Source organism: Microcebus murinus, chromosome 10 (genome assembly GCF_040939455.1).
Source record: "Microcebus murinus isolate Inina chromosome 10, M.murinus_Inina_mat1.0, whole genome shotgun sequence".
Classification (NCBI taxonomy): Eukaryota; Metazoa; Chordata; class Mammalia; order Primates; family Cheirogaleidae; genus Microcebus; species Microcebus murinus.
In genome coordinates this window covers 89771376-89907871 of record NC_134113.1, presented here as the reverse complement: position 1 = coordinate 89907871, position 136496 = coordinate 89771376, and the positions used below count along the sequence as shown (strand labels likewise).

The 136496-nt window shown below is 41.5% G+C and overlaps 2 protein-coding genes across 3 annotated transcripts; one reads left to right on the top strand and one right to left on the bottom strand.

The window, feature by feature from the left end:
• Positions 1-29170: 29170 nt before the first annotated feature.
• MANSC1 (MANSC domain containing 1) lies at positions 29171-44614 on the bottom strand. 2 transcript variants are annotated; one of them, XM_012774431.3, is made up of 5 exons: positions 44421-44614; positions 43647-43876; positions 38940-39262; positions 36002-36142; positions 29171-30554 (listed from the first exon to the last, which is right to left on the bottom strand). In XM_012774431.3, exons 3-5 carry the CDS (start codon positions 39160-39162, stop codon positions 29635-29637), a joined length of 1284 nt encoding a protein of 427 aa, XP_012629885.2. In that variant the 5' UTR covers positions 39163-39262; positions 43647-43876; positions 44421-44614; the 3' UTR covers positions 29171-29634. The 2 variants fall into 2 exon arrangements, with proteins under 2 accessions (XP_012629885.2, XP_012629884.2); XM_012774430.3 differs by lacking the exon at positions 43647-43876.
• A 5663-nt stretch (positions 44615-50277) lies between these two features.
• On the top strand, positions 50278-132802 carry BORCS5 (BLOC-1 related complex subunit 5). The gene is made up of 4 exons (XM_012774437.3): positions 50278-50655; positions 53935-54078; positions 107489-107646; positions 132124-132802. Exons 1-4 carry the CDS (start codon positions 50598-50600, stop codon positions 132352-132354), a joined length of 591 nt encoding a protein of 196 aa, XP_012629891.1. The 5' UTR covers positions 50278-50597; the 3' UTR covers positions 132355-132802.
• Positions 132803-136496: the final 3694 nt, after the last annotated feature.

Here is a 136496-nt window from a genome sequence, read left to right as displayed (position 1 = left end):
ACATAACCATTGGTGATAATGGTGGTGCTTCTACTACACAATCCAGAGGACATATTGTAGAATATTGAACAGTTTGAGTAGTTCTTACCACAGTTTTCTGGAAGATGGTGGTAAAGCATCTTAAACAAGAGAACCTTTTTTCTAATCCAGGTAAAGCAAAATGCAGGGGCAGTAAACATGAAGTTGTCAAAGGTAGACAGAGGAATGTACTTAAAGAGGGTAGGAGAGACTTAATTCTATTTTAGACATTTTTTATTATTTGAGCTGCCATGGGAACCATTAATTATATTTTTAATTCACTTTTTGGGCTGGTGAGCTGAGGATTGAGATTCTAGTTGAAACCATGAACTTACCTAAGGAGAACATTTAGCTCAATTAGAAAACTGAGCCAGAGTAAAACCATGTAGTATACAATATCTAGGGGCAAACAGAAGAAGAGAAGCTAGAGAAAGAGACCAAAAAGAGGCAGCTGGAAAACTGATTGAAAATGTGCCACTAGAGAAGGTATGGTCAACAATGACAAATAGAATCTCAGCTGTGGAGAATCTGCTGTAAGAAGTGCTGAAAAGAGGATATTGTGACTTATAACTTTCCATAAGGTCATTTATGGGACCGCACATTATGCCAACCTTTTAAGAAAGCAATCCGGGAGTAAAATATACCCACCTTTAACTACTTCTTGGAATTTATCTGTAGAAACAAAAGTTTGTAGCGATGCATATACATGGATATTTATTATGATATTTAATAGAAAATAAAACAAAAACAAGCTTAGAAAAATGGAAGTTTTCATGGTTCAACCTAATCAAAAGAATCTGAATGCCCTTCAATAAGGGAATAGTTTAACAAACAATATCATGTCCTTGTTGTGGAATACTATATGACTGTTAAAAAGAATTAGATAGATTTACAGGTATTGACTTATAAATATAGCGATGATATATTGTTAATTGAAGAGCAAGTTACAGAATAGTTTGTATAATGTGATGGAATTTTTGTTTAGAAGAAAAGAGTGAAGGGGAGAGAGATGGAGATGAGAAAAAGAGACAAAGAAAAAGAAAAAGGGAGAGAAATCCTATGAGGTTGCATATATATCTCTTTTGGGTTTGGTTGAACCAAGCAAAATGCAGGGGCAGTAAACATGAAGTTGTCAAAGGTAGACAGAGGAATGTACTTAAAGAGGGTAGGAGAGACTTAATTCTATTTTAGATATTTTTTATTATTTGAGCTGCCATGGGAACTATTAATTATATTTTTAATTCAAATGGCTGCTTTTTTCAAAATCACTGATAAAGTGAACAAAATAGTCATTGGTGACTTTAGCCAAAGCAGTGTCAGCAGAGTTATGAGCGCCAAAGCAAGAGTGTAATAAATTGAGAAACAAAGGGGAAACGTGGAGGGAGGAAAGTGATTTTTCCAAAATCTTGTTGTGAAAGGAAAGAAAGTAATTGGGTGGCTAGAAAGGAATTCGGGGCTGGAGGAATTTGGGAGTTGACTTGGTTAGGGTTGATTGCTTACTTTGTTTTTAAGGTTGAAAGGAACAGGACCATATTTATAACTTGAAGTGAGCGATCCAATAAAGAAGGAGGGGGGGAAGTAAATCAGAGACTTCATGGAGGATCTGGGGCCTAGCAGGGTGAATTTGCCTTGGATGGGAGGAGGAGGAAGAAGAGGAGGAGGACAGGGATGACTATGAAGACTACAACTGCCACTTCTGGAGGAGAGAAAAATGAGTGTGGCTATCAAAGGCTGTTTGACCTCTTGACCTTCAGCTCCTCTCCCTCCACTCCTTCCAGGGCCCCTGAGAGGGACTGTGGCAATGATTTAGCATGGACATATGTTTTCATAAAACTTGTAAAAGATTTTTTTGATATTCTTTTTTTTTTTTTAAATGTCCCCTTCCCTAGTTGTGTATGCTTAGGCACCACAAAACCTGAATCTGCCCCTGGCAGCTCTAAGTAGGTTTTTAGGGGAAAGGATGGTGAAGACAAGGTTTGATTGCCTTTATTTTCTTAAAAGCAAACAGCCAAGTCAACCTGCTAGAAGGGAAGTAAAAGAAAGAATATGGTGTGGGGTGTTGAGGAAAGCGATGAAGGTCTGGAAGAGCAGCCACTGGGGGTGGAAGAGGGAGTTGGCAAAGAACACTGTTACAGAATTCCCAACCTCAGAGGGGGTGCTGCTGTGACTGCTTACCAGAAATTTGTTGGATACCATGAAGAGTGGACTTCTTGCCTCTATTTTTCCATCCCTGAATAAGAATAATGCTTGTTTCTAGCTATGGCATGAGTATGTCACATAGGATGCCTAAGAGGAATTTCATTATAATTTGAAAATAAGTGTACTTTGTAACAATATTTTTTTTCTTATTTCAACATCAGCTATATAAACTCTCTGTAAAGTTGTTAAAACGTGACCAATAAGTAAAACGCTGCACATTCAAGTTCTTGTGTTAGTCCCAAACAGGATGAAAGGAGATCTACGGTAGAGGGTCCCCTGGAGAGGAGAAGCAGAGCAGAGCAGAGAGGAATGTTCAGGACAGGATGACGGAAGAGTGAGCATACTGGTCACATATAGAAGGACTGATCTAATAAGTACATATGCTAAGGATAATGGCAGCTGGGTTTCTAACTATTAGAAAAGGGAATTACAAATCAAGGGAGATATATTGGTGCCAATCTCAAGAAAATGGTGGAGGGCCGGGCACAGTGGCTGACCCCTGTAATCCTAGCACTCTGGGAGGTCGAGGAGGGCGGATCACTCAAAGTCAGGAGTTCGAAACCATCCTGAGCAAGAGCGAGACCTCCATCTCTACTATAAATAGAAAGAAATTAATTGGCCAACTAAAAATATATAGAAAAAATTAGCCGGGCAGGGTGGCGCATGCCTGTAGTCCCAGCTACTCGGGAGGCTGAGGCAGCAGGATTGCTTGAGCCCAGGAGTTTGAGGTTGCTGTGAGCGAGGCTGACGCCATGGCACTCACTCTAGCCTGGGCAACAAAGTGAGACTCTGTCTCAAAAAATAAATAAATAAATAAATAAAACCAAATAGGAATAACTGAAAAAAAAAGTTTACTAAGAGTGTTCAACAGCAGATTTAAGCAGGCAGAAAAATCAGAAAACTTGAAGATAGCTCAATTGAAATCATTCAGTCTGAGAAGCAGAAAGAAAGAGAATGGAGAAAAATGAACAGAGGCTAACAGAATTGTGTGATATCATCAAGTATACCAACACACGCATGATAGAAATCCCAGAAGAAGAGGGATAGAAAGGATCAGAAAGAATATTTGAAGAAATATTAATCAGAAACTTCCCCAATTTGATGAAATACATAAATCTACACATCTAAGAAGCTCAAAAAATACACAGGAGTTATTAATACAGAAGCAGAGAAAACTGTGGTGACTCATGCCTGTAATCTCAGCACTTTGGGAGGCCAAGGTGGGAGGAATGATTACTTAAGGCCAGAAGTGTGAGACCAGCCTGAGCAATCTAGTGAGACCCCATCTCTACAAAAAGTAGAAAAAATTAGCCGGGCATGGTGGTGTGTGCCTGTAGTCCCAGCTATTCAGGAGGCTGAGGCAGGAGGATCACTTGAGCCCAGGAGTTTGATGTTGCAGTGAGCTCTGATGATGCCACTGCACTCTAGCCCAGGTGAGAGAGTAAGACCTTGTCTCAAAAAAAAAAACCAAAGTGCATATCATCAGGAATGGAACAAATTGAAATCATGTGCTACCTGATAGGATATAATGAGAAAGCAGTAACACTTCTATGATATTGCTCCAAAAGATGTATAACCTGAAAATATCAAAGTCATGAAAGTCAAGGGAAGACCAGAGAATTGGTCCTAGCTAGAGACTAGACAGACATGACAACTCAATGTAATATGTGAGTCTGAAATGGATCCTGCTGCCAGAGAACATTGTATTGAGACAATTGACAAAACTTAAGTACGTTCTCAGGATTAGATGTATCAACACTGATTTTCTGATTTTTTTTTTTGAAACAGAGTCTCGCTCTGTTGCCCCAGCTAAAATACAGTGACATCATCATAGCTCACAGCAATCTCAAACTCCTGGGCTCAAGTGATCCTCCTGCCTCAGCCTCTCAAGTAGCTGGGACCACAGGTGCATACCACGACATCTGGCTAATTTTTCTATTTTTTGTAGAGACAGGCCCTCATTCTTGCTCAAGCTGGTCTCAAACTCCTTAGCTCAAACAATCCTCTTGCTTTGGTGTCCCATAGTGCCAGGATTTCAGGTGTGAGCCACCCCACTGCCCACCGCCCAAGCCTAATTTTCTGATTTTGATGGTTGTGAGTATGCAGGAGAAGGTCTTTATTTGTGGGAAATTACACTATAAAGTATTTGGGGGTGGTGGAACATCAAGCCCTCACTCTCAAATGGTTGAGGACAAAAAGTTCTTTGTGCTATAACTTATTTTTTTTAACTTTGTAAATGTTCTAAAATAAGAAAGAAGTAAAACTACTTATGCTACTTGAAAGATAAACATGTTATAAATATAAAGTTTTATCATTTAAATCCACAGAGCTCTTTTACATTTTTTTAACTTGATGAGTAACTACCCTCTTTCTTTTCTCCATATCCAAGCTTACTTTAACTCATTCAGGAGACTGAATGGAATCTCGGCATTTAAATACCTAATCTCTTTCTTTCATCTTTGGCACCAATGAACTGGATTTCCCCACTTGTATGAGTCACCTGATAACAAATTTCCCAGCTTAAATAGGTTTAGAGTTGTACAATTTGTAAAGCAACATTGTGAATTGTGTCTCAGATTCAAGGATTTATAGTAACAATGTGTTTTAGCATGCCGTGTTCTTTCTCAAGGTATACATTTTTCTTTCATGCTGTAAAAAGTATTTCTGATGTTGAAAAGTTTTAATGCAGTAGTGCCACAATGAAGCCACCTCCTCCACTCCTCACTCCCAGAAAATCACACAGCTTGATGTGTTTATACCCTTACTCTGAATTGTAAAACACTGAATTCCTTCCATTTTCCCACAAAATGAAATGAAAGAAACATGCCATTGTTATTATGGGAGCATATGTCCAGATAAATTAAACATGGTGCTAATCCCACCCTGCTCATCCTTGCCACTTCTGAGAGTGAGGATAGAGAAGAGTATTGCGGTATTGCAGGAAGGAGAATTGTCTTTTCCTTGTCTACTGTCAGAATCTATTCCATTTGCAGGCATATCAATCCAATTTTTACCTTGAAGATAAAGAGAGAAAAAAATAGCCCTATCGAAATTTACCTTATGTGAAGTTTAAGCAAACTTCCTGGACTTGTGATTGTCAACAGCAGGGAATGGAGTAGGAGGTCCTGCCCCAGCCCCACCAGGTCACCCTGACTTTAGGCAATGTCCAGGAACATTTTTGGTTGTCAAAACCGTGGGTGGGAGATGCTGCTGGCATCTTGCAAATAGAAGGCAGGGATGCTGTTCAATATCCTACAAAGCTCTGGCCAGTCCTCACAACAAAAAGTTGTTAGTGCCCAGCTTGAGAAACTCTGTCCGAGATGAATACAAAATACAGAGAAGAAAGAAAACTAGGAAAGAGAAAACTAATACCAAGAAACAAAAATACAAAACACAAAATTAAGGGGGGAAAAACTAATAAACAATAAATTTCACACAGATTTATAAATATAAAGGATTTTAGGGATTAACATTCCTATTTGGTGGCCTTTTAGGATATTGCTAAAAGGCTTTTAAGGCCACTGTGACTTTTTCTATAACTGTGTTTTTAACAATTCATTCACCAAGCATTTCTTGAACATCTACTATGTGTCAGGACACCAAGATGGATGAACCTATCTCTTCCCTCGAGGAGCTAGAAGATTTTAGTGGTGGAAATACCTATCAATGAAGAAGTAGAATACAAAGGGCAAGAACAAGATTCATTGTTTACCTTCGCTATACCAAGCACTACTGCTTGTCTCTAGTAATCTTCATATCAGCTCTCACCAGTAAATATTGGTCCCTTTTCACAGGGGAAGAAACTGAAGAGCTAACAAATGTGTATCAAGCACTGTTGTCAATTTTTTTTTATGTACTAACTCATGAGGTGGGGGGGGTTGATGGGGTCTTGCTATGTTGCCCAGGCTGGTCTCAAATTCCTAGGCTCAAGTGATTCTCCCACCTTAGCCTCCTGGGTAGCTAGGATTACAGGTGTGCACCACAACACCCAGGTACATTAACTCATTTTATCCTCACAACTGTCTATGAGGTGAGCACTAATACCATCATTCCCAATGCCTTTGTCTACCACATGCTACTGTCTCCTATCCTAGAAAAGTGGCCAAGGTGCCACTGGCTCACAGACGTCTGACTTGGCCTGAGGAAGCCAAAGTCGACTCCATGTTGGAGGTAGCTTCTGAGCTTATATTGGAAGCCTACAGAGATGCATGCCAGAAGGAAGGTCAGAGAAAGAACAGCATGGACAGGAAGAGCTAGAAGCGAATAGGACGATTTTCTCCACAGCTACTCATAGCACCTGTTGTGGGTGAATGTAAGCAACACGGGACAAAGGACTAGAGATAACCTGAGCAGGTAAGTAGGAGCCGGAGCACCGAGTGTGAGCTCTGACCTCTAGACCAGAGGGGGTTACTAAAAGACAAGGTGTAATGAGACTTGATATCGACCTTTAGAATCGTATTTTGAGGTCTAAAACGAATCCCTCCCATTCCTTTCTGTCCACATGCCCCCTCTTGTTCTTTTTAATCCCACTTTACCCGGTTTAAACATTTACGGTGCAGAGGAAAAAATCCGGACTAGCTTTCCCCTCGCAATTCTCCACAGTGCTCAACCCCACCCAGCCGGCGGAGGTGCAGGCGTCGTTAGTGACGGCAGAGTGCTGTGGAAGAGCAGGAAGCGATGTAATGCAATTGCATCTACAATTACGCTTTCTGGATTGATGTGGCTGGAGCCATTTTGAGTGTGACTGTGGTCCTGTTAGTAATGCTCATATAGTGCTTTATAGTTTACCAAGCCTTTTCATATGCACTCTGTTGTTTGATCTTCAAAATTCTCATCCTCCCTCCTTGCCCTCCTCCTTCTTTAACAATGTTTTTTTACACCTGCTTTAATTTTCCCCTGTGTGTGGGCCATCAACAGCCAGGAGACGTGATTCTGTCCTTCCTTTTCTTGTGTAGCATCAGCCCCCTCGGCCCCTGTGCTTGCTGATGCAGCCCTGTGACGTTTTCCCAAATATATCCTGTCACATTTAACGGCTCTTCCCTCCTGACGGACCAAGAATGTGCTTCTTGTCGTGGCATGTAGGACCTGCCTCCTGGCTGTTATCCTACTGTGACCAACCATCCTGGTTTGCCTAGAACTGAGGGACAGGGGACTATCATTGCTCAAATAGGGACAGTTCTGGGCAAAGTGAGGCAGTTGGATACCCTCTGTCTCCTTCTCCTGCTGTCTAACCCACCACTCTCAAGTTCTGACTTCTGAGAACGCATGTCCCAGCAACTGCTGTCCTGTCTCAGTCTCCCTGCCTTTGCTTACGCTACTCCTTTTGTGGAAAGCACACACCTCTTCCTGCTTCTCTCAGTCACGTCCTACATTTTCTTCAAAACTATGTTCTGAAGCAGAGGTAATAATTTCTCTGGGAGACTTTCCCTGACTTAATCTCCTTTCTTTATGTTTCCACATCACCCCATAAAGACCTTTGTCATAACATTGAACGTCACTGTATTTAAACTATTTGTTTCAGCTGGGTGCAGTGGCTCACACCTGTAATCCTACCACTCTGGGAAGCCAAGGCGGAAGTTCAAGACCAGCCTGAGCAAGAGTGAGACCCCCATCTCTACTAAAAAGAGAAAAAAAATTAGCCAGACAACTAAAAATATATAGAAAAAAGTAGCCTGGCATGGTGGCACATGCCTGTAGTCCCAGCTATTCAGGAAGCTGAGGCAGGAGGATCGCTTGAGCCCAGGAGTCTGAGGTTGCTGTGAGCTAGGCTGACACCCACAGCACTCTAGCCAGGGCAAAAGAGTGAGACTCTGTCTCAAAATAAATAAATAAACCATTTGTTTCTTTGCCTGTGTTATGGATTGAATGTTTGTGGCCCCCCCATTCATATGTTGAAATACTAACATCCAAAGCGAGGGTGGTAAGAGTTGAGGCTTTGGGGAGGTGATTAGGTCATGAAAGGAGAGGTCTTATCAATGGGATCAGTATTTTTTTTTTTTTGAGACAGAATCTCACTCTGTTGCCCAGGCTAGAGAGTACTGTGGTGTCAGCCTAGCTCACAGCAACCTCAAACTCTTGGGCTCAAGTGATCCTCCTGCCTCAGCCTCCCAAGTAGCTGGTACTACAGGCATGTGCCACCATGTCCGGCTAATTTTTTCTATATATATTTTAGTTGGCCAATTAATTTCTATTTTTTAGTAGAGACCAGGTCTCGCTCTTGCTCAGGCTGGTTTCAAACTCCTGAGCTCAAAACGATCTGCCCGCCTCGGCCTCCCAGAGTGCTAGGATTACAATGGGATCAGTATTTTTATAAGAAGAGAGACAAGAGATGATTTTTTTCTTGGTCATGTGAAGATGCAATGAGAAGGTAGCCATCTGCAAACCAGGAAAAGAGTGCTCATGGCAGACACCAGCTCTACCAGCCTCTTGACCTTGGACTTCCCAGTCTCCAGAACTGTGAGAAGTAGATGTTTGTTGCTTAAGCCACCCAGTCTATGGTATTCTGTTATAGCGTCCTGAATGAAGACAGGCCATCTCTTCCAGAATATGTTGTGCTTCTTTGTAAAGCATCTTTTCATCCCAGTCCCTAGTAGAATTCCTGGCATATGGTAGACAGATAATAAAGCTATGTGAGTAGATCAAATGGTGCTGGGACCCTATTAGAATTTTTCTCAGTTCCATTCCACAGATCTCTTGCCAGAGAGAAGACGTTCCCCTCAGGGCAGCAAGGTAGAAGACTCAAGAAGCAAGCAGTATTGAGATCATAGAAGGTTTGGCCTTCCATGCTAAGGGGTATAGACTTTCATGTTTTAGCAATAGAGAGTCATTAACAGGACAAAAAAATAACATAATCGGTGGCCCTTTGTCTGTGAACGCAATAAAAGCCTGGGCAAGGAAAAAAGAATGTAGGTAAGCAGCCCAGCAAGAAATGCAACAAAGAGGCTGCACTAAAGACCTCCTCGTCCGCCTAGAGTTCTCTACCACCTCCTGGGGCCAGAAGGGCCTCAGGTCTGAGTCTGCCCAAGCACACAGGTGTACCTGGCAGGAGGGAACAATGCAGAACAGAGCGGAAAACATTTCCTGACCCAAAAAGTAGTTTCACCTGCAGGGGCATAGAGGCAGTTCAATATAAACAATTCCCTGGCACGTTTTTTCCTCAAACTTGAACGTGCATCAGAATCACCTGCAGGGCTTGTTAACACACAGATTGCTCCCAGAGCTGCTGATTCCGGAGGTTTGAGGTGTGGCCTGGGAATCTGCATTTCTAACGAGTTCCCGGGTGTTGCTGCTGGTCTGGAGATGATGCTTCGAGGACCCCCACCCTAGAACCCCTCCACATCTTCCTCCTCAACAGAAGACATCTTCGTCCTTTCGCCGGCCCAATCCAGGTGCCCTGTGAGCCAAGACGTACCTCATTCCTTGCTGACAACAGCCTTCATTCTCCTTTCACTGACTCATTCTCCTCTTGGTGGTCTCAGATCTGTGCTACAGTGGGGAAGACAAAAAAAAACACCCTTCCTAGTCAGAGCTACTCCTTAACCTTCACTCTGTTTCTCTTTCTTTTTCTCGCAAACTTTAAAAGTTGTCCATACTGACTACTTTCATTTCCTCACCGTTCATTCTTTTTAACCTCCTATAATTTCTTTCTTCTATCCCCTGTCTACCACTCTACTGTTCATCAAGATTGCTTGTAACTTTATGATCATGAGGTCCAGTCATTGTTGGTCAAACTTATTTATGGGACGCAGATTTGATAGTTAACCAACTCCAGAATTACCTATCTTCAGACTTCTTGCTATGTGAAATGATAAATCCTTATTTATTTATTTTGAGCTAATGCTTCCCAAACTTTGGTGCGCGTGTCACCTGGGGGGTCTTGTTAAAATGTATGTTCTTATTTAGTAGCTCTGGGGTGCAGTCTGAGAGTCTGCATTTCTACCAAATTTCTAAGTAATGCCCGTGTTGCTTATCCCAGGACCACACATCTTAGGTAGTAAGGATCTAAGCTATTTTGATCAAGCATTTTGTTACTTGCAGCCTAATACATTCTGACTGATAACATATACCTCTAGAATCTACTTACTACTCTGAGTATCTTTGTACAAATGCAATTGCAGTGCTCCTCACAGACTTAAACTTCAATGTTAAAGAAGAGAAAAAATTATTTTAATTTTTAATTTTTTAAAATAGAAATGGGGTCTCACTCTTGCTCAGGCTGGTGTTGAACTCCTGAGCTCAAATGATCCTCAAGCCCACAAATACCCAGGATATTTTGTACCCTGCATGTATGTTATATAGACATTGGTAGTGATTGCTATTTTTGTTGCATTTGAAAGTGGCTACAAATGGTTGAGGGAATAATTTTTTTGCTTTTTGCTTTTTTACGTAGATTCCTAAGAAACATTTCTTTTCCTATTTTCATTTAGAGAAACTTAATTTCTCCTTGCTTTTTTTCGTCTGTGGAGTTAAACATAGTATGAATGTATTTGTTTTGTGCCAATTTCCCTTAGGATGTCTGCAGATATTAACAGATACTTCAAATCTGAAAAGGAACTTCAGATTTTCGCACTGGAGTGGGTGGAGAATAGAAGGCCCTTGATCCCTATTAACTAACTTAGTTGGGTATCACCATTATTGTTTGCACTACTAATATTTTTTTCCTAATGAGAATGTAAATATTTTTATTTTAATAGAAGTTTTATATCTATACTCGTAAGCATTAGTTCATTCACTATCAAAATGTATACGTCTCTGAACTTAGACAAACAAGCAATTTAACAGGATACATTTGACATAATAATAAATTAAACTGGCATGAAAAAGTAAAAGGACATCTATTTAGAATTTTGGAGAGGATTTCAGGTTATCAGACTGTATGTTAATACCAACTCTTGATTACTGATATTAGTGCAGTAAATTCATTTATTGCTTCATTAAAAATTCTAATTGGGCCAGATGTGGTGGCTCACGCCTGTAATCCTAGCACTCTGGGAGACCAAGGCGGGCAGATTGCTCGAGGTCAGGAGTTCAAAACCAGCCTGAGCAAGAGAGACACTGTCTCTACTATAAATAGAAAGAAACTAATTGGCCAACTAATATATAGAAAAATTTAGCCGGGCCTGGTGGTGCATGCCTGTAGTCCCAGCTACTTGGGAGGCTGAGGCAGTAGGATTGCTTGAGCCCAGGAGTTTGAGGTTGCTGTGAGCTTGGCTGACACCACGGCACTCACTCTAGCCTGGGCAACAAAGCGAGACTCTGTCTCAAAAAAAAAAAAAAAAATACTAATTGGACTCATCTCTATACATAGCACTTAGGTAATATGGTAAATACTAAAAAAAAAAAAATAGAGCTCAAAGTCAATTGTGTTTAAGAGATATGTAGTGTAGTTGAAGACATTTAACATAGGCATAGAAAGACTAATTGGTAATGAAAAACAACCATACAAGAGCTTTTGAGAAGCAGAATCCCGAGTGAGTGGGTCGAGGCAAGACATACTAGGAGTTCATCAGCATTAGCTCCCTGGCAGCTTGAATGAATTTATCAATCAGGTAAGAGTCCCTCATAGGAAGCTGGGAGAGGATGAGTGGAAGTGGAGGGCCTCAGATGATCCAGTATGAAAAATTGGGAAAATAGAAGGAAGAAGAATATTCTACTCAAGGAAGACATAAGAGCAAAAGCATGCTCATGGACCAGTGAATAAGTCAATCTGACTGGGGCAGAGATTTTCAGATGGAGAAAAGTAAGAAAATCATATTTTATTAGCACTAGAAAATATCTAAGATTTCATCAACAAGTTCCCTAGTAGAGATCAAGATTGGAAGGTTAGGAGGATTTATCAATGTCTAGTAAAGTTGTAAATGCACATATCATATGTTCTGGTCAGTGCCGTGGCAGAAAACAGAATGTGCTCTCACCCTAGGTAATTGTGGACAATTCAATAAAAGGACTATTTATCAAAATGTGGGTAGGGTTAATGGCAACTTTAAAAAACAATAAGGGGGCAGGTTGCAGTGGCTCACACCTGTAATCCTAGCACTCTGGGAGGCCGGGGTGGGAGGATGGCTTGAGCTCAGGAGTTGGAGACCAGCATGAGCAAGAGTGAGACTTCGTCTCTACCAAAAATAGAAAAAATTAGCTGGGTGTGGTAGTGTGGCCTGTAGTCCCAGCTACTTGGGAGGCTGAGGCAGGAGGATCGCTTGAGCCCAGGAGTTTGAGGTTGCAGTGAGCTATGATGATGCCACTGCACTCTAGCCCAGGGTGACAGAGTGAGAATCTGTCTCAAAAAAATAAAAAATAAAAAACCCATAAGAGTAGCAATAGCAGGAGAGCCTGGGGGACTTCTAGGCCTAAGGGACAAAGAGAGGGTGTGGTTATCAGAACCCCAGAACCCAGGGAGAACAGCAGTGGCAGTGGGAGAGCCACTTGGTAGGACCTGTAGCCTTAGATGTAGGAACCCAGCCAACTAGAGAGGCCCTGCAGGGTGGGAGCCAGGATCTACTTTCCTGCTGGCATCTCCCACGGGCCAAATCCAACAAGCAGCCAGAGGGAAAGGGAATTATTGACACGGTCCATAAAGGCCAGCTTCCTGAGGCACAGGGTAGAGAGGAAGAGTGGATCTGAGGGGCAAATGGAAAACATACAGCATACCACATGACTCACAATCCTACCTCCGTGCTTACACCTAGGGAAACTCTTCCATGTGTGTACAGCACATGCACAAATACTGTCTTGCAGCCTTGCTTTTAGTAGCTTTTTAAACTGGGGAGAAAGCTGAATCAAATATGACAAGTCTAGTGATAACTGCTATGAGGGGCGGAGGGAAAGGCAGAGGAAGGAGATGGAGAGTCATGGTGGATGATACTTAAGATTTAGACAGAGTGATTACAATAATCCCCCTGGGGAGGTGACATTAGAGCAGAGGCCCAAGTGAGGGGGAGTAAAGCATGCGCATATCCAGGGACCGGTCCTCCAGGCTGAGGGAATGGCAAGAGCAAGTGCTGAGGGGCAGCCTGGTGGGAAAGGAGCTTGCAGGGTTAAGCAGGGTACTGTTCAGTTCTTTTGGGTGTATACCCAGAGGTGGAATTGCTGGATCATATAGTAATTCTGTTTTTAATTTTTTGAGGAAATGCCATACTATTTTCCATAATGGCTGCACCATTTTATATTCACATTAATAGTGTGCAGTCATGATTTTTGGAGACAAGAGTCTTGCTCTGTCGCCCTGGGCAGAGTGCAGTGGCATCATCATAGCTCACAGCAATCTCAAACTCCTGGGCTCAAGCAATCCTTCTGCCTCAGCCTCCCAAGTAGCTGGGACTATAGGTGTGCGCAACCACGCCCAGCTAATTTTTTCCATTTTTAGTAGAGACAGGATCTTGCTCATGCTTAGGCTGGTCTCAAACTCCTGACCTCAAGCGATCCTCCTGTCTCAGCCTTCTAGAGTGCTAGGATTACAGGTATGAGCCACCACGCCCGGCTAGTCATGATATTTTAATGTTCCCCAATTCAGTATGTGGAGAGGTCTGGGCAGCTCTCTGGAGTAGACAGTCACCTGCATATTATCTGATGGGTCTCTCCTTGGTTCAAGAGGGCAAGGCTAGGTATTAATAAATAGTAAGCCAGGTATGGCTTAAGCAAGATGTGATGGTGAATTTTATGTGTCAATTTGACTGGGCCAAGGCATGCCCAGGTTAAACATTGTTTCTGGGTATGTCTGGAACTTGGTTCTTCCACTTTACTCCCCAGGTGGTCTGGGAGAGGCAGCAATGGAAAGCAGACAGCTTCATTAGGGACCCAGCAGATGCCAAAAGTCCCAGGGAAGGGAGGTCCTGAGCCCTGCACCCCTCCACCCTGCCCCTCAAAGGCACCAGCCTCTGAGACCACACCGCAGCCTCCTTAACTGGATTCCTGACCCCCCAACTATCTCTTCCTATGATTGGTCAGTCTATCTATCCACAGAGGTAATGATGCCATCTATCCAGCTGGCCTGTCTGGGGTGGCCAGAGGTTCAGGTGGGTGAGGGTGTTTCCAGATGAGATGAGCATTGGTAGACTCAGCGGTGTAGCTTGCTCTCCCCAGTGTGAGTGGCCACCATCCAATTTATTGAGAACCTGAACAGAACAAAGGAAGGAGGAATTTACTCCCTTTTTTTCTGTCTCACTGCTTGAGCTGGGACATCTCATTTCATTCTCTCCTACTTTCAGACTGGGAATTACACCATCATCTACCCTGGTTCTTAGGCCTTTGTACTTGGACTAAATTATACCACTGGCTTTTCTGGGTCTCCAGCATGCAGATGGCAGGTCATGAGACTCCTGAGCCTCCAGAATTGCACGGGCCAATTTCTCATTATCATCTATCTATCTATGTGTCTATCTGCCTATCTATCCACGTCATATTGGTTCTGTTTCTCAGGAAAACCCTGACTGTACTAGATGTTCATTATGAGTAGCCGAGGGTTTGGGACAGGAAAATACAGAGGTTGGTAGTGCTATTAATATAAAGAGGTTCAAAGTCAGGGACCAATGAGCCAGTTGAGGGCTTGGACTAGGATGATGCCTCTGAGAATGGAAAAGAGTTGGAAACAGGAGATGTTAGATTACAGCTAAAATTAAAAAGTCAAATAATAACAAATGTTGGCAAGGATGTAGAAAAATCAGACCCCTCACACACTGCTGATAGAAATGTAAAATGGCACATCTGCTTTGGAAAACAGTCTGGCAATTCTTAATCAACTAAACAGATTTACAAAATGACTCAGCAAGTCCACTCATAGATGTACTTTCGAAAGAAATGAAGACACATGTCCACTCAAAAACTCGTACATAAATATTTATAGTAGCATTATTCACAATAGCAAAAAGCTGGAAACAACCCAAATGTCCATCAACTAATGAGTGAATCAACACAATGTGGTATGTTCATAAGTGAAGTATTATTCAGCCATGAAAAAGAATGAAGTACTGATACACGCTATGATATGGACAAACCTTGTAAACATTATGTTAAAAGAGAGAAACCAGCCGCAAAAGATCACATTTATGATTCCGTTCACATGAAATGTCCCGAACAGGGAGATCTATGGAGACAGAAAATAGAATAGTGGTTGCTTACGGTTGTGTGTGGTGTGGGGTGATGTGAGAATAAAGAGGTTATAGCCAAAGTGTTCTAAAACTGACTGTGGTGATGATTGCACATATCTGTGAATATACTAAAAAACAGTGGATCGTACACTTTAAATGGTAAAATGTATGGTATGTGAATTATATCTCAATAAAGCTGTTAAAAAATAAAGACACTAGAAAATACACGTTGGACATCATGAGTGACTAGTTATGGGGGCTAGAGAGAGGAAGGACACAAGGAGAATGTCAACTGTTCGACGCATGATGACAGGAAGAATGTGATGGTGATCTCCACTGATGGAAACAGGACAATGTGGAAACCGAAAGAAATAAAAATGCAGTTTAGAGGAAGAGATCTAATAAGGCTGAGGAAAAATACCAGGGCACTGAAAGTTATTTTTTAGGTTGATTTGAATTTTACTAGCTTTTTTCCCAGAAGCTCCCAGAAAATGTCTTTTTCCTATACTTTCATATCTCGTGGGCCTATATTAAGTCGTGGTCCTGGAACAAATGTTGAATGAATCTAGGTATGGCAGAGAAGCTAATTATCCCTCAGCTTCCATGCTGGCCCTTTTCCTTTTAGCAGAAGAGCCACCACTTTCCCCCGGTTTTTGCTGAGAAAATGGCCACTTCCTAGTTTCTCCTTTGGCTGGACGTGTCCATGTGACCAAGTTCCAGCCAGTGGGATGGGAGGGAGAGTGATGTGTGCAATTTCTAGAGCAGCTCCTTAAGGACAAAACTTGCAGTGAACTCTCTCTTTGCTCTCCCTGCAGACTGGAATGGAGGGCTGAGCCAGGCTCCACCATGTGAACAGAACTGCACTTTAGAAGACCATGGTACGACCAGATGAAAGCAGGTGGAACTGAGCTACCTACCTAGCTATGGATACCTGACCACTGACCTATTTGTGAGAGTCAGAAATAAATTTCCATTTTATTTCAACCACTATTTGGGGGTATCTTTGTTACCATAGCTCGGCTTCTACCCAAATTATTACTCTAGGGGGAATGGGATGAGCTGATTGACTTAATCCAATCAGGGCCCACCTCTGGGGGTAGGGGCGGGTGGGAGTTGGGTCAGCTACCCCGGAAGCACCTGGACTTTATAAAGGACTCTGGACATCTGGATGAAAAATCAAGGTGCTTTTCCAAAGAAGAAGAGACAATGGACACTGAGCATCCAAAAGCAAAAAATGTCCTCTCTACCCTAGAACGAGGGCTCCCACCTTACCCACTGTTGTCATTTGGGCTGCATAAGATTTTGTTGTAAGGGGCTGTCCTGCACATAGTACAATGTTGGCAGTATCCCTAGTCTCTACCCATTATATACGCCCCTGTCATGACAATCAAAAGTGTCTTCAGACATTACCAAATATCCTCTCCCCGTTTGAGAAGCATGGCCTTGAGCCACATTTTAGCCTCTCACTTCTAGTCTTTTTCTCATATAACTGGCAGATTTTGTTTTGTAACAAAAATATGCCTTGCTTGGAAAGAAAAACTTTATTTTGTGCACTCATAGGGTAAAATCTACACTCTCAAGCAAGGCTTATAAAACACTTCACAAAGAAACTGCCTTGCTAGTCTCACCTACATACAATCCATCCCCGCATGTCATTGCCTCTGTCATACTGAATTTCTCACTATCCTCAAAGTTTCCATGCTTTCTTCACTCATATGCTTTTGTACATACTATTCATGCTGCCTGGAGAAGAGATACTCCTCTACTTACAGTGGGATCACATCCCAATAACTCATTGAAAATTTAAAACACCGTAAGTTGAAAATGCATTTAACACACCTCACCTGCCAAACATCATGGCTTAGCCTAGCTACCTTAAACATGCTCAGAACCTTTCATTTAGCTGACAGTTGGGCAAAATCATCTGATAGAAAGCCCATTTTTATCATAAAGTGTTGAATATATCGTGTAATTTATTGAATACTGTACTGAAAGTGGAAAACAGAATGGCTGTATGGGTACTTGAAGTATGGTTTCTACTGAATGTGCATCACTACTGCACCATCACAATTCAGGGACCAACTGTACTTTTCTCCACTTCTCTCTTAGAGAAACTCCTATACAGTCGTCAAGATCCAACTCAAACATGACTTCCTCGATTTAAAAAAAAAAGTACTTAAATTTCCTAAGAAAACTTTCTTTCTCCATACTACTTTGTTCATACTTCTAGGGTCATGCTTGGCACAATTTATTGTAATTGCCTGTGTATTAATTACCTTTGAATCCCAAGGTTCTAACAATGTGCCTGACACAGAGAAACTGCTCGATGAATGCTTGCTGAATGGATGAGTGAAAGGAGGAAAACTGCCACAGCCGTGCCTTCAAATTTCACCAACAAAAATTGTAGCTTAGCCAGAGGTCGTTGGCTTTTATTACCTTAGGCTGGGTTTACAATAGGTGTCTCTGTTGCTCAACGGGAAAGCAGGTGGAAGGCTAACCTCAGGACACCAAATTATAACAAATACTTTCAGTACTGTGCCTTGGTGGCCCTTGGATCACTGAACATGCAGTGTCTAAGCAGTAATTTCCAACTGTGCTGCCAGGGAGATATTGAATGATGCTACACAGATAGTATCATGTTATAGTTCATTAGACATGAATCTCTGTGAGAGTAAGCTGTGCATGGTTCGCAACCTAGTGCATGGGTGCAGTCTTTTCAAACGAATCCATTGGCCTGTTATCTTTACAAAGTCTTGCTTTAAAGAATGTAAAACATGTTTTGGAGATAGAGATATATCTAATATATGGAACAAATGAGCCCCCTGAGAGTAGCTGAATCAAAATCCTGGTATCCAGACAGCACCAAAATTAGAAAGGTATGTGCTTTTACAGAATTGCAAGGCTCGTTTTCACCTGACTGGACCACATGTCCCCCCTCCCCACTTTAAGGTCCTATAATCAGAATATGCCACAACCCCCTAGAAACTGCCTCCAATCTGCCTTTGTTGCTTCTCACTGCTGGCCATCTTCTCACCTCACTGGCACAATTCTCCCCTGTTGCTACACAGGGGCCATGCTTGGGAACTGTAGGGTCTGTTTAGGACAGCACAAACCCAGCAGTTGGGTCTGAGAATAATAAAAATGCCACAAATGATCCACCATAACTCCAGTAGGTTTTTAAAAAATCTAACACTCTTAATTCTGCATTACCTGTATAGCACAAATATCTACTTTTTAATATGGATAATCCAGATGGAAGTTCAAGAGTGAGAAAGACGGAGGAAGGGCAGGAGGAAAGACAGTCCCGGGAGTTGGGGAGAGGTCGAAGGTCTCAGGGTCCCCATGTCATGGCTCCGTTGCCTGGTCCAATGGATCTCAGCCCTGTGCACTAGCTAGAACCACTTGGCGAACCTAAAAAGTACTGATGGCCTATTCTCTATTGAATCAGAATCTCAGGGGGTGGTCTATAAAGCCAATGCTTAAATGTCCAGTCATGTATCTGGAGTCTGAAAAATATCTTCTGCTTTGTAAACACAATGTCCACCCCCGTGCTAGGGGGCAGAGGACTGTGACAGCTCCACCATGGACACAGGGACTAGGAAGGGACTGCTCCCTTCTCATCCTCACCACTGCCATACTCTACCCTCAAGAACAACAAAAAAATAGGAGAGTGTCATCAGAAGAAGGAGGAGGGACACTGGGCTAGGGAAAAAATGACAAATAATTATTATAGTTGGCATAATAGTGCCTAGAGCTTAAAGGCCGTACACTAGGTCTGAACTGCAGTTACGTGCTGCCTAGTGTTATTTCGGTTCAGGACCTGAGTGGAGTTGAGCTTGAACCTGTAAGTAAACAAGGCTGGGGAATGGAGGATCCAGTACAGGTCGTGGTAAAATGTGCAGGCACATTTTCTTAGATTTGAATGAAGGAGACAGAAATTGGAAGGAAAATTCCGATTTTTTTTCCTGTTAAGGTTGACATCTTATATAATACTGGAAATTTGAAAGTAGAAATTTATAATTCTTGTCTCCCCAAAAAAGTTTCAACTGCATTATACAATGTACACCCAATTGAATTAAGATATGATTCATAACCTATATGTGTAATTCTGTTTCTTAATCATAAAATGTGTGATATCTGTCAGTGTTAATATTTCAAGGCTTAAGTGCATTCTGTTTTGGTTTTCTTCTACTGTACCAGAGACAGACCCATAAAGGCAGTAAAGTGTCACTTTTGCAGGCTGCATGTGAGAGAGACCCACTCTCAGTGCAGAGAAGTGGCTGCTTCAGGTGGGAGAGATCAAACAATGAGCACTTCACTGTGAGCCCCCTTGACTTAAGAGCTCTTCCAGGCCTGGAAGGAACATTGTCCAGGGGTGGTATTCATTGCAGAATTTCTAGGCTTGGCCCACTAGGAAAATTGATTTTTTTTTAATATCTAGGCTCTTGCTATGGTGCCCACGCTGGACTAAAACTTTACACCCAACTCCCTATGTTATGAGAACCGAGAAAGCAATAATGACAATAATAACGATAAATAGTGACTTCTGTTTATTTCTACTATGTAGGCTCTGCGTTGGATATTTCGATTGCCATGGTTTATTTGATGCCTACCATAACCCTGTAAGGTAGAAATTAGCACCAGGTCACTTGGCTGGACTGAGTATGTCTGACCGAGGATTTTCAGGTGTGTCTCTGAAGCCCACTTTCTCCACAGCCCCCTGAGCTGGGGGACTGTATGCTCTTAGTGGCCTCAGGTCCCCCACAAGTTCTGGCACCTGGGATTGGACCCTGAGGCCTTGCAGCCAATTCTCCCCGATGGCCATAGGCTGTCTCTTCCTCCCCCTTCTAATCACCTGCCACTTGCCTGCCTCCAGCTCCTGCTTGGAATGACTCTCAGATGCTGCTGGGACTCCGCTTCAGAAAAGTGAGAGTCCACTCTCTTTTCCCCATAGGCTTATGTTTTGGTCTTGCCATTTTCTCCAAGGCTTATGCCAAAGAAATCAACTTTGCTGTGCATGCAGGTGCTCACTGGTAAGCCTGATTTCAGGCCTATGCTGGTTGTAGTTTGGGCTCTGTGTTTATGAAGGAGAAGAGTGTTCAGACTTCAGACACATGATCGGATACTGAAGCAGTGGCTAGATAGGTTTTATACCTGTAAGTGCTGTAGCAAATACTCCTTCTCCAAAATATATGCAAATTATGGATTCTTCTCCTTTGAGGGCTGGAAGCTTCTGTGTGGTGTTATAAAGGTTTCTAAAAATAACTTTTGCATTTTTCTAATTATAAAAATATCTGGGCCAGGCTCAGTGGCTGACACCTATAATTCTGGCACCCTGGGAGGCTGAGGCGGGAGGATTGCTTGAGGCCAGGAGTTTGAGGTCTGCCTGAGCAACATAGCGAGACCCCCATCTCTACAAAAAATAGAGAAATTAGCCAGGCATGGTGGTGCACGTCTGTTGTCCCAGTTACTCCAGATGCTGAGGCAGGAGGACGGCTTGAGCCTGGGAGTTTGATGTTGCAGTGAGCTATGAAGATGCCACTGCACTGTAGCCCAGGCAACAGAGTGAGACTCTACCTCAAAAAAAAAAAAAACAAAAAGATATTTGAGTTTTTTATAGACAGCATGTAAAATTTAAAAAAATAAAATGAAATTATCCAGAGTACAATAACCAAAAAAATGGAGAATCATTATGAACAGTTTGGTGTATTTAGCATATTTTCTTTAAGCCTTTATACACACATAAACAAAAAATTGGGATTATACTCAATACGGTCTCATATATTCCTTATTTCATTTACTATTATCCTGCTAGCATTTCCCTATATCATTAAGATTCTTTGAAAATGTATTTAGTAACTATACAACATTCTGTTTTATGAATGTACTATGAATTATTTAACTAATCCTATTCAGAGACTTAGGCTAATTCTGAGGATAAATGCACTGCAATGAACATACTGTGCATTCATTTCTATGCTCAATTCTATGGCCTTAAAATAGAATCCTAGTGGTAGAACTACTGAGATAAAGCACGAGATTATCTAAAGCAGTGGTTAACGAAGTTTTTAGTTTCTCAGGACCCCTTTACATTCTTAACTATTGTTGAAGACACAAAGAGATTTTGTTTATATTCACCATAGCTATCAATATTCACTATATCAGAAATAAAAAATGAGAATTGTTTCAAAAATTACTTCATGTTAAAACAGCAACAAGAAAACCCTTTATTTCTGAATAGATGGGATGAATGAATGAGTGGTAGAAGTCAAGCATGCAAGTTTCCTGCAGAGGCCTGAAGAATTCCTGAGTTTCGGGTCCCATTCGCTGAGACAAAAATGGGGGAGGTAGGACAGAGCTGGCTTGCTTGGTGGAGGCAGACACGGAGAAGATAGTGAGTCTGAGAGTCAGACGTCTCCCTCCTAGACATGTGCAAGTTGTCATGACATCCAGGCCACTAGGTGGAACTTCAAAGGCTTGTGTCACATCCTTCCTCATCACACTTTTAAAGTACCTTCTAAAATACCTGCTTTATAGGGTCCTTTTCCAAACACAAGGTCACTTATCCTCAAAACCAAATAGTGAGGTAGGCTACAGATAGAGATTCTCAGCCTATTCACGAGGAAACTGAGGCTGTGGGACGTTATGGGACTCGTCGCAGGCTCCTCCCGCCTCGCCCTCCCTCACTGTGTCGTACTGGATCCCACTTGTCCTGACTGTTAGCCCAGTGGGGTGCCCATCGATTTAACAGAGGGAAAATTGTTGCTTCAGCAGTCTCTCGTCTACATTTGCTCCTTCTAAAAGTGGTGAAAAGGTGTAAAATATGTAAGCTGCTCCCTAGGATACTAGGCAGGTACCTGGTTGTCCCCTGCGGTAGTCAGACCTTTCCCATCTTTCATTTTCCACTGATGAACAGATAAACAACGGACAGTGGCCAGACCATAGATGGCAATAGAATCGAGCCCCACAACCTCGACAGCAGCCAGCAGGGGAAGCCAAACCACTTGGCTTCCAACTCAGTCTCCCTCCACACTTTCCAACTCAGGACCATCCAGAGAAAGCCAGACATGCTCCCCAAATGAGTCACCTAAGATGCCCACATCTAGGTAGCCCGCCTCCACCTTCCCTGTGCCACAGCCTTCAATCCAGGCACACCTGAAGCCTTCCCTTCTTTTCTGTATAAAGCTTTCCCACCCCTCTGCCTGCCTTGGGTTTCTGCCAAATGCAAATGATGGTGGCTGACTCCCTTACTATAGCAAGCTCTGAATAAATAGCCTCTGTACTCATTTATTTCCACACCACCGAATGAATAATAAAGGATGTTATAAAGCCAAATTATGAAAAGAGCATCAGTTATTAAACGTTTATAAAGTGCTTTACAGTCATTTTAGTACGCCTCGTAAACACCTTGTGAAGCACTGATATCCCCATTTTAGAGCTGAGAAAATTGAGAAGGAACCATGAGATTAAGTGACTTGCCCAGAGCTAGGATTAGAACAGAAGGCCCCTGGGTTTAGGTCTGTTGTTTATCCACTGAGCTCTGGGCTGCACTTTGGAATCATTTCCATTTTAAAGCATTTTACTCTGGGTTGAGTGAATATTAAGAAGTAGATCACATTTCAGCCTGGCAGGCGTGAAAGTATTGTTTTTAGTTTGTTTTTCTAAATTTTAGTAGACGACATATGGGCTCCATTAACTTTACTGTGTAGCACAATTTTGAAGATAGTTTCTTTTCCAAAAAATGTTTTGCTGTAATTTAACATTTTAAAGTTCAGCATACCCTGTCAATCCTCGATGCTTGTTTTTCTCAAAGTTGGGCCTTTTTTCCATCTCCACTGCAGTGAGGGGGGAGGGAGGTCATAAATCCAGCCAGGGGTACGTTCTGTTACTGTGCCTGGGGACAGTTTCCAAAGTCATGTATGGGCGGGGTGGGCGGTGTAACAGCTCTGGACAAAGTCCCTTTAATGCAGGGCTTGCTGCCCTTTTTAAAAGATAATAACTTTTTGGCTCCCTGCCCCCACCCCCTAAGATTGCTAATGATGTTGACTAAAGAGGATATGAGGAAAGCTGAGATTTGCAGAACCTCACTGGGGTTCACCTGTGAACACCTGTCTGGAAGGCAGAGGCTGGTGGGAAAGGAGGACTCTTTGGAGCTCCTTGCTGTGTGCAAAAATGCAGCTGTCCCTGTTCCTCCCTATGCTGGGGCATTCACAAAGGTGGCAGTGTGGCAGGAGCACCTGGCCTGTGTGCTGCTGTACCTGGTCAGCCTAGCATGGAGCACCCTTCCGGTTTGTCAGGGAACGTTGGCTGAGGGTAATAAATGCAGCACCATGTATAGTTTCATTAAATATGAAACAACAGCATCCATTTGCTTGCTAAATGGTTCATCTGTCCAATCTCTGGAATACTGTCATTCATCAATTTCACCCTCTTATAAACATATGCACTAGCACCAAATTCCACCTCTCTTACATATCCTTTCAGATTTCTTTGCGTTTGTTTATTTATTTATTTACTTACTTATTTTAGAGGCAGGGTCTCGTTATGTTGCTCAGTCTGGCCTTGAACTCCCAGCCTCAAATGATCCTCCTGCTTCAGCCTCCTGTCTTTTTTTTCTTTTTAAGCTTATCATGGATAAGCCTGCACAAAAGGCCTGCAATGGACAAGATCAGGAATGTGCTGTGATTGCTGGTAAAGGTTTCCTTTTATTCCCTGATGGTGCGAGTGAAACTGGCTTCCAGGGATCGTGAAAACAGATGAAGTCTCCGAGGGGATGGGCTGCCCATCCCGTTGGCCGCCCTGCTTCTCGTGGGAGCCAAGCCTCTGAAGGCAGCGGGGATGCTGGGGGGCTTGAGACGCTGAGGGTGGAGCCGGGCAGAGGGAAGAGCAAGTGGGAGCAGGGACAGCAGAGGCCTAACCTGCGAAAGACCCCACCGCTCCTAATGTTGATCATTCTTGTCTGGCTACATTTGGGCTTCCTTTCATCCCATGGAAAGAAAGCTCCAAAAGCTGGGCATGGTGGCCCATGCATGTAGTTCCAGCTACTGGGAAGGCTGAGGGTAGGAGGATCATGTGAGCCCAGGAGTTCGAGTCCAGCCTGGCCAATGTAGTGAGACCCCTCTAAAGAAAATGAAAATAAAAAGGTCGAGTACCTTAGAGTATTGGGAGTCTAGAAGATGTTAAAACTAGCAAATGTTTATTGATCACCTATTTAATGCATGGGCCAGCAGGACTTGTCACAGCAGAAAAAGCCAGGATGGAGAGGCAGAGGACCAGGCTGTGTAAATCCTTCAGCTCTGAGCTGAGGAAAAAATTAGGCATGAGCTCTATCCACAAGGAGCAAAAAAATGAATGACTCTAACGAATAAACAGAAATGTAAGATGAAGCACTAATCTTTCAGGCACTTTTAATATTGATAGGAGGACAAATTATCCATATAAAAAGATGTAAATAAATATAAAGTTGGGTAGATAATTCTGTTGGTCCTCGATAGACAGTATTTGTATATAATCATCAGAATTTAGTCTTTAACAAATCTTGTATCTTTATTTTCTATTATTTACATGTAAATGGATATTGCTCATTGACAACAGATGAAAAACCAATGTTTACTAAAGAAGTGATAAATTATATAAAATATAATGTGATTGAAAGTGAAAATTGGACGCCCCCTCCGCAACGTCTGGGTGTGATACTAGATGCATTATTTCCGTAGAAACAAATCCCTGGCTCACGGTGACATAGTACGGCAGGCCGGAAGGCTGGAGCCCTCGGATTTAGTGTGGCCTCTTTTGCTAACTGACATGATAATTTGGGGACAAATAACTTAGATTCTGAGCCTTATTTTGTCTACAAAGGTGTACTAAAACTAACCTTAATTTAAAATTATCCAAAAATATAAGAACACCAAAGAAAAACGCATTCTGGCAGCTCATCCTCTCTACAGGCTAGGTAAACTGTACCATCTCCACCCGGACGAGAGAAACGATCAAAATCAAAATGCTTATCTACCGCCCTCTCCACACGTGGTCTCAGTTAAAATAAGGGTATACACTTCATTACTGTGCACCTGGATTTTGTCCCATGCTTCTAAGAAATGCACGTAGGTGGGGTCTCGACCGGCTTTTCTCTTGATGATGTAGAAGCCGTTGCAGGCACAGCCAAATCACATTCCTGAAAGGAACAGGTTATAAAATTCACTCTCGACCCCCGGTTATCGAATGTCTACTGTGTGCCAGACACACTGTTAGACCTGGGGAATCAGAGAAATGTCGCTCTCTGACATCTCACAGTCCAGCGGAGTAACACGTGGACCGAAATGTTAGAAGACGCCGTGCGAGTGTTTCACTGGTGGTGCCAGTGAAGAGCCATGGCAGAAACCCGGGAGCAACGATACCTGTCCTGGGGGCCTGGGGAGATCGCGGCAGGGGTGATATTTGAGCTGGGTCTGGAAGGGTGAGCAGAAATCCGCCAGGTGAAGCAGGGGCAGGACAATTATGGGCAGAGGGAACAGCGTGGCTCATCCAGGTGCCCGGCACGTCCGAGAAATGGTGCAAAGGGCAGTGCAGGCCCAGCTTTTGTGGGCGAGAGGGAGAGGGAGATGGAGGGCGGTTATGTTGGGGCCAGCACATGGGGAGCCTTGTCGGGCCACACGCAGTTGGTAATCGCCCCTGCTGGCCATGGGGGCCGCAGAGCGTCATGCGCAGAGGTACGTGCCCACTGTGTTGTGTTTTGAAGATAACTTGAAGTCGTAGGGAGGGAATGATGTGGGGGCAGAGCAAGGAGAAACAGGTCAGGGAGAACAGACAGGAGGTGGCAGTGGGAATGGCTGACTCGGGGGAGCATCTCTGAAAGAGAATAGGTAACGTTTGGTAATTGTGGAGGCTGTGGCAGAGGGCGAAAGAAACAGAGTATGGCTTTGAAGGCGCTCAGTACAGGAGGGATTGGAAGGGGTTAATTACTATTAACCAAGATGAGAGGACGCAGGGGGACGGGGGTTCTCTACTCCAGTGCACCCCTGACTAAACAGTAACCCTTAACTTTGGCACAGGTGCTCGATGACCAAACATGACAGGCTCTCCGTGGCTGAGATAGTGGATGAAGCCTACGCCAACATGACACCACTGACCTCTTAATCTCCATGCTTTTGGTTCAAGGCATCATTCAGTTCAACACCATTTAATAGCTATTATCTAGAAATGTCTGATCTACTGCAAATCTCTCTTTGGTTACACCGGCTGTCATTCCAGTCATACGTAGGTGAAGGGTGGGAACTGTGGAGCCACACTGCCCGGGCCAGTGACCTCAGGCAAGTCACTCACATCTTTCCGTGCCTCAGTTTCCTCCTCTGCAAAATAAGGATAAAAGTTCTTCGAAAGGTTGTTTGTAGGGATGAAATGAGTTAGCATATGTCAAAGGCGACCTGGCATATGGTCCAAGCACCTTAGTACCTCAGAAGTGTTTGCTGTGGTTATTAAGAAGTAACAGAACACTCAACTAAAAGTGGTACAAATATAGAGATTTATTAGCACAGAACAAGATCGAAGTGGGCAGTTCCGGGGCTGGCCCTGCTGCTTAACCAAGGCATCCAGGACCAGTCTGTTCCCTGTCCCATGCCACGCTCAGTGTGTTAGTGATTTCTCCCCTCCTGGTGGCAGGGAGGTTTTGGCGGCTCCAAGAGTCATGTCCCCCCGTGTCCAGCATCCCAACGTGGGGGAAAGGGGTGGGGGCAGAGAGGGCTTCGCTCCCGTGCAGCCCCATCTCAACAGGCAGGACAATCTTTCCCAGAGGGCCCCAGTAGGTTTCCTTTCAGCTAAAACTGGGTCGCAAGCCCGTCCCTGAATCTGGCACTTCCACTCCGTAACAAATGAGGCAAAAGTGGGATGGGGCTGGCTGCCGGACGGACGGAACACTGGTGGTGCCCACCGCAGTCTGGCAGCCAAAGAGTTCCGAGGGTGCCTTGCTCAGGCCCGGCGTAATTGAGACGCATCTGGAGTGAATAAGCCACAGGCTTCATCCTTCAGAAGTCATTAGGATTTTTTTTTTTTTTTTGAGATACAGTCTCACTCTGTTGCCCGGGCTAGAGTGCCGTGGCATCAGCCTAGCTCACAGCAACCTCAGACTCCTGGGCTCAAGTGATCCTCTTGCCTCAGCCTCCTGGGTAGCCAGGACTATAGGCACGTGCTACCGTGCCTGGCTAATTTTTTCTAGTTTTAGTTGTTTGGCTAATTTCTTTCTATTTATAGTAGAGACGGGGGTCTCGCTCCTTCTCAGGCTGGTCTCGAACTCCTGAGCTCAAGCAATCCTCCCACCTCGGCCTCCCAGAGAGCTAGGATTACAGGTGTGAGCCACCACGCCCAACCCATCATTAGGCTTTTAAAGAGTAGCTTTGAACCCAGATAAGTATCTTGTTGGTAAACTATGGGGAAGGGATATTTTTGAGCCCGAGGGTTTTCCCAGTCTTCTCACCTGTTCCAAGTGCCACCTTCCCACAAACCAAAGGAAGGGACTCAGCTTATCTGAAAGGTCATCTACAAGACAGAGAACACAGCAGCCTCCCCGCTGAGCTGGTCCAACAAGGACACAAAGGACACAGCTGCCTGAGGCAGGCTGCTCTTTCCACCTTAGAATGCACACCACACAGCCTCACTCCTCTGGGCTCCCGTTGTGGCAACAAAGACCACAGCCCGATGCAGAGACTCAAGAGAGAACCGGGACGTAGCCTGTATAAACAGCCACAGAAAGCCTTGCTTCCACTCTCCAAATCCATTAACAAAGAGAGGAGAAATTTTTAAATTCCGAGGCGCTTGGTCACTAATCTGATTCTAGCCTACGTGTGGATATTCAATAAATACTTGTTAAATTAAATTGACTCAAGGTTTTATTTATTCAACCTACTTAAAGCTTATGTAAACCCCTCGGAGATTTGTGTCAAGCTGTTAAGTTGGAAAATATATGAAAAGTGAGTATTTTCAATGTACCAGCTTTCCTCTTAATGTGCTTTATGAGCTTAGTGTAAACCAGGAGGAAGAGGGAAGAGTACCAGGAGGGTGGATGGGAAGGAAGAGGTGAGGAGGTGAGGGAGGAGGAGGAAGAGGTGAGGGAGCAAGGGGGGGAAGAGTAGGTGAGGGGGAGGGGGAGGTGAGGGGGGAGGGGGAGAAAAACTTGTTTCTGGAATTTCCTACATTTGTCTTCCTTGCTAAACTTATCAACCAGCTACTGCCCTCTAGTGCCCACTGCATAAAGTTCGCATCTGAATTCCATTATTTATCTTTAAAAACTGTGATGACGCCAGGAAGGAACCACACTTCTTGTTTTGCAGATAAGCGAACTGAGGTCCAGAGAGGTGAGGCGTGAAACTGACCCGGGTAGACTTCTGGACTCTTCGTTACCCTGCTGGTAACTTGTCTGGAAACTGTCTTTACTCAAAGCCTGTCTCAGAAATTTTCAATAACTAACCAATAAAAATTATAGCGTACTAATCTAAGTGCTGTATGTCACTTCCAATGTTATCCCAAATAAAGCTAAAACTGACTGCTGTTCAAGTTTAGATAAGGATGTATAAGGACTATTGATGCGTTTTTAACTTAGTACAAGTTTAGAAAATGTCTATAATGTTAAAAAAATAAAATTTAACTAGAATAGCACCAAAGTGGATTTGGCCATTTATCAGAACTGACTTACCACCGTGTCTCCATGTAGCCTAATATTCTGCTAGAATTCTCCCAAAGGAACCTCTTCGCTCACTGATGGGAAAAGGAGGGGGGGGGGCTGTCATTTTAACTTGGAACACATATTTTCATCATTTAATCATTTTGCTGGTGGAAATAAATTGAAAGTTGTCCAGCTGAATGAGACACTTTCGAGAACATTACTGAGTAACAAAAGATTTATTCAAATCATTAATTGGAAGAAAATACATCTGGAATAAGTTTTATTGGAATTCATATAAAAAGAAAAAGGGAATCCATTAGAACTAATATCATAAACAGTTGATTTTACATGGAACCAAAAATATTAAAGAATTGGAACCTAGATGTCTTAGCCTTTTTCCCTTGCATAAAGACAGTCAAATTTTCAGATTTATATGGCAATTACACTTCATGACTTTAGGTAGAGCTTTGTTTTCAGCTAATATTTTAGGGACAGATCATCTAAATTGCCTAATTTGGTTCCTTTCCCTTGGCCTCAAAACACAAACACAAAGAAAATGGAAGGGGGCATGTTTGTTTTCAAAATACGACCTCCTGCTACGATTAGCAAATCAACAGAAACTCACTGCCCTTGGCTTCCATCACAGTTACTAAATGAATCAAGAGACATTCAGTTCAACCCTTAGAGGTCAACATAGATCCCATTGATCAAATAATCGAGTCTCGAGTAACGTTTCCTGCGGAGGGATTCCGAGAGCATTCTGCCCAAGAGGACAAGACCTATCACCAGGAACAGAACACCGAAGGCCAGGGTCCCAATGAGAAGCCACTTTTCGAATGGAAGCTCGTGTTGGTTTTGGGCGACACTGCTCAGTGAGGAACTGCCGGCGCCGGCCTTCCCGCTTTCCCAGGAAGCAGTGTGATCCGCAGCAGAAGACTCCACACCGGACAGGGAAAGTGTGGCAGGGTTATGCGCGCCCCCTGTGCTCGAGGTCAGGTTGGAGATCTCTGTAAAGGGCACCGCTCGTGGGGTGCCTCTCGAGTCCGTCGGTGCCTGAGAGATGGTAGTCGGAACTGCAGTGGTAGCCATCGCTCGAGGTGTAACCGCAGCCAGAGTAAAAATTGTCGCGTTGAGAGCCAAGGGACCCTGAGCAGTGACGGCGGTCACAGGGGGAGCTGTGGTGGCCAGTGGAGGCTGAGAAGTCCCCGAAGGTATCACTGAAGCGCTGGTGGGTGCGAGAGCTGCCGGCTTCGGCGGAGCCGAGGTGGTGTGTGGAGAAACGACGGCCGCTGTAGTTGGGGACACGGTCACATTTTCAGGCAGCCGATGAGCTATTTCTTTTTCTGAGGAAAACTGCGAACTCCGAGAATTCGGGTTTTCTTTATGAACAGGGACCTGGGTACTTGCTTGGTCAATCTTGAATGCTTTCTCCAAGTGATCTGAGGGTCCAAACGTCTGAGGAAAAGCATCTCGGCGTGAGTCGTCAGCGGGTCTTGAAGGCGGTAGGGGAGTGACGGCTTGTGGAGGCTGGCCGCGCCAGGGAGACCCTTCCTGGGCTAACTCTTGGCTTGGCGAGTCAGTTCTGGTCAAAGGTGGAATATCTAGAAAAGTACAGAAAATGAAAGGAAGACTTAACTCATTCCATGCTAAGGTAGGTTAAAAAATACAAACCTGTCGCGTTGTTCAATAGGTCCCCAAACTGTTGCTACTTGATATTTCGCCGAAACGTGTACAAAATGGAAAATACAATTTGCTAAATGAGAATCTAACGGCATCGCCTCTCCACCAGATGCTGTGGTTTATTTCTAGCGGACGGGCAGAAGAGACGTGCGTGGAGGAGGATCAGACAGATTCAGGAAAAGGTGGGAGTTGCACAGCGGCGAGGCTGAGTTTCGGGGAGATGGGGAGGGTTGAGGGGCCCAGGCCAGGGCAGACGGCGGGCTGAGCGCGGGGCGTGGGCAGGGGAGGACGGGCCGCTGAACCTGGGTGTGAGGCGTGAGCCCCTGTAGGACATGTCAACTGAGACTGAGGTGACAACCGGGAATGTGAGCAGTCACCGGGAGAGATTTCACAGCCGGGGCATGCGGCAGGCAAGAAGGGTGTGTGGCGGCCGTGGGAAGCGGCAATGGAGTCGGGGGTGGGGGGCCAGAGTCCCTGTGATGCGCTGCTGACAGGGAGGCGGCAGAGGGGCCGGGCTGGTGAGGCAGCAGCAGCAGAGGGTGGAGGACACTTTGCAACCAAACACACGGATGTATTATTGCAGCGCTGCGCCAGAGCCGGCGGAGGCTATGTGGGAGATTTCATTTTCACTCTCAAAGGTTAGAATTTTAGAGCCAGTGTCTTAGGTTATGAGGACGATGGGACCAATATTTGAAATCACCAGGCCACGATGCAGGCATAAAGAGCAGAAAACCACACAGTCCCGAGTCCTGCTGGCGAGGCACCAGCCTCAGATCCCGCTCCTGCTTGAGAAAGCTTCAAATTTTGCTCTTAGTCACACACACACCCCTTATTACAGCAGCTCAAACCGGAAAGGCTTGTTCAAGCAGTCAAGGGCAGGGAACGATCACCTGATTTGCTCCATGATACTCCGCTGCTGCTCGGGTTGGCTAACCCTTCGCTCAGACTGGAACTGCAGAAAACACGGGGAAAGCAGCAGAGGAATGCCCTAGCATTTATCGCTTCCCTCTCTGGCCCCTTGTCCCTTTTCTGCCCCAGCTTGCCTGCATGCCAGTTGCCAAACTAGACCTCACTCTCCTCTCTCCCAACAAGCAGATCCAGAGGCAACTTGGATTTGTGACATCTTGTGACTACTCTCTAAGCTTCACACCTCTAAGAGGTCCCTTAGAACAGGCACTGACTAATCCATTCAGGACAGGGGTCGGCAAACTATGGCCTGATGGAAAGATCTGGCCGGCCGCCTGTCCTTGCAAGGCTTGCAAGCTGAGAATGGTTTCTACATTTTTAAATGGGTGAAAAAAAATATATATCAAAAGAAGAATACCATTTTGTGACACATGAAAAGTATATGAAAGTCAAATTTCTGTGTCCGTAAATAAGGTTTTATCAGCACACAGCCATGCTCATTTGTTTGCATAGTGTCCACAGCTGGTTTCATACTACAAGGACAGAGGTGAGCAGGTACGAGGGATTGTGTATGGCCCACAAAGCCTAAAATATTGGCTGGAAAAGCCTAAGATATCATTTGGCACTTGAAAGAAGAAGTTGGCAGACACCTGCTCAAGGATATAATATTCTACTCTTAACACAGAATTTGGATACCCAGAGTTCCTTTTTCCTCCCATTATGCCTAAGGACAGAGTTTTTAATACAGGTACTATCACATTCATAGCATCACCATGACATAAACAGCACCTATATTTTTAGGCAGGATCAGATATTTTAAGAAACAAAACTCCATATATCTCATTTTAAAGGTAAAAAAAAAAAAAAAAGGACTAATTAAACGTTCTGTGACGTGGGTGAAATCAGAACTCAAACACAGCCATTGATAAGAACGACCAAAACGGCTGTTTTCTTTCTCAAGCTCATAAATAAAACAGAGCTAGGGCTGGTCCCATGTCTTGATAAGATTCCTCTACTGGCAAAGGTCCCAGAACCACACATGGGTCCTCACACCTGCTCCGGTTACACACCCACTGAGGTTTGCAGTGGGGGCGTGGTGCTTTCCCTGGGTCACGCAGAGCGGCCACAAAGGGAGCAAGAAAACAGCCCTGTGCCCTCAACTCCTCTTTTGAGGTCCTTTCAAGCAACTTCATTGAGTCAAAAAATGAGGGACTGACTACTACTTGGATCCCAGCTAAGCAAAAGACTCCCAATTTATTCTTTCTGAATTCTCCTTCCAGTCTTTAGTAAAAATGACATACCATAAAGCTGCAAAAAATAAATAAATTTAAAAAATTAAATAATGCCAAGTTACAATGGCTTTATAGAATGAACAGAGTCCACTGTCGTCTTTCAACTTTCGGTGTGTAAATATTAGTCAACGGGTTATAGGAAATAGAGTTCCTCTGGAAACAAGCCACTAGACATCTATATTTAATTTCACTTCAAACAGGAAGCAGATAATTAGTTTTTAATGGGGTAATCTCAATCCATCAACATGGGCGGATTCACAGAGAGAACTGCAAACACAACTCGTGCATATCCTGTAGATGTAAACAGCTCTGTGCGTATTGTGTCCAGGGCTGGTGCCACGTTGCGCTGAGACGGTTATCAACCTGCTATGGGCTGATGGCGCCCCCTGGTGGCTTCCACACGAACTGGTTTTTTTTATTCTAACTCCATTCCCTTCCTGCTTGAAAGATTTATATACTCATGCCAAGCTCCCTTGCCTCCCATTTCCATTGGTGACGATCTTTACCACATACCTCCTCTTTCATACATACATTATAAAACCAACAACACCAAAAAAAAAGTATCAGAAAAATTAGAAGACAAATTCAGCTATAATTTCTATCATCACATCCCACCAACAGATTTACACAAATAATCTGTGTTACATGTTCCTTTTTAAGGAGGTGTTTGATGCATCAGGTTTCCCTGGTTCATGAACAAAACTCAGACACAGCCTCCCCCAGGGGACAGAGCAGTGTCGGCGCTCAAGCGCCCTGGGCAGTGTCATCCCCCAAATATACCTCACTATACAGTATAGAGAGAAGCCATCATTCCACTTCTCCTCCCAACCCTACAACTGCTTCTCCTCAAATTATCCCCAACCCAGTAAATGGTTCCACCATCCATCTAGACGCTCAAGTCAAAAACTAGGATTTGGGCCAGGCATGTTGGCTCACACCTGTAATCCTAGCACCTGGAAAGGTGAAGCAGGAGGACTGCTCGAGGACAGGAGTCCAAGACCAACCTGGGCAACACAGCGAGACCCCATCTCTACAAAAAATAAATAAAAAATGAGTCAGGCATGAGGGACTACGCATGCCTGTAGACTCAGATACTCAGGAGGCTGAGGCAGGAGGATTGCTTGAGCTCCAGGCTGCAGTGATCTGTGATGACGCCACTGCACTCCAGCCTGGGCAACAGAGTGAGACCTTGCCTCAAAAGCAAACAAACAACAACAACAAAAAAACAACCTAGGACTCAACCTCAACATTTGTCTTTTCCTGGTCCTCCATATCCACGCCACCAGCAAGTCCTGTCAACTCTACCTCTGGAATGGCCCATACTCCATCCCTCTCTCCATCTCCTCTACCACCTCCCTGGTCTCTCAGGTGGGTCCCTACCCCCTGTAACCAGTCTTTCCATTTCCCCTTTGCTGCTGTGACACTGTCCATTCCCAAGAGGCCAGTCACAGTGAGCTTTGAGAAATCACCTTCAAAATACCACGTAACATGCCTGCATCAAAGCTTCTAACAGCTTCCCACCACGCACCTAAAATAAAAACTCCCTCCTGTGGCTTACAAAGCTGTATGTTATCCGGCTCTCCTGGCCTTTTTGCACATCACTCTGCATTTTCTGATGGGATGCACCTATGACTATATTTTTCTTGATCTTTATTTATTATAGTTATTGTCTCTCTCCCCTAAAACATAAGTTCCAGAAGTAAGACCTTGTTTTTCATGTTTAACGTTGCATCCTTAAGGTGTAAAAAGTGCTTGGCACATAGAAGATGCTAAATAATATTTATTTACTGAATAAATGAACAAATGGAATATTAACAATCAAGGGTAGAATTGTAAAAAAAACTTTCTAGGGCCCGGCTCAGTGGCTCACGCCTGTAATCCTAGCTCTCTGGGAAGCCGAGGCGGGTGGATCGCTCAAGGTCAGGAGTTTGAAATGAGCCTGAGCAAGAGTGAGACCCTGTCTCTACTAAAAAATAGAAAGAAATTAATTGGCCAACTAAATATATATAGAAAAAATTAACCGGGCATGGCGGCACACGCCTGTAGTCCCAGCCACTCAGAAGGCCAAGGCAGGAGGATTGGTTGAGCCCAGGAATTTGAGGTTGCTGTGAGCTAGGCTGATGCCATGGCACTCTAGCCCAGGCAACACAGCGAGACTCTGTTTCAAAAAAAAAAAAAAACCTTTCTAAAAGTTAAAGACAATTTGATACTGAAAGCATTTCAACCTGAAATATTAACCAGCCAAAATCTTAGCAAGACTTATTCAAGTAATATTAATTTATTTAGCTGTTTATTTTCTGTATTCTGAAATAATAAGTTCTATGGATATGGAGAATGTATTTTTAGTGTTTTGCACAGAATCTGGCATATGGTGGATGTTTAGTAAATATTTCTTGCATGAATTTCTTTCCAGGTCTAGACAATAAAATCTAGTGAGTTCGATTTCAGATAATGTGATTATAAGATAATAGGAATTTAATAACAAATACATTAGAATTTTATATATTAACATGGGTCTTAACCCTTTCAAAACAGTCCCCCTGGAGACCCAAATACTTATTCAGTTTTGCAGACATTGTTCTAAAGAGGTACTTCAAACATGTTTCATGGATCAGGTGTGGTGGTTCACGCCTCTAATCCTAGCACTCTGGAAGGCCAAGGCAGGAGGATCACTTGAGGCCAGGAGTTCCAGACCAGCCTGAGCAAGAGCAAGACCCTGTCTTTATTAAATATAGAAAATTTAGCCTGGTGTGGTGGCATGTGCCTGTAGTCCCAGCTACTTGGGAAGCTGCGGTTGGAGGATTCCTTAAGCCCAGGAGTTTAAAGTTGCAGTGAGCTATGATGACACCACTGGATTCTAGCCCTGGTGACAGAGTGAGACTCGTCCCCCAAAAAATAACAAAAACTTTCATAAGAGGTCTGTGTACTTATTATCCTATAAAGGCAAACAACAACAACAACAAAAACCCAGAATACTATCATGCTTTTCATTGAAAAGTAGATTTTGGTTTAATAAATTGAATTTCAAGTCAGGAGATTTTCTGGCATGTCTCAATATTTGTGATCCCTTTTGGTAGCTTTATTTAGACTATTTTGTAGAAAATCTTTCACATAAACTATATCCTTAAATAATTCCTATTACAACAGAAAATGAGCAATGCTTTTATTACCTCTAAATATCCGGTAACTCATAAGTCCTTTTGCTGGTTTCAGTGGACAGGCTTCCTCACTGGGACAGAAAAATAGGTAGCAGTTGGGTTGTCTAGCTGTCTTTCGAGTGTCGAAGATCATCAAGTTACATGCTTTGTCCCCTGGAATGAAAGGTTTTGTAAGCATGATTTTGAAATTGGATTGTCTAAAGAGTAAGGCAAGCAGGAAGAACTTCATTTACCCTGGTGTCCAACACAAACACCTTTGTTCATTTTGTTCACTTGCTTGCTGACCACTGAGTCACTTCCTTTTCCTTAGTTTAGTTGCTTACAGAAATTTAAAAAGATAGTGGGCTTAAAAAATCTGAGTTAAGATCAGGCTCACGCCTGTAATCCTAGCACTTTGGGAGGCCAAGCAGGGAGGATCACCTGAAGGCAAGAGTTCACAACTAACCTGAGCAACATAGCAAGACTCTGTCTCTACAAAAAATTAGAAAAATTAGCCAGGTTTGGTGGTATGCAACTCTAGTCCCAGCTACTCAGGAGGCTGAGGCAGAAGGATTGCTTGAGCCCAGGAGTTTGAGGTTGCTGTGAGCTAGGCTGACGCCACAGCACTCTAGCCCAGGCAACAGAGTGAGACTCTGTCTCAAAAAAAAAAAAAAAAATCTGAGTTCAGACAGTCTTTGGCAAAATCAGTTTTTAATAATACCTTGAATTCTATAGAAATAAGCCTTCTGTTTGTTAAAATGTCCACCAAAATATACATAAAAACACTTACTGCAATCTTTATACAACTCACAACTGAGTTGGTTCTTATGAAAATGGCTCTAACTCTCTTATATTCTGAAGGCATCTCAGATACTTATAAAGCCATGAATCTGGCTTTCTTGGGAGGAGTCAGTAAATGAATCTTGAAGGGTAAGGGGTGTACAGGCTACTTATTAAGAACACATGCTCTGCAAACCATCACCACCAGCACCTCAAGTCAGGCAATGGTTAGAGATCAACTTTGGCTCCCTGGATGAGAAAGAAGATTTAGTTAGCCTCGTCTCTACTATAAATACAAAGAAATTAATTGGCCAACTAATATATACAGAAAAAATTAGCAGGGCATGATGGCACATGCCTGTAGTCCCAGCTACTCAGCAAGCTGAGGCAGAAGGATTGCTTGAGCCCAGGAGTTTGAGGTTGCTGTGAGCTAGGCTGACGCCACAGCACTCACTCTAGCCTGGGCAACAAAGTGAGACTCTGTCTCAAAAAATAAAATAAAGTAAAATAAATAAAGGATATAAATGAAAAGCCAGATGCAGAGGCACACAGCATCTCAAGTACTCTGTCCCTATGGAATTGGGGTATGCCCCCTCCTTAGACATGGATGTGTTCATCAACTTGGAAGCTCCCTGAACCTCATCATTTAGGGGTTTTTATGGAGGCTTCATTATATGATCATGATTAATTAAGTCCTGGGCCTGTGGTTGAACATCAGCCCCTCCCCTGAGGTCAGGGAATGGGGTTGAAAGTTCCAAGCTTCTAATCAAGGCTTGGTCTTGGGGCCGGGCACAAGGCCTCACACCTGTAATCTCAGCACTTTGGGAGGCTGAGGTGGGAGGATCGCTGTCAACATAGTGAGACCCTTATGTCTCCTGAAAACATTCAAAAAAAAAAAAAAAAAACATAGTGAGACCTTGTCTTTACAAAAAATTAAAAAATTAGCTGGGCATGGTGGTGTGCGCCTGTAAGTCTCAGCCACTCAGGAGGCTGAGGCAGGAGGATTGCTTGAGCCCAGGAATTCAAGGCTGCAATGAACTATGATCACGTCACTGCACTCCAGAAACTAGGGGCCTGTCCAGAGTATCCTCATTAGCACAAACTCAAGTACGGTTGAAAAGGGCTTGTTATTAAAAATAACAAAAGACATGCTCCTACAACTCAGGAAATTCCAAGGTTTTGGGAGCTCTGTGCCAGAAACCAGGGATGAAGACCAAATATGTCTATATACAAATATATTGTTAATATATAATTGTATTATATATTATTATTATACCACAAAAAAAGGAAGTAAAGATCTAAGAGTAAACATCTGACTTAGTTGGCTAACATAAATCAACTAAGAGTCACTGGTCCAGTGTTAACTAGCCTTTCATGCTCCTTGATGGCAAGGCCTAGTTCATCTTATTCAATATTTTATCTCTAGCCCCTAGCATGGTGTTAGGTGCTCAACACATTCAGCTTTTTTCATTTAGAGAATTAGGCCAGGGTCACAAGCAAAACTAAAAAACAACCACAGTTTTACTCAGATATACGGTACACTCTCTTTCAGTTTGCAGATTTAAAGCCTGAAATATGCAAAGGCATGGTTCAAACCTCTGGGCCTCAGTTTCCTTTTGTGTCATGAGAATGGGTCAGACTGAACACTCCCCTGTCCCTTCACAGTTCTGGAAGCTGCAATGACCTAGTGATCATGGCTTCCTGATTCATACTATGCCACCAGCTCCAGGGAGAGGCATGGGGTGGAGGTTTTGTGCTTCCACTTAAAAATGAAATGCTGATTTTCCCATGGGATAGGTTTAAAATTTTACTTTTTGTCTCAACCCTCTTTCTCTGTTTACATGTCCTTTGTAATATCACACTGTATTCCAATACTCCATAATGATGGCAGCTAAGCATCTAAACAGAATTTTTTTTTTTCAATATTCTAGATGCCAGTTAGGACATACCACCAGTGGTTCTCAGCCATTTTTCTACCCAGTCACCTCAGGGATACATACACGCACTCATCAATAACCTTACTCAGCTTCGGGGAGGGGAGGGCACACTTGTAGCAAATTTGCCAGTGATTTTGTCACCCAGAATTTCTGCCCCCTTGACAATCACTGGTGCAAACTCTTCAGCTGCACCCAACAGCTACTTAAGTCACAAAACACGTGGAATGAAGGACTGCCAGGGAACTATTGTTTACCTGAGATGTTTGTTGTTGAACAGCAGGAATTAATGCAGTCTTCTTGAGTTAACGTATGTATGGGCTCATTGCCTCTGATTCCCTTGGAAAGAGATGACTGGATGTCAATGATAACATCTTCGAGACTCTCAGTGAGGCACTTCTGACTGGCAGACAGCCTTAGCGACAGGAAACAAATGATCACCAAAGTGTAAGTCAAGCTCCTGTCTCCTCTGAAGAACATTTTAAATTTCAGTTTAGGCTTGGTCTTCAAAGGTCAAGGATAATCCTCTCTCTGGTCGTAGTTTGCATGGAGAAGACTGCACAGATGCTGGAATTTCTCCCTAGAACGAAAGTAGAGAATCGTCAATGAGTTTGTTTCTTTTAACAAACCAGGGAAGAAACATTTCATTTCAGGCCCGGCGCGGTAGCTCACGCCTGTAATCCTAACACTCTGAGAGGCTGAGGCGGGCAGATTGCTCAAGGTCAGGGGTTTGAAACCAGCCTGAGCAAGAGCAAGACCCCGTCTCTACTATAAACAGAAAGAAATTAATTGGCCAACTAAAAATATATAGAAAAAATTAGCCGGGCATGGTGGCACATGCCTGTAGTCCCAGCTACTCGGGAGGCTGAGGCAGGAGGATTGCTTGAGCCCAGGAGTTTGAGGTTGCTGTGAGCTAGGTTGATGCCACGGAACTCACCCTACCCTGGGCAACAAAGTGAGACCCTGTCTCAAAAAAAAAAAAAAGAAACATTTCATTTCCATCCAGTCAATGAAAAGGATCCGTGTACGATTTAGATGACAGAAATAAACAAGGATTTTTTTATTCATTTCATTTTTAGATTTGAGACAAACTTATATTAAAAACCTGGCAAAGAATTAATAAGTACAAACAAGTATACTATCTCATCAGTGCTTAAAAGCCGACAGTGCCTATGAAGGAAGAGGTACGAACAGTAGGCCTGCCTCTGAGTTCTAGAATCCTTCCTCTTCTTGCCTCTTCTAACCAGGAGGAGAAAGGACACAAATTTCTAGTCACTGATGAAGCAGTGATAATAGGTTTGAACACAGTTCCTTTCTCAGTAATAACAATTAGCATTTTAAATAAGCTACTGGATGGTAGGCATTATGTTAAGCAATTAACATATATTACCCTCTTTAATCCTTATGCCATCCCTGCAAAAAAGCTATTATTTTTCTCATTTTATAATGAGGAAACTGAGGCAGCTTTTCTTATTGCTGCCATTCCTTAAATATCAAACCAGAGGCAGGTAACTATCATAATCTAATTCTAGGAATTAGCCAGTCAGCAGGGGGAATATTCCGGCTTGGTTGAGAGAAAGTTTAGGGGCAGTTGTTCTTTTTGATGTCCCTAAAAACACAAAAGTCATACTATGTACAATGCCAACTCCGCTGGTAAGCTGGTTCTTTTAGGAAAAATAAATGTTAAACTGGCAAGGCAATACCAGAAACTATTCTCACTCACCTACCTCCACATTTCCAGAATACAAATTGTCCACTGAATGATAGCTTAAAGTAGAATTACTGCTTTTTTAATTTTTCTGTCATGAACCCCTCTGGTAGCCTGAGGAAGTTCAAGATTTCTTCTGAGAGATCTGTTTTAAAATGCATATGGTGAAATATACAGGCATTCAAAGGAAGCTAGTTATACTGAAATATAATTATCAAAATAGTTTTTAAAATATGCCTACAAAACTCTGATGAAAGAAATCAAAGATGATCTAAATAAAAGGAAAGATGTTCATGGACAGGAGGACTCAATATTTTTAGGATATCAGTTCTTCCTAACTTGATCGATAGATTCAATACAGTCCCAATCAAAATCTCAGCCAGTTATTTGTGGAGATCAACAAACTGAGTTTAAAGTTTATGTGGAAATGCAAAAAGACCTAGAATAATCAATATAATAATGAAGAAGAACAAAGTTGGAGGACCGACACTACTTGACTTCAATATTGACTATAAAGCTACAGTAATCAAAAAAGTGAGGTACTGGAAAAATAGACAAATAAATCAATGGAATTGGAATAGTAAGCCCAGAAATAGACCCACACAAATATAGCCAACTGATCTTTGACAAAGGAGCAAAGGAAATTCAGTGGTGAAAGGATCATTTTTTCAAAAATGGTGCTGGAGAAACTGAACATCCATATGCAAATAGACACAGACCTTATACCTTTCACAAATATGAACTCAAAATGGAACACAGACCTAGATGTAAGATAACTCTAGTTTGATGTTAGACAAGTTATGAAATTCCTAAAAGATAACAGGAGAAAAATCTTTGTGACCTTAGATTAGGTAATGAGTTTTAAAATATTAATATAACACCAAAAGAACAATGCATGCAAGAAAGAATTGATGTTGGGCTTCATTTAAATTAAAAACTTCTGGCCAGGCATGGTGGCTCACACCTATAATTCCAACACTCTAGGTGGCCGAGGCAGGAGGATCACTTGAGGTCAGGAGTTTGAGATCAGCTTGAACAAGAACAAGACCCTGTCTCTTCTAAAAATAGGGAAAAAATTAGCTGGGTGTGGTGGCAAGCATTGGTAGTCCCAGCTACTGGGAAGGTAGAGGCAGGAGGATTGTTTGAGTCCAGGAATTTGAAGTTGCTGTGAGTTAGGCTGATGCCATGGCACTCTAGCCTGGGTGACAGAGTGAGACTCTGTTTCAAAAACAAACAACAACAACAACAAAAAAAACCCCACCTCTGCTCTAAGGACAGGTGAGGTGGCTCAAGTCTATAATCCTACCACTTTGGGAAGCTGAGGCAGGAGGGTTGCTTGAGGCCAGAAATTCGAAACAACTGAACAACATAGCCAGACCCTGTTTCTACAAAAAACAGAAAATTTAGCTGGGCATGGTAGCACATACCTGTAGTCCCAGATATGTGGGAGGGTGAGGCAGGAGGATCGCTTAAGCCCAGGAGCATGAGGTTGCAGTAAACTATGGTGATGCCACTGCACTTTAGCCTGGGCGACAGAGCAAGACCCTGTCTCAGAAACGAACAAAACAAAACAAGACTTCTGCTCTACAAAAGACACTGTTAAGAGAATGAAAGGCCAGACTTGGAGGAAATATTTGTAAAACAAAATCTGACAAGACACTGGTATCTAAAATATACAAAGAACTCTTAAAACTCAACAATAACAAAAAAAAACTCAAAAAGTGGGCAAAAGATCTGAACAGACACCTCACCAAAGAAGGTATACAGATAACAAGTAAGCATGTGAAAAGGTGCTCAACATCATATACCTTCAAGGAATTGCAACTTCAAACAATGAGTTACCACTACACACTTATTAGAATGACTAAAATCCAAAAACTGACAGTACCAAATGCTGACAAAGATATGGAGCAACAGGAATTCTCATTCATTGCTAGTGGGAATGCAAAATGTTATAGCCACTTTGGAAGAAATTCGGCAATTTCTTACAAAGCTAGCCATACAATTCAGAAATTGTCCTCCTATGTAACTACCCAAATGAGTTGAAAACTTATGTCCATACAAAAATCTGTACGTTTATAGTAGCTTTATTCATAATTGCCAAAAATGAAAAGCAACCAAGATGTCCCTCAATAGGTGAATAAACAAAATGAGATATATCTATACAATGGACTATTATTCAAAATTAAAAGAAATGAACTATAAAGCCATGAAAAAAAAATGGAAGAATCCTAATTGCATGTTTCTAAGTGAAAGAAGCCAGTCTGAACATGTATGATTACAATCATATGACATTCTGGAAAAGCCAAACCACAGAGGCAGCAAAAAGATCAGTGGTTACCAGGAGATGAGGGGAGACGAATGAATACGTGGAGCACAGGCGATTTTCAGGACAGTGAAACTATTCTGCATCTGTATAATACTGCAGTGGTGGATACCTATTATTGTACATTTGCCAAAACCCATCAAACTGTAAAACACACACACAGTGAACCCTGTGTGAACTATGGACTTTTAGTTAGTAAAAAACAACAAAACAAAAACAAAAAGAGTAAAAAGCAAAACAAAGCCAGTGTATGGTAATGGAACACCAGTCTAACACCTTCCTTTTTAACTGTTATGTCCAACTTCTGCACACAGTAAACTAAAATAGCAAGTAACATTTACTGTTCCTCACATGCCAGTTTCTATGCTGCATATATTATGTCATTTAATCCTGCCAAGGATCCTAATGAGATAGGTCTCACTATTATCCCCATTTTCAGTTTTTTTTTGCTACTTTCTTCCTCCATGCTTCATTTTTAGTTAAGATTTTTTAAAAGTTGGGTGATATAATATGTGCTTCTCTATTAACCTATTAAATAACAAGTAGTATATCCAGTAACTGCCATAATTTTGAAGTAGTGTTGATTATAAATGATATTTCAAGATATGTACAACAAGTAACACAGTAAAATATCTGGGATTTCTACTGGTGGCAAATCACAGCTACTGCTATTAATACTATTACTATGGCTCTTGCCTACATTCCTCTCGAAGGAAATGCTAACATTTCCGTTAGAGGTTAGTGAAATAAATTTTTCCACCCATTTAGGAAGTTCACAGACTTCCTAAATTCTATCCACAGACACCTGGGGTATCATGGACTTTCCAGGTTAAGAATCCTGGTACAAGTTACGTATTATGCCACCACATTTTGCAAGCCTCTCTTCCAGTCTTAGGGACACAAAAGAGAAAATCCAGGCCAATACTTTACTTTGAATGGATTCTGATGTAGTCTCTTTTCAAGCTCTTGCAAAGAAACCTGAACAATGCCAGGGGAGGAGGCAGGAGCCGTGTTTTCAGTATGCAGAATCTTGACACCCCTGGACTGCAAGAAGTACTGAAGAGCTGATCCCATTAAAGATACTCAACAATTAATCAAGTTAATGAAATCTTCTAGTCCATTATTACTCAAGCCTTAAGGGTCCAAAGTCAAGTTGAATCCTGTTGAAAGATGGAGGGAAAAGGATACAGGTGTGAAGGAGAGGACACACCTGAGCTTTATCGCCTGCTTATTAAGAGTCACTAAAACTTATTAGTACATAACTATTTTAAATATTGGAAATCATTTTACTCACAGCATACTACAACTTATCAAGATGCTTATAGCTGTACATACACACACCCTACAGGGTATTAGACAATTAGCAGGTTCAATAATCAATACAGGAGACAAACCATACGAGAAAAAATGGAAGAGCTTCCCTTCCTTTGAGGAAACATATGTTGCTCCCTGGATTATTCTTCTGCCTCTCCTTTTGGGCGCGGAGGCGGTGCCATTTATGGCAGGTGCTCCGAGCCTGCCTGGAGGTCCCCTTTGGAAGACTGCAGCGACACAAAGATCCTGGCCAGCCCTTATGCGCCCCAGCCTGGTCCTCGGGTCCTCTGGCATGGGTGCAGGAGCCTCAGGCCCCTGGAAACCAGGGGAGCCGCTCTCTCAGCAGGTGGGGACGCGGCCGGCCTGGGGGGAGGGCGGAGACGCCTTTACCTGGCGGCGAGAGGACCCCGGGGCGTCTGCGGTGCGAGGACAGCTCCGCCGCGCGGGCGGGCGGGACCGGCGATCCGCGCGAGGGTCTCGGCGAGGACTGCGGGGGATGCGCGGCAGCTCCCGCACCCGCCCGGCGGGTTTCGTGGTTAGCAAGTTCCTGCTTCCGTTGCAGCGACTGAAAGTTTGCCGCGGGGGAAGGGCACATTCCTGCCCTGCAACCCGGAGCTGCTTCCCGGCAACATCCAGCGCGGTGTCCCCGGCACCTGCGAGAGCCGCGAGCCCCTCCCCGCGGGGGCTCCGGGCACCCGGCCCCTGCGCTGAGCCCCCACTCCGCGGACCCGGGCCGCGCGCTGGAGGGGCCTGCCGGTAGCCCCGAGGGTCTGCAGCTGCGCCTTGTCGCCTCGGAGGCCCGAGCCCGCGCAAATACACGTGGAGGAAAAGTCAACTGTACCAAACTGCACGCAGTGAAAAGTCTACCCCTCATCCCTGTTTCCTGGTCCCCTGGTCCCCCTCCCTGGAGGCAACCACTGAGAGCAGTTTTTTGATGTTCAAGAGTGCTTTCTATTTGGGGCATAATTATGAAAATCCTATTTCGTTAATTGGAGGATGGAGGGTCCTTGAGTAGAGGTGGCAATTCTTGAGTTAAATAGTATGGGCAAGGCAAGGTATTTGGCTTTCTGTAAGAGTTATTGTTTATAGGGACGGGTAATGATGATGAAAACAATGGTGTCTGTTATAGTTATTAAAATTGTATCCCTAACACTTATTACAGTACTTGGTATGTAATAAGTGCTCAGTAAATATTTAGCTAAAATATTAATATATTTGTTGACTGAGGGAATGGAAAAGAACTACATAGGACAGAGGTTGTAGAAGTGTTTTTAAATCACTGCTCACCCCACACGCACCTCCATATACACACAAACAAATGCAATGTTACTAAACCAGGGACATTGGATTTGGCAAGTGGTCTAATCTTTGACAGTATCACCTTGGTCAGTGAGAAAGAGCTTTTAGATCTGATGTAATTGCAGATTATTGGTCTAGGCCTCTGCAGCCAACAGCTATACCCTAGTTTTAACCAATAGCTAGCGAGGTATATGGTGACAGAGAATGTTTGTGAACAGTGGTCCAGAGGATGATCTACTCTTGAATGATAATAAAATTGCCAAAGCTCGGGTTTCAAAGAGTTACCCAAGAAAAGTAAACTCCAGAGTAATTTCCCACCAGAGTGCTTTTCCTGATGCCACAAGGGACTGATATGCAATGCATTTCATCTCTGCAGATGCTATACTTCAAGGTTCAGGGTGTAGAGCAGTCACGTTTTCTGAATCCCTCTACGTGGGGTAGTCTATGCAAGGCACTAAGTAAACCTTTCCATCATTAGAAACTTCAGATTCAGTGTTCTGATACAATGAACCTGTCAGCATTGAAGTGATGTATTATTTTTTCAGTTATGACAGTGAATGAAGGACATTTATAAACAAATAATGATTAAAGAAAACTTTTCTTCTCTTTTGAGACAGAGTCTTGCTCTGTTAGAGCACAGTGGGGTCATCACAACTCACTGCAGCCTCGGGCTCGTCACCATGCCCAACTAATTTTTACCTTTTGTAAAGATGGGACCTCACTATGTTGCCCAGGCTGATCTCAAACTTTTGGCCTCAGACAATCCTCCCGCCTCAGCCTCCCAAAGTTCTGGGATTCCAGGTGTGAGCAACCACTACTGGCCAAAAAAAAGTATTTTAATTGGGAAATATGTATTAAGCACCTGCAGGGGAAATTAAAAACCAATAAAACATAGGATCTACCTTCAAGATGTTTATAATTCAGTGGAGGAAACAGACAAGTTAAACAATGGCTGTGTAAAGAATAAATGTTATGATAGAAGATGCTAACTAAGGAAGCTCAGAGTAGGAATATCTGATTCTGACTTCCAGGAGGAGATGTATAAGTTAATTCTTAAAGGAGGAAGCTCAGCTAGCTAGATGGGGAGACAAAGACTGAATATTCCAGACAGAGGAAACAACACAACCATCAGGGAATTCAGCCTGACTGGCATGAAGGCTACCTATGCACTTAGAGGAATGGATAGAGAGGCTGGGGTCAGAGCAAGAATTGCCATGGTGCCAGTCTAGCTCACAAAACCTCAAACTCCTGGGTTCAAGCAATCCTCCTGCCTCAGCCTCCTGAGTAGCTGGGACTACAGGCACGCACCACCATGCCCAGCTAATTTATCCTATATACTTTTAGTTGGCCAATTAATTTCTTTCTATTTTTTAGTAGAGACAGGGGTCTCGCTCTTGCTCAGGCTGGTTTTGAACTCTTGACCTTGAGTGATCCACCTGCCTCAGCCTCCCAGAATGTTAGGATTACAGGCATGAGCCACTGAGCTTGGCCTGCATATCTATGTTTTAAACTTTATCCTAAAGGCACAGGGAGTTACTGAAGGTTTTTAGTAGGACAGTGACAGATCCAGAGACCTGATTAATATTCTAGAAAATTCTCTCTGCCTGCCACATGAGAGATGTGGCCAGAAGGAAGTGAGGCCAGAGGCCTTCCATCCAAGAAATAGAAGAAGCGATGAGGCCCTGAAGTAGGCATGGAGATAGCAGAGAAATGAAGGGGAGAGGTTCTCCAGGACTTAGCAACTTGTTGGACATGGTGGTGAGGGTAAGCAGGCTTCTGGCTTGGGAGCCTGGCTGGATGGGAGCGCCAGGTAAAGAAAGACATGGCAGGAGGAGCCACTCTGGAGTGGACAGAGGCATAATGAGTTTTAGAAAACCTCAGTCCTGGTTTTATCATTTATTAGTTGTGTGACCAAGAATAAATCACTTAACTTTTCTGCAAAATTAGGAGGGTGGTAAAATACACACACCATGTTGCGGCAGGTTCGGCTGCCTGTCCCCCAAGAACCAGACATGACAGGCGAGTGTTGGTGAAGGAAAGGTGTTTTATTCAAGTGTGCCAGCAGCCGGAGGAGATGGCAGACCATTGTCTCAAAGGCCATCTCATCTCCTCTGCTTACCAAGCAACTTATAAAGGGAAGGGGTGAAGGGGTAAAGGGGGTCAGTGGCAGAAAGCAAGCTTTGTGCAAGGCATCATGACTTGCTCCACGGTCATCACAAACAATAGGTTGCGTGGTGGATCTTGTCATCAGCCGTCTGTGATTGGCCTTTTCCGGACTCTTGATCTGTTTCTTCTAAAGATTGTTTTCTTTTCTTTTATTCTCTTCTCTTTTCGCTGCCCTCCCTTCCCTTCCCCTCCCCTCTCGTCTCCTTTCCTTTCCTGGCAGTCTTGTCTTGTTGCCCTGGCTAGAGTGCCATGGTGTTAGCCTAGCTCACAGCAACATCAAACTCCTGGGCTCAAGCAATCCTCCTGCCTCAGCCTCCTGAGTAGCTGGGACTATAGAAGCACAACACTGTGCCCAGCTAATTTTTTCTATTTTAGTAGAGATGGGGTCTCACTCTTGCTCAGGCTGGTCTCAAACTTCTGAGCTCAAGCAATCCTCCTGCCTCCTCAGCTTCCCAGAGTGCTAGGAGTATAGGTGTGAGTCACCACACAGGGCCCCAGGTCATTTTCTAATCCTGTGCCTGGCAGGTTTGCAAGCAAGCAGCAGGTTAATTCTAAACTTTTAAAATAGAACAAACCAAATGCATGCTGGAAGCAAGATGGTTACCCTTTAGGTAGCCTAGCATTATAGTCCGAATGACCCTTGGGGGTACTTACAATCATACAGGTCTAATATATAGGAATGTGCTTTATAAACTTTAAAGGGCTGTTCAGTTGTTAGTTATTACATATACAATAACAGTTTTCAGCTTATGTGGGAATGATTTTAAGGATGCTAAAAGGCATCAATCCCAAATGTCTCCTACCTCTAAAGCCCCTCCAGCAGAATCCTTGCATTATAAATGCTCATTTAATTTTCTTGCCACCAGACTATAAGCTTCCTAAGGATAAGGACTGGGCCTTGTTGGATCTTTTATTCTCAGCCTCTATCTAGCCAGTGCCTGACACATTAGAGGTTCCCAAGAAATGATGAGTCAGTGAATGAGGGCATTTTATCTTCAGATATCATTTTTCTGACTATAGCTTTATAACGATATAATTCACATACAATTCACCCATGTAAAGTGTATACTTCAGTGGTCTTTATTCAGAGTTATCCATCACAATTTTAGAACAATTTCATTAACCCTCAAAAGCAACTCCCATGCCCATTTAATAGTCACCCCCTAGTTCCCCACCACCCCCTGCTCCTCAGCCTTAGGCAACCACTAACCTCTTTTTGTCTCTATAGTGCCTCTCCTGGACATTTCGTGTAAATGGAATCTACAATTCCATTTGTGATGGGTCCTTTTCACTTTGCATGTTTTCAAGGCTTATCTATGTTGTAGCATTTATCAGTACTTTATCCCCCTTCTTTTTTGGGCTGAATAATATTCCATTATAAAGATATACCACAATTTTATTTATCCATTCATCAGTTGATGGATAGAATGTCCTTTTTAGAATGAAATGTTTATACAAAGGGAAACATAAAACCCCCATCACAACAGTATGGATTAGAGTAGGCACACAGACAAAAATACTTTGATGTGGAAGAGGGGGAACAAAAACAGGAATGAGTTATTCTCTCACTCCTCCCCCTCAAAGAGGGCAACCTGGCAGGGGAGCCAAGGGCTCCCCAGGAGGGAGTAGGCTCCTTGCTCAGCTTCCAGTTCCATCAGCCTTGTGGTTTATGTAAACATGAAGACTATAGTCAAACACCACCTGCTTTTATAGGAGCCTGCTTTTATGTCTCAGGCAGTTTCCTAGTTCTATCTTCCTATTCCCACAGAACACTAAACTTACATAGATTTGCACTTTTCTCATTGTATTGTAATGGGGAGTACAGGAAAGAGCACAAGGTCTGAATCAGACCATCCTAAAGAGTTCTACCACTTACTACCTGGTGACCAAGGTGAAGTTACCTATTGATGGGCCTCAGGGTAGTAAAAATTAAATGAGTTATTAATAAAATAGGGGAAATGTCTGTGATATAGTAGAGTGGAAGGGACTTAAAAATCATTTAGTCAAAGCTCAGGGTATTTACTTGTAATTTTTTGAAGCAAACCATATAAAAGGACTTGCAAAGCTCTGAGTACCCCAGAATCACCTATCTCCTTGATGGCATTGCATTGCTAGGTTTACTTCCCTGACGTGACAAAAATTGGCAGTTTCCTTTTTGCATGACTTGTACTCCCTCCTGCCTTGTGCCGGGTTCAGAGTGACTTGTCTGTAATTGTCCAGGTCCCCAGAAAGTGCCGCCCTGGACTGTAGGGTCACTCACTTCTCTTTGAAGATGCACATTCCCTAATACATGAATTCGCATTTTCTGTTTCTTAATTTTTCTCTTATTTCCAGCTCCTTCTTTCGCCACCTCCTAGTATTTTCTATATATGGTCGTGCACTGCCGAACTCCCAGCTTTTCAGAACTTATTAACAAAAAGTTGCACCTAGATAATTGTGGATTCAAATTTTGAGTCTATTTAGCATCTTTCTTTCTCCATCCGTAAAACAGGGTTAAAAATACCTATTTTGTAAAGTTGTTGTAATATGTGGGTAGGAAAGAGCGGTGTTTAAAGGTAACGCATCATTACAATAGGAAAGGGCTGACCTCTCACAGCAGTTCTGGCTTTGAGGCTGTCGGGCCCTTTAAGGCGGCGTTGCCCTAGTAGCGGGCGCGGTTCTCCCCCACCCTGCGCAGGCCGGGGGCGGGGCCTCCTAACCCGGAACTGACGGCTGCTGGTGGCCGGCGCCGCCAATCCGCGTCCCCGGAAGGAGCCATCCTGCGGCACTTGAGCCAGTGAGTGAAAGCGGCGCCGCCCGCCGGTAGCGGGCGAGGCGAAGCTGGTGTGCCCTGAGTCTTCCCGTAGGGCTCCCCCGAAGAAGGAGGGCGAGCGGCGTGCATTCGCACCGCGCCTCCTCGCGTTTCTGTTCCCCAAATAGGGCCTCCCCATCCCCCACCGCCCAGCCCTGCGTGGGCTGAGCGCTCCATCCCCACACTTTGGCCTCACCGCGGCGCCCAGATTTTGTGTGGCCTCCGGGTCCCCGTCCCCTGCCCTGTCGCCCCGCCGCTGGAGCTGTCACCGCCCTGCCCGCCGTTCTCCCGCCGCCACCGCTGCCGGCACCATGGGCAGTGAGCAGAGCTCCGAGGCCGAGAGCCGACCCAACGATCTGAACTCCTCAGGTCGGTGTCCTAACCTCCCACCCTCCTCCCACCGGCCTGTCTGCTCGTGGAGCGGGCTGCTTCTCGGCCTAGTGGGCTCTGGGACGGCGGACGGGAACGCATGGAGACCCCTCACCATGCTATTAAAAAAAATATGTCACCATCTGTCCTAGCCTTGATTCCCCTGATGGAAGTGAGTGCCTATGACTGCAAGCTAAGCCAGCGTGGGCGCCCATGCCCCTTGTTTGTTTTCAAAACAGCCGTTACTCCCAGCTACAGCCTACTCCCTAAAGGACGACCTAATTAATTTTTGGCTCTAGTGCTTATGGCTAACATAGTGAGATTTGGCTCACACAGTGAACGGATCATAGACAGGACCTCCAAGAAGTGGCTCTTTCTTAAAAACGGGTTTTAGCGGTTCCTTATCAGGAGAGATGTGTGATAGGTGTACAATTGCTTTGACCCTTGGGTTTAAACCTTTCCAGAAAAAGCTTTTCCTCCTCAGAGGGCGTCTTGGCCCCCTTTCTAATATTATAGAGGTTGGCCAGATAGCAGGCTCTGGTGTTTCCCCTGTTACCCCAATGTCCAGTTTTTTTAGATTTCTCTCAGCTTTTCAGGTGGGAATGAGATTGGAATATAGTGAGTACTCAATAAATAAAACAGCTGGTGTTCAACTGAGGACCTATTGCTTTTTTTAAAATTATTATTGTTTGTTACAAACCCTAGGACAGCTGGAAGGGCCATAGATAAGCTCTGGAGTTGCTAATCCAAACTGCTTAAATCTGGGGCCTAAAGAGAGTTCCCTGGTTTTAGAGCTGCTCTGTTCTTGGTAGGATTTGTAATTCAGAAGTGTGGAAGCTAACAGATCTAGGGATGTTTCACACTGGAGTGTGTCCTTCATTCTGGGGGCTGGATTTGGAACAGCTTGAATGATGAACAGCATCTACTACCTTTGTTACAGTCTTCTGCTTCCTTGGAAGAAAGACCCAGAGTGTCACAACTATTATAACAAATATGGTGGTAATTGCTACCTCTTACTTTCTTGCCTCTATGACAAGCCAGAAACATACTTTGGGAGAAGAAGTGTGTCATCTTTTAAATATGCTAATATGGTTGCTTGCCAATAAACCCATAGCACAGGCTCATTTTCTTTTTCTTTCTTTCTCTCTCATTTTTTTTTTTTTAAGAGATGGGGTCTCAGTGTGTTGCCCTCCTGGGCTCGAAAACCAAGTCCTGAGTAGCTGAGACTACAGGCTCATTTCTGATGTTAGAATTTCCCTATTTCCTGTGCCAAGTACTTTACATACGTTTACCTTTATCCCTTATAGTAACCCCACTTTACAGATAATATAATAGTTAGCTAGAATGTTCTGAAGACCCCCTTTCCTTGGGGGTCTGGGTAATGAGGAATCACACTTTTTTTTTTTGAGACAGAGTCTCACTTTGTTGCCCAGGCTAGAGTGAGTACCATGGTGTCAGCCTAGCTCACAGCAACCTCGAACTCCTGGGCTCAAGCAGTCCTGCTGCCTCAGCCTCCCGAGTAGCTGGGACTACAGGCATGCGCCACCATGCCCGGCTAATTTTTTCTATATATATTAGTTGGCCAATTAATTTCTATTTATAGTAGAGACGGGGTCTCGCTCTTACTTAGGCTGGTTTCGAACTCCTAACCTCGAGCAATCCGCCCGCCTCAGCCTCCCAGAGTGCTAGGAAGGAATCACACTTAATATGTAGCAGGAAAGATTTCTGGCATGGCTTTTGTAAAACGTTAGATAAATTACCAAAAGAGGTTAAGAAATCTTTCTTGAGCAATAAAAGCAGACATTTTTCTGAAAGTCTGACTGCCAAGCCTCAGGAGACTCTAATTTACAGGAGGTGGAGCAGTTCTGTGGCATCCCTGAATCAGTCTTAGAGACGTGACCATAACGAACCTGAGATTACCTTCTGGAGCATAGAACACTTTAAAGGTTCATTCTTGCTCCAACTAGGAAAATACTAATATTTGGTGGGAGGAGGATGTCTTGGCTTAGGGATTCCTTTATAGTTTGAATTCCTTCCCTCCAAATGGATTACATTTTCCCAAGGAACTTGACCTGCCTCTCTAGCAATCCTCCAAATTTCTGAATTCTGCTTCAGCCTAGAATGGCTAATTATTGGACTAATTAGTTCATTCTTGGACTAATGCTGTAACTTTAAGAGTGATGGGGGGCTATAGTCTCAACTACTTGGGAGGCTGAGGCAGGAGGGTTGCTGAACCTAGGAGTTTGAATCCAGCCTGGGCAACATAGACCCCATCTCTTAAAAAAAAAAAAAAAAAAAAAAAAAACAGAATGAGGGGCTGGAGCCTCAGGAGTAGACCCATCATCTGGTGTTGAGACCAGGGGTTTTTCCCATGACTAAGATTTATAAAATGTACCTGGCCTGCTGTGATAGAGTGTGTAGATGGCTTTGCAGCCCCAGTGTCACAGGGATGGGCCATGTGCACTAATCTGAATTTTGCCTCAGCCTAGAATGGACCTACTGATTATTGGACTAATTAGGGGACTTCATAGACCTGCAGTTCATTTCCTAACTGATTCTGTCACTACTGACCTTGGGCAAGTCACAATCAAGTATTGTATCCTTTTCTTCTCATTTGTAAAATAGGGATATGGATCAGAAGGATCAGGAAAATTAAGGAGAAATTAAAAACAATAGGCCTATACTTTTGTGTGCTGAATAATAAAATATATTTAGTCATAAAAGAAGTTCATACATGTTATCTGTTCCTGTAATGTCTGAGGTGTTTGTTTTTTTTTTTTTTGAGACAGAGTCTCACTCAGTTGCCTAGGTTAGAGTGCTGTGGCATCAGCCTAGCTCACAGCAACCTCAAACTCCTGGGCTCAAGCAATCCTTCTGCCTCAGCCTCCCAAGTAGCTGGGCCTACAGGCATGTGCTACCATGTCCGGCTAATTTTTTTCTATATATTTTTAGTTGGCCAATTAATTTCTTTCTATTTTTAGTAGAGACGGGGTCTCGCTTTGCTCAGGCTGGTCTTGAACTCCTGACCTTGAGCAATCCTCCTGCCTTGGCCTCCCATGAAAGCTAGGATCACAGGCGTGAGCCACCATGCCCTGCTGAGTTGTTAATACTATAGAAAATAGGGGTTTTCCATAATTTATCTCCATACCCCCAGTGCAAGATCAAGTACCTTTTGTTGTGTAAAAGTATTCTTTTTAATGACTATGCTGAAAACAGCTTTGGTAAGGCAGAGGTGGCCAACTAGCATGCAGCTCCTAAGCTCTGTAACTTTATTTTCAGTGACTCCTTCTCCAGCCAAGCATAGAGCCAAGATGGATGATATTGTGGTTGTAGCTCAGGGCTCCCAGGCCTCACGGAATGTCAGCAACGATCCTGATGTCATCAAGCTGCAAGAGATTCCAACCTTCCAGCCCCTTTTGAAAGGTAAGAGGTTGCATTTTGTCTTACCTAAAGTTGCTGGAGAGGTTTGTATAGCCCCCTAGTCTTGCCCCAAACATGTATATGCCTCACTCATGTCCTTTAGGTCTTTGCTTACATGGCATGTTCTCAGTGAAGACTTCCTTGACTGCATTATTTAAAATTGCAGTCCATTTCCCTGCCTGTTTTTCTCTGTAGCATTTAATTACCATTGACCTACTGCAAATTTGTTCACTGTCTGTATTTCTCTGCTGGTATGTGAGCTCCATGATGGCAGGAACTTTCCATTTTTGTTCACTGTTGAATCCCTAGCATTTGAAATAGATCCTAGAATAAAAGAGAGACTGAGTGAATCAACAAATGATGTTAGAGTTGGCCCTTCCCTGCTATATTTCCATGAAAAGATTTTCATTCTTATTTGTGATCTGGACTATGGGGTGACTAGTTCAGATCCATGGAGAAAATCCCCCATCACTGCTGATACACTTGTAATTAATCCTGGCAGCTGTTTTGTATGAGAGAACAGCATGTGTTTGAGAGATTACTCACTTGATTAGCATGTATTGAAGTAGAAGGTAGGTAGTTACCTTTTTTTTTTTCCTGGCCTTGCTCTGCCGCCCTGGCTGGAGGGCAGTGGGGTGATCATAGCTCACTGTAACCTTGAACTGGGCTCAAGCAATCCTTCTGTCTCAGCCTCCCAAGTAGCTGGGACTACAGGCATGTGCCACCATTCCTGGCTAATTTTTCTATTTTTTGTAGAGATGGAGTCTTGCTATGGTGCCTGGGCTGGTCTTGAACTCCTGGCCTCAAGCCCTCCTTCCAACGCATTGGGATTATAGGCATGAGTCACTGCGCCCAGCCAGTAGTTAATCTTTTAATGTGAAGGCCACAACTTTATTATTTTACTATCTCCATTAAGTGGTAGAGATGATTTTCTATTACCTGAATGATATTTCTGCTGTAGGAGTCCCCCCAGTCCCCTCCATTCTCATTCCCACCCCAAAGATTAGGAAATAATGATATAAAGCCCTGGTTTACTTAACCTGGTGTAATATAAAACATCTTACATTTATATAGCTATTTGCATTAAAACGTCCCTCCCACACACAAACATATACATATCATCCCTTTAATTTTTACATCATTAAATGTATTTGAATGATTTCTGCAAGATTAGACAGCTGGCATATATCGAGGTTGAACTTGAACCTTCACTGATGTCAAATCCTGTATTAGTTACACTGTTCCACACTGAAACAAAAACAAATGGTGCTTTATAGATGATCCATGTATCATTTCATTCTTCCCGGAACTTCATCTGCTTTACAGATGAGGAAATAGAAGCTTTCAATCTCTTCTCCACAAGCCTCAGGGTTAGACATTGGTAAACACTCTGGCTCTTACATAAAACAACACATTACATCCTGTTACCCATCTTCTTAGTTTTCATTATTTTGAAGAATAATGTGATTCTCCAAAGAAGCCAACCTTAATGAAATTTTCATCTTCACATATTCTTGTACAATCATATTAAAAGACACAGATAGCTGTTATGTTTTGAAACTTTGATCTGGATACTTGTGTTTTATACTCCATCCCTTATGGGGTTTCACATAGCTATACTGCCTGTGTTGGAGTTTTCACATCCCTACTTCCTATGATCTCCATTCTCTTTCCTCCTAAACTCTTCTGATCCTGGGTGGGGCCTTATGTGACCAATTCTTGTGTCTACTTTAGGGTAATATTAAAAACAAAAAACAAAAAACCAGTACCTTAAGATATATTTAACAATTTTCTGGGATTATTTTTTTAATCATTAGAAATATAGTTGAGGCCAGGCGTGGTGGCTCATACCTGTAATCCTAGCACTCTGGGAGGCTGAGGCAGGCAATTGCTTAAGGTCAGGAGTTCGAAACCAGCTTGAGCGAGACCCTGTCTCTACTAAAAATAGAAAGAAATTAATTGACCAACTTAAAAAAAAATGTGTATGTGTATATATATATATATATACATATATATATGTATATATATATATATATATATATATATATATATATATATATATAAAATTAGCCAGGCATGGTGACACATGCCTGTAGTCCCAGCTACTCGGGAGGCTGAGGCAGTAGGATCACTTGAGCCCAGGAGTTTGAGGTTGCTGTGAGCTAGGCTGACTCCACAGCACTCAATCTAGCCCGGGCAACAAAGTGAGACTCTGTCTCAAAAAAAAAAAAAAAAAAAGAAATACAGTTGATGCTTGAACAATGAGGGAGTTAGAGGCACCAACGCCCTTGTGCAGTCTAACTTTTGACTTCCCCAAAGTGTAACTAATAGCCTACTATTGACTAGAAGCCTTACTGATAACATAAATAGTTGATATTTGTATGTTATGTATTTACACTGTATTCTTACAATAAAAGTAAACTACAGAAAAGAAAATGTTATTAAGAAAATGCTGGCCAGGCGTAGTGCCTCATGCCTGTAATCCTAGCACTCTGGGAGGCCGAGGCGGGCGGATTGCTCAAGGCCAGGAGTTTGAAACCAGCCTGAGCAAGAGTGAGACCCAGTCTCTACTATAAATAGAAAGAAACTAATTGGCCAACTAATATATATATAGAAAACATTAGACAGGCATGGTGGCACATGCCTGTAGTCCCAGTTACTTGGGAGGCTGAGGCAGGAGGATTGCTTGAGCCCAGGAGACTGAGGTTGCTGTGAGCTAGGCTGATGCCACGGCACTCACTCTAGCCTGGGCAACAAAGTGAGACTCTGTCTCAAAAAAAACTGACTAGTAGGGGAAACATCTAGGAGAAGACCTGGTGTTAAGGGAAGCTAACCTCCAATTTAAAATCATTAGTCGGAACTCTAAAAGTGAATAATTAATGTGATGCAGCCAGTGCAGAGCTAGTGCACTTTGTTGCATTGAAAAAATGGGTTTTCATTGAGATTTTGCCATCAACTAGCTATTTTACCCTGCCATTGGTTTTCTTCCTCTTCAAGCCTTGGTTATTAAGAACATTGAGAATAGGTGTGGGAGGGAGAAAAGCTTGTGAGCAGCAGTTTACAGCAAGAGGTTATCTGGGATTTGGTTAAGGAAGGTAGAGAAATCCCTTGATGAGAGTGGCATGTTTCTAAAAATGGCAACATGTGGCTGTGAGCAGACTACAGAGAACCAAAAAAAAAGCCAGTAGAGTGATGTTCATGTTTCACTTGTGAAGAAGAAACATCGTAGATGGTGATTAGAAAAGATAGGCAATGAGGAGTATTAGGTGGAAATAATAAATATAACTATAATAAGGCCGGGCGCGGTGGCTCATGCCTATAATCCTAGCACTCTGGGAGGCCGAGGTGGGCGGATTGCTCAAGGTCAGGAGTTCAAAACCAGCCTGAGCGAGACCCCGTCTCTACCATAAAAATAGAAAGAAATTAATTGGCCAACTAATATGTATATATATATAAATAAATCAGCCGGGCATGGTGGCTCGTGCCTGTAGTCCCAGCTACTCGGGAGGCTGAGGCAGGAGGATTGCTTGAGCCCAGGAGTTTGAGGTTGCTGTGAGCTAGGCTGATACCACGGCACTCACTTTAGCCTAGGCAAGAAAGCGAGACTCTGTCTCAAAAAAAAAAACACACAAAAAAACTATAATAATAATAATAGTAGCTAACCCCCTAGTACCTCTGCATAATGACTATCAATCTTTCTGTTTTATAGGTTAAAACATTGAGGCTCAAGAACTTAAATCAGTTGCCTAAAGTCATATGGCTATAAGTGATAGCACATCTTAAGATGGCATCAGGTCATAGAATAACACTCAGTTTCCAATTCTTTCAAAGGCCATTATAAAAATCCCTAAGCTGTAATAGGAAATAGCATGATGGGTATGAAGTTTTTTGAGTTTTAGGTGCAGCATTTGTGGCAGAGCCTCTTGCTTTGCTGCCCGGTAATGTAAAGCCCTGCCCTCTACCTGCTGGGCCACTTGTCATTGTCGCCTTTATACTCTGATCTCTTTTTTCCCCCTTTCCTGATTTCTGGATGAGGCTATTCCTCAAAATAGTAAAAAGGGCCACACAGTGAAGGCTGTACCCCCCCAGGTTTGACTTCAGAAAGCTTTTATGTAAGTTAATGACAGTTTATTCTTTCACAACAGTATGTTCAAGTGTTACACAGAGTTCACTATTGTTCCATAATGTCATATGATGTAATGCTAATGCTGGTGGGTGATCTGCAGAGGCAGTGGCTGGGCGAGTTTGGGGCTATTTGTATGACTGAGGTAATGTTTGCATTTTTAATAAGCAAGCAGATTCTTTCTTTGGTCTTAACTAACCCTTGTGCATAAATATGCCAGAATATAATTTATACTCCATACTCCAAATATCTGTTCCTCTTTTTTTAGTCAAAAAGATTACTATTTTTCATAGCAATCTCTGAATTAGCAATTTATTTTGACTTGCAATGCATTTAACAGGAAATGAAAGATTAGAAAATTAGAGAGTAGCAATAAATGCTCATGAGAGAACACAAAATCAAAATAATAGATTCCAAGATTAAACAAGCCACATGTAGATTTCTTACTTAAAATTCAGCCACTCATATTTTTTAATGAATCCCACTCTATTTTATGTCATTCTATAGAAATGAAATATTTATAAAAGAAATACAATATTGTTTATGTTTTATGCATAAAAGTTATAAAAATAATTATTCTATTCACTCTTGGTGGATGAATATATGCAGACATATACAAAAACATACATATGACATTCTTTGCAACTGACCTATCATTTTTGTTACTGACCTTGGATACAATGTAAGAGATTATCTTGCTGTCTAAGGAAGAGACTGTCCTTGTTAACAACAAGAATGATCAAAGATATACAGTGTAGATGCTTGAGTGATACTAAGCTGCTTTGTTGGGAGTTGATTGTTTGGTTGTTAAGAATGTGATGCATGTGAAGTAGATTTTGATAATTAAAAAGAGCCTGGGGTCCAGGCGTGGTGGCTTACACTTGTAATCCTAGTATCTTAGGAGGCCAAGGCAGGAGGATCACCTGAGGCTAGGAATTCCAGACCAGACTGAGCAACGTAGTGAGACACTGTCTCTACAAAAAAATAGAAAAATTAGCTGGGTGTGGGGGCGCCTATCTGTAGTCCCAGCTACTCGGGAGGCTGAGACAGGAGGATTACTTGAGCCTAGGAGCTTGAGTTTGCAGTGAGCCAAGAATGATTTTAATGCCCTCTAGACTGGGTGACAGAGTGAGACCTTGTCTCAAAAAAAAAAAAAAAAAGAGCCTGGAATTTTTCTTAGTGGAGGAAAAATCTCATGGAACAGCAGTAAAAGCTCTCACATCACAGGGAACATTGAGGATCAGTGCTTGAGATTGTAGCTGGGGAAGAAGAAGCAATTGAAGAAGGGGATAGGAGAGCATAGGGAGCTAAATTTCAGATGAGCAGTTTCTTCACATCCTTCTCACCCACTCATCTATCAACCAGCCAAAATAAAGGTAGAAAGTCGTTTGTCAACCATCTGTCTCTCGCAGCTATCAGACCTTTTCATTGCACTGGAAAATGACAAGCCAAAGGAGGGGATGAAAGAAGATGGTCTTCTCTGAGTGGCTTAAAGGTAATCTCTCTAAGCCCAGGGTTGATCCTAAATATATTTTCCCCCAAACACCATATTTGAAACCTTGATAACTTATTCCTGATTACCTTGTAGATTTGTGTGTGCAATGCCTCTTCAGTTAACCATTTTAACATGGTTGTTAACCAGCAAAGTGTTAGCCTTACTCAGAAGAGCAGGAAGTACCAGGTGAGTGGTTGCTTTAAACCAATTGAGTAGGTGAAGACATCTCACCAGAGCAGCCGCTGCAGTAAATTTTTCCCTCACTGCAGTAAATCTCCGCGTGCCTGCATCCATTCTTGTTTCTTTCCAGTAAATCTCAGAGGTGTCTATGCCTTTCTCTGAAATTTAATGCCTCTCTGTTTCATTCTTTTCTCTATTTAGTGGGACTTTGCTTCTCTCCCTCTCTCTCTCTCTCTCTCTCTCCCTCTCTCTCTCTCTCTCTCTCTCTCTCTCTCTCTCTCTCTCTCTCTCTCTCTCATCTTGCTTATTGGACCTTTTTCCTTTTGTTCAGATATGTAACTCTTCCAATCTTTAAAACAGAAAAGACAGAGATAATTTGTTTCAATTCCATTGCCCCTTCTGGTTGCCATGCTTCTCTTTTCTCATCTCTGCTGCCAAACTTGCCGACCACATGGCCACTACATGCCGTCCTTGCATCCTTTCGACCTCTGCCATTCTCTCGAGGTTCTTGTGGACAGGTCTCACATACATCAACTCATTGGTATTGGCTGCTTTGGGGGGTTACTAGTGTTCTGTTTTCCTGCCTTAAGTTTTTTCTCAGTCCAAATCATCTTCTTCTCTTCATATTTACCATGGGTTTCTATCTCACTTATTAAACCTCCCTCCCTTTGGCATCATGACACACCCTTCCTCCCCATGGTATTCTGGTTTTTCTGTCTTCTCTTTTTTCTCTGCACAGCATTTCACCTAGTGCTCTTTTGGAGAAGAGCCTTAAGTATTTTTAAATATAGGCTTTTTTTTTTTTTTTTTGAGACAGAGTCTTCTTGCCCTGTCTCCCTGGCTAGAGTGCAGTGGTGTCATCATAGCTCACTGCAACCTCAAACTCCTGGGTTCAAGCGATCCTCCTGCCTCATCTTCCCAAGTAGCTGGGACTACAGGTGTGCACCATGATGACAGCTAATTTTTCTATTTTTAGTAGAGACAGAGTCTCGCTCTTGCACAGGCTGGGCTCAAATTCCTGAGCTCATGTGATCCTCCTCCCTTGGCCTCCCAGAGTGCTAGAATTACAGGTGTGAGTCACTGTGCCCAGCCGAAATACAGACATTTAGATGATTTTAAGTCTACATCATCAGCTTCAACTTCTTGTCCTGTTTCTCCAACTTTGAACTAGTCAATACATCCAAGTAGTGTTACTTTAAATTCAGCATGTCCCATCTTCCACATATGTATTTATTAATTTTATTTATTCAACAAATACAGAATTTTATTTTATTAGGTGAACAATGTACATTTGAGTATAGCATTCTATTAATATAAATGTCAATTAGGTCAAGGAGTGGTAGGTTTTGTTCATATCTTAAATATCTGTATTGATTTATTTAATTTTATCACTTACTGAAAAAGAAGTGTTCGAATATCCAGCTATGACTGTGAATTTGTCTATTCTTTTATTTTGTCAGTTTTTGATTTATGCATTTTGCAAGTCTACTATTAGGCACATACACATTAATGATGATTATATTGACTCTTTCATCATTATGAAAATGTCCTTCCATCTATGGTATTACCCCTGTCTTGTAGTCTAATTTGTCTTATATTAATATGGCCACTCCTCCTTTCTTATACTTACTGTATGCATATTATACTTTCTACTTTTTTATTTTATTCTTTTATTTTTAACAATTTCTTTATATTGAAAATGCATCTCTTGTAGACAGCATATAGTAGGGTTTTTCTTTTTTCTTTTTTCCCCCAGCAATCTAAGATGATGAATAGGGTTTTGCTTTTGTATCCAGGCTGATAGAGTCTGCCTTTTAATTGGTTTGTAAATTGATGTGGTTGGATTTAGGTCTACCATTTTGCTCTTTATTTTCAATTTATGCTGTGTTCCTTTGATTCCTTTATAGTCCTTTCCTGCTCAATACTATATTTTTTACTACATATTCCGTTTTAGTTCCTTTTTTGTCTCTTTTAGTTATATTCCTTTGCATTATTTTTTTAGTGGTTGCTCTAGAGATTACAATATATATCTTACATTTAACTCCATTCACTTTTTCATTAACTCTATTCACTTAGAGTTACTATTGTACCACTTCACATAAAACGTAAGAACCTTTCAATGGTATGGTTCCATTTCACTCCCACTTCTTTGTGCTATAGCTGTCATATTATATGGTGCACCTACATATGTTAGGAATCCCACTGTGGTTTTGTACACATACACACACACACACACACACACATTTTGTTGTTTTTTTTTCTTTTTTGTTCTTCCTTGCACTTGCATGGAAAGACATACACACGTATTTGTTTTAAACAATCATGTATCTTTTAAAGAAATAAGAGAAGAAAAAACTATATATAGAATGTTATGTTTATCCACAGAGTTAACATTTCCGGAATTCTTAATTCCTTCCTGTAAATTCCAGTTTCCATTTGACATTATTTATTTTTAGTCTGAAGAACTTCTTTTAGCATTTCTTGCAGTACAAGTCAGCTTGGAAAAAAATTCTGTTTTTATCTATTTGAAAATGTTATCTTTTGCCCAGTTTTATTATAAAGTCATTTTTTTCAGGAAATCCTAAGTTTTTGAAGAAATACTGTGAGACTCTATGAAATCTTATTTTTCAATCTACTGTTTTCCACCAGTTATAATACCTACTGATGTTTCTTGCTTGAATTAATTACATGGCAGGGGTTGCCAAATAGTGGTTTTCTAATTTTATCATTCCTTCTACATTTTTTAGTATGCTTTCTACTGGAAGGAAGAGGTTTCTCTTCTTGCCATTTATTTATTTGTTCATTTATTTAAATTGAGGCCGGGTACAGTGGCTCATGCCTATAATCCTACCATTCTGGGAGGCTGAGGTAGGAGGATTGCTTGAGGTCAGAAGTTCAAGACCAGCCTGAGCAAAAGCAAGACCCTGTTTCTACTAAAAATAGAAAAATTATCTGAGTGTTGTGGCATGTATCTGTAGTCCCAGCTACTCTGGAGGCTAACGCAGGAAAATCACTCCGGCCCGGGAGTTTGAGGTTGCTGTGAGCTAGGTGACGCCATGGCACTCTAGCCTAGCAACAGAGCAAAATTCTGTCAATCAGTCAATCAATCCTCTTATTTTATTCAGTGAGTTATATGTAATCTGTCACAATTGTTATCATAGTGCTCTAAATTTGGCTGGTCACAGCACCTTTTTTTTTAAATTTCACCATATTATGGGGGTACAAATGTTTAGGTTACATATATTGCCTTTGCCCCACCCAAGTCAGAGCTTCAAGTGTGTCCATCCCCCAAAGGGTTCACACTGCACCCATTAGATGTGAATATACCCATCCTCTCCTCTGCTCTCCCACCTGCCCAACGCCTGAAGAATGTTACTCTAAATGTGCACATAAGTGTTGATCAGTTAGTACCAATTTGATGTGAGTACATGTGGTGCTTGTTTTTCCGTTCTTGGGATACTTCACTTAGTAGAATGGGCTCCAGCTCCATCCAGGATAATACAAGAGGTCACAGTACCTTCAGTCTAGCTTCCTATGTCCTTTTGACATATCCCTTTATTCTTTAATAATGTCTTTATTTTCTGACAAAATATTAATATAATGTTCCAGGCTCTTCCCTCATCCTAGCCCTAGAATTAGGAATTTCTCAAAGGAACTCTGGTTCTTTTAGTGAAGCATGGTGTTTAGACTCTACTCCCAGACACTCTCAGAAGATTTTAGCTAGGAAATATATCTATTTGTGTATACATAAGTATACATTCACACATGTTTATACTCATACCCATATTTATTTCTGTATCTTCTTACATATTGAAAATGATGAGTTCACACTAATGTGCTCCATATATTCTTTGATCCTGTAGGTTTATACTTTTTATCAAATACTTTGGCCATTATTTCTTCCAATATTTTTCTACCCCCACCCCTCCCTTTTTGTGGGACTTCAATTTCTGTGATAGACCACTTGATATTACCTCACAGGTCACTAACATACGTTTTAAATTTAATTTTTATTCTTTTCCTGTATGTTCTTGCTTTGGATAATTTTTATTTCTGTGTTTCCAGGTCCAGAGGTCTTTTTTTTCTACCATGTCTCTACTGCCCATAATACCACCCAAGATATTTTTAATTCCAGATACTGTATTTTTCAGCTATAGACAGTCCCCCTTAAATGTCTTTCATTTCTCTGCTTTCCATGCTTATTTTCCTCTACTTGTTGAACATATGGAGTATATTTATAATAACTCATTTAACTTTCTTGTCTGCTAGTCCATAATTTTTAGATCTGTTTTTTATTGACTGAACTTTCCCCTGGTTACAAGTCATACTTTCTTGCTTCTTTACATGCCTGGAAGCTTTTTATTGTATAATAAACATTATATATTTCATGTTTGTAGGTGCTGGATTTTGTTTTATTTCTTTAAAGGATACTGGACTTTGTTCTGGCATGTGATTAACTTACCTGTAGTCATTTTTACCCTTTCTGGAGTTCCTTTTAAGTTTTGTTAGGACATACTCAGAGCAGTCTTGAATTTGGTTTAATTTAGCTTTGTCACTAAGGTAATACCCTTCTGAGTATGCTCCCTGTTGCCCTATGTATTTTGAATGCTCTTCACTGTGGCTGGTGGGAACATGAATTATTCAGAAATTGTTTGGCCTCCTGCTTCCCAGTAGTTGTTTCTCTAGCCTTGTGGAATTTCACCCCATAAATTTGCAGACTAGTGTTCAGCCGGAGGTTCAAGAGGGTACCCTGTGCAGATTTCCAAGGTACCCTCTTATTGAGCTCCCTGTCTCCCATATTATGTGGTGTAAATTCTAGATTCTTCAGTTTCCCCAAACTTTGCTCTCTCTCCAGCTCAGTGAGGCTGCTGGACTTTTTTTGAATGTCTGTCCTGCTATAGACGGAATGATTGTATCTCCCCAGAACTTATAGGTTGAAATTCTAATCCCCAATATGATATTAGGAAGTGGGGCCTTTGGGAGATAATTTGGTCTGGAGGGTGGAGCCCTCATGAATGGGATTCATGTCCTTACAAGAAGAGATGGCAGAGAACTTGTTTCTTCTCTGTCTGCCGTGTGAGGATACAAGGAGAAGATGGCCATTTACAAACCAGGAAGAGTGTCCTCACCAGATGCTGAATCTGTAGACACCTAAATCTTGGACTTGCCAGTCTCCAGAACTGTGAGAAACAAATGCTTGTTGTTTAAGCCACCCAGTCTATGGTATTCTTGTAGCAGCTGGAGCTGAGACACCTCCTTGATCTGCATCCTGGAGACTGCCTTTAGGCAATAAGCTGGGGAAATGGTAGGGGCTTGTTTTCCTTTTCCCAGGGATCAAAGTCCTGTCATACAATATGGCTGGCTGTCATACAATATCTGAAAAGAGGTTTTTGTATATTTGGGTTTTCTAGTTGATTATGACTGCATAATAGCTGTTAATCCTTCATGTGCAGAAGCAGAAACCCTTTTTTAAAAATGCTTTTTAATCTGTATTTTTTAGTCTAATACCATTTCTTCCATTTTATTTAATATCCTCATGCCAGCAATCTTTAATTGGTCATTCATTTCTGCAACATATTGGTAAACACCTGCTAAGTGCCTAATATGTCCAGACAATGGAAATACAAAGAATATAAGACACAGTTGCTCCCTTTTAGGATCTTATTATTTGTGATCTATATAGACAGGTAAATAACTAATAGTAACATAGTATGAGTAATACTGGCCATATGCCCAAAAGACTAGGCATGCATGGAAGGAGGAGAGAATCATTAATTTGGCCTGGGAATTTGGGGCAAATTTCACAGAGGAAGTAATTTTTTAGTGGGGCTTTGCGGGATGAATAGGAGGTAGCCACATGGAGAAGCAGGGTCAAGGAGGGTATTCCTAGTTTAAAAGTCTTCTATATAAATAAAAAAATATAATTAAAAGATGCCAGAAAGAATTCTTGACAAAAACTGTATTTGAGATATACTGCTTTGATTTTTTTTTTTTTTTTTAAGTTTTGATAGCCATAGCAGGTTAAATTCTGAATTTTTTTTTTTTTTTTTTTTTGAGACAGGGTCCTGCCCTGTAGCTCAGGCTGGAGTGCAGTGGCATCATCATAGTTCACTGCAACCTCAAGCTGCTGGGCTCAGGTGATCCTCCTGCCTCAGCCTCCCAAGTAGCTGGGACTATAGGCATGTGCCACCATGCCCAGCTAATTTATTTTTATTTTTTGTAGAGATGAGGTCTCACTGTTGCCCAGGCTTGTCTTAAACTCGTCAGTTTAAGGAATCCTCCTACCAAAGTGCTAGGATTACAGCTCCTAGCCCTGATTTTAATTTCAAGCAATCTTAAACATTAATTTACTCAAATAATTAACTGTCAGATAGTTTGTGCACCAATTACTTATGCATTTTTATTTCTTTAAACTTTTAATTTGTATTATATTCTGAATTTCAACAAAATATACATGGTCTCCTTTTACAAGTATATCTTTCTAAGCAATATCATTCCTGTCTGAGCTAACTGATTACTCCTAGAATATAGCAGTAAAAATAAATATATATATTTCCTTTTAAGGCTCTGGTTTGTCAATAGTTCCTGTTAAATGACAGCCTGCAAACATTCTGAGGCTGAACGGTATAAAATTCTGTCATCCATCTTCACTTTTTCTACTTTTCCAAAAATTGCATATAAAAATTTTTCTATTTTTAAGCACACCAGCATTTGAGACTGAAATGTTTATTTAGGAAAGCAAAAAAAGCTTTCTAGGTATACCCAGAATTTAAAAAAAATTTTCATTCTCTCACCTCCCCAAATTCGAACTGATTATTGGACAGATTAATTTGATGCTAATTTTATTAGTATTTGGAATTGATAACAGATGAGGATTTTCACTCCTGAGCTGAAGTGGAAGTTATATATACCTTTTTAGAACTCTGCTATTTCAAATATTCATTTTGTTCATTGAGCTCTTAATGTTTATTAGATATCATTAAGCTAGGGATACAAAAACAAAAAACATGATTTCTTTCCACAAAGAGTTCACAGTCTGATGAGGGAGACTATATTGTTAACAGATTGTGATTCAACATGGTAAGTTCTATAAAGTATGACCCTTTAAGGAACCTGAAGGATGGAATAGCTTATTCTAACTGAGAGAGACAGGAACGGTTAACTAGAATCAGAACAACTTAGAAGAATTGTAAGTCTTCTTAGTATAATAATTATTCATGGTCTTGTTAGTAATTATTGCCAAAACTTTATTGTGCATATGCCACCTGGCGAAACTTTAAAAAAAAAAATACTGTTTGGGCCCCAGTCTCAAAGATTCTGATTCAGTAGGTTCAAGTGTAAGCGACTGTATGTTAAACTAGCATTCCAGAGAATTCTGAAATCAGAGTTCATGGACCACACTGTGGAAAACATTGAACTAGAAGCTTATGAGCATGAATCCTAATTGAGATCATGGAGCTTTTGGGTAATTCAACAAAATGATTTTAGACATACTTTAAAGAGATGTGGTTATCAGAAGAGTATTTTGGAATCTGTTATTAGGTTTTTACTATTTTTAGATGAACTCTATTATTAAAATTATGATTCACATTTAATGCTTGTTCCTTACATTTTGTACTCATTGAGAATTCATTGTTTATAGAAGACTCTGTTGAAACACAGGTTTTAAATATTTATTTTCTGCCAGAATTCAGTTTCACAGAAAACCAATAAAATTCAAAGTGATATTTTAAAGAGTGAGGTTGGGTAGATAATTATCTGTCTCTATAACCTGAAGAAAATCATTAAAAAAGTTTCTAAACAGGCTGGGCGCTGTGGCTCACGCCTGTAATCCTAGCTCTTGGGAGGCCGAGGCGGGCGGATTGCTCAAGGTCAGGAGTTCAAAACCAGCCTGAGCAAGAGCGAGACCCCGTCTCTACTATAAATAGAAAGAAATTAATTGGCCAACTGATATATATATAAAAAAAATTAGCCGGGCATGGTGGCACATGCCTGTAGTCCCAGCTACTCGGGAGGCTGAGGCAGAAGGATCACTCAAGCCCAGGAGTTTGAGGTTGCTGTGAGCTAGGCTGACGCCACGGCACTCACTCTAGCCTGGACAACAAAGCGAGACTCTGTCTCAAAAAAAAAAAAAAAAAAAAAAAAAAAAAAAAGTTTCTAAACATGTAAAAAGTAAAAAGCTTACTGACATGTCAAAGTGTCAATAAGCAGATACTTGTGAACAAAAAGGCTGTTTTGATTTGAAATATTTTTGGAACAGACATATCACAATGAAGAGACTCACTCTTCATTCAGTCTTTTTAACCGATGGTTTTTCTCTAATTTATCTTATAAATTTATATTATAAGGCATATTATGTAGTTAAAATATTAATAACTTTTATCTCAGTACATTTTATTTTGTATCAAGATTAATATTTACCAGATACAAAAGAAGGAAAAAGGCCGGGCGCGGTGGCTCACGCCTGTAATCCTAGCTCTTGGGAGGCCGAGGCGGGTGGATTGCTCAAGGTCAGGAGTTCAAAACCAGCCTGAGCAAGAGCGAGACCCCGTCTCTACTATAAATAGAAAGAAACTAATTGGCCAACTGATATATATATATAAAAAATTAGCCGGGCATGGTGGCTCATGCCTGTAGTCCCAGCTACTCGGGAGGCTGAGGCAGAAGGATTGCTTGAGCCCAGGAGTTTGAGGTTGCTGTGAGCTAGGCTGACGCCACGGCACTCACTCGAGCCTGGACAACAAAGCGAGACTCTGTCTCAAAAAAAAAAAAAAAAAAAAAAGAAGGAAAAAAAATAAATACCACTAAGCGGAGTTAACAGTTATGTGGGCCAAAGATGAATTAAAACATTTTCTAATGCTAATAAATACCATAGTTTTTTTGTCATATTTTGCCATTTTTTCGTAAGATGGCCTCCTTTTAATGTAGTAGTTCAATTTACAGCCAACTGTTTTTAACAACACTTTTGCCACTAGATGTCACTAGACTAAAACAATTGGTAAGCTGGTTCTGCCTGCTACAGCCTGTGGCAGTATTTTCAAAGGCCTTAGCGTTTACTCTGTAGCATCTGGATTTCTCATAAAATCAAGTCACAGCTTGCTTCAGGCACCAGCTAGTTGGAAAATATACATGTTCTGGGACACATTAGTAATCTGTAATAACTTATTTTAGTGTTTATCAAGACAGAAAAGAATGAAAAAATTTACTACCACAGGAAACTTTAATGATATTAATTTTTTGGAGAGAAAACTCTATTTTCAGTCTACAACTATACTCAGTGAAGTATTTATTATACCACTAATTTCTCAAGAGCTGGGATTTTGTCTTAAACATCTCGGACTTCTCAAGGCCTGGCACAAAGCTTGGCACTTGGTAGGTATTCAGTAAATGTTATTAAGCATTAGGGTAGTATAATAACTGTCATGGGGGGAAAAGGCCACAAGTTCTCACCTCTCAAGAAGTCTCATCTGGGAAGCAGTATATGCCCACAGCACAGGGTATTGTGTGCAAACCAGCTGAATGGTACAGTCGTTAGATTCTGTAAGATTTCAGATCAGTAGTGATTAGAGAAAGTATCTTCAAGAAAAAGGATATTTAGAGATGAAAAGGGAGGGCATTTACAAATGAAAATGGTAACAAGCCAAGGTTTAAGGAGAGGATAATGCAGGCAGCAAAGATCCAGAGAGGTAAGAACTTAAGGGCCCTAAATTTAAGGCTTACATTTGGATTTAATGTTTTTTAGGGAAATGGAAGGGGACATTGAAGGATATAAGGATTTGGAAATACTATAGTATGTTGCATAAGACTTTGTCATGTATAAAACACTGGCATTTTAAGAAAGATAAATTAAAGATGTTTACTCTTTGATTTTAAAATACTTCTGTCGTAAAGTCTATTAAAAACACTTCTATTTAAAAGAGAGAATATAGGCCTAGGGTTTAGCGTAGTACCTGGCACTTAGTAAACCCTCAATAAATGCTTCTTATTGATAATAATATTATTAAATAAGAAACAATATTAGGGATATTCTACAAAACAACTGATCAGTATTCTTCATAAGGGTCAAGGTAGTGAAAGATAAGGAACAATTGAAGAATTGTCATAGATTAGAGGAGATTAAGGAGACATGCTATGTGGGATTCTGAATTGAATTTTAGAATGGAAAAGTACCTTAGAGGAAAAAATGGTGCATTTCAATAACTTGTGTATTAATAGTTTAGTTGATTGTATTGTACCAATGTCAATTTCCTGGTTTGAATAACTATTGTGGTTATATACTATGTTAATATCAAGAGGAAGCTAGTGAATCCTATAGGGAATCCTATAGCTTTATGCAACTTTTCTTTAAGTTATTTCAAAAATAAAAAGGTTTAAATATAATTTTGTTTTAGAAAAGATTACATTTCTATGTTCAAAATAAATTTTCTATTGAGAGGTCAGATGTTAGAAGAAAGGGTTAGAATCTTTTATCCGGTAGAATTTTTAGGATCCACTAAAATGGATTAAACAATCTACTAGGATGGATTGCTCTTAAGTATATTCTCCTAAAGACAGGAAAGTAGAACTTCTGAGGACCTCAAGAGTCCATTGTAACATCTCTGTGGCTACTGTAGCAAATGGGTAAATTTCCTTCATGTCCTGGCCTTTCAGGGCTTTTTCACCTTAACTTTGGCTTTTCAAAGTGTTGTTTAATACTCCTACTCCCCCTTTTAAGTTGTTATTGTTACCTAGTAAGTCTTCCAAGGGCATTGCCATCAACCCATACCCTGTATTTCAGTTTAAAATGCTTTTTTTAAAAACAAAATTTTGCCTATGTGCCTTTCTTATGTACTTGTGAATCTTTTTTTTTTTCCTATCAGAACCCTTGTTTACAGTATTTCTTCATCTTTATTTAGGTTACCCTGTGGGCCCAGAGCAACAGTGGAGGAACATCTTGTGTTTGTAGTGTGGGGGTGGGTATAATTAGGTTCTAATACCAGAGCAGGAGCTGAGCACTATGGCTCACACCTATAATCCCAGCTACTCAGGAGGCTGAGGCAGGAGGATTGCTCAAGGTCAGCAGTCTAGGCTGTAGTGAGCTATGATTGTGCCGCTGCACTCAACCCTGGGTGACAGAGCAAGACCCTGTTTCTAAAAAGTAAAAATTTAAAACATAAAAAAATAAAATCAGTGAATGAATTTTATGTATATACTTATAACCTTGGAAATTTAAAAAATTATCAATAAAGTACACTGTAAAAAATATATGCTCCTGAATGTTAATTGTTAAGAATAAACGTAAAGTCTGCACACTTGTATTTGGACATTCAAACCTTTTTGACCTATCATAAACGGGATGGGTAGAGAATTCTAAAGTGCTACTTGCCTGCTTTGCTTACTCAAAGTTTTAAAACATTAAATTTCTAATATCCTAAATACTTGTTACTAGATTTGTCATGAGCAATGGCATCAGATCATATATGCATTTAGGTTTTAAAAAAGTTAACTTGTTTAAGTAAAATAAACATTTAATACTTCTGTATTAAAAGTAATACAGAATTACTTCTGTAATGTCTCTAACTGTGTCTCTGTAATGTCTCTAATTCTTCTGTAATGTCTCTAATTATGTCTCCCTACTAATATTCTTCACAGTTTTAAAAGTTATGGCTCAGGGCCACCTGCTTTAGCAAGTTTCCTTATGATACAAAGAAAAAAATAAATAAACCCTAGCTTCAGATTTATTATTTGAGAAACCTGAGCAAGTTATCTTTTTGGGTTGCTGTTCCTTCATTTTATAAAATGGGGATATTAATCAGCATGAAATTTTGAGAAGCTCTAAAAAGAACATATTCAGTCTACTGGAAAGAATCCACATATCTATCCACTGGTGAATGGATAAACAAAATAACATGTATATCCATACAATGGAAAACTATTCAGCAAAAAAATTTAACTACTGGTTACATGGTAACTACAACATGGTAGAACCACAAAAACATTGTGCTTGGATTCAGGAGAACCAACCTAAAGGTGATGAGAACCCACAGCAAGGTAGAAGCAGGAAAAATACAGGGGAAGAAATGCAATATATGCATACCTCAGAGATATTGCAGATATGGTTCCAGACCACCACAATAAAGCAAGTTACATGAATTTTTTGGTTTCCCAGTTAGTATAACTATATTTGCCAGGCACAGTGGCATGCATTTATAGTCTAAGCTACCTGGGAGGCTGGGGCAAGAGGATCACTGGAGCCCAGGAATTCGAGGTCAGACTGAGCAACATATCAAGACCTTGTCTCTTAAAAAAAAAAAAAACAGCTAGGCATGGTGACTCTTGCTTGTAATCCTAGCACTCTGGGAGGCCAAGGTAGGAGGATGTCATGTGAACTCACGAGTTCCAGACCAGCCTGAGCAAGTGTGAGACCCCCATCTCTACTAAAAATAGAAAAGTTAGCTGGGCATGGTGGCCTGTTCCTGTAGTCCTAGCTACTTAGCAGGCTGAGGCAGGAGGATTGCTTGAGCCCAGGAGTTTGAGGTTGTAGTGAGCTATGATGATGCTACTGCACTCTACCCAAGGCAACAGGAGAGACTCTTTTTCCAAAACAAGCAAACAAAAATTTATTTTTACACTCTGTCTTTTAAACATGTAATAGCATTATATCTTTAAAAATGTATGTATTTTAATTTTAAAATACTTTATTGCCCAAAATGCTAATGATCACTTGAGCCATCAGTGTGTAATGATCTTTTTGCTGGTGGAGGGTTTTTCCTTGATGTTGATGGCTGCTGATCAGTGTGGGATTACTTAAGGTTGGGAGTGGCTGTAGAAATTTCTTAAAACGAGACAACAATCAAGTTTGCTGTATCAGTTGACTCTTCCATTCACAAAAGGTATCTCTGTAGATGCAGTGCTATTTAATAGCATTTTACCCACAATAGAACTTCTTTCAAAATTGAGGTCATTCCTTTGAAACCCTGCTGCTGCTTTATCGACTAAGTTTATGTAATGTTCTAAGTCCTTTGTTGTCATTTCAACAATGTTCACATTATCTTCACAAGGAGTAGATTCCATCCCAAGATACTACTTTCTTTGCTCATCCATAAGAAGCAACTTCTTATCCACTCCTGTTTTATCCTGTGATTATAGCAATTTAGTCACATCTTTAGGCTCTACTTCTAATTCTAGTTCTCTTGCTATTTCGACTGCATTTGCACGTACTTTCTCCACCAAAGTCTTACCCCTCAAAGTCATCCATGAGGGCTGAAATCAACTTCTTTCTAATTTATGTTAGTGTTGATATTTTGACCTCCCCTATGAACCACAAATATTCTTAATGGCATCAGGAATGGTGAATCCTTTCCAGAAGGTTTTCAATTTACTTTGCCCAGATTCATCAGAAGAATCACTGTCTACAGCAGCTATGGCCTTATGAATGTATTTCTTAAGTAACAAAACTTGAAAGTTGAAATTACTCTTTTACTCCATGGGCTGCAGAATGGATGTTGTGTTAGCAGGCATGAAAACATTAATCTCCATGTACATCTCCAAGGGGTTAATTTTTTTTTTTTGAAGAGATAGGGTCTTGCTGTGTTGCTCAGGCTGGTCTTGAGTTCCTGGCCTCAAGCAATCCTCCCACCTCAGTCTTCCATAGTGCTAGAATTACAGACGTGAACCACCATACCTGGCCTAGAATCTCTTATATTAACTCACATATTACCACTTTTTTTGTTGTTTGTTTGAGACAGACTCTCATCTTGTTGCCCCAGCTAGATTGCAGTGATGTCATCATAGCTCAGTGCAACCTCAAACTCCTAGGCTCTCTTGCCTTAGCCTCCCGAGTAGCTGGGACTGCAGGCATGCCACCACGCCTGGCTAATATTTTCTATTTTTTTGTAGAGATGGGATCTTGCTCTTACTCAGGATGGTCTTGCACTCCAGGCCTCAAGCAATCCTTCTGCCATGGCCTCCCAGAGTTCTAGGATTATAGGCATGAGCCACTGCACCTGGCCCACATACTACCGTTTTTGATGTTCCTCATTTCTTCTTGGACTATAAGTACTCAACTGTTGTCACTTCTTTTCAGGTTGAAGAGAGTTTTGTTAGTATTTCATGTAATGTAGTTCTGCTAGCAGTGAATTTTTTCAATTTTTGTGTATCTAGGGATGTTTTTATTTTATGTTCATTTGGATAAAGGATAAATTTGCTGGATATGGAATTCTTGGTTGACAGATTTCTTCCCCAGCACTTTGTGTGTGTCATTCCACTCTCTTCTATCCTCCATTGTTTGAGATGAGTTGCTTTTCTCTTGCTGTTTTCAGGATTTTCTTTTTTCTTTTATTTCTTTTTCTTTTCTTTTCTTTTTAACTTTGGCTTTCTAGGTGTTGATCTCTTTGTATTTGTCCTACTTGGTGTTCATCAAGTTGCTTGAATGTGTGGATTAATATTTTTCATCAAATTTGGTAAGCTGCTCTCTTCTCTCCTGTGATTCCCTTTATGTATGTGGTGGCATGCTTGATGTTGCACAGATATCTGAGGCTCTGTTCAATTTTCTTCAATCTCTTTTTCTCTCTCTCATTTAGATTGGATAATATCCAATATTAGATAGAAAAATTCCTATTTTCAGTTTCACTGATTCTTTCTCCTGACATCCCACAACTGCTATTGAGTTGCTCTAGTGACTTTTTAAAAATTTTGGTTATTGTACTTTTCAACTCCAGGATTTCCATTTGATTCCTTTTCTTAAATATATATAATTTCTGTGTCCTTATCAAGAATCAGAATTTATAGATTCATTGTTGTCATACTTTTCTTTATTTCTTTCATTATGATTTTCTTTAGTTTTGTGAGTTTATTTATAATAACTTTTTTTTTCCCAGCATATTATGGGGGTACAGATTTTAAGGTTTCAATAAATGCCCATTTCCCCCTTCCCCCAAAAGTCTGAGTCTCCATCATGACCATCCCCCAGATGGTGCACATCTCACTCATTATGTATGTGTATACCTGCCCCACCTCCCCCCTCCCACCTGCCCAATACCCTGTTACTGTGGTACCTATGTGTCCACTTAGGTGCTACTCAGTTAATACCAGTTTGCTGGAGAATATATCTGGTGCTTGTTTTTCCATTCTTGGGATACTTCACTTAGTAGTATGGGTTCCAGCTCTAACCAGGAAAATATAAGATGTGCTATATCACCATTGTTTCTTAGAGCTGAATAGTACTCCATGGTATACATATACCACATTTTATTAATCCATTCTTGGATTGATGGGCACTTGGGCTGTTTCCACAGCCTTGCAATTATGAATTGTGCTGCTATAAACATTCCAGTGCAGGTGTCTTTTTTGTAGAGTGTCATTGGATCATTTGGGTAGATGCCCAGCAATGGGATTGCTGGATCAAATGGTAGATTCACTTGTATCGCTTTAAGGTATCTCCATATTGCTTTCCACAGAGGTTGAACTAGTTTGCAGTCCCACCAGCAGTGTAGGAGTGTTCCTTTCTCTCCGCAACCACGCCAGCATTTATTGTTTGGAGATTTTTTGATAAAGGCCATTCTCACTGGGGTTAAGTGATATCTCATTTTGGTTTTGATTTGCATTTCCCTGATGATTAGAGATGTTGAGCATTTTATCATATGTTTGTTGGCCATTCTTCTGTCTTCTTTAGAAAAGTTTCTGTTCAAATCCTTTGCCCACTTTTTAATGGGATTATTTGATTTTTTCTTCCTGATTTTCGTGAGTTCTAAGTATATTCTAGTTATTATAATAACTTTTGAAAATTTTTCTGCTATATCTGGTATCTTGGGCACTCAGGGTCAGTTTCTATTGACTATTTTTTCTTGGGTATGAGTCATACTTTCCTGTTTTAATGTGTCTTATAATTTTTTGTTAAGAACTGGACATTTTAGATAGTATAGCAGCTCTGGATTCTGATCCCCTTGAGATTGTTGTTGTTACTTTCCTGTATGTTTATTGTCCTTTGTTTAGTAACTTGTTTGCCAAACCTGTGAAATCTTTTTTCTATGGTTTGTGACCATTGAGTGTCTGCTATTTCTCCCTCTCCTTTTTAAAGACAGCAATCATTTAATTATCCCTCAGATATCTGTGAGTCAGCGATTCTGGAAGGGCTCAGCTGGTCAGTCCTGACTTTATCTCTTATGCAGCTGCAGTCAGTTGGTGGCTGGAGCTGAAATAGCAGGGGCTGGAGTAGCTAGGGGCTGTCTGGGCATTTCTCTTTATTTGTGTAGTCTCAGGTACTTTCGATATGTCTGCTCACTTTTTAAACTTGTTTATTTCTTTAAGTCTGCTATCCTAGGGTTTGTCCCTGGGACTACATGGGTTAATAGCCAGCTATTGAAGAGAAGTTGTACTTACTACCTTGATCTAGGAATGCTTCTGTCATCTGTCACTAGCTCTGTATGTGATAGGGTAGCACATTCAAAGTTCAGGCCATCTTCAAGTCTCCTCCATTTTTGTTTTTCTGCTGAGCCCCTTCATTTATCTCTTGGCATGCATACAATCTCAGTGTGAACTAGGTGCACATGACTGGTTCTTTTAGGTCTGTGCTACTAATGCATGCAGCCTCAGCCAGGAATAAGCTTGCCGTGATCATGACTACCACCTCATGCTAGTATAGCTTTTGGCACTTTGCACTTGCCCATCTCTGAGATAGTCAGTTCCACTGATGACACTGCTGGGCTGGATGTTACCCACAGCTCCAAATAAGTCAGCCTCTTCCTTTTGCAGCAGAAAAGCTGCCTGTTCTCATAACCTGCCCTATTCTGTCATGACATCTGCTTCAATTGAGGCAGGAGGGATAGGAGAAGCCCCAGGTCTGAATGCCACTGATCCCCACTATTCTTACCCAAGTTCAGCTATTTTTAAGGCTTAAATGCTTCTCAGATTGTTATATGCCTTTGCTGGATTTCCTGAGCCTCAAAATGGTTGTTTTTATGAATTTTAGTTATTTTTTGTTGAGAGGATTTGTTGATCTTCTCACTTGGCTCTACGAAGAAGTCACACTTGTCAATCCATTGGCTTTTGATCGAGTGTTGTGTTTATATTTAAAGTGGGTTGTTTACAGCAAGCGTATAGTTGAGTCTTGCTTTTTTATACATGTTGAAAATCCCTGTTTTTTAAATGATATCTTTAGCACTCTTAGACTTAATATAATTTCAGTGTGGTTGGATTAAAGTCTTCCATTTTATTACTGTTTTCTATTCCTGTTCTTTATTCCTTTTTTTCTTCTTTTTCTGTTTGCTTCAGGATTGAGTCTTTTTATGATCCAATTTTTATCTCCACTATTAGCTTATTATTTTTATCTTAAAATTTTTAAGTGGTTGTCCTAGGGTTTACAATAAACATCTTTTAATTTATCACCACTTTATGTATAGTGAAAGGTTTTTTTTTATCACAGTATACTGCAATTTCCTTGTCATCTTTTATGCTATTGTTGTCATACATTTTTCTTTCACATATGCTATAAAACCACAATACATTGCTGCTATTTTTGCTTTAGACCCGGGTTGCCAAACTTTCTGTAAAGGGCCTGATAGTATTTTAGGCTTTGTATGCCATCTGGTCTTTGTTGCAACTATTCAACTCTGTTGTTGCAACATGAACACTTGACAGACAATACATGGAAGAATGGATGTTACTGTGTCCCAATATAACTTTACTTACAAAAACAGGAGGTAGGTGAGATTTGGCCCTTGGGCCATACGTTGTCAACCCTTGCTTTTACAGGATCAGTTATTCAGAGTGATTAAAAATAAGAAAAAGTTATTCATATTTACCTTCATTTCAACCATTTCTGGAGATCTTCATTTTCTTGATGTAGATCCAGGTTTTGTTTGATAGCATATTCCTTCTGCCTGAAGAACTTTCCTTAACAGTTCTTGTTGTACAGGTCTGCTGCTTTCAGTTTTTCTTGGTCTAAGAAAGTGTTCATTGCTCTTTAATTTTTGAAGATAATTGTTATCTTCGTTCCTCTGTATGTAATGTATCTCTTTTCTCTGGCTGCCTTCAAGCTTCAAGATTTTTCTTTTTTCCCCCTTTTTCTCTTTTTAAAATTAAGAGATAATTTAAGTGCAGTGAAATTTACCCATTTTAATGTATAGTTCTGTATTGATGAATCCATATAGTTGTGTAGTCGACCTAATAAACAAGATATAAAGTAATTCTGTTGTTCTCCCAAACTCTTCCCCTGCCCCTTTGTAGCTACTTTCATTTCTTGCTTCAACCTCTGACTGCCATTGATCTGTTTTCTGTTCCTATAGTTTTTCCTTTACTAGAATGTCATAAAAATGGAATCATATATTGTGTAGTCTTTTGGTCTGGCTTCTTTCACCTAGCATGATGCGTTTGAGATTTATCCATGTGGCTGTATCCATCTGTAGTTTGTTACTTTGTATTGTTAACTGGTATTCCATCTATGAATGTACCATAGACTGTCTATCCCTTTGCTAGCTGAAAGAATTGGGTTTTTTTCCTGAGTGTTTAGCAAATACAAATAAAGCTACCATAATAGCAGTTTTGTAGCAGTTACAACATCTGACAGGATTGCTTTCCAAAAGACTTAATACACCAATTTATAGTACAACCAGCACTGTCTGAGCCTTTCAGTTTCATAATACCCTCTTGAACATTGGGCATTATTTAAAGATTTTTTTTTCCTCTAAAATCATAAAAGTAACATGTGCTCATTTAAAAATTATAAGCTGGGCATAGTGGTTTATACCTGTAAGTCCCAGAGCTTTGGGAGGCTGAGGCAGGGGATCATTGCTTGAGGCCAAGAGCTCAAAGCATAGCAAGACCTGGGAAATACACCAAGACCCCATCTCTAAAAAAAAAAAAAAAGATATTAATCAGGCATGGTGGCATGTGCCTATATTCCCAGCTACTCAGGAGGCTGAGGCAGGAAGGTCTCTTGAGCCCAGGAGTTCTAGGCTGCAGTGAGCTATGATCATGCCACTGCACTCCAACCTGGGTGACAGAGCAAGATCCCATCTCTTAAAAAAAAAAAAATTATAGAACAAGCCAGGTATGGTGGTTCATGCCTATAGTCCCAGGTACTTAGGAGGCCGAGGTGGGAGGATCTCTTGAGCCCAGGAGTTTGAGGCTAGCTTGGGCAACATAGTGAGCCTAGTTCTAATACATTATATATATATATATATATATATATATATATATATATATATATATATATATATATATATAGTGTAGACCAATTTCTTCTCTAGGTTACAGTTTTAGTTTTATGTATAATATGATTTTGTGTTACCCAGCACTCTGATCTGAAACCTAAACATACTCCATTTTAGCCCTTTGAGAGTGTGACCCCCAAAACCGACACAGTATCCCAGGTGTGAATTCGATCCTCTGCCTTGCTCTGCAGGCTATAGTCCTTTTAATACATCTCAGGTTTAAGTAGATTTTTTGGCAGCCATATGCACTTGAGTCATACTGAATCATCTAAAACCCTGAAGTCTTTTTCACATGTGCTCATGTTAAGTCACACCTCCCCCATCCTTTTTTCTCCAGATTGTTTTTGAACCTTCAGTGCAAGACAGACTTACTTTCATCCATAGTTAGGTGTCAGACATAGCCTATGTTTCTAGCTTGTTGAGTCTTTTCTTGGATCCTATGAGTGTAGATCATAGATCCAGGGGAAAGCTCATATCTTTCTGTCTGTTAAGAAAATAAATAAACATAAATATACATATATATTTTATTTTATTTTGTAGGGTCTACAAAATAAAATAATTTTGTAGGTTGTATTTTGGGGAAAAGGAAATGGATACCTCATATGTAATTCATGAGAGGTAATGTTAATTATATTTATTGAGACTCTTTTTGGTACCTTATCAGCACTGTGTTTATTACATATATCATTAATACAGTATTTACTGTGATATCCTATTATGTGTATGTATTACTACTACATATATTTTTTACTAGTACAGTACTTATTTAAAATGTTGAGGTGTTTTTCCTGAGACCTTAGACCACATCCTGAAACCCTACTTCTCAAACATACAGTGGTAGTGACCAGAGAGATAAAAATCACACAATTGAAGAGAGAGTAAACAAATTTTATTTAACACTTACCCCCAAACCTCAAATAGGATGGCAGTGTTATGGCAGCTGCTAATTCAGATTGCATAAAATCAACAAAGAGGAACTGCTGGCTGGGGATGTTAGTATCCAAAAGCAAAAGAAATGTTTTTGTAAATAAAGAAGATAAAATAAATTTCATCGTGACATCCACTGCTTTTTTTGGATGTGGTCGTTGAGCAGTAGTAGATAAGCATATTAGTAAAACCACCAGGTCAGGCGATGTTCCATAGTTATGCAATGAGGGAAAATAGGACAAGAAATGAATAATTCATGAAAGGAAACCAGACACATAAGGTGGAGGGCACATATAAGAAAGGTAAGAGTCATTTGAGAGTCTAGTTTGAGGACCAGAGGAAGGCTAATGTTAACATTGTGGCCAGATAGGCTTTATCTTTCCGCTTTTCTTCCCATTTCCTGACAATACTGGAGGAGATTGAAACAGAATATCAAGGCAGCCCCACACATTAAAAGCATGAGATGAAAATTTTTAAAAATGTTCCCAGATATGAGCATAACTCCCTTTGGTTAGACAACTAAGCCATTCTGTTAGCAATGGTTGAAGCCAGTTCTCCTCTAACGTGGAGTAAGTTCTGGCAAGAAGCTACAGTTCTGAGGCCTATTTATTTTGGCTTCATTTTATCCCCACTTTTACTCTGGTTAACACTCATTGTCTCACTCATTCCAGCATAAGAGCAGGACACAGGTTGTTGAGGCAAATGCTATGGTTTCAAATAGAAAGTATATAGAAAGGTATTAACTATCCCTGGCCAGAGTTTTGTCCTAGACCCATACGAATAAATACATTTTTAATGCACATTTATCATTCTTTCCAATAAGTTTTGCACACCTCTGCCAGAATCTTCCTGAAGCCTGTTTCAAGTTATATAATATGATTCCTCTGCAGAATGTTTGGTTGTTCATCCTGCCTGCCAGATTCAGGTGTGAGCTCCTCAGCCTGCTGGGAGGATCTCAGTCGGCCTTCATGTCCTCATTTCCCACTGCTTGCTTGTGTCTTGAGCTCGAGGCCAAACTGGACTCCTTCTTTTGCTGTTATCAGCTCCAAGCTTTGCTCCTATTGTTCTATCTGGCTAGAAAGCTGTCTTCTCCATGGAGGCCTGCTAAGATCTTATCATTCCTTTAAGATTTTGATTGTTCATGTGTTTGGCAAATATTTGAGGGTTACTGTGTGCTAGGTACTGTTCTGGTAGGTGAGCCTGTAGCAAAGTATACAGTCTCTGCTCTCAAAGAGCTTACATTCTAATAGTTTGCCCCCACTAGAATGTAAGTTTGTCTCAGACCATCTCCATCATCTTTTTGACCTTCTTTAAGGTGATTTGCTAATCTGCACACAAATCATTATGATGAGGGAAAAGCAGGTAAGATATTTAAAGTGATTGATGTGGTTGAGCAGAGAACATTTCAAAATGTTCCAATTTTAAAAGTATATGTCCTCAACATAGAAAGAAGCAAATGTAACCAAAGACAGGTATTAAAAGAATAATACAGACATGAATGAATAGTGTCAGGATACATAAAAACTAGGATAAGCAGGGACTTTTGAGGTGAGGGGCATGACGGGTAACTAGAAATACAGAAGATTATGGTCAGAGCAAAAGCAGCAACAAGTCGGTATAGTCAGCTTCTTGGGCCAGCCCAGGACATTAATGTGTGACAGAGCAGAACTACATAACACTTCTTTTGCTTCCATATTTTTTATCAAGAAGAAAGATAATTCACTGGAAATGATAGGACAAAGAGGTAGCAAAAATCCCAGGTAGAAGACATTGTAAGTGCACTTGACTGATAAAAAAGCATTGCTTTCTGGAGCTGTCTCCTCACCCTCACCCTACCCTTCCCCTCCCCACTATCCACCCCTATGGTCCAGGGTTTTGAAAGAATTTATGCATAAAATTTTTAAACCACCATTTTTTAATGAATTGTAGAGAACAGAAGAGGTATCAGAAGCTTAGACATAGAAAAAAAGTCTCATTAAAAGGAGGAGGGGTCAATTAAAAGAGGGGCCATGATTCCAAAATGTGCATTATGGAAGCATTCCATCCGGTTCTATCTCTTTGTACCTTCAGAGCTTGTTCCGTTTTCAGTTATTTATAGACTACTATTGTGTCTCCAGTCAGTCTTGTCTTTTACAAACTAAAATTTTTCAAGATAAGCGTATAAGACAATCATAAATAAGATGCTACAGAGTTCTGACCTCGACCTCTACCTTATTCAACATCACATCAATTGACTTGCCTCTTAGTGTATTTAGCAAAGGATCCTAGACATACTAGACACTCATTAAAGATTTTTTTTTTTTTTTTTTTTGAGACAGAGTCTCACTTTCTTGCCCAGGCTAGAGTGAGTGCCGTGGCGTCAGCCTGGCTCACAGCAACCTCAATCTCCTGGGCTCAGCGATCCTACTGCCTCAGCCTCCCTAGTAGCTGGGACTACAGGTATGCGCCACCATGCCCGGCTAATTTTTTTTGTATATATATTTTTAGTTAGTCAATTAATTTCTTTCTATATTTTGGTAGAGACGGGGTCTTGCTCAGGCTGGTTTTGAACTCCTGACCTCAAGCAATCCGCCCGCCTCGGCCTCCCAGAGTGCTAGGATTACAGGCGTGAGCCACCGCGCCCGGCCCTCATTAAAGATTTTTTGATTGGCCTTAATAAAGAAGTAGAGGCATATTAATCACATATGTAGATGATAAGGTGTTAGATGGAATATCTAACATGATGAATGCTAGAACCAAAGGTCAAAATGATCTTAATAGGCTTGAAAGATGAACTGAAACCACAATGACATTTAAAAGCAATAAATGTCAAGTCCTGCATTTTGATCAGTTCAGTGGGGGCTTTTATTGACCTCAAGTTCAGAAAGCGGAAGCAGTGGTCTCAGGCACTTGGCGCTAGTCACTTCTCCTGTGAGAGTTTTCTCAGTGTCATGTTTAAGAAGATATTTATAGGCCGGGCGCGGTGGCTCACGCCTGTAATCCTAGCTCTCTGGGAGGCCGAGGCGGGCGGATTGCTCGAGGTCGGGAGTTCAAAACCAGCCTGAGCAAGAGCGAGACCCCGTCTCTACTATAAATAGAAAGAAACTAATTGGCCAACTAATATATATAGAAAAAAATTAGCCGGGCATGGTGGCGCATGCCTGTAGTCCCAGCTACATGGGAGGCTGAGACAGAAGGATCGCTTGAGCCCAGGTGTTTGAGGTTGCTGTGAGCTAGGCTGACGCCACGGCACTCACTCTAGCCTAGGCAACAAAGCGAGACTCTGTCTCAAAAAAAAAAAAAAAAAAAAAAAAAAAAAAAAAAAAAGAAGATATTTATAAACAAGGGTATCCTGATTAGAATGACTAGAAGGTCATTGTCTGGAAACCTTGTCTGGTAAAGGAGACTTGCAGGAGATAAGAGATTTAGTTAGGAAAAGAGAAGACTTAGGGGAACATAACTCTCTTCTAATAATAAATGGCTGCCAGGCAGACACAGGATTAGATCTAGTTTTATAAAGACCCAGTGATCAGAACTGGCCAATAGACAGAAGTTATTGGGAAGTATAGTTTGGTTTGAGATGAAAAACTTTCTGTAACAATGTAAAAGGTTATATGTATTGAGCAAGTATAGTATGTCGTACAGTGAGCTAAGCACTTTCCAGGCAGCATCTCATATTTAATTCTCACAGCAGCCTTGTCATATGGGTACTTCTTCGTCTCAGTTTATAGATAAGGAAACTATTGTTCAGAGAAATTGATTTGTTCAATGTCATGCAGCTAGGAAGTGGCTGAACAGCTGTCCTTAACCTAGATCTGACTATTCTCAAAACTCTGTGCTTGTGGGCCCCATGCTGTCTTGCAAAGTAGTAAATTTTCCATTACTAGAAATGTTTAAACAGAACTGGAATGATCCTTCTTCATATTTTAGAATCAGTTCCTGCAATTCATAAGAGTGCACAGGGGCAGTGTGTCATAATGGGGCAAAAGAAGCACAGACTTTGGAGTCAGTTCAGGGATGGAAAATGTGATATGTCGGCCACAAGGCCTTGGTTAAGTTGCTTAACCTCTTTGAGCCCCTTTTCCTCATCTGTAAAATAAGGACATTGATACCTACCTCCAAAGCTTATTGTGAGGATTCATTTACATGAACAGCATGGCTTATGAAGTATGTATTTGTGGACATTTTGGGGACTCAACAAATGTATGAAAAAATTCTTTCTAACTTGAACAATTATGATCATTGAACTTAGAGCACTGTCATTTTAACTTTGTATATCTCCATTTTTGAACATTAGGGCTACTTTAACTCTGGAATAATACCTGTTAATACGCCAATTAGAACAGAAGTTTTGGTTGCTAGTCTTGATTTTATTTACAGTTTTGTACAGATCAGGTGTGTGTGTTTACTTTTTATAGTTTTGCTGTCATCTCCCTGCTGATAACAAGTAGCAGACAACTCTTAATTTGCTACTGTTGACTTGGAAACCAAAATAAAAATCAGTAGCCCTTTGGAAGTCTGAAGGACTTCCTATTGCTAGAATACATAGGCCTTAATACATGGAATTTATAATAATGATTTCGGTGACCTGTAGGCCATTTCATTTGGTTTTCCCTGTTTCTTGGCTGTTCAGTGAGTTGAAATTATTAAATAAGGGAGATATAACTGGATGTGACAGAGAAAACAAAACCTTATGATTAAAGTCTAGGATTTTGTAAGCATAGTATTCATGTGACGTTATATAATGTCATAATATCATTATACCATTTGCCAAGTACACTAGTTGTTCTCCATACAGGATCTTTCTTAATCTTTGAAACAATCCTATGAAGGAGATATTATCATCATCCTCATTTTATAGGCAATGCTGTGCTCCAGAGAGGTTAGACAACTTCCAAAGAGATTTAAACTCAAGTCTGTCATAGTCCAAAGGCCAAATTGTTTTCACCACTCTGGAATAAGTGTACCATAGTCATTGAAAACAACTGTATAGAGAGAGAAATTATTAATTGAGCTGAACCTAAAAGGACAAGCGGAGTTTTGGTATTTGTGTTGGCTTGGGTTGGGAGAGTAGAGGAAGGAATATGCCTGGGCTGGGAAGACACTATGAGGATAGTGGACCTGAGTATGCTCAGGTGGGGTGGAGACAGTACAATCATGACGACCAAAGACAAGGCTGCATCTTGAGGACGAGCGGGGAGTAAAAACTAGATTGGGGCCAGATTATGAAGGCTCCTAAAGGATAGGAAAAGGAATTTAAAGGTGATGCCATAATGAAACGACTGTAGTTTTGTTTGTTGCAATAGGGAGCGGTGTATTGATATGTTGACAGCTGTGCTTTTTGAATGACCATAGGACAGTGGCCAGAGATAGGCAAACCAGTTAGGAGGCTGTTGTGGTTTTCTGGTGATGAGCTGATAAAAGTCTGACCTGGAGACAGTGGAAGGAGGAGCAAATGTGAGAGGTATTTTCAAGGAAGAAATAACAGGATTTGGCAGATTAAGTGCAGGGAATAAAGGGAAGGGCAAATAGCCATAGTGTTGCTTAATTGTGGGAGCAGAATAATGGCAGAATTGGGAAGGGAGATTCTTTTTTTTTTTTTTTTCTTTTTTTGAGACAGAGTCTCTCTCTTGCCCGGGCTAGAGTGCTGTGGCATCAGCCTAGCTCACAGCAACCTCAAACTCCTGGGCTCAAATGATCCTCCTACTTCAGCCTCCCTAGTTCCTGGGACTACAGACATACACCACCATGCCTGGCTGAATTTTTATATATATACTTTTAGTTGTTGAGCTAATTTCTTTCAATTTTTTTTTTTTTTTTTTTTTTTTTTTTTTTAGCAGAGACAGGGTCTTGCTCTTGTTCAGGCTGGTCTCAAACTCCTGAGCTCAAATGATCTGCCCGCCTGGGCCTCCCAGAGTGCTAGGATTACAGGCGTGAGCCACCACGCCTGGCCAGGAGATTCATTTTTTAAATTGGCTCTGCAGAGCCAGGTGTGGTGGTGCGCATCTATAGTCGCAGCTACTTGGGGGGCTGAGACAGGATGATTGCTTGAGCCCAGAGTTCCAGTCTAGCCTGGACAACATAGTGAGAGCCCATCTCTAAAGAGTAAATAAATGAATACAATTGGCCCTGCAAAACCACAGCTGTTTGGAGTCATTTCAGGGATGCACACTGAACATTGCCTGGCCTAGCATGCCTGTGAGCACCACTCTGATCATGGAGGAGACTGCTTAAGAAGGTGGGGCTGGGGGTGGGTATGGGTGGGGGGTGTGATAGGGAAAGGGAGGGGCAGAAGTCTGTCAAAGTATGCTGTTCTCCTGACCTGATTTTGCCCTGGGTCCATTAAATGCATTACAGTCATGGCAGATGCCTCCACACTGATATACTTAACACAGATGTAATGTTTTATAAAGGGCACGCTAAAACTCTTGGTGGGGGGTGTAAATCTTTATACTATTATTTTACTGTTCATGCTGAGGAACAGTTCATCCTTCTGGGTCTGTATCTTTAAACTGAGACCGAATACTAATATGAATTTGCAGTACTCATGTTGGAAATTACTATCCTCATTTAGAAGCCATTAACCTTTATGTTGATAAAATAATGTTCTTAACTGAGCCTGTGAAATCTGTGCCGAACAGCTGCAGCCTTTCCGGAACACTAACTTAAAAAGCACTCGTCATACTTTTTGAAAATCAAAAGCATGTGGGTGGGATGAAGTCACCTGAGCAATTTTCTATAATTACAACTTTCAAGGCCTTTTCCTTTGTCTTTTTCAGGCTAACTTAAAACGCACACATGTGTACACACACACACACACACACACACACACAGCAACAGCACAAACCTATGGTTTTCTTGTTTTTCTCTGTAGACTTTTTGGGCTTGCTTTTGTTAAATAGTTATAGTTCCTTAGGAAGGTATGTGTATGCTTGTTCCTTCCCTAGTTTATTTGAAACCTTTTGCCTCTGAGAGCTTTAGAACCGCCAGAACAGGCTAGATATCTAAGTCTGAAGACTTCCAAGCTTTGAGTGACACCTCTTAAAGCATTTCTAGGTGTGCTGGATCTAAACTGACTCTCCTAGGGTGACACTGGAAACCCCAGTATTCCTTGACATCCTAGAAAATGAACCAGGAAAGTATTAGAGTCATCACACTACTTTTGTATGTGGATTAGATTCCTCAGTGCCATCCTGGTCAGGAAATACTGGACTGTGACAGAACTGGCATTTGTGGCCAGGAGCAGCCCACACTGGGAATTAGCTTCTGTGTTCTGATAATTAAGTCAGGTTTGCTGCTACTGTTGTTGCCTGAGGGAAGGAGAACTAGGCAATAATAGCATTTCCAATTATATGTCTTATTTAACAGAGGAATGGGATGGAAAGAGTTTTTTAAAGAAGACTTTCATGAGGGAGGATTATTACCTGACATAGTTTGGTAATTCCATCATAGTTGAACACATTTTAAAAAAATACCAGCCCCAGTTTTTCCAATAAGCTAGCTGAAAATAATTCTGAATTTTAGACTATCTTATGTGCAGAATAAAATTGTTGGTTTTCCAAAAGTATTCATTAAGAAATGCTTTGCCAAAGTGTTGGGCATGAAATAGTGTAATATGTCTGTCTTATTATTTTAGGGGTCACACTTTCTTCTTTTCTTTTTTTCCATAAGTAACAAAAATTTCTTCACCTAGAATAGAATTTGGGGCTTGCATTTTTAAAAATATCTGTAGCTTTCTTGTTACTGAAAGCAGAGAGATCTTTTTCAGGGAGGTTAAAACTATCATTATCTTGTTATCATGTTATCTTTTTTTTCTTAGTAACTTAGAAGCAATGCTTTGTTTTCCTGAAGCTGTTTGAAAAGATCTTTGTATACATTTATAGTGCCTCGGGTCATATAAATGAGGTATTATGAATTACCAAAGAAATAAAAAAGAAATGAGGCATTATGTCATTTGTTTCAGGAGATACTCTAATGCATCAAAAACAAGTGACAGGGAAGACAGAATGCATTTAGTAATCTTGTTGCTTCAAAACTGAGCAAACGTTTTTGGGAGAGCAAGTTCTTGCTGGACATCACTAAATAAGAATGAGTTGATGTCACACTTGGCAAGAAGCAACTCTTAAAATTTTTTTTTTCCATACAAATAGTACAACATGGCTGAGAAGAGGGATTGCGGGCAAAGGGTAAAGAATTATGGGGAAAATAAACTGGAGAAAGAATGTGAGAATGTGTTGCTTGCTACAGAAAGAATGAATATGCTAGAAAAGCCATGTTTGTTTTGTCAGGAGGAATCTGAGTTGGAACACGAGCTGGTGGGGGAGAGAGATGTTTACCGTGTCCTCCCCCACACCCGAGGAGGGCTGTCGTGCGGATCCCCGTGGAGGTTGTGTAATTGCCTGGACTCACTTGCAGGGAAAAATGGCCCCGTAGCTCTTTTGGCTCATTGTTGTTCTGCATCAAGTACGAGTGAAGAAGTCGCCAAAACATAGCGATAAACTCAAAATACAGTCATTTTAATTAGAATCCCCAAATACCGGGAGGCAATGCTGCAGACTTTGTGGACCCTTCCTAGATTCTATGCAATATTGGGAATTCGGGCAGCCTGATGGCTGAGTTTACATTTTCCTAAAAGGTAGAACATGTCAAGATTAGCCAAATACTTAACTGAAATTATCAGAACTTACCTGGCCGAATGAATGTCTGTGCTCTGGTGTTTCATAATGAGGGTGGGCGAGTGGGTCAGGGGCGCTGCTGGCATTTTGGGTGGCCCAGTCTTCCCTGTGTGGCCCTGTGCTGTGTACTGGAGGATAGTTAACATCCCTGCCCACTAAATACCAGTGCCCCCAGTCTCTGTGACAGCCAGGAGAGGCATTCATTATTCTAAACTCCCTCTGGGGTGAGGGGTGTCTAAAAACAATGTGCTTTACGGTATTACTAAGCAGTAGTTTTCTTTGTTGTTTGTTTGCATAAAGGTCTTGGAAAGTCTTAGGAAGTTGTGCATTTGTAATGTAGTATAGGTTTCATACAGGATGGATTTCATTAAGAAAACAGTATTGGAAAAAAAAAGTTAGGAAAAACGGATGGAGGAAAAGGACATTAAAGGGCGAGGTGCAGAAGGCTTCTTAACTAGCCCGTTTTTGTTCCCAGATCTGCACTAGCTCTCTAGTTTTGTGGGGCTAGTTCTCTAGTTCTGTTTTGCTGAGAGGCAGCAAATGTGTAGCCCAGGGGTGAAGGCAGAGGTTGGAGGTAAGATACAGGACATAGAGGATGTGGGGAAGAGGCAGACACGAAGAGAGGATTTGGATTGGGATGTATAGATTGAAGACATGGAGATAATGGAAGATGGTAACAAAGCAACTGGAGATTTTATATGACATTGTTAAGCTTAAAGCATTGGTATTTCTGGGACAATTCTGAATACCACAGATCTAGAACTTCCTGGAGAAAAATCCTCTGGGATGATTACATTAGTTAAAGACCTTCGTGTGTATGTTGAATTATAGTATTTAACATCCCTTTGTCGGTTTCAGTTTTTAAGCCTACCCTTCAAAAATCACTGTGTCCTTCTAGGTACTTAAACAGCAGTCTAAGTATACCGTGACTTGTTGCTTTCATTTTGGCTTCTTGGTCTGAACAGCCATTTTCCAACAGATTTCATTATCTGAGTCTGTAACTGAAAGTGTCATCATTTCCCATTCTTACCGACTTTCAGAAAATGATACAGTTCTTTATTGGAAAAGCTAAGCATTGACATTAGCAAGTTGTTAGCTAAAAGTTAGCCAAATTAAATGTTAATAAGTAAGTGCAAATAGAGGAAAATTTTGAGAAATATGAAAAATCCCACTAATCTTTGTTATCAGTCACTACTTATAACCTTGGCTTTGCACCAGGCTTAATTAAGCACAAGAATATATCTTGGAGTCCTTCCCCAACCTTTTCAGTTAGTTTTGAAAGCAGTGTATCACTGGACTTTGAGCTTTTTCACTAGCTGTCATTCTGGCAGCCTTGCTTCAGTGGCAGTCTGGTTTTTGTCACAGGCTATTTCTCTGAGCAAGCAGTGTGTCGCTCTCTCCCTAATTGTCTGGCCTTGCTAACTCTTAGCAAGAGTAGAAATTCCCCTTGGTCAACCACATGACTAAAGAGAGCGGATAGATTTTCCTGAATGTCTCCTGAGGTGACTGAGGGTGGTGTTGTAATAAACCTCCGTGGGAAGCAGTACCAGAGCTTCCATCAGCTTTGAAGAGGGGCCTTAGACCTGCTGAAGTTTAGGAATTACTGCTGTGGATAGAGAACCTGCCCTTGGTAGAGACTGCCAGCTGCTACCTAGAATTCTTTTTCATTTGCATTATCTCAGCATATAGGAAAAAATAGCAAGCACCTATGTATTCATGTATCAACTTTGTCAGATTTCAATATTTTGCCATATTTGCTCCAGATTGTTTTTCCCCTGGGGAAAAACACATTTCAAATAAACTTAGAGCCCCATCCCCATCTATCATAACCTTCCCTGATATGGCTTCTTCCTCCTACTCCACAGGGAATCACTGATCTGACTTTGGTATTCATTACACCCATGTGTATTTTTCATGGCTTTACTTTTTCCTACATATTTATGTATTAATATCTCTGAACAATATATAATATTATTTTGTTTGTTTTGACTTTATAGAAATTGCATCCTGCTGTATGTATCCTTCATATACTTCTGTTTATGTTGGCTTATGTTTTTGAGATTTATCCATGTTGATATAGCCTCATTTATTTTCACTGCTGTATAGTATTCCATTGAATGAATATTTCACAGTATATTCATCCATTGACCTGTTAATGAGTATTTGAGGGTTTTTTTCCATTGGTTTCACTATCAGTTTGCAGTGGACATCCTTGTATATATCTCCTTTTGCACATGTAGGAGACTTTTCTCCAGGGTATGGAACCAGGAACAAGTTGCTATCTAGTAGGGCATATGTGTTTTCAGCTTTCCTTGCTATAGTCAATTTACTTTTTGAAGTGATTATGCTGATTTATATCCTTACTAGCTATGTATGAGAGTTCCTGTTGTTCCACATCCTCAATAAAACTGGATATTGTCCCAGCTGTTCCTTGTTTACTGATTAATTTAAAGACAGCATTGTGCTTAGCAACGATCTCAAACAGAGTCAGATGCAAACTTGATATTTTTTTTTTGAGACAGAGTCTCGCTTTGTTGCCCAGGCTAGAGTGAGTGCCATGGCGTCAGCCTAGCTCACAGCAACCTCAAACTCCTGGGCTCCAGCGATCCTTCTGCCTCAGCCTCCCGAGTAGCTGGGACTACAGGCATGCGCCACCATGCCCAGCTAATTTTTTACATATATATATCAGTTGGCCAATTAATTTCTTTCTATTTATAGTAGAGACGGGGTCTCGCTCTTGCTCAGGCTGGTTTTGAACTCCTGACCTTGAGCAATCTGCCCGCCTCGGCCTCCCAAGAGCTAGGATTACAGGCGTGAGCCACCGCGCCCGGCCTGATTTTTTTTTATATTAGACTTCTTCCTTTTAAAACAATTGTTTTGCTTTCTGAGTTATAAATTAAGGATAATTTTTTTGCTCATATTTATTTTTTAAAATGTTTTTTTCAATCACAAGATGAATATATGATGATTTTAAAGAATTTAGAAAAAAGAATTACAAAAAAGGAAAATTAAAAATCTCACTACCAGGCCGGGCGCGGTGGCTCACGCCTGTAATCCTAGCTCTTGGGAGGCCGAGGCGGGCGGATTGCTCAAGGTCAGGAGTTCAAAACCAGCCTGAGCAAGAGCGAGACCCCGTCTCTACTATAAATAGAAAGAAATTAATTGGCCAACTGATATATATATGTAAAAAATTAGCTGGGCATGGTGGCGCATGCCTGTAGTCCCAGCTACTCGGGAGGCTGAGGCAGAAGGATCGCTCGAGCCCAGGAGTTTGAGGTTGCTGTGAGCTAGGCTGACGCCACGGCACTCACTCTAGCCTGGACAACAAACCGAGACTCTGTCTCAAAAAAAAAAAAAAAAAAAAAAAATCTCACTACCTAGACATAACATAATTGTTAAAATTTTGCTATATGTTTCTTTCTAGTGTAGACATATAGTAAGTATACATTTACTTTATAATTAGAATTGTGATTCTAAAAATTAAGTTGGGACATTTCCATGTCACTGGATAATATTCGAAAACACCATTTAAATAGCTGCATAACATTTCTTTGTGTAAACGTGTTATATAGTTTAATCATTCTTCTAATACCTATTCTTCTTCAGGTATTAAAATAATGCTGCAGTAAAAAATCTCAGTACGTAAATCTTCACCTGTGTTTGTTTCTTTGGGATAGATTTCTAGAAGAGGTCAGTAAATATTTTGGAATTAGATTGCATAGATTATATTAATAAAAGCCAAGCATTCAAGGAGGAAAAAAACAGTCAAGAGAAAAGAAGAGGAAAACAGAACATGCTTCAGAATCATGAGATTCATTAATTCAGCTTCTCTCATATTTGAGTTGAGTGACAAATCTGTCTCTTACCTGAATCTGGAGACCCTTCTCTAATGAGGGTCAATATTAGGAAGAGAAATCGTACCCTACCGTGGACGCTACAGAGTTGGTTGTATATTATAGTGTTGAAAGGTTATAGAATCTTAGAGTTGGGAGGGACTTATTCAATATTCTACTTCTTATAGAGTTCCTGAATTGAGTGCCTTTTGCAGAATATCTCATCACAGTAGACTTCTAACCTTGACTTGCCCAACACAAAATCCCAAGAAGTTTGTTGTCATATAAGGCAATCTCCTCCTTTATGCGACAGTTTTGATTAGTTGAGTTCCATTCCTTCCCATAAGGCCAAATTTGATTCACTATAGCCTTCACTTATTCTTTAATTTGTTTTTTAATGAGAGGCTCCCTAAAAATAATTCTGGAAATATTTCAACTTTATGTATTTCTCCATTAGTTTCTGTTGGAATTAACATGAAAACAAACATGTATTTGACCTACTTTTAAAGTCTTTATTTCCTTCCAAGGTATAATTTAGCTGTATCCTGTTCTTATAGTGAAAATTACATATGTAAACATTGGTAGGATAGAAAAATTTTCCACGTATTTTTATACTTGGTGGATAGAAAACTTAAAAAGTGTTTAGGGACTGCTAATTTTATTATTATTTCTTAGAAGTTGCATATAAGCAGTGGTTTACACGATCCCACTTTGTTAATAATAATAACCACTTTTTCCTTTTCTTCCTCTTTGTTTTTATTTGCACAAAATTATAACATATATTATCTCATTTAATCCTTGTACAGCCTATTAGGTTTCCTCATTTAGTAGATGAGGGTGCTGAGGCTCAGAGAGGTTAAGAGCTTTCCTGTCACGTGGCTATTAAAGAAAGACCTGGGATTTCAAACTCAGGTCTAATTCTAAAACCTGCATATTCAACTAGTTTGTGAGTCTGTCCCCCTAACTTAATTAATTTTATTATAAAATCAAATGTAGTTTTGTTCACAGTATGTCCATGTTTTTCAATTACTCGATTGTTGTATTGGATTGGTAGTGTTATATCATTGTTGGATATTGCTCCTGCCTACTGCTCTTTGGTAATCCTAGCTCCTCTCCCCTGGGTTTGGGCACACCAAGGATTTCCTTCCTATGATTGCCCATGGGTTCCTATGGGCCAAGCATCGTCTTGCTTCTGGGGAAAGTGAAGCACAAAATGAGAAAAGAATAACAAATTATTACCTAATTTTTCCTGAATATTATTAATCAATATGTTCCTTAAAGAAGCATGTTTTCATAGCTGTGTGCTTTAGGAATAGTGGGAAAAGCTTGAATTTTTATAACTCAGGTATCTTCTTCAACAAAGACTGTCATGTACATGCTTGATGGACTTGGAATGTGGTTCTCTCAGCCCTGTGATAGAAATCTTTTGTGTTTATGGTCACATGGGGATTCAGATATGTTATCTCAGTGAACTTGAGGCCCGGGGTCAGAGGGCCAGGGAGTGGACTTGCTGAATATATGATTTAATTACTCTAGATCAATCAAGCTTTGACTTAGTGATGACAGGGTATATATTGTGTGTGTTTTCACATAGTTGCTAGGGGAAAGGAACAAAGTTTAATCCTTCATTTTGTTGACTTTTGGTATCACTTTTGTAGTTCCATATAACTGCTTTTGATGAATTTTCAAAACGCTAAAGTCAAGTGATTTATAGATAAGGGCTCATTCAGTACTTGCACAAGAGGAGCTCATATCTTCAGATATGGGTGACGTAAATTTACTTCAGAGACAGGAATGAGTTCATTGCTTTGGAGAGATATGAACAGAATGTGTGTCTTTGGCTCTGGGTGAGAAATAAATTTAAATTCATAACTTTGCTTGGGGGAAATGGAATGAAATAACTGGCTCTTGAGCCTCTTAGAAACTAGGAATCTTTAGCTAAGACCCACGGGAGCACTATCTTAGTCCATTTGTGCTGCTGTAACAAAACACCCAAGACTGGGTAATTTATAAAGAACAGAGGTTTTTTTTCTTTCCTTTTTTTGTTTAGACAGAGTCTTGGTCTATTGCCCCAGGTAGAGTGCAGTGGTATCATCGTAGCTCACTGCAACCCAAACTCCTGGGCTCAAGCCACCCTCCTGCCTAAGCCTCCAAAGTAGCTGGGACTGCAGGTGTGTACCATGATGCCAAGCTGATTTTTCTATGGTTAGTAGAGATGGAGTGTCACTTTTGCTCAGGATGGTCTCAAAGTCCTGAGCTTGGATTGCTTGAGTCAATCCTTGAGTCGGATTGCTTGCAATCCGCCCATGTCAGCCTTCCAGAGTGCTAGGATTATAGGCATGAGCCACCCACTGCCCCTGGGCCCAGAAATTTCTTTCTCACAGTTCTGGAGGCTGGGAAGTTCAAAATCAAGGCACCTATTTGGTGAGTGTCTGTTCTCTGCTTCTGAGATGGCACCCTGAATGCTGTATCCTGCAGAGGGGAGGAGTGCTGTGTCCTCACATGGCAGAAGGAGAAAGGGTGAAAAAGGGAACTAACTTCCCTATCAAGCCCTTTTTTTATAAGCACACCTAATCCTATTCAGAGGGAAGGAGCCCTCATGGCCTAATCACCTCTTAAAGGCCACACCCACTAATACTATCACAGTGACATCACCTAAATTTTGGAAGGGACACATTTAAACCATAACAAGCACAATGTGTTTGCAGAACTCATGCAAATGTGAGCATTCCTCAGTATATCAAACAGCAGATATCTGTGAACTACTTTGTATACATCTACAGGGTACTTATGCCTTGAGTCTTTCAGAGATAACAATCACAGTTCTCTCCCCCAAGGACCCTATTGAGTAACTGGGGAGAGAGCAGGAATGTCAGTGGTAACCCACAAAAAAGGTTCTAATGTTAAATGCCAAAAGTAAACTTTCAACCACGGGTGTTCTAGAGATATAGCTCACAAAGGGAAAGATTTAGTTATAAATGAGCTATGTTGTTATCAAAACATTTTGATTCCAAAGTATAACCATTTCTCAAATAAGCAAAATTGTCTTAAGACAATTAAGTATAAATTAAGAGGAAAGTGGTATTTTAAATTAATTTCTCAAGTAAGTTGCCAAATCATGGACAATAGAATTTCAAGAATTGGTGACTCCAGAGCGCTCATGGTTTGGCTACTGTATTATCTCCTTCAAATGGCAGTAATATTTCTGTCATCAAAAATCATTAATTGATAGCATTTTTTTCTTTCTGCTAATTCCAGCACTTTTTTCCTTAAGTGATTATTTTGTAATGATAATTATTATTGTTACTTTACTTAGTATAAGGGATAATCTGTTTCCTAAGGTCATCCTGACAATTAAACACGATAAAATATATAACATGCTTAGCATAATGCTTGGCTAAGAGAGTGCTATCATTAATGTTTTTCTTACTCATGAAATATAAAATGCTTTGTATAGTGCCTGCCATATAGTTAAATTTTAATAAATTATAATAATCATATGTGGCTTATAGTTTACAAAGGACTTTAATACACATTATCTCATTTAATCCTCTCAGCTACCTTCAAGGTATATAATATTACCCTGCTTTTACTGATACAGAAATTGAGGTTAAGTCTATTAGTCAGATTTTTCTGGCTGATTTAAGTGGATAAAGAATTTATTCAATGGTTGGTGGACAGCTCACAGAGTCACCAGAAGAGATCTAGAATCATGCCTGGGGCCACCCTGCCAAGCATAATGGCCAAAATCATGCCACAGAACCTAGCCACTGCCAAGCACTTGACACGCCTTGTGCTTTGAACAGTGCCGGCTGGCAATGGAGACTGGGTTTTGCCACGTGGGCTGCTTCTACTGCTGTCTCGGAAACGCTGTTTTCTGGAAACTGCTGTCACCAGGGAATGTACCTCGTGGAAGGTTCTTATTTTGCAGTATTTGCTCCCTATTTAGAGTTTGGAGTGGGCGTATAGATTGGCGAAACTTCTGTCATATGCTTGTATTCTAGCTTTGCGGCAGGTGGGAAAACAGCTCTTGGTTCTTTAGCTTAGTGTAATAGGCAAAGAGGCGCTCACAAGTGACAGTTGTGATTGCCTACTCCTTGGGTCTTTACTGCTTTTATAGCAGGAATATTTTATTTATATTTCCTTTTAACTGGATATAAGCCAAGCAGAAGTTGAGATTGTTTTCCTTATTAGTAGATGATGTGTGAAAAATTAGTTTTTTTCCTAAAATTGATCTTGTTCTTAGAAATTATCTGTCCTAAATTAACATTATTGCCTTGCCATTTTAAGTTACCAATAAGTGAGAACTTTTCATCTGATAAGGGCATTTTTTCCAATGTAACAGTCCTGTTTCCCATTACCTGTTGAAGTGCAGGGTATGTAATCCTTCAAGCCATCAGTTAACACTTGCAAGGAGGATGACCCTTTTGAGCAAGAAAGTCCTAGCATTAAATTTCAGATTTTTTTCTTGGATCCTTTTCTAGTACTTCATTTGGTTTTGTTTAAAGTGGACCTGTGATTCATCTTGCGAAAATCTAAAAAAAAAGCCAGAAAAAGGAGAGAAAAAGAAAAAATGTCAGATCCCTAATGTGATTGCTGTTAACTCTATAAAAATAGCCTCCTCTTTTTAATAATCAGTGTTAGTGTGCCTTCCAAAGTCTGTATTTCTAAGAAGTTGTGTATACCTGAAACTACTGTTAAGTAGAAGCATGTGTTACATGCCCATTTTTAAAAAACACTTTCCAGTTTCTGAAAGCAAACTCTTTTAGAAAGGAAGGACTCCTTTGGTGCTTTACACAACCATCTTAATTTGTCTGGAAAGCTGAGGTTCTGGGGTATTGATGCTTCAACAAGTAGAGAACATCTGGGCGTGGTGAGCACTAGCTGCCAAGTTTAGAGAGGACCCAAGCGGCCCGTTCTCACAGGCTGGCCCTCGTTCTTCCAGGTGAGTGGGGCACAGTGCTTTCTGCCTTCATTTGGTGAGAGCTTTTGAAAGATTCTCTCATCTGAATTGTGAATGTTTGTTATATTCGTTTACTTTATACTAAGGGTAAACATCTTCTGAATTTAAATATGTTCCTTTCTGCAGATAATTTTGAATTAGTTCTGATCCCTAGTTAAAAGAAATGTGATATTTCACTATCAAACACTACTTTATCCCTTTTCCCTTAGAATCAAGGAATTTTCAAATTTAGACTTGAAATAAAACCTGGTTCAGCTCTCTTCATTTTGAAAGAAAGAAATGAAACTTATTTTTTCTTTGTTTGTTGTTTTATAGTTTTCATTTAGTTCCCTATTTGTCACTTTTTTTTAACCTTCATATTAGAGGGGTATTATGGAATGTTTTTGCTAAATCAGTCTACTCTTTTATTATAAAATATACATAACATAAAATTTATCATTTTAATCCTTTTTGAGTGTAAAATTCAATGGCATTAATCAGTACATTCACACTGTTGTGCAATATCCTGACCATCCATGTCCAGAAATTTTCCATCATCCCAAGTTGAACTCTGTACCCATTAAACAGTGACTTCCAAATCCCTCTACCCCTAGCCCTGGCAACCATTATTCTACTTACTTTCTCTATAAATTTTGCTATTCTCTATACTTGATATAATGGAATCATACAATATTTGTATTTTTGTGTCTGGCATATTACAATTAACCTAGTATTTTTAGGGTTCGTCCATGTTCTAGCATGAATCAGAATTTTGTTTTTTGTGGTTTTTTTTTTTTTTTTTTTTTGAGACAGAGTCTCACTTTGTTGTCCAGGCTAGAGTGAGTGCCGTGGCGTCAGCCTAGCTCACAGCAACCTCAAACTCCTGGGCTTGAGTGATCCTTCTGCCTCAGCCTCCCGCGTAGCTGGGACTACAGGCATGCGCCACCATGCCCGGCTAATTTTTTTTATATATATATCAGTTGGCCAATTAATTTCTTTCTATTTATAGTAGAGACGGGGTCTCGCTCTTGCTCAGGCTGGTTTTGAACTCCTGACCTTGAGCAATCCGCCCGCCTCGGCCTCCCAAGAGCTAGGATTACAGGCGTGAGCCACAGCGCCCGGCCTGGTTTTTTTTTTGAGACAAAGTCTCTGTCATCCTGGGTAGTACAGAGGCTTTCATCATGTAAAACTGAATTTCTGTATCCATTAAGCAATAACTCCTTATTCAATCTCCCTCTTCCCAGTGCCTGGCAATCACCATTCTACTTTCTTTCTCTACAAAGTTGACTATTCTATGTAAATGGAATTATTATTCAGTGTTTGTCTTTTTGTAACTACCTTAATTTACTTAGCATAATGTCCTCAAAATTCAGCTCATATTGTAGTGCATGTCAGAATTTTCTTTTTAGGGATGTATAATGTATAGCGGAATATGTCTTAATTTTTCCCTCACATTTGAAGGGTAGTTTTGCCGGACATATTATAGAATTCCTGGTTAACAGTTTTTTTTCTTTTAGTACTTTGAATATATCAATCTACTGACTTCTGGCCCCTAAAGTTTCTGATGGGAAATCTGCTGATAATCTTAATGAGGATCCCTTGTATGTGATGAGTTGCTTCTCTCTTGCTGCTTTCAGAATTCTCTCTTTGTCATTCTAAAATTTGATAATAATGTTTCTTGATGTAGGTCTCTGTAAGTTCATCTTTCTTTGAGTTTGTTGAGCTTCTTGGATCTTTATATTTATGTATTTCACCAAATTTGGAAAGTTTTCAGACATTATTTCTTCATATGTTCTCTCTGCTCCTTTTTCTCTCTCTTTTCCTTCTGGGACTCCCACAATGGTGGTCCACTGATGGTATCCCATTGATCCTTGGGCTCTGTTCACTTTTCTTCAATCTTTTTTCTTTCTGTTCCTCAGACTAGATGATATTCATTGTCCTTTCTTCATGTTCACTGACTCTTCCGCCTGCTCAAATCTGCCTTTGAATCCCTTTAGTGAATTTTTATCAGTTATTGTACTTTTCCGTTCCAGAACTTATTTTCTGTTTCCTCTTAGGTTTTTTCTCTCTTTATTTATGTTTCCATTTTGTTTATACATAATTTTCTTGATTTTCTTCACATCATCTTTAGTTCTTCAAGCTGCTTTGAGATAATTATTTTAAAGTCTCTATCCAGTAGATCTGCCAGTAGCTCTTTTTCAGGGACATTTTCTGTTGGTTTATTTTTTTCCTTTGAATGGACCATACTTTCCTGTTTCTTTGTATGCCTTATGATTTTTTTGTTGTTGTTGGAAATTGAACATCTGAATCTAATAATATGGTAATTCTGGAAACAGATTCTCTCCCTTCCCTGGGCTTGCTTTCTGTTTGTTGGGTTTTGGGTTTTGTTTTTTTTTTTTAATTGTTACAGGATGTTTCTTTGGTACCATAAACCAGGGTCACTGGCCATGGCCAAATGGGTGCATAAACCTAGATGGATGAAGTGCTTTTCACAACCTACCACAAATTCCCTTAAAGCCTGAGTGCCCCTTTGCCTCTCTGAGTCTTAAGAAAGGCAAGAGTAAAGGGAACAGATATTTATTGAGATCCTATTATTAAATATATGCTAGGCAAACCCTAGGAGGGAGGCATTTATTATCTTGTTTCTACATGTGAGAAAACTGAGGCTCCAAGATGTAAGATAAATTGTCCTAATTTACACAGCTAACAAATAAGGGGGCTAAATTCAACTTTTTCCATGCTGCCTCAATTTAAAAAAAAAAAAAATGCTCTTTCTTGTCCTCTGTTGGGTTTTGGAAACTGTTGGCTGAGAGATCCTGGGAGAAATGTTTGTACCCTCAGCAAACATTATGTGGGTGGGCATCTTACATCAGGGTTGTTCTGCACTTGGAAACTCTTCTGCTACACAGTTTAACCAAGACAATGATGATAGCCATTCTAGGTGGGTCCTCCTCCTGGTGACATTGGCACTCCTCTGAGGTGGCCGAATGGGGAGAATACTTCCTAAGGGAACCAGTTTGGTGGGTACCCTTTTTCTAAATATCCTGAAGGAATTGGTCACTAACACACATCACAAAATCTTGTCCAAGTTGGGAAGATATTTTTAGACTAATCTTTCTTTAAGGGAAGGAATAGGGAGTACCTTTGAGCACTAGAGTGTATATTAAGTAAACAACACACATAGCTTAAGTGCTTTTACCTTTGAAATATACTGTGACCAGCAGAGTCAAAAATCTCTTATTAGTTTTAGGGAGATAGCATAGTCAGTTGAGGTTGCTATAATAGAATACCATAGAATGGATGGCTTAAACAACAAACATTTATTTCTTACAGTTCTCGTGGCTGGGAGATCCAAGGTCAAGATGCCAGCAGGTTTCATTGTGCTGAGGGCCTGCTTCCTGGTTTACAGATGGCTCTCTTCTTGCTGTGTCCTCAATGTGGGGAACAGAGAGAGTGAGGGCAGAAAGAGGGCAAGCTCTTATGTCTCTTCTTAGAAGGACACTAACCATATTCATGAGGGCTCCACACTCATGATCTATTCACTTGCCAAAGATAGATCCCCACCTCCTAATACCATCACATTGGAGATTAAGATTTGTCAAAGTTACATAGATTCTACATTCTAAATTCTGTAGCAGGAAATGGAGCTTGTTACACTGTCTTTTAAAAATGTGTCCCAATACTACTAATACTCATTTCTAGTCCTAGAAGTAACTAAGCTCCTCAGAGTTAAGGAATTCAGTTTGGTAAGACTAAGCTAATACTCATATGGCTCTGTACTGTGCTTTAGAAAAACTGTGGGTTTTCTTCCCCTCCACCACCTGACATTTCAGAATGAAAAGGATTGCTGAGCAAAATATTTTCCAAATTTCTAACCCTGATGATTTTTCCACTCAACACTTTACATAATGAGGTAGGTACAGATGGCAGTTTGCTAGATCTATAGAATATTCAGTCTTGGTCCTCACCCATTCCTTGGAGCCCACTCCTCATTCTTGTATAAACAGAGTGGTTTTAACAGGGTCTCAGGAAATATCTCCAGTGTTTACATTTGCAAACCCAACCCTTGATACATGGAATCTATTATATTAGATCAGGTTTTTGACTCAATAGACATCTACTTTGTGTGCATCACTATATTAAACTAAAGAAGAATTAGAAAACCAAAGGTAATGGCCCTGTTGCTTAGCCATAAGGAAGATGTAATTTTGAAGCTTCTTTTATTTGACATGAAAAACTAGCCATAAATGTGTGGACGAATGTTCTTCTTTATGGAGTGTTAAGAGTGAAGTGTCACTATGTCTGTCCTTTTTTAATGGCTCAGCAAAAGAAAATTATGTAGTGAGAGAAATGGATGTGCCAAAATGTTAATTCCTGAATCTAGATGGTGAGTAGTTTATATACATTTTCCCCTATTTTTCTACAGCTTGAAACTTTTCATAATAAAAAAGAAAATCATAACCATAAGTAACATTTATAAAACTATACAAAAAATAATGTCAAGGGTAGTATATAGTTCATTGTCTATTAATGCTAAGGGTTTAGGTAATTATTAATATTAGAGTTGGTAGGAAAGAATTAAAATAGGGGTGTGAACCCCAGTGCCCTCAGAGGCCAGGCAGGTACTACTGTGAGTGAGCGAGCTGCCAGCCGTGGGACAGTAAGACAAGCGTGGGGACTGAGAGAAGGGAGAGCACACACCTCCTTGAGAGTGTTTAGAAATTTTAAAAGTCTTAAAGTGCATTCAGAATAAAACCCTTTTGAGGGCTGGCTGTTTGTGGTATTCCAAAAAATGACAAAATTATCATCTGTAAATTTACCCAGCTTTCTGTCTTCCCCCTCCTTTTGTCAGCTCATGCAGGAGGGCTTCAGCTGTCAGCAGGAAGGGGAGATGGTCTCCTGACAATAGGGAGTGATGGGAAAACACTGTATTCATTCCCTTTAGAATTTGCCTGGGTTGCCCTGGCTTTGTTGCTTCAGGAGTAGAAAAAGTGGCTCATCTTTTTTTCTGTCTTATTTTGCTTCTTCTATGGCCCGAGGCAGAACTTGTGGCAGATTTTTGGAGATTCCTGAGTCAAGGAAGCACATTCTGATTATAGACCCACATGCCTGGGTTTTGTTTCTAGATAGCTAGGAAGAAGGTGCAATTGTGATTAACAATAATGATTTAAAGTCCAATTCCTTTGAATTTGAAGTCAGCTAGGCAGCTTAATTTGAACACCTTAGTGTGCCTTTTATTTTTTATTTTTGCCCCCACCCTCCTGCCCAGTGTGCCTTTTAGACCTGGCAACTTTCTCGAGATCCTCTTCCTCCTGCGCCCCCCCACCCCCTTCTCTCAAAAAGTAGAGTTAAGGTTGGATCTGGGCCCTCTGCTTCAGCCACCCAGCAGCTTGAGCTGGCCCTGTAGCTTGTCTCCGCCTCATTCTGCAGTATAGGCTCCCAGTAGTCTTCTCATGCACCTTGGAAGAGCAGAAACAGACTGAGACAGGGCCTCACTCTTAGATATATGTGCAGCGGGCAGAGTAGACACCCTGCAAAGCCTTTTTTCTTCCTAAAGTCTTCCCTGGCTCATGCCTTCTTTAGAATTCTGGCAATGGAGCTGCATCCTCCAACCCCAATTTGAGAACCCTTTATGTGCCAGGTGCCATTCTAGACACGAAAGATAAAAAGATAAGCAAAACATTGTGCTGCCATTAAGCAGCTCACAGTTTGTTATGACACTTCTAATCACCTTGGAGAAGATACTGTTTTAAGGTGTTTTTGTCCATGTGGACTTTGGTGAGAATGAAAAGTATGGAACTGGTTTTCACTTATAGGGTAGGGAATACTTGGGGTGGGCAAAGAAGGAAGAACTTCCTGGGAAGCTGTAACTGATAGATGGGAAAGAGTTTGGCCATTTTTATTAAAACAAGTTTATTTATTTAGGCTGGGCACAGTGGTTCACACCTTTAATCCTAAGTACTTTGGGAGGCTGAGGTGGGAGGATTGCTTGAGGCCAGGAGTTTGAGGCCAGCTTGAGCAAGAGCTAGACTCTGTCTCTGTAAAAAATAGAAAAATTATTCAGATATGGTGGCGCATGCCTGTAGTCCCAGCTACTTGGGAGGCTGAGGCAGGAGGACTGCTTGAGCCCAGGTATTAGAGGTTGCTGTGAACTGTGATGATGCCACTTGTACTCTAGCCTTGGTGACAGAGTGAGACTCTGTCTCAAAAACAAAAAAGTATACTATGAATATGACAGTTTCCCTCCCTCTCCTTCCTCTCCATTGGTCTAATTTTATCAATATATCATTCTAGAGTTTCTTTATGTATATATAAGCCAACATGAACATATATTCTTTTTTACCTATCCCCCACCCCCATTTTTACACAATGATGGCACACTCTATTCACTATTGTATATATCTTTTTCAAAAATTACTTAATATCTTATGAAGACTTTTTTCCATGTAAGTGCTTAGAGCTTCCTCATAATTTTATATGTTCATATGATACTATTTATGGATGTATCTTGTTTAACACATTCACTGCCATGGGAGTTATATTGCTACTTTTGAGCACAGGGCTTTATGAAGCATATGTAACTCACAAATCTCTTCACCTTGGGAGCCACAAGAACTAGTTTTCAAGTTGCATATAATTCACACACAGAAGACAATAAAAAAATAACAAAATCTTCATTAAATTAGAAAGGATCATTTTGTTTGTGAAGTTTTTATTTTATTTTTGTACTAAAACACTGTGGTCCCAAGGAAAAAATTTTTTTTTCTAGAGTGGCAGTCAATGTGTTAATCAATAAGCCCTATATCCAGGAACATTGAGGTATTTGCTGACCTTTTGCTATTACAGTCACAACTGCAATGAATATTCTTCTATATACATTATACATGATTTAGCATGTGTGGTAATGTATTTATAAATTCCTAGTAGTGCCATTGCTGCATCAGAGGCTATAGGCATCTGTAATTTTGTTATATAAGCCAAATTGCCTTGCATAGAGTATTAACAACTTACACACTAATCAGCAGAGGCTGTTTCCTCATAGCTCCACCTACGGAATATTTTTCATCGTTTTGGATTTTTAGCAATTTAAAAGGTGAAAAAGCACTTGCAGTGAAGTTTAAATTTGTTTTTCTTATTATTGAGGTCATGCATCTTACAGTTGAGGCATTGGTATTTCCTTCTCTGTGAAATGCCTTTTCATATCCTTTGTTCATATTTCTTTTGCTAATTTTTTATTTGCCAATTTCTAGAGCTCTTTATATATTAAGAAGTTACCATTTGTGATATGAGTTGCAAATTTTTTCCCAAGTTTTTCTTTTTATTTTAACTATTTTTCTTTTCTTTCTTTCTTTTCTTTTTCTTTTGCTTTCTTTTTTCTTTTTTTTGCCATGAGGAGTCTTGGTTCTTATATTGTTAAATTTATCAGTGGTTTTTTAATGGCTTTTGCATTATCCTGGCCCACTTTTGATGACAGAAAATCATTTATTCCTCTTTCCATGGTGCCTCTTTCATTACTCTTTTCCTCCTCCAATCTTGCATTTTGATACCTTTTCCCAAGTTTGCATTTTTTATTCTTGGTGACAGAGAAGCCCTCGATAGTTTTGTTAGATTTTAGTGGTCTGAAAAATCCCCATTTTCTTGGTACAGGCACTCTGGGAAATTGTTTGGAGTTTCTTATAAAACTAAACATGTAATTGCCATATGACCCAGCAGTTGCATTCTTGGGCATTTATCCCAGAGAAATGAAAACTCAAGTTTACACAAAAACCTGTACATGGCTGCTCATAGCAGCTTTGTTTGTAAGAGCCCCAAACTGGAAACAACCCAAATGTCTTTCAATGGGTGAATGGTTAAACAAACTCTGGTACATGCATAGCATGGAATACTACTCAGAAATCAAAAGGAATGAACTATTGATACATCAACAACATAGATGAATCTCTATTCTGTTGGGTGAAAAAAATCTAATCCCAAAAGGTTGCATACTGGTTATTTTATTTATATAACATTTTTGAAAGGACAGAATTTTAGAAATGGTGAACAGATTAGTGGTTGCCAGGGTTTAAGGGTGGGAAAGAGGATGGGAGAGAGGTAGGTTTGGTTATGATAGCAGCACAAGAAATCTTTGTGATGATGGAATTTTTCAGTGTCTATGGTAGTGGACACATGAACCTATACATGAAACAATTATATAGAACCAAACACACACACACACACAAGTGCAAATAAAGTGGGGAAATCTGAATAAGATGAGTGAATTGTATCAATCAGTATCCTGGTTGTGATATGATAACTATAGTTTTGAAAGATGTTGTTGCCATTGGAGAAAACTGGACACAGGGTACACAGGATCCTGTACATGGGATCTCAATAAAAATTTCAATTAAAAAAAATAAATCCCCATTTCTGCTAATACCAGATTCACCAAAAGACACTACCTAGTACAAGTGGCTGGTGCTCTTTTATGTTGGGACTAGCAGTGGATCCAGCTGGGGGACCTAGTGCTGGCAGTGGAGTGGGGGGGGGGGAGCCGAACGATGCCTTGGGTTCTATCCCTGCACTCTGGCCTGTCAGGCCAGATGAAGATCCAAGAGCACGGACCAGCATTTTCTGGGACAACGCAACTGGGTGGCCCATCATGCAGCCTGTTTGAGAAAAAACAGTGGCTTAAGCTCCAATACGTCAGAACAGAGAGAGGTTGGCGTTGGTGGTTGTGGGCAGGCGTGGGGAAGTGTTTCCAAGATGTGCTGTGGCATGAGTTGGTTTGTCCTGATCATGCCCAGCATGTGTGCCGTGGTCACAATGTATTTTGCTATACTTTGTGCTGTCCCGTTGGCTCTGGAATGAGACAGAGCATGGCCTGGCATATGGTTCTCAGAGTATGGTAGGGAGATACCCAAGACCCAGCTAGGGAGTCTCGGAGGTCAGAACTATTTTTGTAATACTTAAACATTATTTGCAAGTCATTCTCATTCTCTTACAAGTGTACAGTGGGGTTTTCCAGAGGCTACATGACGTGAAATAGCAACAGATTAAATGCAGAAGCAGATATGAGAATCCAGCTGTTTTCTATTAAAGCAGACATTAAAAAGACGTATGTAAAGCAATGACACTCTTTCTCATAGATATTTTATTTAAAATGTTACTTATGTTATTTTTAAATGACTTAATATTGAAGAATTTTCTCAGTTTGGGTTACATAAACAAAAGCTCTTTGGAGTCCTCAGTAATTTTTGAAAGTGTTAAAGCTTTTGACACCAAAAAGTTTGAGGACTGTCGCCTTGGCAGGAAGCAGTAGGCTTCAGTTCTAGTCAGGGCTTTGCTTTGTGACCATGGGCAAATCATTTAGCCTCTTTAATTGATTTCTTCTTCTGTAAATGCTCATGGTTATTCTGCTTTATACCTTAAAGAACAGTGAGGTAATCATATATGAATGAGTTTGAAAATATAATGTGCTATACAAATATAGGGGAGTTTAATAGTTACCTGAGTAAACTGATGCTGAAAGAATATGTTTTTGGCATGTTAGCTGACAGTCTGTTTACTTGTTAAATTTTTTTATTTTAGCATTTCCTAGAAGCTTCCTTATACATTTTATTTCTTTTTTTCAGTTTCTTAACATTTTAATTATTTTTTAAAAGTTAAGTAAATATAATACATCTTCCAGCATTTTCAATCAAGAAGGGATTTATATTCCTCAAACCTTGAAGTTGTATGAGAAGGTCAGGAGCTCTACCTTGGAGAAACCACTTACTAGCTGTTCCGACTTTTGGAAGGTTATTTAACCTCTTTGTGTCTTGGCTTCCTCATCTATAAGATGGGGCTAATAATACCTCACTTTCCAGGGCAATTATGACTATGAAAATAATGCACAGGAAGTGCTTGGCACATAATAGATCCTCCATAAATAATTACTGCAGTGATTGTCATTGACATATAGCAAAAGATGTAAGATTAAATTTAAGTCTCTTGCCCTGTCTTCAGTGAACTTATTAAACTACTTTATTTACAAGTTTATTAGCAGCAATTTCCATTTCATTTCATTTCATTCTTTTTTTCTCCTTTGAAGGGCTATTGAGTGGCCAGACTTCTCCAACAAATGCCAAATTGGAGAAATTGGATTCTCAGCAGGTGTTGCAGCTCTGCCTCCGATATCAGGATCACCTGCATCAGTGTGCAGAGGCCGTTGCTTTTGATCAGAATGCTTTGGTGAAACGAATCAAAGAGGTAATGTACTGCAGGCAAATAACATGGCTGACTCATTACTGTGATTCCCTGCGAGTCCTGATTCCATTTCCAATGCACAGGATAGATAGTTATCCTGGCTTTATGGGAAGTAGTCATTTTCTGGCTTAGGACTTGACATTCGTCCCCATAGCTTTGGAGAAATTATCGTACCTAGCAGCAAAATGCGGTGGTGGTAAGAGTGATTCACAGAGCTAGACTAATTTGGAGTTTGAATCCTTCATATGCTTGGGCAAGTTGCTTCACTTCTCTTTGTTTTGCTTTTCTCTTCTGAAAAATGGACCTAATAGTAGCAACCTACCCCGAGGGTTGAGCGATGATGAAATTGCTAATCCTAGTATGTGTAATGTCCTGCCACATTAATTTTCTCTAGCTACATTCTATCTCTGAGTTGACTTTAGCTGTTTCCTGTATGTAAGTTATATTTTATCTCCCAAGAGGTTATCATTTCTTTTAAAGTAGAAGGCTTGACATCTCCCTCATTATATTTTTCACTGTGTCAGTATATGAAGAGGTTCATTGATTCTTACTGGTTATATGGAAACAGTTACACCTACTTAACCCACAAGGTTTTAGAAAAAAAAGAAGCAATGTAATTCACGTGAAAGAACTTAGTAAACCAAAGAGCATGGTACAAATGTTGTGTAATTATCAATAACTGTAAGTAGGTGTGTCTTTTGAGCACTTAAATGTATCAACTGGGCTGCTGCATGGCACAGTTCTGGGGGCACCAAGGAATAAGTAAACACATCTTCCAAAGTTTTCAATCAGGATTATTTTCTGAAGTTTTCAATCAAGAAGGAATTTATATTCCTGATACCCTAAAGTACTGTAATGCCAAGGAAATGTCAAGAGCTCTATCTTGAAGAAACCAGTTATGTGAATGGCATTCTTCAGATTTGTTTTAACAAAATACTTCCTCCCCCCAGAATGGCCCTAGTCTTTAACTCTCGTGAGAGAAGAAGAGGGACATGAGGAAACACACAAGTGATGGGTCAAGAATCACTGAAAAGTAATTTTCATTTAGTAATAGAGGTAGCTCATCCTTGAGATTACAAAGTAGTCATTAGGTATAGTGACAGATTTAAATTTGCCAACACCTCCAACTTTTAGTACTTTCATAAATGTATGCATATACTCTTCTCTCATGGATTAAATGCTATTATTTGGAAAGCCAGTAAACATGATGTTTCATATTGCTTGTCATTGATGTGGCCTTGCAAGTATTATAAACTTATTATATTGCGGTCTATAGAAATTTAATTCTCAAACATGACTGTTCATTAGCATCACTTGGGTTTTTTGTTTGTTTAATACTGAGTTCTCCCCTCCCTCCAGTAGGTCTAGGGTGTGGTCTGTGAATCATCATTTTTTTTTTTGAGATAGAGTCTCGCTTTGTTGCCCAGGCTAGAGTGAGTGCCATGGTGTTAGCCTAGCTTACAGCAACCTCAAACTCCTGGGCTCAAGCAATCCTGCTGCCTCAGCCTCCTAGGTAGCTGGGACTACAGGCATGCGCCATCATGCCCGGCTAATTTTTTCTATATATATTAGTTGGCCAATTAATTTCTTTCTATTTATAGTAGAGACGGGGTCTCACTCTTGCTCAGGCTGGTTTTGAACTCCTGACCTCGAGCAGTCTGCCCACCTTGGCCTCCCAGAGTGCTAGGATTACAGGTGTGAGCCACCGCACCCAGCCTGTGAATCATTATTTTAATAAACTTACCAGATGATACTGATGCCACCCTCCATTGGCTGGGGTGTGGAAGCCACTGGTCTAGAGCACTATTTCCAAAATAAGTTCTACAAAACTAGTTCCATGTAAAGAAAATCAAACTTTTTGAATATTCCATCACCACCCCTTGGAGAGTCACAGTGCATATTATCTTATTTAGAGTTTTTAGGCAGTCTTAGAGTAAAGAAAACCAGCACTTTTCAAACTTATCATACCCTTATCTTAGGTAACATCTATTGGCATGTATAGAAGTAGTCTTTTTTAGAGCATTCTTTGGGAAACTCTACTGGAGAGAATAGACTTTACCATTTTGGGCTCTTGTGCTAGAAGTTAACTATGACATGAACTCTTAGAGAAGGTTTTAGAATAATAAATTGGCTTTATTGATGCTGCATCTTTTTGAAAGGTCCTCTAATCCTGTGGTCCCCAACCTCCAGGCCACAAAGCTCTGCCATGCCTTCCTTCCTCCACCCCTAATTGTGGAGAAATTATCTTCCATGAAACCCGTCCCTGGTGCCAAAAAGGTCGGGGACCACTGCTCTGATCCATACCTGTCGTTCTGCAGTTTAGGAGAGAGTGTGTGGAGTCAGTGACTCGCTCAGTGCCAGAGAGCTGGGGAAAGTATGTTGTAGCTGGTACAGGCCAAACAAAGCCCCTCATTATGTCATATTTTCTACACCCCAGAGCAGTATTTCTCAGCCCTGGCTACGTGTTAGAATCACCTGGGAATTTTTTCCTCCAATATGATGGAAACTTTTATACATACACAGAAGAAGACAGAGTAATGCAGTGAACCTTCATATACTCACTACCCAGCTACTACAGGCATCAGCTTGTGAATACTCCTGTTTGATCCACACCTGCACTCATTCCTGCTACCTGCCCACCTGCTCTATTTTATAGTAAATCCTAGACATATCACTTCATTCAAAAATATTTAAGTATAAATCTTTAAAAGAAAAGGATTTTTACAACTTTTTAATTTGAATGAATTTTAAACTTAGAGAAAAGCCACAAAAATAATTCAGAGAGTACCTGTGTGTCCACCCCCTGCCCTCCACGTGCAGCTTCCCCTAAAGTTACCATCTTATCTAACCTGCTCAAAGGCAGGATATTAGCTTTGGTGAAATACTAGTAACTAAATGGAGACCTTATTTTGAATTTCAACAGTTTTTCCACTAATGAAGGACTCCTTTTAAAAAGTATAGTCACAGTGCTATTATACCTAAAATATTTAACAGTGATTCATTCAATATAGCTGAGTTGTGCTTTTTTTCCCCCTTTATCTAGGTGATCAAGGACAAGATGAGGTGCTTTAGAAAGTACTGGATGTCTGGGTCTGGCTCCAAACCAATTAGATTAAAATCTTTGAAGGGCTATGGGAAGGGTAAGGGGGAGCTTCGTGTAGATATTTATGAAAGTGATTCTAGTATGTACCCCGGGGGTGAGAACCAGTGTTCTGTAGCATTCATTTAAAAATATTAAACTGAGTTTAAAATTCTGTTTGAACAACCTTGGAATTCACTTTGAATAGTTAGTAGTTACCCGGGCTTATTGCAAAACAGAGAACAGTACTCATAGTACTGAGCAATATCTGAGTAGCTGTCTTAGGGCAGGGAGCTGTCTAGGGCAGAGAGCCCTAAAATGAACACCATTTTAGGATTTTCACTAGTGATTCAGTGTGTCTCGGTTGGTAAGTGTTAGCAAACTCCTGACACTCATCCATCTATGCTCACTTCAAACATAAGGGTTGAAATTAGTCACTTCCAAATGAGTGAAGTAGAGGATGTAGTTTTGATCAAATACCAACTCTGATATTATTCCAGATGTTTCCTGGAAATTTGGTTACAAGTGTGAGGAAGTAACATAATGCTATATGTGTTGAAAAGTAGGGGAACTTGATAACCATGGAGAATGCATGTTAGTCGAAGTGTAGCGCCTGGATCAACCTCCATAAAGTTACAGGGCCTGTGGTCACTTACGTTTAGATCAAAAGGAAACATGGCTATAACCACTTCTGATTCAGATAAAAGAAAACCAAAGAGTTAGCTAAGCTTTCCTGATGTTAAATTTGGATGATGCTCTTGAATGAAAGCTTTACATGTCCAAATTTATGTGTGTGAGAGAGAAAAGATTAGAGGTGATTTCCTTCACAGTCAGAGAGTCTTGTGATATACCTGGACCATTAATTTCTTTAATAGCTATAGCATGATCTTCAGCCAGCATTGCTGAGCATGTGTTGCAGACCCACTTAATGGGAGGTCCTTTGGGGTTGCAGAGAACTGTGATATGGTCCCTGCTCTCTGAGGGCTTAGCCTCAATAAGAGAACAGAGATACACAGAGCCAAAATATGAAAGGTCAGGCACTACCAAAGGGGAGTGCCGAATTGTGGTTTATAACTAAAGTTCTTTAAGAGTTAAAGATCAGGATGTCCTGGCACAGGTGGGATTTAGGCTGGGTCTTAAATAAGGAAAAGGAAAATCAGGATTTGGGAACTGAATGGAGAGGAAGAGGGGGGGCATTGCTGGTGTGGGAGCAGCTTTGACAGTCTTAGAAGGAAATTAACTTTGGGGCTTCAGGGACAATAAAGAAACTGGCCTGAGTTTTCATAAGTTTGCTCAAAGAAATCTTCTCTGCTTTAAGAACCACAGAATGTTGGAGTAAGAAGGACCTTAGATACCCTCCGGTCCAGTGCTCTTGTTATTTAGATACACAAATTAAAGCCTATTAGAGAGTAAGCAATTTGCCCAGGGTCACAAAGTGCGATAATGGTCAAAATTAAATTAAAAGTGGATGAAGGCCGGGCGGTGGCTCACGCCTGTAATCCTAGCTCTCTGGGAGGCCAAGGCGGGCGGATCGCTCGAGGTCGGGAGTTCGAAACCAGCCTGAGCAAGAGTGAGACCCCGTCTCTACTATAAATAGAAAGAAACTAATTGGCCAACTAATATATATAGAAAAAATTAGCCGGGCATGGTGGCTCATGCCTGTAGTCCCAGCTACTTGGGAGGCTGAGGCAGGAGGATTGCTTGAGCCCAGGAGTTTGAGGTTGCTGTGAGCTAGGCTGATGCCACGGCACTCACTCTAGCCTAGGCAACAAAGCAAGACTCTGTCTCAAAAAAAAAAAAAAAAAAAAAAAAAGTGGATGAAGATCAAAAAGGGTTTTTTCGTTGTTGTTGTTGTTTCTTTTACAGGTGGTACACTTGAACAGGTTTCCAGGCTGAGTGGGGAGAGGCAGAAGAGACAAGATCAAAGATAAAGGGGACAAAGGAGATTCTTAGAGCAAGGTTCCTGGGGAGGCCAGAGAGGGAGTCAGGAGGGAGAGCCGCCGGGGGCATTCGTTTTGAGGGAACATTGAGGGCCCAGGCAAGTTTATGATGCGAGGACCCGGCACAGATCGGCCACGCCCGGGAGCTGTGTATTCTCCGTGAAGCAGAGGGAGGCCATTTGCTGGCCGATGGTGATCGGGTGGCAGTATAGTCACGAGGGCTCAGGTGGGAAAGTCTGTGTTTGGTCTGTGGATTTGTGGGCAGTTTGCCAAAATGTTTCTGAGTGTGACCTCCATAGCCACGTTGCCAAGGTCCAGATCCTGGCATTGCCTCTGACTAGTGGTGTGACTGTCAACCAGTTACTCAATCCTCTGAGCCTCAGTTTCCTCTTCTGTTCAGTGTTATACGAATAGTACCCAACTCAGGTTTTTGTGAGGGTTAAATCAGTTACTCTATGTAAAGTGCCTGGGACCATGTCCACCATGTAGTAAACACTGTAGCATTAGCTCTTGTTACTGTTTTAAATACAAATGATGACTAAAGGGGAAAGGCCTAACCTCATTGCAGTGAATTGGCCCTTGTGAAATTTGGGCCAGCAGCAGCCTAAATATTGGCCCATTTTTGAGCTCTGCTCTTAACAACCCAAGTACGATAAGAACCAGAGGCAAGGCAGATACTTTTTTAGCCCACTGTGGTTTCCTTCAAACTCTGCCTGATTTCGTTCATGCCACAAATATGAAATTTTTGGGATTTTTGTAGTTACTTTCACTATTTATTCTGCTTTGTGGCTAGCAGACCGGTGCCTGGGGAGCATGGGTCTTGAGAAATGTGCATGTAGATGGTGGCAAATGATTAGTCCTTGGCTTCAGGGCTGTGGGTACATCACTTCTTAAGATTTTAGGGATTTCCTGTGATACCTCATCATTTCTAGTTAGGGATTCAAGTGACAGAAAGACACTTTTGGTTATAGGTTACATTTGTCGTTGACATTTGGATTAACTGAAAGGCAAATGGTAAAGGAGCTGATCCCTCCCCGCTCGTTTCCCTGGGGACGAGGGCTGGGGAGGCAGGCGGCGAGGGCACAGCCCGGGAGACTGGGCTGACACCTTTGGAGCTTCCCTGTGGCTGAGCTGGATCATGTTTCTACCTTACTCTCATTGCTGTCACTGGGTAAATATGTCCATAGATTAAAATACCTTTTTAGCTAAGATAAAGCCACAAGGTTTATTTTGTTACAGGTACTGTGTGCTTGCTTAAAGGCCTTGAGAGTAAAGTCGTGGCATGATTCTGGTAATCCCTGTGTTTTTAATTCTTGGATGCACTGATGAGCATGCTAGGTCAGCATAAACCAGCATGAAACATGGGCAGCGTGGGGGGCAGTCAGATAAACAGGTAACAAAGATTGCAATCCGTGGAAAGTGGTATGATTAAATAGGATTATAAAGAAACCCTAAAGTTTCTCTAATTCAGCCCTGTCATTGCACAAATAAATCAAAGTCCTTTGAGTTTATTTGCAAGTTGCCTAAGAGCTTTCTATTAGTGACTAAGATGACATTAGGTGAATCCTCTCCCTGGCCAGTCCTCTTTTCCGTTTCACCATACTGCTTATGACCTGTTTCTTTGGAATTCTTCATTTCATTTTCAGCTATTTCTTTTTCACACAGTAGGCACTCAACTAGTGTTTGAAGGATACATGAGAGCTGCCATTCATGGCCCTGCACACAGAGCTAGGCAGGGTTTTTTCCTGTCCACAGTGCGGTAATGTTAGGACCTAGCCAGAGCCACTTTCCAAGTATTTGACCCGACTTCCTGTACTGTGTGTCCTCCCGGGAGGAGAGATTGATCCAGATTAAATGAGCTGTTCCAGTGCTGCACAGAGAACCAGTGTCCGAACGGGCATCGGCATTCACTCTGAGCTCCTTCAGTTAAAAGCCCGGTTAGCACACACTGTTGGCCAGGTGAGACTGTCACTATCTGCCTGCCACTTTGAACTCAATAGCCTTTAAATGACAACACTGCTAGATTCCTGCGGCTGCTTTTAAACATATTCTGGCATCAGTTGCTGCTTAAAATGTGTTGGGAGTGCTTGTTTTAAAACTACAAATTTTAACAAGAACATTGAGATACCCACCTTCTTATTGCTGAAATACTGAGGCAAGACACTTCAAGAAAATGTTGTTCTCTTTCGATCTCACAAGTTCCTCTGGTAGAAATTCCAGGTTGAGACCTTACAATATAATTTTCCCCTTTCTTATCCTTTGGGCAACTTTTCTTTTCAGCAAGAAATACAGCTGTTCCTTTGGGTGGCAGGAGATCCAGGTGGGAGGTCGGGCTTGTGGATGGGCGGGTTGTCGGTGTGCCGTGCTGGCGTCTTCGGGCCTGGCCTCGCACTCCCTTTACCCCAGCACCGTCCTGCCAGAAGACAGGAACCCTGGAAGAGGGCCGGATCTAGTTTCTGACTTGCCTTTGGAAATGTAGGCTTGTGTTTTTTGGCGAGGCATGAGCAAAGCCCAGTTATTTGACTGCTCTGAGACTTCACTCCATTCTGATTTTGGATACTGACATCTGAGCATGTGTGAACAGCAGCCCCATTTCCCCCCAGTTTGCCTGCCCTAGACATGCCCCTGCACAGCTGGCCCTGCCGGCTTTCCTAGTGCTGGTCGCATGTGCCAGGCACTAGGGCCCCTGTTCTCCTTTCCAGGCTCCCTGCGAGTCTGCCAGACAGGGCGGTGCCAGAGGCCCCATGATGGATGTAGCCCCGTGTCTTGAGGGGAGCTGCAGAGTGCCTGCAGTCTCTGAGCCAAAGGGGCGGCAGTATCGAGGGCTTCTGGGTTATAGAAGGGAACTAGGGCTGGGAAAGACCTAGCTCTTTCAGTGAAGAAAAACAAGGAATTTTAGCAAATTTGAACGATACTCCAATGCCTAGGACAATGACTGGCATGTAGTAGACATTTAATAAATGTTAAATGAACAACTTAATGTATTCTTCAATTATGTCATCCGAGTGACTGATAAGCTTTCTCATTCTATTATAGAAAATAAAAGTTATAGGAGGAGTATTCGGTAGGGTAAGCCAGGCAGGCTGCAGCTATAAATAAACTCAAAGCTGTATAATGGCTGTAAATGCAACAGAAGTTTATTTCTTGCTCATACTCAAGGTGGATGTTTCTGGTTAGCAGGTGGCTGTCCTCCACTGAGTTCAGAGGGTCAGGTTCCTTCCATCTTGTGGCTCTGCTATCCCCAAAAGCCACATTGCTCATAGCATCCAGTTGGCAGAAGGGGAAAGAAAATGGACTAGCCCTGATGAGAGGTTTTTATGGGCTAAACCTGTAAGTGTTGTACATTCCTTTGGCTAGAACTCACATGCATGGCCACAGCTAACTCCAAAAGAGGCTGCCAAATGCAGTCTGTATGTGTGCCCAGGGGTATACTAAATTTTGAGCTACATTGTGAACATCTGTGTCATCTTTGAAGTTAGGTTCCCAAAATGCATCTGTAGCCCCACTTTGAGATCCAGAAGGGCTGGTACAAGGTTCCATGGTAAATTTCACTTGGTTTAAGTCCTCTTGCCAAGGAAAACCAAGTTACATTAGGAAAAGACTTATGCTTTTAACAATACGTTAACAAAACAGGATATGATGTTATATATTCAATATGGTTCCAACTATGTTAAATATTCTTAATAAAAGCTTGGAAAGAAGGAAACATGACAGCTCTTTAATTGTGGTTGCCCTTTAGGGATGAGATTATCAGTGGTATTTTTTTAGCCTGTGTCTATTGAACATGTATTACTTGTTTTTTGAATTTGTAATACTTCCTGTTGTTTTTGTCTCACAATGTATGAGCTTCCTAAGAGTTCCATCTCTCTGCCTGCAGATTTTTGACTCACTGGAATGAAACTGTTGCCTCTGAGAACTTTGTGTGCATGTGCTCTTCCATGTCCACTCCACTCACGAACTGTCAGCTCTGTGCCAGGCCCTGGTGTAGACGTCGGGGACAGATCCTGGAACAAAACAGACAAAATTTCTCCACTCGCGAAACAGACAATAAACAATGTAAAAAAGTAAAATAGATACCATGTAAGATGCTAAATGCTAAGAATAAAAAATAAGAAAGGGGATATGAAATGTCAGTGGGGTAGAAATTTTGCATAGCCTGGCCTGGGAAGGCTTTCGTGAAAAGGAACCTTTAACATAAAGACTTACTAGCTAGTCCAGAGCTGGGCAGGAGACCCTTCCTTATAACTGTCTGTACCTGAAATTTATCACATTTTTGACCAATCCCAATCCTCAAGATTCTATTCATTATAATCAATCTGCTCATTGTCATACTTATCTGGGTGTTGTGACTTAGAGTCTCATTTGCTCTGCTATCTCTGTTGTGAGTTGGAAGGAGACTTGCAGAGCTATACTTCTTTTTAAAACATCTCAAGGATTTCTTCAGGATGGGTCTCTAGAGCTTGAAGCAACAGCTAATTTTCTTCTGCCCATGCTGATAGACTATACTCTGACACTGTAAGACTTTAGTTGACATCCTGGTGACACTCCACAGTTGTCATTCTGCACATGAGTAGAGAGAGCGCATCTCTTGTCTAAGGTCGTATCAAACCATGAGTGGAAACAGCCCATGCGGAAAGTTCAGGCGACAGGCGACCTGCAACCTAGAGCAGCAGGGGCAGTGAACAGGGAAAGTGCTCTGGGGGACTGTAAGGAGCTGTGTAAAAGAAAGGGTTTTTTGTTTTTTGGGGGTAAAAGTCACTTATTTCAAATGTAGTAACAAACAGGGAGAGATGGCGAGTGTTACTCTGTAGAAGTAGGAGCATTTGGAGCACAGTTGCAACATGGTTTCAGTAATGGTTTCTTCCTCTGTCCCACAGTGCCTCAGCCGCTTCTCTTCCCTTCCCTTCCCCATCTTGGTTGTTCAAAAATTCTCCCTCTTGCCCTTGCTGAGACCTAGAACCTCCATAGTGAGTCAGTCACTACCTCTCCCTCTTACGTTGTAATAGTCATGGCTGCATTCTCCCGCATCTGCAAGAGTCAGACGCCATTGGCCTCCGCTGCCGCTCTGCTCTGCTCCCTCCTGCTGGGATCTGCTCCCGGTCTTTGCCCCATGAATCCTGTTCTCCCCTCAGCATGTGCCAACAGCCCGTATACATGGCGTCTTCCCACTTTCTCTTGATCACACAGAAGGGACCTCCTTCCTCCCCCTCCCCCGGTGCTCAGAAACATTTGCTGGGTCAACTGATATAGTCAAGTTGAGTTGTCACTGCAGCCCTCTCTGTGTGGGGAACGAGACGGGCATCTGCACTCGAGACCAGGTCCTAGCATGTCATGAGTGGTCATCCAGCGTGGTGTTCAGGAGCACAAGTGTGGCACCAGCAGCAATGTATCACATTTATAATATTAACATCGTCTTCTTCGTCATCCCACGTTGAGTGTCTTGGTTCTTTCTTTGGCACAGCCTAGTGGGTTTCAGCGGTAAAATATCCACCTGTACACAACCTCTGGGGTCTTCTCTCTACTCTGAGTCAGAAAGGGGTTGTGTTTGTAGATGGTTTGGGCGCATAACCAAGGCAATTATAGAACACATAGTTAATCCAATTTTGCATTATTTAGTTACCTTAGCTCAGGTTTAAAAATGCTGAGTCTGTCGCTTCAGTCACACAAACTTGCTTTTACTTCCCTTTCATCCTGGACATGGGAAAGGGGAGGCCGGGTTAGTGGAGTGACTCGTAGATCCTCTTCCGTCCCCCCGCCCCCACTACGCCTGCCAGCGCGGCTCCTCCTGCTCCTCTCCTAGGGCAGTAGGAATAGTAGTAATAATACTACAGCTGTCGTTTTTAACATACTTGCCTGTGCCAGGTCTAGAATAGACGTTTGACATATATCATTTACATTTCACAGATAAACTGAGGTTCAGCAATTCAAAATCGCATGTTCAAGGTTACACAGTTACTGAAGGTGGAGCCGGGGGTGCAAACTCAGATCTAAAACCCCCCTTTGAGACTCCGCAGCCATGTTTTTTCTACTCTGCTTTTTCCTTTCTTGTCGATGCTTTGAAGGCGTGTTACTTCTAGCTCCTGTCCTCGTTCATGCCTAACATTCAAACACTCTACTCTCCCTTCCTAGTATTCCTGTACAAGTCTCTCTGCATGGTTTCATAGCTACTTTTACATTTCAGAAGCAATCTTTATAGGATGCAGTCACACTTAAAAAGAAAAGTAACCCTGAAGACTCCACGTTTTCATCCTTAAAATGGCAACTCTGCCTGCTTTGGGGGTAATTTTTCCATATCCCCAGTCACGTTTTTGAGAAAGGGGCCGAGTACCAGTGTCTCAGGGGACTGCACCGGTCATAAAGTAGACAGAGGGCGGACTGGAGCTGAGGGCCTCGTCCTTCCCCACCACCCTGGCGGGATTGCAGAGAGGGAGTCTCGGGGTAGTCAGAGAGGAAGGGCTGGGTGCCGGGTTACAGAGCAGAGCCTTCGCAAGGAGGCAACGGATCTCAGATGTCTGTGTGCCCTGAACTACCGTCTTTGATGGAATCCAAGCACAGCTCTCCCAAGGAACAGGGAGGAGTGGGACTTCTGCCCTCAAGTTTTCATCTTTGCTTGTGATTCTTTTTCTTTTCCTAATTTGCTGCCTTTAGTGCCCGCTTCAAGGCCTTTGGTGGCGGCAGGCGGCCTGTAAGCTGCCTGACTTTAATGTGTTTAGTTTTGGGAACTGCTTAAAGATTTGGGGATTTCTTTCCCCCCTAGACATGATGCCAAGGGTAAGAAGGCATAAGGCAAAGTTGGGCAAGTCACAAATAGTTATTGAACAAAGTGATGCAATTCAAATTCCTGTGGTTCTGGTATCTCTTAATTCTCCTGAGGACCTGAATAAAATGTGTTCCTTTTCTGAGACATTTAGATACATTGTTTGAACAAAGGAAACAGGGTCACTTCAAAATGTCCATTATGTGGAAATCGATGCCATTCAGCCTGTGGTGTAATTAATGAAAACATTGGCGACAGTCTGCCCCATTGTTTGTCGTTGTGCAAGAGGAAACGGCAGACTGACACGGCGCTGGGGAAGGCTGACGTCACTCAAAAGGAAGCAGACGTGCACACGGTTGTGACTGCCACCCTTCTCGCTGCACATGGAGGCTCACCTGAGCGGGCTCCTGCTCCTGATGGACGTGGAGATGTTTGATTCGATTTTGTCATTTGATTTTTGACATCGATTAATGATAGATTTTTATTTCCATTGTGGCCAGAAGTGGTGTCCTGAGAAATTTCCCTTTAGATCATAGTTTTCACACAGTTACAATGCACTGGGCAAAGTGGACCTCACTGTGGAAAAGGACATGTCGCCAGCAGACCTCAGTTGCTTCGGACAGTTGTGGTGTGGTGGCCCTTGGAATCAGGAGGTCTGGAGCTCAGTCCTGACCCTGTTGATCCCAGCGTGTGAACTCGGGCAAGGCGCTTGTCCACTCCGGAGCAGTCCTCATCTCTAACGGCAGGGGGGTGCAATTGATCTCCGAGGACCCCGGCAGCTCTAAAATTCTTTGTCTGAGCCCCCTTGGTGAGGTCAAGGATTATGAAATGTTTGTACAAGTGAAATGTCAGAGTACAAAGTGTACACATGGACTTTGCCAGTGAAAATGTCATTCAAGTTTATCTGCTAACAAGTAGTTTATTCCCTTTGGTCTCCTGTCAGTTTTCGTTTTGTAAAGGTCCATGTCATGTCTGGAAATTTGTTATTTTTGTTATTAGAAAATCAAACACCAAAATGTTTTCCTTCTCTACTTGAAAACATTAAAAGTTGCCATTTAAATTCATCTGTTAAGGATTTCAGAAAAGCATTGAACACATTACTCCACATGGTATGTATTTAATTGAAATGAAGTGACATTTGCATTAATTAGCTCTGTAGAAAAAGATAGGCAAAGATTAGGTGAGAAAGCATGGGTTTGAATTCTGACTTCACTGCTAGTATAGCTTATGTGACCCTGGGCACATTTTGTCATATTTGAATCTCCAGTTCCTCATCTTGAGAAGGAGAATAATATTTTCATATGGAACTGTTGTGAAAAATAAAGATAATGTGTGTAAAGTACACAACACATTTAGTAGACGGTCAATGCATAGTAGCTGTTATCCATTATTTTATTACCTTAAATAAAAATAACTAGGAAATTACTGAACATTGTATACTCAGTTCTCCTTACCAAGTTCTAATATGATGTGTATAGATTACCAAAAGGAATAGTTTACCAATATGGATTTCAGTTTTGTTTTTGTTAGAGCATGTGAACTGAGGTTTGCCAGAGAAGGATTTCTCTTGTCTGACTTACAGATCAAAGATACGCACACAAGAAGAAATGGCAAGCATTTATTCTTACGAGCTGCCATTGCAAACTGTTTTCTTCTGAAACAAGGTCACTTCAGAATGTCCAGTATGTGGTAATTGGTGCCACTTAGCCTGCGGTGTAATTAATGAAAACATCTGCCCATTGTTGTCCGTTGTGCAAGAGAGAGGCGTTCAGAAAAGACTCAGACAGAGAACGCCCAGCTTCTCCGTGGAGACGGGGATGTGGAAGAGGAACAGAAAGCACATAGTTGACCCTGAAAGGTTTGTGTCACAGCCTAGCATACAACCCTTACAAACCCTAACCCTTACAAACTGTCCGAATGCCCACTAGGGGTCAAAGGTGAAGCTCTGTAAGGCTAGGGATGGAGGGTAGACTAGGATGTGCCACACCTCGATTGGTGGCAAGGGGCCTCCTACTCTCTGGAGTGGAGACAGCTAAGGAGAGTCAAGGACCAAATCAGGAGCAGCTGATGTATGGAAGCTGGCGCAGCTAAACGTAAGCACTGGGCTTGCAGAATGGATCTTGAAGAAGGTATCTCCAGTCAGAAGCAACAAATGATAACTATGTGAGGAGATGGATATGTTAATTAGCTTGGCTGTAGAAATCACTTCACTGTGTGTATGTATAGCAAAACACCCTGTTATGTACCTTAAATATGGAGTTTTTATTTAAAAAAAAATACAGTCAGCATGAGTCTGTTTAAGAACAAGCATGGAAGGTGCCAGGAGACTGCTGAGAACTGGTATCTCACGCATCCTTTTGGGGTTAGCTGGTGCGGTATTGTTAAGGTAACGATCCAGGATTGGATGAACACACTTGCTACCTTGGACTGTTCCTCTTGTGGACTCGGCTGTGACCTTCCTTTTTGGTTAAAAATGTTTTCCTTGGCCTCAGCAATTTGTTTAGGGCCACTTTGTCAGTGTCTAGTCCAGGATTGCCAAATAGGTTTCATCATCTTTGTGAACTCTGATCATGGAAGTGGCCATCTGGGGTTCAGTGTCAGGAGGGGCTCTGAGTCCAAGTCAGACTTTAGCAGCAACCATGAGACGTTAACTGATGTCTGTCACAGGGGTGGGAGAAGGACATAAACGTACTTGAGTGTATTCATCTATTATTTTTTAAAAATTTAGAACTTTTTAAAAATTTAAAAGTATAAAATTTTTTTAAAGTTTTCACAGTATACAATTCAGTGGTTTTTAGCATCCTTGCAAGGTTATACAACTAATACCACTAATTCCAGAACATCTTTATCCCCCCAGAAAGAAACCCTGTACACATTAGCAGTTACACCCTAATCTCTATCCCCCTGGCAACTACCAATCTATTTTTCTTTCTGTGGATTTGCTTATTCTGGCCATTTCATATAAATGGAATCATATGATTTATGGTCTTTTGTGTCTGGCTGCTTTTACAGCATAATGATTTCAGGGTTCATCATGTTGTAACTTGTATCAGTATATTACTCCTTTTTATGGCTGAGTAATTATTCCATTGTGTGGATAGACCACATTTTGTGTGTCTGTTCATAGTTGATGGACATTTGGGTTGTTTCTACCTTTTGCCTATTAAGAATAATACTGCTGTGAACGTGTGTACAAGTTTTTGTGTGAACATGTGTTTGTGTTCTCTTGAGTATATACTTGGAGTGAAGTTGCTGGCTATATGGTAACTTTGTGTTTAACTTTCTGAGAAACTGCCAGACTACTCCAAAGTGGCTGGACCATTTCACATGCCCACCAGCCGTGCATGAGGGGTCCAGTTTCTCCACATGCTCTCTGACATTTGCTATTGTCTGCCTTTTTATTTTAGCCCTTCTAGTGGGTGTGAAGTTGCATCTCTTCGTGGTTTTGATGTTCATTTCCCTAACGACTAATGACATTGAACATCTTTTCATGTATTCACTGGCCATTTGTGTATCTTCTTTGGAGGAATGACTTGAGCTGTAATTGCAAGGCCAGATATTGCCATAGGGACAGTACTAATTGATATAGTTAGGCTAACTGCTTTCTTTTTCTTTTCTTTTCTATCCTTTTTTCTTGAGACAGGGTCTCACTCTGTCACCTAGCTTAGAGTGCAGTGTCACTATCATAGCTTACTGCAACCTTGAACTCCTGCACTGAAGCAATCTTCCCGCCTTGGCATCCCAAAGCATTGGAATTACCAGCATGAGCCACCGTGCCCTGCCCAAGGGTTACTTTTAAAGGGTGGGAAATATGAGTGACTTTTTAAATGCGGTCTTGATGAAGTCTGTAAGCTGTCTTTGTTGTTTTTACCATTTTTTAAAAACTTACAGTTTTTTTTAAAAACATACAACTGGGGAAAAGAATCCTTATTCAATAAATGGCGCTGGGAAAACTGGATAGCCCCATGTAGAAGACTGAAACAGGACCCACACCTTTCACCTCTCACAAAAATCAACTCACTCTGGGTAATAGACTTGAACCTTAGGTGTGAAACTATTAGAATTCTAGAGGAAAATGTTAGAAATACCCTTCTAGACATTGGCCTAGGCAAAGACTTTATGAAAAAGATCCCAAAGGCAATCACAACAGCAACAAAAATAAACAAATGGGACCTGATCAAATTAAAAAGCTTCTGCACAGCCAGAGAAACTGTCAAGAGAGCAAACAGACAACCCACAAAATGGGAGAAAATTTTTGCAAGCTACACATCTGATAAAGGGCTGATAACTAGTATCTATTTAGAGCTCAGGAAAATCAGCAAGAAAAAATCAAACAACCCTATCAAAAAATGGGCAAAGGACATGAACAGAAACTTCTCAAAAGAAGACAGAATAATGGCCAACAAACATATGAAAAAATGCTCATCTCTAATCATCAGGGAAATACAAATCAAAACCACAATGAGATATCACTTAACTCCAGTGAGAATGGCCTTTATCAAAAAGTCCCCAAACAACAAATGCTGGCGTGGATGTGGAGAGAGAGGAACACTCCTACACTGTTGGTGGGACTGCAAACTAGTTCAACCTCTATGGAAAGCAATATGGAGATATACCTCAAAGCAATACAAGTAGATCTACCATTTGATCCAGCAATTCCACTACTGGGCATCTACCCAAAAGATCAAAAGCCACTTTATGAAAAAGACATCTGCACTGGAATGTTTATAGCAGCACAATTCACAATTGCAAAGTTGTGGAAACAACCCAAGTTCCCATCAATTCATGAGTGGATTAATAAAATGTGGTATATGTACACCATGGAGTACTACTCAGCTTTAAGAAACAATGGTGATATAGCACCTCTTGTATATTCCTGGATACAGCTGGAACCCATTCTACTAAGTGAAGTATCTCAGGAATGGAAAAACCAGCACCACATGTACTCACCAGCAAATTGGTATTAATGAATCAACACCTAAATGGACATATAGGAGTAACGTTTATCGGGTATCAGGAGGGTGGGACGGGGGAGGAGGGGATGGGTATATACAAACACAATGAGTGAGATATGCAACGTTTGGGGGATGGACACACTTGAAGCTCTTGCTTGAGGGGGGAGGGGGGGCACGGGTAATATATGTAAACTTAACACTTGTAGTCCCATAATACGATAAAAAAAAAAAAAGCTCCTGTGTTTGGTTTCAAAAATAATTTTTTTTTAAAGAGACAGGGTCTTGCTCTGTCACCCTGGCTGGAATGTAGTGGCCCAGTCATAGCTCACTGTAAGCTTGAACTCCTGGCCTCAAGCGATCCTCCCACCTCAGACTCCCAAAGTGCTGGGAGTAAAGGTATGAGTCACCATACCCAGCCAAAAATACTTTTTGAAAAATATATACATATGTATTTTTACTTTTACTGTGTTGGTTAGCATCAAACAATGGTAATAAATTACTAATTCTCATGGCTGAACATATAGATCAAAAACACATGGATTTGAAGGTAAATAATGATTTCCCTTATTACTTAGTATGAAATGATTCTGTCAGGAAACTTTGGGATGAGTCAGTCATATGACTGTAGTAAGATTGTCAGTAGCAGAAGTTCAGAACAAAAATAAAAGATGTCAGTGAAAAACACAATGGTAAATTGTCATCAGAGTGATTGTGTACACCTTGAAGATGGTAATAGAGATGAGGCATTTACAACTAAGATATATCGGATCTATTTGGATACCTCAAAATGTCATCATTTTTTTCTGCTTTTATTTACTTCTTAACCTGTTTTTCCATACTTCATGTAAAAGAGATTTCTAGACAGTTTCAGTTCATATACATTTTATCATTTATGGAGTTTTTTTCCTGGGGGCTGTTCTAGATGTTTTATACCTCACATTATACATTGAATCCTCATGCCAACCCCATGAGGTAGGTACTGCCATTATCCTCAATATAGGAACAAAAGGCTGATGCTCAGGTCACAAAGACAATCGGTCATATGCAGCAGCAAGATTTTGACCCAGTTCTGATACCACTGTTTTCATTCACAAGCTGTATATATTTACTCATAAAACTGGAGTGATTACCTAGCCTCACATTTAATTCTTTTATTCTTTCTGTAGAGGCTTTCTCCTCTCCCCAAACTCTAAGTCACTCAGCTCGAGCTCAGGAATGACTTCAAATGTCTCAATAGGTTATTTGCAGGGTCCAGGTGGTCTACCCACACCTAATGTAAAAGCTCTGGCCAAATCTTGGCAGGTGAACTACTGAGAATTCAGGCCCATGGGACTGAAAGCAGCTGGGCCCTCTTCTGCATTCCAGATCAGGCAGGACAAGAGCTTCCATGAACCATGGAGCAGGGCCCTGCTGTGGTTAGATGTGCAGCCTCAGTAGGCATTGGTGTCAAGAATATCCTCATTTGGCATCAATAACTGTCCAAAGGATAAGCTTCAGGACAACCTTGGTGATGAGCTAGAAGCCTCCAGCGTCCTCAAAGTGATTTGAAAACTGAACAGAAGTTTTCCCCTTCCACACTATGTCAGGGCTTCAGCAAAGGAGTTGTGTTGTAACAACTGTCTGGTTAATATGTGGCTACTCTTTTTTTCCTTATCTGGTCCAACTTACTTAACAGTGCCCAAAGGTACAATCTTCAGACTAGTTTTACTCTTAACACCTCCTTGGCTCCTTTGTCCCAAGAGGACCAGATCCCACTTGTGGGTGATCTCCTACAAGATTCTTCCCTAGCCCCTAACCCATTTCCAGTGGCTCTTCACTGGCCCCCTTCTGCTCTTTTTTTTTTTTTTAATAAAGTCAGCTGATGTTTAGTTAAGCAGTTGGAGGCTCACTTTCCAAGCATTCTTAGTTCTCCTTTTAGAGATCTTAAAAGCTAACTTTTTTCCCCTTAGGAATTCAGTAATTGAGTAATATTTTTAGTGAGACAGAGGCCCTGGGACAGTTCCTCTGAAAAGATCCCAAATTTGAATTTTTTCTTAATATTGAATCATAAGAGTTCTTTATATATCCTGTATATACATCTGTTATAAGATGTATGTATTGTGAATATTTTCTCAGTCTGCAGCTGACCTTTTCATTTTCTTGATGATCTTTTGAAGAGAAATTTTTGATTTTGATAAAGATCAATTTAACCATTTTTTCTTTTATGGTTAGTACTTTTTGACCGTAAGAAATCTTTGCCTACCCCAAGGTAGCAAAGGTTTTTCTCCTGTGTTTTCTTCTAGAAGATTCACAGTTTTAGCTTCTATATTTAGGTCTATGATCCATTTCATGTTAATTTTTTATATGGTGTAAGGGTCCAAGTTCATTCTTTCCCCATATGGATAGCTAGTTTTCTAGCACAAATTGTGGAGAATCTTCCTTTTCCCATTGAATTGCCTTGGAACTTTTGTTTAAAAAAATCAATTGGGCCGGGCACGGTGGCTCACGCCTATAATCCTAGCACTCTGGGAGGCCAAGTTGGGCAGATTGCTCAAGGTCAGGAGTTTGAAACCAGCCTGAGCAAGAGTGAGACCCCGTCTCTACTATAAATAGAAAGAAATTAATTGGCCAACTAAAATATATAGAAAAAATGGGCCGGGCATGGTGGCGCATGCCTGTAGTCCCAGCTACTCGGGAGGCTGAGGCAGAAAGATTGCTTGAGCCCAGGAGTTTGAGGTTGCTGTGAGCGAGGCTGATGCCACGGCACTCACTCTACCCTGGGCAACAAAGCAAGACTGTGTCTCAAAACAAAAACCAAACAAACAAACAAAAAATCAATTGACCACATAATATGTTTAGATCTATATTTGCACTCTCTCCAGTTTCATTGATCTATATGTCTCTATGGCAGCACTACACTATCCCGATTCCTGCAGCTTTCTAGTAAGTCTTGAAACCAAGTACTGTAAGTCTTCAAACTTTGTTCTTTTTCAAAATTCTTTTAGCCAATCTGTGTACTTAGAATCAGCTTATCAATTCCTATAAAAATCCCTTTTACAATTTTGATTTGGATTACAGTTAAATCTGTTGATCAATTTGGCAAGCATTGACATCTTAACAGTATTAAATCTTCCAATCCATGAGCATGGTATATTTCTCCTTTTCTTTGAGATCTCCTATTATTTTTCACAGAAGTGTTTTGTAATATCAGTGTACAGGTCTTGTATATATTTTGTTGAACTTTTCCCTAAGTATTTCATGTTGCTGATGCAATTGTAAATAGTATTCTTTTATTCCATTTTCCAATTATTCATTGCTGTATAGAAATACAGTTGATTTTTGTATATTGACCATGTATCTTACAACTTTACTAAATTCACTTGTTTTATTAGTTTTTGGTAGATTCCTTAAGATTTTCTAAGTAAACTATTCTTATGTCATCTGCTAAAAAAGATTTGTTTATTTCTGATTTTTATGCCTTTTGTTTCATTTTATTGACTTACTGCACTGGCTTAGGACCTCTAGTACAGTGTTGAAATAGAAGTGGTAAGAGTCAACAACCTTGCCTTGTTCCTTTCACCAGTAACTATGATGTTAGCTGTAGATTTTTCATAGATGCCCTTTATCAGGTTCAGAATGTTTCCTTCTGTTCCTAGGTTGCTGAAAGTTTTCATAGTGGACACATGTTGAATTTGTTGAATGCTTTTTGTGTATCTATTGGGATAAAAATTTCTAACCTTTATCCTGTTGAAATGGTGAATTACTTTGGTTGATTTTCAGATATTGAAAAGCTTGTCTCCTTAACATAAGCATCACTTGATTATGTTATAGTATCCTTTTTGTATGTTTCTGGATTTGACTTGCTAATATTTTGGGTTCATCTATGGAGTAGATCAGCCAGGTGGGCAAATGGGTCCACACCATCCATATGAGGTATTTAGAACAAGTTTGAGCACATTCTACAGATATCTAATATCTTAGTAAAGCCTGCAGTTATACCCACAAATAATCTCTCCTCCTTTTTCGCCTGCCCTTTGAAATGTACTGCCACCAAAGATAGTACATGAATATGTAGGGCAAGGTTTGAAGTGTGAGTTTGAGTAAATGATGAGTTCTTTGAGGGTAAGGGTTTTATCTCATTCAGTTCTAACAGTATAAGATTAAATTCAACTAGTGTTACAGAAACCCCAAATTACAGTGGCTCATACAAAATGAAAGCTTATTCTTCTCGCTCAGGCCTGGGCCTGCTCTTACCCACAGACATCCTCCTGGACCCAGGCTGTTTCTAGCTCTCCTGCCCTCCCAACCCAAAGATGTGACGTGGTTATTTCTCAGTCTACGTGGGCTGCAGTCACATTTCAACTGCAGCAAAGTAGAGTGAGGGACGAGGAAGAAGAGGAGGAAAGAGTGCTTGCCATCCGACTTTTAGGAAGCAGCTAGAGATTTCCAGTGACTAGTCATGTGGTCACAGCAAGGCAAGGGTTTTGAGGCAGGCGTTGTGGAGAATAAACAGTCGTTTACTTTCTGTTGGAAAATCAAATAGTTTATTCATTTAAATGGGTTTCTTGGGAAGTTCCTGAAACAAAGTTTTTTGCAACTTGTATCTTTTTGGGCCTGAGTTTCCTGGAATAGTAAAGTCATGTTAAAGACAGTGGGAAAAAAAAGTCACGTTCATGTACACAGTAAGCTGTGTGGGCATAACCAGTTTTGGTTCTCCACATTTATGTCCTTAGGACCTAGCATGGTACATGCCACATGACATGCTCAGGACATGTCTGTTGACTGCATATTAATAGCTCACAGTTGGCGAGTGTTCGCTGTGTGCTGGGCGACGTAGTAAGTGTTTTATGTGAAGTATTTCAGTGAATCCTCAGGACAGGACTATAAAGTAGCCACTCTTTTCCCCTCTACTTCATAGATGAGGAAACTGAGGCTTACATAAGTTTTCATTCATTTATTCAACAAATATGTATTCAGGACCTACTATGTGCTAGGTGCTGGGGCAGGGTCTAAAACATACCAAAATCCTTGCCCTCGTAGAATCCCCCATCTAAGTCATTTTCTAAAATCACACAGATACTGGATAGAGGGTGGCCCTTAAACCTAGGTAGTCAGACTGGGAGAACCTTCCATCTTAACCGTTGTTTGGTAGACGAATGGACTGATGGGTATGGTGAACAGAAATTATGACTGTCCATTTCCCCTCTAGCTTCCTGGTTGCCTGTTAGCTGCAGCTTGGGTGGTCAGATTGCCCTGTCTTCAGGTGTCTTCTGAATGGCTATGAAGTGTTCGGTGAGGGGACCTTAGGTAGTGTCATAATACCTCTGTTTATCAAGAAGAATACGATTAGTGTATATGCTGTCTTGGTAGAATCTGTGTGCTAAAAATAGAAAAGGCCAATATGGGTATGTACCTAGATTCAGAATTGATTCAGCAAACGGTGATTCAGAATTGTTAGATACTGATTTGCTGCCTGAAGTTATGTCAGATGTGTTAGAATAAGAGTGCATGTGGTGTTCACAGAGCAAACATAGGGATTATGGATCAGGGAGTGTTGCCTCAAGACCAGAGGGCAAGACCATCAAAAATAGGCTTCACTAGTTTTATTATATGTTTCCAGGTATTAAATTCTTGCTTTGCCACCAAGTCGAGACTTTCTTTACAGAAATCAAAGAACTCAGTGTTCTTTAATGCCATGCTATGTACCAACTAAAGTTTCATGTTCCACCAATGATAAAGTCTCTTGTAAAAGGAAGATGCTGGACTTAAGAGATTTGGGGGGTGGGGGGTGTCTAGGTTCTGTCACTATGAGACATTGGAAGTCACGCAACCTAAAGTTTCCTCTTTCATTTTATTTCTTCCATGGGGTGTAATGGAAGAGAATCTTAGAGACATGATATAAGCATGTGTGAACAACAACATGCTTGAATAACATGTGTTCACCTAAGCATTAAACATTAAAGAGGCTTCGGACAAAAGCTCTGAAGACATTAAACTTGCCCCCCCCCCAACTAAATGTGGAACTGTGGGGGGGGGGACATATATGCCATTTGAACAAATACCTTGCAAAGATATTGTGAAAACTGATCAGGTGTAAGTCGGGGGATGGGTCGATTGCCAAGGGCTTTAGACAGGTAACTTGGAGCCTTGGAGGCCATTTCAGACGAACTGCTCAGGGTCTGTCTAGTCTGGCGGAGTTGGGGAATGGAGGGCCGGGGGTGCCCCTGCCAAGTGACACGTGAGGCCTGAGGATGTTCCGAACGCCAGAACAGGCTGCTCAGGGAGGATTGCCCACCCCGCAGCCCACATCTGCCGCGTGGAGGGTCTCTGGGTGTCGAGTGCATCGCTGCTCGGAAGAGGCCTGGCACGTGACTGTAAGGAGCACTGTGACCTGCTGGCTTGCCACCTCCGAGGGACTGTAGACTGAGCAGGGCTGCAAGAACCCCCACAGGTGCATGTTGTCTCTGCATTATTTGGAGTTTCCCATTCAGATAGGCTTTTCCTCTCCCTGTGCCCCCTTCCCACCAGCTGCTGCTTTTATCCCCTGGGCCTTTCAAACAAGGGAGGGAGGAGCCAGCCAAGGACCAAGTGCACTAATGTGGCTCTAATGTCGTCCTGTGGTCTCCCCTTCTTCTTGTCCCCTCCCTGCCACAATATCAAAACAGACTCATCATTTTTTCTTGGGGCTGGCTTTGGTCTCCTGTGCTTTTGTTTTTATCAAAACCAGTTCCAACAGGCTCTGCGGTAACAGTACTGAGCCTTAGGCCTGACGCTGGGGTCAGGAAGGGGCCTTGGGAATCTGGGACAGAAATGTGAGTCCTGGTGGGGAACTGTTGCTTCCCTGTCTGGGAAGGAAACACGGGCGGCCGTGCGGTCTGTGCGGAGGATGGGCTACAGGTGTCCCACAGGACGAAGCTTCCTTCGCCCTATTTTATCCAGTCGACAGGTTCTGAAGAACTTTATCTGGGAAAGAGCAGAGGTCACAGAAGGGGAGGCCGGAGCCTGCAGTTTGCTTAATGGGGGAGAGGGCCCACGAGGCAGTCGGCACAGTTTGACCCGCAGTGGGACATGCCACTGTGTGGACGAGCTTGCCTGGTGTTTTTTGGCCCTGGCAGGGAGAGCCACCCCTCCCCCTCCCCCTGCAGTGCCCCCCTCCCCCTTTCCATGCCGTATCCCTCCCCCCCCCAGCCTCCCCTGTCCCACTACACCCCCCCACCGCTAAGCTGCAGCCCCTCTGGGAAGAGACGGGGGATGCAGAGGCCGTCTGGGAGCGCCTCTGCACGTGGCAGCCCTGGGTCCGTGTGTGCCCGCGTGCTGGCTCGCTCCGTCCCCCGTACGACCATGCAACTCTGGGATCAGTTTCCGGTTTTTTGCAGATGAGGACGCTAAGATTCGCAGGCTGAGCATTCGACATCATGGGGCAGAGCCACATGCAAACCCTGGCCTGTCTGGCCTCCATGCCCAGGATTCTTCGTGTGTAGAGACAGAGATGGAAATCTCAGGGTCGCAAAAGCTATAAATAGCTCACATTCCCGAAGCCTAGAGGCTGGGACAGTCCTCTCTTCGTCCCCTCCTAAAGAAGGTTCTGGTGCCGCGGTTGCTGTAGCTGCGTCTGTGAAGGGCCTTTGATCGCCCCTATACGTCCAGTAAAACTTGTCAGCTTCTGCATGTCCCGTGGGACTCTGTCCCTCACGTGCTGGGCGCCCCACCTGTTGAGAGGGGTAGAGTAGACAAAGTTTCATGTATTTTGCTTCTTTTTCCCGTCCACAGATGGACCTGTCTGTAGAAACCCTCTTCAGCTTCATGCAGGAGCGCCAGAAAAGGTACGCCAAGTACGCGGAGCAGGTGCAGAAGGTGAACGAGATGTCGGCCATCCTGCGGCGCATCCAGATGGGCATCGACCAGACCGTGCCGCTCATGGAGAGGCTCAACAGCACGCTGCCCGAGGGCGAGCGGCTCGAGCCCTTCAGCATGAAGCCCGACCGGGAGCTCAAGCTGTGAGCGGCCACCTCCCCCCGCCGGCTGCCCTGCAGAGCCCGGGACACCCACACCCCACGGACAGGGAGAGCCGAAGTCTTGCCGCGTGCCCAGGGCTAGAAGGTCCCTGACGAGGGCGGCAGGTGGCCCGGCTGGCGCGAGACCCGCCTTTGGCCTGCTCTTTCCCGGGTGCAGTCTCCCCTGTGCAAAATATCCAAGCTAAGTCTCGGGGATGACCGAAGTTGGAACATTTGAATTATTAGGAATTCTTTAAAGAACTCTGCATTGAGAATTGTTTTTATTTTGTTTAGATTTTTTTCAATTGAGAGTGTATATAATTTAGCTGCTGGAGCATAGACATGGGGAGGAGAGAGTAATGTGAGGCAGCTCTGTGTTCGCGATGCCCTGGTGACAGTTTGCCCAATGTGCTCTGTGGGTTATGAGTTGCAGACATAAAAATTCATTTGATCTAGGTCTGTGTGTCATTCCTGTTCTTACCCTGACCGTTTCCGTCACAGCAAGACATCATTTGGGGCCTGCCCCGATGAGACATGGGTTTCTCGTTGTCTGCCAGGTGAGTGTCCCTTGCATGTTGTCATCAGAGACCGAAGTCTCCCTTTCTACACGCTCAGCAGGTTCACCTCCACTGATAACTGGTGTCCTTGATGCAGACATAGTTTAGGTGTCTTTTTATTACATCAAAATGGCAGGCCTCCAATTTTCGTAACAAGGTTTTAACCAGCATTTGTTTTTTCTAGCCTAGTGAACATGTTGGACATCAAGGCTTTTTGACAGCGGACCAGAGAGATCACTCACTCAGCAGACATTTACTGAGCCCAATACCAGACATTGGCCAGAGATACAACAATGGCTGTACGGCCTTTACCTTCATTGCTAAAGAGAAACAACTCAAAATGCTGCTGAATTTCTGTGGGAGTTTAGGAAATGAAGCGATTGGAGTAACAACAAAAGTGCTTAGTGTCGTACTTTGTACATCATAGATGTTCTCATGGGAGAAAGGACTAAAGAAGCTAGAAATGGACTGTAGGGCACAGACCCAGGCGGGTGGATTGAGAGCTGGGGTTTGAGGAAGTCACCACCGGGGCTGGGAACCCACACAGGCCTCCAGCCTGTTCCCTGTATTCCTCCAAACCTCAACCCTGTTTTTAGATGTCACAAACAGCCTTCAGGCCAGGTGCGGTGGCTCATGCCTGTAATCCTAGCACTCTGGGAGGCCAAAGCGGGAGGATTACTTGAGGCCAGGAGTTTGAGACCAGCATGAGTAAGAGCGAAACCCCATCTCTACAAAAAAGCAGAAAAATTAGCCAAGTGTGGTGACACACACCTGTAGCCCCAGCTACTTGGGAGGCTGAGGCCAGAAGATGGCTTGAGCCCAGGGATTTGAGGTTGCAGTGAGCTATTAGTATGATGATGCCACCATGGCACTCTAGCCCAGGGTGACAGAACAAGACTCTGTCTCAAACAAAAACCAGCCTTCAGTAGATTTGTAAGAGTAATTGATCCTGCGTAATTTAGCATATCTCAGCTACATTTTATCTGATTCTAATCTTTGGATTTTAATCAGATACTATCGTGTAAGTTTCTTAGGAACCAGAATAAAATGCAAAATATTAAACAACTGGGTAACAGAGCAGCATGAACATTCAGGCTACATGCAGAAGAAGTTTTTAAAAATTCAGACATAGGAAAAAATTAGTAGCTTTTAGTATTTTCTAATGACCAAAAAAAAAACAAAAAACAAAAAACCCCAGATTGTTCATTTCCGCAGAGCTGGAAAGACAAATTTGAAAACAGAGCCAAGAGAAAAGGCCCAAGGAAGCATCTGCCTTTTCAAAGGGCAGCCTGTAGATCTGCATCCTCAAACTCCTCTCTTTATTTCCCCATTAGAAGGTGGACTAGAGACATCCGGCCCCAGGAGATAAAGGTGGTGGGCAGCTGTTCTTTTTTTTTTTGAGACAGAGTCTCGCTTTGTTACCCAGGCTAGTGTGAGTGCCATGGCGTCAGCGTAGCTCACAGCAACCTCAAACTCCTGGGCTCAAGCAATCCTCCTGCCTCAGCCTCCCGAGTGGCTGGGACTACAGGCATGCGCCACCATGCCCAGCTAATTTTTTCTATATATATATTAGTTGGCCAATTAATTTCTATTTTATAGTAGAGACGGGGTCTCGCTCTTGCTCAGGCTGGTTTTGAACTCCTGACCTCGAGCAATCAGCCCGCCTCAGCCTCCCAGAGTGCTAGGATTACAGGCGTGAGCCACCGTGCCCGGCCTGGGCAGCTGTTTTTGAGCCTTTGCTGGACCTGGCCAGTGGAAGGTCGTCCTGATAATGCCTCTGATGATCAGGGTTTTACTGGGGCCTTAAACTATTTCTAGAGCAATTCATTAGAGGGTGTAAATCAAGAAATACATTCTGTAACTTAGAAACCTATTAAGCATTTAATACTAATAGCTAGGATTGTTCTAGGAAATGTTGTGGGAGGTGGGGCAGGTGGCAACATTTATTGAGTAATGCATCTTCCCTCCAATGATTTGCAATACCCCTTTTATCGTGTATCAAGTTTCCATATAATTGAGGATCTAGTTCTAGACTATATTCTAATCCACTGATGTTTCTTTCCATACTGTTTCATGGTTTTATTTTGTTTTTTTTTTTTTTTGTTTTTTTTTTTTGAGACAGAGTCTCACTTTGTTGTCCAGGCTAGAGTGAGTGCCGTGGCGTCAGCCTAGCTCACAGCAACCTCAATCTCCTGGGCTCAAGCGATCCTCCTGCCTCAGCCTCCCGAGTAGCTGGGACTACAGGCATGCGCCACCATGCCCGGCTACTTTTTTATATATATATCAGTTGGCCAATTAATTTCTTTCTATTTATAGTAGAGACAGGGTCTCGCTCTTGCTCAGGCTGGTTTTGAACTCCTGACCTTGAGCAATCCGCCCGCCTCGGCCTCCCAAGAGCTAGGATTACAGGCGTGAGCCACAGCGCCCGGCCGGTTTTATTTTGTTTTGTTTTTTTCTTGAGATAGGGTCTTGCTCTGTTGCCCAGGCAGGGATGCAGTGGTGTGATCACAGCTCACTTGTAGCTCCAAACTCCAAGGCTCAGGTGATTCTCCTGCCTCAGCCTCCTGAGTAGCTGGGACTACAGGTGTCTGTCCACGCCCAGCTAATTTTTTAATTTTTGGTAGAGACAGGGTCTCATTATGTTGCTTAATACTGTTTTTTTTTTTTTGAGACAGAGTCTCGCTTTCTTGCCTAGGCTAGAGTGAGTGCCGTGGCGTCAGCCTAGCTCACAGCAACCTCAAACTCCTGGGCTCAAGCAATCCTCCTGCCTCAGCCTCCCGAGTTGCTGGGGCTACAGGCATGCACCACCATGCCCGGCTAATTATATATATATATATATATATTAGTTGGCCAATTAATTTCTTTCTATTTTTATAGTAGAGACAGGGTCTCGCTCAGGCTGGTTTTGAACTCCTGACCTTGAGCAATCCGCCCGCCTCGGCCTCCCAGAGTGCTAGGATTACAAGCGTGAGCCACCGCGCCCGGCCCTTAATACTGTTTTAATGTTATAATTTCACACTGCATTTTAGTATCTGATATGGTAGACTAGATACTACCTGCCCTCAGTCCAACTTTTTCCTAACTTTTTTCTAATTTTAAACTGGCAGAAAAGTTGAAAGAATAATATAATGAATATTCACTAGTGAACCTAGACTGACAGGAAGCGGCATTTCTAAGCCATCACCATCATTGTGTTTCTTCTGGAGTACACAGAGCCCAGCTGTGTACACAGGGACACGCTTGTGGCCTTCAAAGAATGAAGGGTCTACAGAGCTACACGGACAGCTTGGGTGCCATTTTCGCTGCACCGCACACGGCTGACAAGTGAAAGCACAAAATGGGATGCAGACCAAGCATCTGAGGGCTGAGAGACAGTTACGCTGGCTAATACCCGGTGACCTGTCTGGCCCCTGTGGGCTGTTTCCAGGATAGGCAGCAGGTCTCTAGCCCCGACTTTTGCTGAGCAACTTCATCTCGCTGAGCCTCGGCCTCCCCATCCCAACAGCAAGGGCTGCCTGGATGGGCTTGGCCCCTTCCAGCTCTGAGATTCCAGGTGTGTGATTCTGACACTAAACTCCTTAGCAACCGTGAG

Bases quoted from the DNA above. Each gene is read 5' to 3' on its own strand.
- MANSC1 (XM_012774431.3), bottom strand. From the start codon at position 39,162: ATGTTCTTCAGAGGAGACAGGAGCTTGACTTACACTTTGGTGATCATT. The intron at 36,143-38,939 runs GTAAACAATAGT...CTTTCATTCCAG, and splicing joins TTCAACAACAAACATCTCAG to GGGACAAAGCATGTAACTTG. The intron at 30,555-36,001 runs GTAATAAAAGCA...GTACTTTTCTAG, and splicing joins GAGTTACCGGATATTTAGAG to ATATTCCACCTTTGACCAGA.
- BORCS5 (XM_012774437.3), top strand. From the start codon at position 50,598: ATGGGCAGTGAGCAGAGCTCCGAGGCCGAGAGCCGACCCAACGATCTG. The intron at 50,656-53,934 runs GTCGGTGTCCTA...CTTTATTTTCAG, and splicing joins CAACGATCTGAACTCCTCAG to TGACTCCTTCTCCAGCCAAG. The intron at 54,079-107,488 runs GTAAGAGGTTGC...TCTCCTTTGAAG, and splicing joins CTTCCAGCCCCTTTTGAAAG to GGCTATTGAGTGGCCAGACT.